Raw genomic sequence first — 129,631 nt, 5'->3', positions numbered from 1 at the left:
GTGTCAATTGACTGGCTATTGGATTACATGTGTATCTTCCTTAAACTGAGCTCTTTTTATTTACTGGATGACTTAATTAGCATCAAAGCATTGTTTAGGAGATGCCATGTCTGTCGCGACAGGAACAATTTGGTTTTCTGCAGCCTGCTAATTAGTGACTATTGACTATCTGTAGAGGCCCATGTACACGAGCAGATATTCAGACAGATTCCGACGCTCACGAGTGATCGTGCACAATAATCACTAAATGTGAATTGATGTAGCGACTGAATGACTTGTGATAAAACGCTCGTTGACCATACAAATAATCAATTATGTAAACATGAAAACAACCTGCAACTTCCCTAATACTACAGAACTTGGCTACTCCAAATATTTAACGTAATACACTTCTACTGAAGTAAATGCAGTTCTATCATTCTAGCTCTTTCAAACCGAGTAGCCCCAAAGGTTTTTCAGTCTTTGAAATGAAATTTGTTATGTAAGTTTCATTTGCAATAGAGTACACTACTTTAATAAATAAGCCTCATTAAATTCACTAAATGTAGCCGTGCACTGCTTCTGAAACGCAAATGCAATAATACATTCCCCCAAAACTGCATTGTACATTTTACAAAAACATGGAATCATAAATATTTTATTGAGCAATCTGTGCATTTGCCTTGCCCATTATACAGTGTGTAGAACTTAGTGACAAAGCTTGTGAAAAACAAAACATTCCTAAAACGGATATCGACTATGAGAAAAGAATTAAGACTGACGTTTCATATGGTAGTCTTAAAGGGTAACTAAATGTTCAACAATCTTCTGACATGTCATTTTTATTGGTGGGGGTCCGAGCACTGAGACCCCAAGCAATCACTAAAATGAAGCGGCAGAAGTGCTCAGGTAGCGCTGAGCCACTTAGTTTCTGTTCAGCTTTTTCCGGAAAGCCGATGTAGCGGTGTATGGGCTCATAGACTTTCTATTATCTAAGTTTGTTGAACATTTAGTTTCCCTTTAATAGAAAACAAGTGGGAGTAAGATGCAGCAAAATTATGAAGAAGAAACGCACGCCTCTTAATAACTTTGTTGCATCTGATCGAATTCTACGTCAACCAGGAGTTGCAGATATTTCTGCTAAATTGAACACCAGTTTCTCGAGTAAATTATAGTAAGTACAGCTGGCTGCAAGTGGCTACTCTCCGCCCACTTTATTATAAAAAATGGCAAGAGCGGCAGAAACGGCCCAAAAGTCAATATTTTTGTGCCTTTTCGTCTCTTTGTGACTTTTCTACACCAGAAAACTGGAGTAGAAACTTTGTTAAATCCCCCCCCCCCCCACGTCCTAGTTTAACATATACAGTGGAATTTTCTGTGAAAAATAAATATACCTGAAGGGAACCTGTCACCAGCATTTCACCTATTGAACTTTACTTATCCCTCACTGGCCACTGCTATCAAAACTTAATTGCCGCTATCCCCTCTCCTAAACGCCTCCTCCGACTGTAAATAACGGTCCACTAACATTTTGCGCTTTTTATCGTAATAATCCGGCGTCCCTTTGTGTGCACATGCCAGAAGAGGACATCAATGCACAAGCGGGGAATTTTGTGTGCTGGGGGAAGGCGAGGAGCCGTCAATCAAAAGTAAGTAGACGGGATTACCTCGGAAAAACTTGAGGAATGAAGATATGACTCTTTTCAAACGAAGATTAGACTCATTTCAAACAAAGATTTGACTCTTTTATGCTCATTAGCATACGGTGTGGGAACACTAAGAATCTGAATACTAAAGCTACAGAGCTGACTAAGAAGACAGTTATAGATTATATAGAAAATATTTTTTACCCACTACCAGCAGGTATTGCTGGTTTAATAGGTGAAATGCTGGTGACAGGTTCCCTTTAATAACTTATTTATAATTTTTTTTAACAGTAAGTGAAACTGAATACTAAGTTCTGGTTGTAAACAGAACAAATAATATGATTACTTCGTAGCAAAATCTGGATTTCTATCTGTTTTATCAATAAATTAGGGTAGGGGCATTATTTGTGCTACATTTATTGAACAGAGCAAATGGTGACTGTCACTAGGGTCACTTATAGAATACCAGGGCCCATTGAAATGACAGCATCTTAGGCCCTTTAATGCAGTTGGGGGTATCCCCCAAACATTTAGCTTGCAGTTGGTCCAGGAACCCTACGGAGTAAAGCAAAACTGCAGCAGATATTTCAAAGTTCACCTGAATACATTGGTATATTTTTCTTGCCTTGGGGATTAATATTCGCAACCTTTAGGCATGGCTTATTGTAAAGTTCCAACTTTTTAACCCCATTTCATTGATAGGTTCAAATTTCTTTGTGGAATAATTTCAGGTTGTATCTTTATACTGATCTAAGCTCCGTTCCCTGTTACAAAGTACAAAATGCCCTGCTTCCAAAGCATAAAGTTAAAGTCATCTTCCCATCAAATACATTTATCACCTATCTACAGGATATGCAATACATTTTTAAATGCTGGGGGACCCCACTTCTAGGACCCCTACCCCTGGGACCCATCACTAGAATGGGGGTCACAAATACCATGGTGATGTGGAGTTTGGAGCGGCAGCACTCATGATCGACTGCTGCTCCATTCAAGCTCCTCCGAACTGCCGTGATGTAGTTTAGAAGAAACAGAGGACTTCTAAGGATTATGGGGGTCCCAGCAGTGAGGCCCCTAGTGATCAAACATTTATCACCACTCCTGTGAATAGGTGATTAATGCCCTTGGTGGAAAAAGTCCTTTACAATGACAAATTCTGCCACTAAGGGGGCTTACTGCATTCAATGAAAGCTATAAAAAAAATCCACACACAGTAAACTCCCTCTAGTGGGCATCCAGAATGTTATCATTTAACTATATTCATGTATAAAGAGAAGCATGGGATTTTGAGCTCTGTAAAAGAAAATTAGGTGATTTAACATTTAAAGCTAAATATTGAATCTTTCTAGTGGTTTGAGGAGACTTAAGTATTTATGCTGAATATTTCTAGTGATCTAGATTTACTATTTAAAGTGGTCTAGAATGGTGTAGGCAGGGGCGTAACAATCATAGTTGCAGGCGGTGTGACCGTAACCGGGCCCGGAGGGAAAGATGGCCCGCTAGCCCTGGGACCCTGTGCGAGCATTGCTTAGTTTACTATCAGCAGAGAGCTATTGGCTCCCTGCCTTGCCACTAACTCTGGTAAGTCATAGGCTGTTTTAGGCCTGTGGCCTAATCGTGGTTACTGGAGACGCTAAAGACGTCAACCTGATGTCGCGGCATATGCGGCATGATGGCATAACTGCATAACGCCGCCTGTGCTGGGCAGCAGGCCAAAGACACAGCAGCTCATCGTAGGAACGCGTTTAGGTGGGTTTTCATTATTTTTAATTTTAATTGGTAAATTTAATTGGAAAGAGGGCCCTATTAATGGAGCAGGGGGCCTAACTGCAATATGGGGGTCACCTCTTTACTATATGGGGCCTAACTACTATATGGAGGCACCTATTAACTACATGGGGCACCTATTTACTTTATAGGGATACCCATTTAATATATGGGATGCCTATCCACTATATTGGGGGCCTGACTACTACATGTGGGCACCTATCTACTGTATGGGGTGAACCTAACTACTATATGTGAGTAACTTAGCTACAGTATGGGGGAACCTATCTACTATATAGGAGTAACTTATCTATAGTATGGGGGAACCTATCTACTATATGGGGGCACCTAACTACTATATACTAGTCAACTATCTACTATATAGAGGCACGTATTTACTATATGGGGGCACCTAACTACTATATAGCCGACCTAAGACACAGCAGCTCTTCACAGGAACGTGTTTAGGTGAGTTTCAATTCATTTTCATTTTCTATTTTTATCCACTATATGGGGGTCACCTACATAACTACTGTATGGGGGCACTGAACTACTTTATGGGGTACAAAAGTAGACTATTACTGTGTGGGGGGCACAAAGTGGGCATTACAACTGTGTGGTGACACTATTACTGTTTGACAGGAACTATCAGGTACTAAGTGGAGAACTATTACAGTACGTAGCCTAATGGGGACACTATTACTTAGGAATAGGTGGGGAAGATGCTAGAAAATCTAGGAGCAAAAGATGTCTGTGCTTTTAATTCTGCAGAGACAAGTTGTGCCTAGAAAAAGTCGTCACGACGGTCCGGTCCGGATTAAGAAGAAAAGGGAAAGTTAACTAATTTAGTCTAGGAATATGTAACCTGCGAGTCACTGGATGTAACTGTACTGTATTTATGGTACTTATATAATATGAAGAGTGCCTGTGTAGGATTGGTAACTACCACCATATGGTCACTTTGTGGTGAGAATATTGCTATTTGTATAGATGTTTTATTCAGTATGGTGGTATCATTCTGTCACTATGTAGTGGTAATATGTGGTCTTGGTGTGGCGTTATTATTCAGTAACAGTATGGTGGTAATATTATTCAGACACTATGTGGTAATATTTGGTTATGGTGTGGAGGTATTATTCAGTATCAGTATGGTGGTATCATTCAATCACTATGTAGTATAGTATAATGCCCCTTTAGTGCCCCCCATACAGTATAATAATAATAATAATAATAATAATAATAATAATAATAATATAATACATTATAACCCCTTCAAGGACTCAGTATTTGGTCCTCTAATTGTGCCCACACAGTATAATGCCCCCCAAGTGCCATACACAGATATTGCCCCCTGTAGTACCCCTACACAGTATAATGTCTGCTTAGTGGCCCCCACACAGTTTAATGCCCCCTCTCCTTGCTGCCACACACAGCCTCCCCCTTGTAGATAGTGCTCCCCTGTAGATTGAGCCATACAGCCTCCCTGTAGACAGTGCCATAATCCCCACCTCCTCCTTGTAGATTGTGCCATACAACCCCCCCACCTCCCCCTTGTAGACAGTGCACCCAAACAAATTTTTTTTTACTCACCTAGGCCCCGTTCTCACGACAAACTGAGCTGCTCCATGAAGGGATTCTTGTGTAGGCCGGCGTGATCCTGTAGCCTAGTACAGAGTTTCCCAACGTTTTTGGACTCGAGGCACTACTGGAAAAATAAAATTTCCTCAGGGCACCCCTACCAAAAATTGTTTAGAGAAAGACAGAAAACGTAGGGTATGTTCACACAGCGTTTTTTGTATGCCAAAAAAAAACTGATTTTGAATTAACCGCGTTGTTTGACCTTTTTTTTTTTTGTCTTTTTTTTTTAAGCCGTTGAAGCTAATGCAAAAGAGGCAGGTAAAAAAGCTCCAAACAGGCGCCACAGGTATTTTCTGCCTCCTATTAATTTGAATTGGAGCTCAGAGGTGAAAACCACTTGAAGACTACTCAGCCCACCACTCACAGTAAAATAACCATCAGCCCCCCACTCACAGTAAAATAACCATCAGTTCCCCACTCACAGTAAAATGACCATCAGCCAGCCACTCTCACTAAAATGACCATTAGCCCACCACTCGTAGATAGTGCCACACAGCCCCCTTGAAGGTAGTGCCACACAGCCCCCTGTAGATAGTGCCTCACAGCCCCTTGTAGATAGTGCCACACAGCCCCTTGTAGATAGTGCCACACAGCCACTTGTAGGTAGTGCCTCACAGCCCCCAGGTAGGTAGTGCCACACAGCCCCCTGGCAGGTAGTGCCACTCAGTCCGCTTGTAGGTAGTGCCACACAGCCCTCTTGTAGGTAGTGCCACACAGCCCACAGCCCCCTTGTAGATAACACCCCCCTTCCTGTAGATAGCACCACTGTAGCTCCCTGAAGGAGCGGAATCCCCCTGCGGCTGGGGATTCCACTCCTGGAGCGCTCGTTTGATGTCTCTGTCCATATATGGACAGTGACATCAGGGGCAACTCCTGTCCACAGCTTTGCTGATGCTGTGACCCGGGATTCTACTCCAGGAGAAGCCCCTGTTTCTGTGTCCATTTATGGATAGTGACAACACTGGCTTCCCCTGGAGTGTAATCCGTGGTTACAGTGTCGGGATTCCACTCCAGGAGAAGCCCTTGCCAACTCTGTCGATTTGTGCACTGTGACGTCAAGGGCTTCTGGAGTGGAATCCCCGGTCACAGTCGGCAATGCTGTGGACAGGGATTCCGCTTCAGGAGTTGCCCCTGATCTTACTGTCCATATATGGACAGAGACATCAAGTGCTCCATCCAGGAGTGGAATCCCCGGCCACACGGGGATTACGCTCGTTCACGGAGCTACAGTGGCGCTAGTAGATAGCAGAGAAGGAAGATACCTCACTTCTTTGCTAAAGTGGCATCGCTACCACTGCAGCAGCCACAGCGGCTGCTAGCGGCGCCGCCGGCCATGGGGGGCCCCGTCCCGACGGGCGCCACTGGCGACCTCATGCCCAGTGTCGCCGCTAGCAGCTACTACATCTGCTACAGCGGTAGCGACGCCACGGAGTGAAGAAGCGCACAGGCAGAAAGGCATTTGCTGAGTCTCCAGGGCCCAGGCGCTTCTGAAACAAGCAGGGTAGGGGAGCCAGCGCAGCGCCCCTTCCACATGCTGGAGTGATGCGCCCTGTTCAATGGCACAGGTCGCACACCCCTAAGGCCGGGACTGGCACTAAGGTTCTAGGTTTAAATCTAATGAGGGACAAAATCTGCATGAGATTTGTACTCCGAATTCATCCCACAATCTAAAGATATGCTCATACAGTGGAGGAAATAAGTATTTGATCCCTTGCTGATTTTGTAAGTGCCCACTGTCAAAGACATGAACAGTCTAGAATTTTTAGGCTAGGTTAATTTTACCAGTGAGAGATAGATTATATAAAAAACAAAACAGAAAATCACATAGTCAAAATTATATATATATATTTGCATTGTGCACAGAGAAATAAGTATTTGATCCCCTACCAACCATTAAGTGTTCAGCCTCCTCCAGACCAGTTACACGCTCCAAATCAACTTGGTGCCTGCATTAAAGACAGCTGTCTTAAATGGTCACCTGTATAAAAGACTCCTGTCCACAGACTCAATTAATCCGTCTGACTCTAACCTCTACAACATGGGCAAGACCAAAGAGCTTTCTAAGGATGTCAGGGACAAGATCATAGACCTGCACAAGGCTGGAATGGGCAACAAAACCATAAGTAAGATGCTGGGTGAGAAGGAGACAACTGTTGGTGCAATAGTAAGAAAATGGAAGATATACAAAATGACTGTCAATCGACATCGATCTGGGGCTCCATGCAAAATCTCACCTCGTGGGGTATCCTTGATCCTGAGGAAGGTGAGAGCTCAGCCGAAAACTACACGGGAGGAACTTGTTAATGATCTCAAGGCAGCTGGGACCACAATCACCAAGAAAACCATTGGTAACACATTACGCCGTAATGGAATAAAATCCTGCAGTGCCCGCAATGTCCCCCTGCTCAAGAAGGCACATGTACAGGCCCGTCTGAAGTTTGCAAATGAACATCTGGATGATTCTGAGAGTGATTGGGAGAAGATGCTGTGGTCAGATGAGACTAAAATTGAGCTCTTTGGCATTAACTCAACTCGCCGTGTTTGGAGGAAGAGAAATGCTGCCTATGACCCAAAGAACACCGTTCCCACTGTCAAGCATGGAAGTGGAAACATTATGTTTTGGGGGTGTTTCTCTGCTAAGGGCACAGGACTACTTCACCGCATCAATGGGAGAATGGATGGAGCCATGTACCGTCAAATCCTGAGTGACAACCTCCTTCCCTCCACCAGGACATTAAAAATGGCTCAGGGCTGGGTCTTCCAGCACGACAATGACCCAAAACATACAGCCAAGGCAACAAAGGAGTGGCTCAAAAAGAAGCACATTAAGGTCATGGAGTGGCCTAGCCAGTCTCCAGACCTTAATCCCATCGAAAACTTATGGAGGGAGCTCAAGATCCGAGTTGCCAAGCGACAGCCTCGAAATCTTAATGATTTACAGATGATCTGCAAAGAGGAGTGGGCCAAAATTCCATCTAACATGTGTGCAAACCTCATCATCAACTACAAAAAACGTCTGACTGCTGTGCTTGCCAACAAGGGTTTTGCCATCAAGTATTAAGTCTTGTTTGCCAAAGGGATCAAATACTTTTTTCTCTGTGCACAATGCAAATACATATATATAATTTTGACAATGTGATTTTCTGGTTTTTTTTAAATATAATCTATCTCTCACTGGTAAAATTAACCTAGCCTAAAAATTCTAGACTGTTCATGTCTTTGACAGTGGGCAAACTTACAAAATCAGCAAGGGATCAAATACTTATTTCCTTCACTGTAGATCAATTGATCCTAGTGTTTACTTCCAGTGGATAAAAATCAGTCCTGGTCATGTAATGGACACACAGGTGCATTGGTTTGTTACAAGACACAGCTGTGAAACACATACTGTAACCATAATCAGTTCTGCACCTGTGTGTCCATCACATGACATGGACAGGTTTCTATACAGTGGAAGTAAACAAATACGGTTTCCAAAGAATTACTGCAAGCAGAGATCTTGAAAACCATGAGGAATTGATCAAGAAAGAATATTGGAATATTGTATAGCTTTTTTTCATACAATAAATAAGATTTATTTGCTGAAGCCATAATAACGCTTTAAGTGGTCTGGGGGGGCAGACTGCTTATTCCACTGACACACGTCCACTCCATCCCACAAATTGGGTACACTGTTTGTCAAATTTTTAGCAGATAATATTGCTTCATTAGACAGCATTTTGTAAATCATTTTCTCTAGAATTCTAAGTGTATTTTTCAGTCCAGCACAGTGCTAGTCACTTCACTTTGACATCATGATTTTAATAGGCTTGATCAAAATAGGTTAGAGTTTTATTTTATTACTTTTTAAAAGCTTCCATCTGATTTCACTGTCATGCATGAACATAATAGTAGTGTGTCCACCCACATAATTCCTGGAATTTCAAGAGATAAATAAAACCAGTAAAGAAACTCCAAGATACATACAGTACATCCTACATAACACAAAACAACTTAAATGCTGTAACAAAAATAATTGCAATTGTTTTTTAATATTTTATACTATCATTGTAGTGTTGCTCTAAAACAGACTTCAATAAACCTCATCAAATATTAAAAAGATACTGGGGATGTTTATCCTGTTCATAAAAAAAGATCCATAGGTAATACCAATTTATAAATTAACAGACAGGAAATATATTGACCTAATGTACAGGTACAACTATTCCTACCCTGAATGATCCATATAATTAGGGCATGGTTTATTTTTCACAAAGGTTACTTATTCTCCTTCTGGAGATCCTGCAGATAAGGAGTCTTCCCAGCAATGTCCCCTGGAATAAAATACGCAAAATAACTCTCCTCCACAATGAAGAGAACTGTCAATTGACAAACCCATTAAAACATTATGGGTTAACACTTGGACTGGCTTCCAATCTTCTTCCACATACTGCAACCTTTTGGGATGAGTGACTCATCACGTCCCTACTTTCCTGTGCTCACTCCCTGGAGTCTTCATCATCTGTCCTCTTTTCACTAGGCCCTTGATTTATCGGGTCCTATAGTGGCCTCCCTTGGTGCCCACCACATCCTCACGGTTCCCTTCCTCCATCCCCTCCTTCCTCTCTTATTTCCTTTTCGCCTGTTTTTTTCTTCCCCAGAAGGTGATATTTAATGCTATTCTTTTGCCCTGTGCTGATCCCAATGAGCACCCCATGGGTCCATCCCAATAGCACGGCTGCACCTGATGTTCCCCTGCATTAACCTGTGCTCCAGCCACACTATGTGTGTGCATGCAGAGCCTGCTGGAATGTCATCTTTTTTGGTCTAGAGGACACTACATGACACCTCCCAGATTTTTTCACCCCACCCATGGGGTACTCATCCTTGTGTCTTGTGTTTGTAAACATGTTCTCTTTTATTTCTTTATGAACTAATCAGCTATGTGAGATACCATGTGAACAACCCCACTAAAGATATTGATTCTCCTTGCGGAGGTCCAGCTAAAGGTGACACTGGACAGACAGTTGTCTTCCTTCTGGATAACTATTTTGCAACCTTTATTTTTATTATTAAAACATGAGTGACTATATTGCTGTTTATTACCCATTATTCCTTTCTATTATGTGAACTCACTCTACAGGGAAGAGAGAAACTAATATTTTCATCCTTGACTTATGCTATTATTAGTGTGTGGTGGTCCTATCAAATGTGTACAACAACACACTAACTGTACATGTGACCAGTGGTTATATTCTCCTTTCTTCTTCCTATGTAAATATTTAAAGGGATTTTCCAGTTTCAACAAAAGGTTATTCTTTGTATAATAAAACGTTCAATTCCTCATGGTTTTTACGTTTTCTTCATTGTTTACTTCCAGGGGATAAAAATCTGTCCTGATCATGTGATGATCACACAGGTGCACGGTTCATTACAAGACACAGATTTTATGGGGACGCTCATTAGAAAAAGTTATATGAAAGAAATGTTTTTATGATGTAGATGAGGTCTGTAGAAAACCGAAGCACTTCTATGTATGGAGGTAGCTATTAAGTCACATTCTCATATTGAGATCATATATAATACATTCAGTCCGAGTGCTGACACACACATAGCAAACAAGTGTGAAAGATTGTATCAGATATTTTCGGACTGTTGCTGAAACATGTGCCGGAGTTCCTCCATCTTCTTGGCTATGTTCTTAATGGAGCACTGCTTTATTCGTTCCTGCAGAAAATCATCCATCTGCATATACCAGTTCCTCATCCACTCAGCATCCTTTCCATCACAAAGGCCTAGTCCTCGGTACACTTTTGTTAAAAATGAGACGATTTTCTCATCATTACATATTTTGCATCGTTGAAATATCCAGTCCCACCAGCCTTGCCAAAAATCTTTGCCGTAGTTTTCATCAATGTGTGCGACAATTATGCTTTTGTTTGATTTTGCTTTCAGAGCTGTAATATTTTCAGGGTGTAGGTTATTTCCAAGCAAGCTACAATTAAAAATATATATTAATAATGATAATCAGACATGCCTAGAATAAGACTATAGTACATAAAGGATCATTTAACATATGCCTATGCAAAATCAAAATGACCGGGAAAGAAAGGGGATTCTTTACTGTAAGAGCAGTGAGACTATGGAACTCTCTACAGGATGTTGTGAATGTTAAATCATAAAATAAATTTAAAGGGTATCTGGCTGTTTTAAGAATATTACAAATAATGTTGCTGGAGAAGGGGTGCTGATCCAGGCATTTATTCTGATTGCCATCTATGGAGTTGGGGAAGAATTTTTTTCCCAATTACTAGAAAAATTAGCATATGTCTCATATGGGTTCTTTTGCCTTTCTCTGGATCAACTCTGCAAGATAATAGGCTGAACTGATGTATTTAAGTCTTTTTTTCTAACCTTACTATATATTTAAACCTGTCACTTTGTCTCAGATCTCTAGGGCAGCATGAGTTAATGATAAAGCCAGTGACCATAGGCAGAGAAATGTTTTAACAATGTTGTAATGAATCGGGGTAGGGAGATGGACAGGTGAGCCCTAATCTACCCTGCCTACTTGCACGGCCCGTCCTAAGTGAAAATCAGGTAAATAGCAGGAATAGCAGAGCCAGGAAACCAGACAATCACAGGCAAGGAACATGCTGCAAGTGAGGGTATAAATAGACCAAGGGCGGGAGCTAGAACCATCAGGCCAGGCTGTGATAGGTTCTCCCTCTCCTCAGCCTGCAAGCCTGAGTGGTAACAGATCGCGTCACTCTAGCAGACCTAGGAGCAGATGAAGGCTGATTAACCCCGGGCGTCGACACAGAACCTGTGTCTGGCAAACCCTTTACAAATGTGCTGCATGTTTTCACAGATATCATAACTTATACTCTGGTTGGAAAGATGGGTGTGCTGGGTGGCTCTCTTTCACCTTCCCCCACCCTGCTATCTGTGATTGACAGCTGTCTAACTTTAAATAGTTTAAAAGGATATAAGTTATAATATCCGTAAACAGGGCCGCCATCAGGAATTTCAGGGCCCCCTACAGCTAAATTTTCTGGGCCCCCCTACCGTGGCACCGCCTGTTAACGGTACTCCGTCCAGCACTATATCATGGTACCCAGGGCCGCCATCAGGGGAGGTATTAGGGGTACTGATGTGAGAGGCCCGGCCAAACCTAATTGAAAGGGGGGCCCGGCAACTGCCGCGACTTGCCTTTGGTAGAAAAAAAACAGGCCCCCCCAATGGGGCCCGTTTTTTTCACCAAAAGAATGTCGTGAGCTGCGGGCCCCCCTTTCAATTAGGTTTGGCCGGGCCTCTCACATCAGTACCCATAATACCCCCTCTGATGGCGGCCCTGGGTAGCATGGGGGTCGTCATGGGGGCCGTCAAACACTGCCGCCCGTGCGACCGATCGCGCGCACCCGCAAACTCCCGCGCATGCGCACCCGCGACCGCCTGGAACCGCGCACCGAATTTTGAGGCAGATTTTGACCTGCCCACACTATCTTGCCGCGTTTTTTGCCCGCGGCGATTGAGGACAGCAGACAAAAAACGCAGGGAAAAATTCATTTTCTGCCTCCCATTGATTTCGATGGCAGGTCAGAGGCAGAACCGCGGCAAGAAAGGACGTGCTGCTTTTTCTTTTTTCCGCGACTGGCTCCCATTGATTTCAGAATAAATCAATGGGAGGCGGTTTTGGAAGTTTTTTGGTGCTGATTCTGACGCAGTGTCCGAGTCAATATCAAGGCCCAAAAACTCTGTGAACTGGGCCTTATTGTTAGGGCTTATTCGGACGAACGTGTAATACATCCGTGCAACGCGCGTGATTTTCACGCGCCTCGCACGGACCTATGTTACTCTATGGGGCCGTTCAGACTGTCAGTGATTTTCATGCAGCGTGTGTCCGCTGCGTAAAACTCACGACATGTCCGATATTTGTGCATTGTTCGCGCATCACGCACCCATTGAAGTCAATGGGTGCGTGAAAATCACGCCCAGCACTTCCGCAGCCGTATAAACTATGAATGAAAACAGAAAAGCACCACGTGCTACAAACATACAAACAGAGTGTCATAATGATGGCGGTTGCGCGAAAATCACGCAGCCGCGCATCATACGCTGCTGACACACGGAGCTGTTATGGACCTTTTGCATGCGCAAAACGCCACGTTTTTGCGCACACAAAAAGCACACGCTTGTGTGAATCCGGCCTTAGGGTAGGAACACACTAGGCATGAACACTGCGGATTTTATGCAACACATTTTATTGTGGAAAATCCGCAGCGTATTACAGTCGCAGCAGAGTGGATGAGATTAGAACAAATCTCATCCACACGCTGCAAAAAAAATGGACCTGCAGTGTGGCTTTTTAAGCCGCAGCGTGTCAATGTATTCTGTGGAATCGCTGCTCCTCTGTTGCGGAAATGCTGCGGTTCTGCCGCAAAAATCACACATGAGAAAAAAAAAAGGTACTTTTTTACATTTATAAAAAAGTTTAGACTTGCCCCGGCCGTAGTCCTGGTGACGCGATCCTCTATTCTTAGCGCAGCCCGGCCTCCTGTCATGACGTTTCATCCCATGTGACTGCTGCAGGTCACATGGTCTACAGCGTCATCCCAGGAGGCGGGGCTACGTTCAGAAGAGAGAGATGCGTCACCAGGACTACGGCCGGGGTAAGTCGAAACTTTTTTTTCCCTGCAGGATTCCCGCAGCGGACACGCCTCACGAAACCTGCGCCACTATTTGGTGCGGTTTTGCTGGCGGAATTCCCTGCGGCTACCGGGGCGGATAAGCTGTGTAGTTTTACTCAGCATATCCGCCTAGTGTGTTCCTTATGATGTCGCTCCTGGAGCTGCTGCCGGTCTCTAAATAGGCAGTTGGTCCAGTAGAATTTGGAATTATTTTTTTTTGTGAACCAGCTTAAAAAAATCCAAAACTTTTGTGTTAGGGCCTGTTCACATCACCGTTCGCTTCCGTTCCGTCTGAGGTTTCCGCCGGGTGAACCCCGCAACGGAAAGTGAAAGTGACAGCTTCCGTTTCCGTCACCATTAGCGCAGTCGACTACGCTATTGATTCCGTCCGAAAACCTGCCGGAATGGTGACGAACGGAAACCATTAGCGATGTTTCCGTCACCATTGAGATCAATGGTGACTGAAACGGAAGCTGTGCTGTCACTTTCACTTTCCGTTGCGGGGTTCACCCGACAGAAACCTCAGACGGAACCCCGGAGCGGAAGCGAACGGTGATGTGAACAGGCCCTAACACAAAAGTTTTGTGTTTTTTTAAGCTGGTTGACAAAAAAAAATAATTCCAAATTCTACTGGACCAACTGCCTATTTAGAGACCGGCTGCAGCTCCAGGAGCGACATCATAAGGAACACACTAGGCGGATATGCTGAGTAAAACTCCACAGCTTATCCGCCCCGGTAGCCGCAGGGAATTCCGCCAGCAAAACCGCACCAAATAGTGGCTCAGGTTTCGTGAGGCGTGTCCGCTGCGGGAATCCTGCAGGGAAAAAAAAGTTTAGACTTGCCCCGGCCGTAGTTTAGGTGACGCATCTCTCTCTTCTGAACATAGCCCCGCTTCCTGGGATGACGCTGTAGACCATGTGACCGCTGCAGCAGTCACATGGGATGAAACGTCATGACAGGAGGCCGGGCTGCGCTAAGAATAGAGGATCGCGTCACCAGGACTACGGCCGGGGCAAGTCTAAACTTTTTTATAAATGTAAAAAAGTACCTTTTTTTTTTCTCATGTGTGATTTTTGCGGCAGAACCGCAGCATTTCCGCAACAGAGGAGCAGCGATTCCACAGAATACATTGACATGCTGCGGCTTAAAAAGCCAGACTGCAGGTCCATTTTTTTTGCAGCGTGTGGATGAGATTTGTTTAAATCTCATCCACTCTGCTGTGACTGTAATACGCTGCGGATTTTCCACAATAAAATGTGTTGCATAAAATCCGCAGTGTTCATGCCTAGTGTGTTCCTACCCTAAGGCCGGATTCACACAAGCGTGTGCTTTTTGTGTACGCAAAAACGTGGCGTTTAGCGCATGCAAAAGGTCATAACCGCTCCGTGTGTCAGCAGCGTATGATGCGCGGCTGCGTGATTTTCGCGCAGCCGCCATCATTATGACACTCTGTTTGTATGTTTGTAGCACGTGGTGCTTTTCTGTTTTCATTCATAGTTTATACGGCTGCGGAAGTGCTGGGCGTGATTTTCACGCACCCATTGACTTCAATGGGTGCGTGATGCGCGAACAATGCACAAATATCGGACATGTCGTGAGTTTTACACAGCAGACACACGGACACACGCTGCGTGAAAATCACTGACAGTCTGCACGACCCCATAGAGTAACATAGGTCCGTGCGAGGCGCGTGAAAATCACGCGCATTGCACGGATGTATTACACGTTCGTCTGAATAAGCCCTAACAATAAGGCCCAGTTCACAGAGTTTTTGGGCCTTGATATTGACTCGGACACTGCGTCAGAATCAGCACCAAACAACTTCCAAAACCGCCTCCCATTGATTTAATCTGAAATCAATGGGAGCCAGTCGCGGAAAAAAGAAAAAGCAGCACGTCCTTTCTTGCCGCGGTTCCGCCTCTGACCTGCCATCGAAATCAATGGGAGGCAGAAAATGCATTTTTCGCTGCGTTTTTTGTCTGCTGTCCTCAATCGCAGCGGGCAAAAAACGCAGCAAAAAACGCGGCAAGATAGTGTGGGCAGGTCAAAATCTGCCTCAAAATTCTTTAAGGGATTTTGAGGCAGATTTTTTCGGCCTGCAAAATACTCTGTGTGAACAGGGCCATACATAAACAGCACTTTGAGACACTTTACTCACCGTGTCAGAAGAGCTGCTCCCACTCCAGTCCTCTTCAGGCGATGTCTTCGGTCCAGATGTCGTCCTTCACCTCCAGGCTCCAGAAAATGGCGGGGATTGTAGAACTGCCGCCGCGCAACAACTAGACTCCTCCCCCTCTCCTTACGCAGCCACGCTCTGGAGAAAGAGGAGGAGGCGGAGTCGGACGAGGAGGCGGAGTCGAACGAGGAGGACGAGGACGAGGAGGCGGAGTCGGAGGCGGAGTCGGAGGCGGACGAGGAGGACAAGTCGGAGGCGGGCCAGCAGGTAAGTAGACTGCGCCGCTGTCCAGTGTGGCTGTCCTTCCCCCTATATCTTGTGTTGCGGGTGCACCGCCTCCCTCTCGGCGGCGCGCCTGGTCGTTCGCGCGCGGGCGCGCGCGCTTGCGGGCGGTGTTTCGCGGCGGTGATAAGAGGGGGGCCCGCAGCTCACGGCGGTGTTTCACGAGAGGGGGGCCCGCAGCTCACGACATTGTTTTGGTGAAAAAAACAGGCCCCATTGCAGGGGCCTGTTTTTTTCTACCAAAGGCAAGTCGCGGCAGTTGCCGGGCCCCCCTTTCAATTAAGTTTGGCCGGGCCCCCTACACTACTACCCCTAATACCCCCCTGATGGCGGCCCTGTCCGTAAACATCATCCATCACATTGTTAAAACATTTATCCGCCGAACGTCACACTTGTCATACTGGGTTCTATTGGGATTTTCATCAAGTTTTCTTATATTTTTGATGACAAGAATAGCACAGTCTGAAGTGCCATTCTTATCATCAAAATTATCAGAACCCCAACAGACCCCATTAAAGAAAAAAAAACTGATCTATCACAGCGATCATGTCATAAATGGAAGCCGTGGTGCTAGTGTGAACAGAGACTTACTTATGCTCTAAAGTTCTCAACAACAATAGCAAATCAAAAGGGTACTTCAAATAAAAATAAAAAAAAACTGGTGAAAAACCTTGAATGAAAATCTGTTAAAATATTAGGGTAATGCTAGGGTAAAATGAAACAAATCTAAACTCATAATTGATGTAGAGGCAAATTGTAGTAGTAAGAGGGTATTATCAAGATATTAATATACTTTAGATATTAGTATTCCCAAGGATAAGAACTGAACTGAAAAACTGATCTAAAGAGAAAGAGAATCCAGCAAGGTAGATAGGTGGCAGACGATGACGTCATACTTACACCACATGATGTAAGGTTGAATTAAGCGAAGATATGTCAGAAAACTGTTCGATGGCTTTGTAATTGATATTGTTTCCTTCCAGCCTGGGGAAAAGAAATTAGATTTTTACACATGGTTAGCACATAAAGCTTTCTTACAAAACCTATATCAAGAAAAGTTTTATATAGACGCAGAGGATCCAATTTATATTATGACCACACTAAGGGCTTGTCCACACACAACGGAACTGCTGCAGAAAAGTTCTGCAGCAATTCCGTTGAAAAACACAGACATTCCGCTGTGGCAAAAACGCACCATTTCCTGTGGTTTTTACGGCAGAAAACGGTGTGTACTCAATGCTGGCCACTTTCCCCAGCAGGAATTGACATGCTGCTGTCCGAAAAATACGCACCGCAGGTCAATTTCTGCTTGAAATTTTTACGCAGCATGTGGATGAGATTCGTTAAATCTCATCAACCATGCTGCTACTGCATTCTGCTGCATTTTTTCTGTCCGAAATTCCGGCCGGAAAAAACGTGCCAATTCCGCAGCGTGTGGATGAGCCCTCAGGGTCAGTTCACAAGAAGCGTAAACACTACAGATTTTTTTTCCATAACGATTTCGTTGCGGAAAATCTGCAGTATAATACAGTAGCAGCAGAGTGGATGAGATTCAACAAATCTCAGCCACACGCTGTGTAAATGATAAGCAGAAAAAAACATAAATTGACCTGCGGTGCGGTTTTTTAATCCACAGCATGTCAATTGTATCTGCGTAATCGCTGCTTCTTTGTTGCGGGTTTTACCCATTGGATTCAATGGGGAGGTAAAAACCGCAACAAATAGCAGATGTTGCGATTTTTGCGGCGGAAAAGCTGCGATTCCCCCGCAAAAATGGCAACTCAGGAAAATAAATAATCTTCTACTTACCTAAAATTCGGTGCTTCTTCGTCCAGGCCAGCCTCATGGGATGACATGTCATCTCAGGGCTGCAGGACAGCGAAGGGACACGTCGCCATTGTAAGTATATCCATTTTTTCAGTGCAGGATTTCTGCAGCGGACATTCCGGCCGAAAGACTGCAACACAATTTGGTGTGGTTTTTCGTCCAGTATACCATGCAGCGACCAGGGCGGATACGTTGTGTGGTTTTATGCAGCGTATCCGCCCTGTGTAAACATAGTCTTAACCCCTTCCCATCATTTGACGTAGCCATACACCAAAGTCGGGTAGGGGTAGTATGGAGAGTAACGACACTTCAGGGTAACGAAGTTTAAGTCCAGGCCAGCCTCATGGGATGACGTGTCATCTCAGGGCTGCAGGACAGCGAAGGGACACGTCGCCATTGTAAGTATATCCATTTTTTCAGTGCAGGATTTCTGCAGCGGACATTCCGGCCGAAAGACTGCAACACAATTTGGTGTGGTTTATCGTCCAGTATACCATGCAGCGACCAGGGCGGATACGTTGTGTGGTTTTATGCAGCGTATCCGCCCTGTGTAAACATAGTCTTAACCCCTTCCCATCATTTGACGTAGCCATACACCAAAGTCGGGTAGGGGTAGTATGGAGAGTAACGACACTTCAGGGTAACGAAGTTTAAGTCGTTAAATGCCATGGTCAATAGCAACCGCAGCATTTAAAGCATTAGAAAGAGGTCTAACAGGTCATCGCGCCCCCCACAATGCAATTGCGGGGGGGAGGGGGTCGATGGTTGCTATGGCTGCCTGCCTAATGAAGGTCCGCCATCTTTGTGCTCCTATTAAGCCCTGCTTCCGGCAGGGCTTAATAGAAGCCTGTCAGAATCACGATATACTGCAATACATTAGTATCTAACGATCGCTGGTTGAAGTCCCCTAGGGGGGACTAATAAAAAAATTAAAAATTTGTAAAATAAAGTTGTTGTTTTTTGTAAAAAAAAATTAAAATTAAAAGTTAAAAAACCCCCTTTTCCCATTTCCCCCCTAGAGCATAGTAAAACAAATAAAATATACATATAATTGGTATCGCCGCATCCGTAAAAGTCTGAACTATTACAATATATCATTATTTAACCTGCAGGGTGAACGGCGTAAAAAAAAAAGAATTGTAAATGCCAGAATCTCTATTTTTTGTCACCTCATCTTCTACAAAAAATGAAATAAAAAGTAATCAAAACGTCGTATGTACCCCGAAATAGTATCATTACAAATTACAGCTTATCCCGCAAAAAATAGGCCCCATACCACTTAATCGACGGAATAATAAAAAAGTTATGTCTCGGAATTTGGCGACACAAAATACATTTTATTTTTTACACTTAGGTTTTTACTTGTAAAAGTAGTAAAATATAAAAAAAACTATATATATTTGGTATCGCCGTAATCATATTGACCCACATAATAAAGTTAACATGTTGTTTTAATTGCACAGTGAATTCCGTAAAAACGGCGCGCAAAAAACTGGAGGAATCTCTGTTTTTTCATATTCTACCCCACAAATATTTTTTTTCCCGTTTCCTAGTACATTATATGGCACAATAAATTGTACTAAGAAAAACTACAACTCGTCCCGCAAAAATCAAGCCCTCATAGGACTATATTGACGGAAAAATAAAAAAGTTATAGCTTTTGGAAGGTGGGGAGGAAAAAACAAAAATGAAAATCTGAAAAAGGGCTGCGACGGGAAGGGGTTAAAGTCAAGTAAAGACAAATATCTCTATATGTTAACTATTTGCTAACTACTGAATTTAAATAATTATAAATTTCACCTTTTTAAGAATTTCAGTTAGGGCCTGTTCACATCAGCGTTGTCTACAGGCCCTTTTGGGCATGCCCAGACATGGCGGAGTTCTTCCGCCACTGTCCGCATCAATGCCGCACAGAATCTGCGTTGCAGATTCTGTTGCGGCTTTGCCTAAAATGGGCATTAAATTGTTGCGGACTAGCCGTTGCGTATTGAGGGGAAAGTACTTCCCTTCTCTTTATCAGTGCAGGATAGAGAGAAGGGACAGCCCTTTCCCTAGTAAAAGTAAAAGAAATTCATACTTACCGGCCGTTGTCTTGGTGACGCGTCCCTCTTTCGCCATCCAGCCCGACCTCCCTGGATGACGCGGCAGTCCATGTGACCGCTGCAGCCTGTGATTGGCTGCAGCGGTCACTTGGACTGAAACGTCATCCCGGGATGCCGGACTGGAGGAAGAAGCAGGGAGTTCTCGGTAAGTAGGAACTTCTGTTTTTTTTACAGGTTGATGTATATTGTGATCGGAAGTCACTGTCCAGGGTGCAGAAACAGTTACTGCCGATCGCTTAACTCTTTCAGCACCCTGGACAGTGACTATTTACTGATGTCGCCTAGCAACGCTCCCGTAATTACGGGTGCACACACGTAGTCACCCGTAATTACGGGAGCCCCATTGACTTCCTCAGTCTGGCTGTAGACCTAGAAATACATAGGTCCAGCCAGAATGAAGAAATGTCATGTTAGTAAAACCAATACGCTCCGCAGCACACATAACATCTGCGGACTTCATTGCAGAATTTTGACTCTCCATTGAATGGAGAAATTCCGCAATGAGTACGCAACAAGTCCGCTACACGTCCGCAACAACCATTGTATGCTGTGGACACCAAATTCCGCACCGCAGCCTATGCTACTCAGCGGAATTGTCCGCATCGTGTAAACGAACCCAACCACAAAGCTGTGGAAGGCAATGGAAGAAACGTGTACGCTGCGAATTTCCGCTGCGGACTGTCCGCAGCGGAATTCCAGAGCAATTCCGCCATGTGTGGTCATGCCCTAATGATAGTGTGTAGTACATAGGTAAGCCAGTTCAATAAAAACGTAAAAAGTATGTTCATCCATATTTAAAAAAATAAAACAAGCAACTTTGCAAATAGTCTTGATTAAACATATCCTACCATTTAGTGTATACAATGGTTGTGCTAACATATATGGCCTCATGCACAAGACTGTGCCTTTGCGGCCACAATTTATCTGGATTTGTGCACATAAATTGCTGACCGATTGATTTCTTTTGTGGCCCCATGCACAGGACCGTGATTTACATGAATAGGTGCGGGGCCGCAAAGGAATTTATTTAAAGGCACACACTTATGAAGACTTTTTTTTATACTTTTTCCTTGTGTAAAGATCTGATTCTTCTTTTGATTGAAGAATATGTATGGGAATGTGAATCTTTGAGCATGATGTGCAGGAGGCCTTAGAGGGGTTATCAAGGCACTTATCAAAAAAAACTTCTCAAATACTGCCTCAAAGTCTCTTGTACAGCATAGACGTGCGGATAGTAAGCGATCTTATAGCATACGCAGCATCATACGCACAGATATTTTCAAATTCCGCTCCACAATTATATGTACCTGTCATTTGCAAAAGCGTTTCCAAAGCACACAGAGTGTGGCCATGTATAATAGTATTACGACTTGTATAGATTAATGGAATCAGGGAGAATCTTTTTTAAAGTCTTGATTTTATAAAAATGTCCAATGTGAGGCAATGATTAGAAAAAGCCGTGTGTGAGGCTGATATTTTAGCTCCATTAATTGTCTCTGGCAGGCCACACAATGTGAAAATGAACCTACAATTTCAGCTAAATTAAAAGCTCCCACTAACAGTCGGCATGTTCTCAATTAAGGATATTCAGAAACTTGGCAAAAACTCTGCCATGGGCACAACCCAATTATAGCTGTCTTCTGAAAGAACATTCATTTAAGTGTGGTATCATTTGTATGGTATAATATTTTACTCTACTGTCAGAAACACAGTAATTGTCCAATTGTATGTTATGACTTTATTTCTTTCCAGCACATCACTTCTGCTTTCTGAATAGAGACGCATGCAGCAAAATACCAATTTAGCTAGTAGTCTCTCTTTATACTTACGTGATATAAGGCAGTGCTGAATCTTCATGGTAGTGCCAGACTAGCGGTTTCACAGTGATCTGATCATCAGCATTTCTTGAATTAATACTGACGGGGTCATTTAACACCTGTAACTGGGGCCTGCTATGAATACAGATATACATACCTCCCAACTTTTGAATTCGGAAAAGAGGGACATTTTTAAGCCACGCCCCCTAACCACACCCAATATTCCGCATAAACACATCAAATCACAGCCAGATCCTTCTGCAAATAACGCGCACGCATTCTCACTGTGGATCTCTGGACTGTCTGGATATCACAGATATTATGGATCCGGTTATATCGTCTTTATGTTACTTTTCCTATCTTGGGTAGAACATTTGCTCATGACGGCGGCAGCAGCTGCAGGACAAACAAAAAGGCTGAGAACAATTAAAATCAAGAGGGAGACCATGTGGTGGATGACTTTTCAATTGACAGGTAGCAGAGTTACATGTTGAGGATTTTTTTTTCCAGTTGTGTAACTCTGCTACCGGTCAATGGAAAAATCATCCACCAGAGCCCCCTTGTAGATTGCTCCACACACAGCCCCCCTGTACATAGCGCCAGACACAGCCCCCCTGTAGATAGCTCCAAACACAGCCACCCTGTAGATAGCTCCACACACAGCCCCCTGTAGATAGCGTCAGACACAGCCCCCCTGTAGATAGCTCCACACATAGCCCCCCTGTAGATAACTCCACACACAGCCTCCCTGTAGATAGCTCCACACACAGCCCCCTGTAAATAGTGCCAGACACAGCCCCCCTGTAGATAGTGCCAGACACAGCCCCCCTGTAGATAGCTCCAGATGCAGCCCCCCTGTAGATAGCTCCAGATACAGCCCCCCTGTAGATAGCTCCAGATATAGCCCCCCATGTAGATAGCGTCAGACACAGGGGATAGATAGCGACACACAGCCCCCTGTAGATAGTGCCACACACAGCACCCCTGTAGATAGCTCCACACACAGTCCCCCTGTAGGTACCACATTGCCACCAGAGCGGAGAGCGGTAGAGGTAGGCTTTATTCACACGACAGGGTCCGAGTGTCGGCCGATAAAAACCGTTTTGCATCCGTTCCGATTCTGTTCCGGTCCGTGTTGCCGCTTTTAACGGCCGATTTTGACCCGTTTTGCATCCTTTTTTTTCCCTGTCCGTTTTAAAATCGGATGAATTTCATTTAAATTTGTTGCCACACACAGCCCTCTGTAGATAATGCCACAGCCCCCCTGGTAGGTAATGCCACACAGCCCCTTGTAGGTTGCACCCATCCCCCCCACTTCCAGGAGAAGTCACTGACTTCAATGTCCATATATGGACAGTGTAGTCACTGACTTCTCCTGGAGAGGAATCCCCACCACAGGGTCGGGGATTCCGCTTCAGAAGTGAGTGACATCACTGTGTCCATATATGGACAGTGTGGTCACTCACTTCTTCTGTAGCGGAATCCCCAGCCACAGGGTCGGGGATTCCGCTTCACAAGTGAGTGACGTCTCTGTGTCCATATATGGACAGTGTAGTCACTCACTTTTTCTGTAGCGGAATCCCCGGCCACAAGGTCCGGGCTTCCGCTTCAGAAGTGAGTGACGTCGTTGTGTCCATATATGGACAGTGTAGTCACTCACTTCTCCTGTAGTGGAATCCCCAATCGGGGATTCCGACTCCTACCGGGAGCAAAAAAAGACCCTCCTCCTCCTCACATGAACTCTGCACTGTGAGGAGGAGGAGGAGGAGGAGAGAGAGCGCGAGCGACGGAAGACACGGCCATCATTCCGGACACATCCGGTGATGGCCGTGTATTACCCGGCCCCATAGACTTCTATGGGAGCCTGGCGGCCAGGTAAATGGCCGAAAATAGGGCATGTCTCATTTTTTGTCCGTCAGGTTTCCCGGGCCGTCAAACAATCGGTCATGTGAATAGCCCCATCATTCACCATCAGAAGAAGGCAGGAGTCTTGCAGCGGCGTTCTCACTGGTGTCGATGCCGGCCCGGGAGTGAACCAGTCCAGTCACCTGACCGGTGAGGTCAGATGATAGGTCAGGTGACTGGACTGGTCCACTCACGGGCCGGCATCGATCCCAGTGAGAACACCGCCGCAAGACTCCTGCCTTCTGATCGCTGCTGCAGTCAGCAGCGATCAGCTGTTCTGATGCAGCGCCCAGCGGGACATTTACAGACCGCCCGGGATGGCGGGACAGCGGTGAGAAACCGGGACCGTCCCGCCGGATCCGGGACGTTTGGGAGATATAGATATAGACGCACCAGATGGCCGCGACTTTTGTTTAATTTGACAACTTATGCACACTTTCCGGCACTTGAGGTGAGGCCAGGGAAGTAAACCTCACAGGAGTCCCCACCTGGATCTATGTACGGTGAGAGCATGTCACTCATGCTCTTCTTCTGCTTGTGTCTCTGCTGCGGGTCACTGTAGGGCCACCCATTACTTTGCAAAATATGACGTGATGCCCCGATACCCCGAGCTCACATGGTTATCGATGGCACCTGTGGGTCCTTGCAATGGCTAGTGACTACCTTTTGCCCAGTCCCTTAGCCATCACTGGTCATAAGACAGGTGACCTATGTGTAGGCCCAATAGAGAAATCTTGACCGACAATCTACAGTATACTGTCCCATTATACCTACAAGAAAATTATATGCGGTTATAACATTAACTGGACATTCTCAATAGAATCCAGTCCCATGTAGTAATAATGGACTGTGCGAAATTGACAGTGTTTACAGTCCTAGCAGTCTATTTTTGACAGTAGTATATAACAAATATGTAGAACTTGTGCCAAATGAGAGATTATTGAACTGAGCGCACGGTAGAACATTTCTCTTATGCAGCACGCCCCCCCAATACTAATGGTGAACACAGACAAACACACATAAGACATACACAGACAGGGGAAACAGATGGGGGCTGCACAAACCACATCACCACAGACAGCAGACACACAAGGGACACTTATAATTGATATACGGCTTATCCCCCTAACACAGCTCTTCGATAATTATTTCGGTTTTAGTATTGTTGTGATGTTGTAAAGGATCTGCCAGACACAGCTTCGGGGTTAACTCCCTTAATTAATCAGTCAGCACCTGAATCTACATCCCTGAGACTGACTCCAGCTTCCACCACTCAGGCTGGCAGGCTTAGGAGTGGGAGAGCCTATCGTAGCCTGGCCAGACTCAGCTAGCTCCCGCCCTCTGTCTATTTATACCTGCATTTCCTGTTCCTCCTTGCTTGTTATTCTTTTTCGTGTGGTTTCCTGGCCCAGCTACAGCTCCTTCTATTTTGTTCCTGCTCCATACAGACCCTGGCTTACTGACTACTCTTCTGCTCTTCGTTTGGTACCTCGCACACTCCTGGCTTGACTCGGCTCGTTCACCACTCTGGTTGCTCACGGTGTTGCCGTGGGCAACTGCCCCTTTCCCTTGCTTGTATTCCCTTGTATGTTTGTCGTGTTTGTCGTGCACTTACTGAGTGCAGGGACTGCCGCCCAGTTGTACCCCGTCGCCTAGGGCAGGTCGTTGCAAGTAGGCAGGGACAGAGTGGTGGGTAGATTAGGGCTCACTTGTCCGTTTCCCTACCCCCCGGTCATTACATAATAACAAGCCCATACCTAGTCTACCCTGGTCCCTGACACCACTATGGACCCCCGTGAGACCCTGGCTCAGCAAATGCAGGGTCTCTCCCTACAGGTCAAGGCCCTGGCTCAGAGGGTCAACCAGCCTGATACTACCTTGGTAGTTCCCCTCACCGCACCTCTTGAACCCCACCTCAAGTTGCCCGACTGGTTCTCAGGGGACCGGAGGGCTTTTCTCTCCTTTCGGGAGAGTTGTAGGCTTTACTTTCGTTTAAAGCCTCATTCCTCAGGTTCTGAGAGCCAGCGGGTGGGTATAATTATGTCCCGGCTCCAGGAAGGGCCCCAAGAGTGGGCCTTCTCCTTGGCTCCTGACGCCCCTGAACTTTCCTCCGTTGATTGTTTCTTTTCCGCTCTCGGACTTATTTATGACGAGACTGACAGGACTGCCTTTGCCGAGAGTCAGCTGGTGACCTTACGTCAGGGTAAGAGACCTGTTGAGGAGTATTGCTCTGACTTTAGGAAGTGGTGCGTAGCTTCTCGGTGGAATGACCCTGCCTTAAGGTGCCAGTTTAGGTTGGGTCTGTCGAATGCCCTGAAAGACCTGCTAGTTAGCTATCCCTCTTCTGACTCCCTAGACCAGGCTATGGCTTTAGCGGTACGACTTGACCGACGTCTCAGGGAACGACAACATGAACGTTTATGTGTTTTCTCCTCCGACTCCCCCATGATGCCTTTCCGAAGTTCCGTTGCTTCGTTCCTCCAGCAAAGACTCAGAGATCCCTATGCAACTCGGGGCCTCCGTGTCCCCCCAACAACGTAGAGAATTCCGCAGGAAGAATGGTCTCTGCTTCTACTGTGGGGATGACAAGCATCAAGTGAACAACTGTCCTAAGCGTAAGAATGCAGCCAAAGAACTTCCGCGCCTAAGTGATCATCGGGGAGGTCACTTGGGCGCACAGGTATTTCCAGTAAATAGGAAACGTACTAAGATCTTGCTTCCCTTTCAGGTCTCTTTTGGTGGTAGGTCTGCTACCGGCAGTGCCTTCGTGGATTCAGGGTCCTCTACTAATATTATGTCTGTGGAATTTGCTATGTCTCTTGCTATGCCTCTGATTGATTTGCCTAAACTTGTCCCAGTAGTGGGTATCGACTCCACTCCTCTTGCTAATGGTTATTTTACACAGCATACCCCTGTTTTTGAACTCCTTGTTGGCTCCATGCATTTGGAACAATGCTCTGTACTGTTGATGCAGGGATTATCGTACGATTTGGTTCTAGGGCTTCCCTGTTTGCAGTTGCATAATCCCACGTTTGACTGGAATACTGGGGAGCTAACCAAATGGGGTAATGAATGTTGTACGTCATGTTTTTCTGTTAATTCTATTTCTCCCCCTGAGGAGGCGAATACGCTACCCGAGTTTGTTCAGGACTTCGCTGATGTTTTCTCTAGGAAGGCCTCCGAAGTGTTACCTCCTCATAGAGAATACGATTGCGCTATCGAATTGGTACCAGGAGCTAAGCTTCCTAAGGGTAGGATATTTAATCTTTCTTGTCCCGAACGTGAAGCCATGAGAGAGTATATCCAGGAATCCCTGGCCAAGGGTTACATTCGTCCCTCTTCTTCTCCGGTAGGTGCTGGCTTCTTCTTCGTGGGGAAGAAGGATGGTGGTCTTAGGCCATGCATTGACTACCGTAGCCTGAATAAGGTCACTGTAAGGAACCAGTATCCCCTTCCTTTGATTCCTGATCTCTTTAATCAGGTTCAGGGGGCCCAATGGTTCTCTAAATTGGATCTACGGGGGGCGTATAACCTTATTCGCATCAAAGAGGGGGATGAGTGGAAGACTGCGTTTAACACGCCCGAAGGCCATTTCGAATACCTCGTCATGCCCTTTGGGTTGTGTAATGCCCCTGCGGTCTTCCAGAACTTCATAAATGAGATTTTGAGAAATTACATGGGGATATTTCTTGTAGTGTACCTTGATGACATACTGGTGTTTTCCAAGGACTGGTCCTCCCACATTGAGCATGTCAGGAAGGTGCTCCAGGTCCTTCGGGAAAACAAACTGTTTGCCAAAACCGAAAAATGTGTGTTTGGGGTACAGGAGATACCATTTTTGGGTCAAATCCTCACTCCTCATGAATTCCGCATGGACCCTGCCAAGGTTCAGGCTGTGGCGGAATGGGTCCAACCTGCCTCCCTGAAGGCGTTACAGTGTTTTTTGGGGTTCGCTAATTATTACAGGAGATTTATTGCTAACTTCTTGGTCATCGCTAAGCCTCTTACGGACCTCACTCGCAAAGGTGCTGATCTCCTCCACTGGCCTCCTGAGGCTGTCCAGGCTTTTGAGGTCCTTAAGAAGTGCTTTATCTCGGCCCCGGTGCTGGTTCAGCCCAACCAAAAGGAGCCATTTATCGTGGAAGTTGACGCATCTGAGGTGGGAGTGGGGGCTGTCTTGTCCCAGGGTACCAGGTCCCTCACCCATCTCCGCCCCTGTGCCTACTTCTCCAGGAAGTTTTCGCCAACTGAGAGTAACTATGATATTGGCAACCGCGAACTCTTAGCCATTAAATGGGCATTTGAAGAGTGGCGCCACTTCCTGGAGGGGGCTAGACACCAGGTAACGGTCCTTACCGACCACAAGAATCTGGTTTTCCTAGAATCTGCCCGGAGGCTAAACCCGAGACAAGCTCGATGGGCGTTATTTTTTACCAGATTCAATTTTTTGGTTACCTATAGGGCTGGGTCTAAAAATATTAAGGCTGATGCACTGTCGCGTAGCTTCATGACCAGCCCTCCTTCGGAGGAAGATCCTGCTTGTATTTTGCCTCCAGGTATAATCATTTCCTCGATCGATTCTGATTTAGTCTCTGAAATTGCTGCTGATCAAGGTTCAGCTCCCGGGAACATTCCTGAGAACAAGCTGTTTGTTCCCCTGCAATTCCGGCTAAGGGTACTTAGGGAAAATCATGACTCCGCACTATCTGGTCATCCAGGCATCCTGGGTACCAAACACCTCATTACCAGAAATTATTGGTGGCCTGGGTTGCCTAAAGACGTTAAGGCCTACGTTGCCGCTTGTGAGGTTTGTGCTAGGTCCAAGACTCCCAGGTCCCGACCAGCAGGCTTACTGCGTTCGTTGCCCATTCCCCAGAGACCTTGGACACATATCTCCATGGATTTTATCACCGATTTGCCTCCATCCCAAGGCAAGTCGGTGGTGTGGGTGGTGGTAGACCGCTTCAGTAAGATGTGCCACTTTGTGCCCCTCAAGAAACTACCCAACGCCAAGACGTTGGCTACCTTGTTTGTCAAACACATCCTGCGTCTCCATGGGGTCCCTGTCAATATTGTTTCGGACAGAGGGGTACAATTTGTTTCATTGTTTTGGAGAGCCTTCTGTATGAAGTTGGGGATTGATCTGTCCTTCTCCTCTGCCTTCCATCCTGAAACCAATGGTCAAACGGAGAGGACTAATCAATCTCTAGAACAATACTTAAGGTGTTTTGTCTCTGACTGTCAATATGATTGGGTCTCATTCATTCCCCTCGCCGAATTTTCCCTTAATAACCGGGTCAGTAACTCGTCAGGGGTCTCCCCCTTTTTCTGTGATTTTGGGTTTAATCCACGGTTCTCCTCCGTTTCACCTGGTAGTTCCAACAATCCCGAGGTAGAGGTCGTTCATCGGGAACTGTGCACAGTCTGGGCCCAGGTTCAGAAGAACCTAGAGGCGTCCCAGAGCGTACAAAAAACTCAGGCTGATAGAAAACGTTCTGCTAACCCCCTGTTTATGGTCGGGAATCTGGTGTGGTTGTCGTCTAGGAACTTGCGTCTCAAGGTTCCGTCCAAGAAGTTTGCTCCCCCGGTTTATTGGGCCGTATAAGGTCATTGAGGTCCTCAATCCTGTCTCCTTCCGGCTGGAGTTACCCCCGTCTTTTCGTATACACGACGTGTTTCATGCCTCCCTCCTTAAACGCTGCTCCCCGTCCTTGGCTCCCTCGAGGAGACCTCCTGTTCCCGTCCTCACCCCTGAGGGGGTGGAATTCGAGGTGGCCAGGATTGTGGACAGCAAGATGGTCCAAGGCTCCCTCCAGTACCTGGTCCATTGGAGAGGTTACGGGCCCGAGGAGAGGAATTGGGTACCCGCCCGGGATGTTCACGCTGGGGTATTGGTCAGGAGGTTCCACCTGCGTTTCCCCAGTAAGCCAGGTCCACTTAGAAAGGGTCCGGTGGCCCCTCATAAAAGGGGGGGTACTGTAAAGGATCTGCCAGACACAGCTTCGGGGTTAACTCCCTTAATTAATGAGTCAGCACCTGAATCTACATCCCTGAGACTGACTCCAGCTTCCACCACTCAGGCTGGCAGGCTTAGGAGTGGGAGAGCCTATCGTAGCCTGGCCAGACTCAGCTAGCTCCCGCCCTCTGTCTATTTATACCATTTATACCTGCATTTCCTGTTCCTCCTTGCTTGTTATTCTTTTTCGTGTGGTTTCCTGGCCCAGCTACAGCTCCTTCTATTTTGTTCCTGCTCCATACAGAGCCTGGCTTACTGACTACTCTTCTGCTCTTCGTTTGGTACCTCGCACACTCCTGGCTTGACTCGGCTCGTTCACCACTCTGGTTGCTCACGGTGTTGCCGTGGGCAACTGCCCCTTTCCCTTGCTTGTATTCCCTTGTATGTTTGTCGTGTTTGTCGTGCACTTACTGAGTGCAGGGACCGCCGCCCAGTTGTACCCCGTCGCCTAGGGCGGGTCGTTGCAAGTAGGCAGGGACAGAGTGGTGGGTAGATTAGGGCTCACTTGTCCGTTTCCCTACCCCCCGGTCATTACAGATGTTACTAAGTCTAATATACGTCGTTGCAGAGTTCAGACTTGCACCGCCTGCTGTCAAAAGACATTGGGCGAACGGGAGCGGGTTAAGTAATTTTTAAAATATTTTACCCAGCCTTAAAGGCTATGTACACCTTTTGGATGTAATTTTTTTTTTACAATATTTCTGATACTAAACGTGGCAATTTGAAATGCAAGTTAAAGTGTATGTTCACAAATTCCAGAAGTCTAGCAAGCAAAATGGGGGAGCTGGAGGCCTTGGTACTGGAGGAAAATATAGATATAGTTGATGTTGCTGAAACATGGCTGGACTCTTCACATGACTGGGCTGTAAATCCACAGGGTTTTACACTGTTTCAGAAAGACAGAGCGAATAGGAAAGGTGGTGGTGTATGTCTGTATGTGAGAAGTGATATGAAGGTGAGTGTGAAAGAGGCAATAGTGGGCGAAGATTGTGAGGAGATTGAAACCTTGTGGGTGGAATTACAAAGGGAGGTAAACACTGAAAAAAATATACTTTTAGTGTAATCTATAGACCCCTCAATATAACTGAGGAGATGGAATGTCCGCTATATAAACAGATGGAGCGGGCAGCACAGGGGGGTACTCTAGTGATAATAGGAGATTTTAATTACCGGGATATTAATTGGTGTCATTGTTCAGCTTCAACTGCGAAGGGGAGAAATTTCCCCAACCTGTTGCAGGAAAATGTTATGGGCCAGTTTGTGGAAGACCCGACTAGAGGTGAAGCTCTGTTGGATCTGGTCATTTCTAATAATGCAGAACTTGTTGGGAATGTCAAACCTCGGCAACAGTGATCACAATATAGTTATATTTTACATATACTGTAAAAAACAAACACAGGCTGGGAGGGCAAAAACACTTAATTTTAAGAAGGACAATTTCCCCAGGATGAGGGCTGCAATTCAGGATATAGACTGGGAAGAACTAATGTCAAATACTGGTACAAATGATAAATGGGGGATCTTAAAATCGACTTCGTATAATTATAGTGCAAAATTTATTCCTATAAGTAACAAGTATAAACGACTAAAATTAAACCCCACATTGCCCTTTCTGTAAAGAGGGCAATATATGACCAAAAAAAAGGGCATTTGAAAAATGCAAATCTGAGGGTACAGCTGTAGCCTTTGTAAATTATAAAGAGCTTAATAAAATCTGCAAAAAAGTAATAACCTGATTTGTTTTTATGAAGAGGTGAGCAGTAGCCTAGACAGAGGGGCCGCTGTGGATATAGGGTTTTTGGACTTTGCAAAGGCATTTGACACTGTCCCTCATAGACGTCTAATGGGTAAATTAAGGACTATAGGTTTAGAAAGTATAGTTTGTAATTGGATTGAGAATTGGCTCAAGGACTGTATCCAGAGAGTTGGGGTCAATGATTCCTACTCTGAATGGTCCCCGGTTATAAGTGGTGTACCCCAGGGTTCAGTGCTGGGACCACTATTATTCAACTTATTTATTAATGATATAGACGATGGGATTAATAGCACCAGCTCTATTTTTGCAGATGACACCAAGCTATGTAGTATTGTTCAGTCTATAGGAGATGTTTGTAAATTGCAAGCTGATTTGGACACACTGTGTTTGGGCATCAACTTTGCAAATGAGGTTTAATCTAGATAAATGTAAAGTTATGCACCTGGGTACCAACAACCTTCATGCATTATATGTCCTAGGGGGGGGGCCACACTGGGGGAGTCACTTGTTGAGAAGAATCTGGGTGTACTTGTAAATCATAAACTAAATAGCAGCATGCAATGTCAATCAGCTGCTTCAAGGGCCAGCAAGATATTGTCGTGTATTAAAAGAGGCATGGACTCGCGGGACAGGGATGTAATATTACCACTTTACAAAGCATTAGTGAGGCCTCATCTAGAATATGCAGTTCAGTTCTGGGCTCCAGTTCATAGAGAGGATGCCCTGGAGTTGGAAAAAAATACAAAGAAGAGCAACGAAGCCAATAAGGGGCATGGAGGATCTAAGTTATGAAGAAAGATTAAAAGAATTAAACCTATTTAGCCTTGAAAAGAGACAACTAAGGGGGGGACATGATTAACTTATATAAATATATTAATGGCACACAAAAAATATGGTGAAATCCTGTTCCATGTAAAGCCCCCTCAAAAAACAAGGGGGCACTCCCTCCGCCTGGAGAAAAAAGGTTCAACCTGCAGAGGCGACAAGCCGTCTTTACTGTGAGAACTGTGAATCTATGGAATAGTCACCGCAGGAGCTGGTCACAGCAGGGACAGTAGATGGCTTTAAAATAGGCATAGATAATCTCCTAGAATGAAAAAATATCAGCTCCTATGTGAAGAAATTTTTCCCTTCCCTTTTCCCATCCCTTGGTTGAACTTGATGGACATGTGTCTTTTTTCAACCATACTAACTATGTAACTATGTAACTATGTAATGTTAAATTAATGTGCTTTGTGTTTTGACTTTTCTAATTGACTTTTCTTAAAAAAGAATTTTTTTTTCCGTTTTACGAAACAGCTTCCATGTACCTTGTAATCGGCTGAGAGAACGATACAGCTTCTATATATCCAGGTTACATCAAAGCTGTTTCGTAAAAAATAAAAATTTCATAAAAGTCAATTAGAAAAGTCATTAAAAACACAAAACACATTTGATAATTTTTTTTAAAAAAAAACTATCAAAAGGTGTCATAACCTTTAGGGTATGTTCACAAGCATAAAATTCTGGCTCAAAACTCAGTTTAAAATTTTGAGGCAGATTTTGATCTGCCTGCATGTCGTTTGCCGTGTTTTTTGTGGTGTTTTTCGCTCGCGACCATTGAGCGCTGATGGGCAAAAACGCTGCGAAATACGCTTTCTCTGACTCCCATTGATGTCAATCGGAGGTCACAAACATAAACGCCCAAAGATAGGGCATGTCGCTTCTTTTTCCCGCGAAACGGTTTTTCTGCCCGCGGGAAAAAAACACCTCCACCTCCCATTGAAATCAATGGGAGGAATTTTCGGACGTTTTCTGGCACGTTTTCTGACACGGTTTCCGCGTAAAAAAACTCATAAAAAAACCTCTGTGTGAACTGACATAGTACCACAGTGTCCACATATAAAGTGACATAGTACCCACATATAAAGTGCCAGTGCCAACATAGTGCCACAGTGCCCATTGTAGATAGTGCCCACATATAAAGTGACATAGTGCCCACATGTAAGTGCCAGTGCCCACTTAGTGCCACAGAGCCCACATAGTGTGACAGTGCCTATGTAGATAGCACCAGTGTCCCCTGTAGATAGTGCCACAGTGCCCATGTAGATAGCGCCACAATGTCCCCTGTAGATAGTGCCACACCCCCCATATAGCACCCCCTATAGATAGCACGCCCCTGTAGATAGCAGCCCCCCTTGTAGATACCACCCCCTCCCCTGTAGATAGCACCACTGTAAAACACTGTAGGAGCGGAATCCCTCTGGCCGGGGATTCCGCCCATAGAGGAGGCCCTGACATCTCTGTCCATATATGGACAGTGACGTGAGGAGAGCGGAATCCCCTGCAAGAGCGGGCCGGGGATTCCACTCATAGACGGAGCTCCTGACGTCTCTGTCCATATATGGACAGTAACGTCAGGAGAGCGGAATCCCCTGCCAGAGCAGGCCGGGGATTGCACTCAAGGAGTAACCCCTTGACGTTACTGTCTATATATGGATAGGGACGCTGGGGGCTTCTCCAGGAGCGGAATCCCCTGCCAGAGCGGGACGGGGATTCCGCTCCAGGAGTAACCACTTGACGTCACTGTCCATATATGGATAGTGACGCCGGGGGCTTCTCCAGGAGCGGAATCCCCTGCCAGAGCGGGACGGGGATTCCGCTCCAGGAGTAACCCCTTGACATCACTGTCCATATATGGATAGTGACACCGGGGGCTTCTCCAGGAGCGGAATCCCCTGCCAGAGAGGGCCAGGGATTCCGCTCCAGGAGTGACCCCTTGAAGTCACTGTCCATATATGGATAGTGATGCCATGGTCTTCTCCAGGAGCGGAATCTCCTGCCAGAGCGGGGTCCGGCCACTGGGGATTCTGCTCCTACAGGGAGCTACAGTGGCGCTATCTACGGGGGAAGGGGGGGTTTGCTATCTTCAAGCAGGGGGGTGCGATCTTCATGGAGGGGTGCTATCTAAAAGACTGGAGTCCCTGGACAGAGATCTTGCGATGCTCTGGCCAGGGATTCCATTGTTGAAAGCCTAGACTTCACTGTCCTTATATGGACAGTAATGTCAAGGGCTTCCCCGAGCTCAGTGCCCAGAGTAGTGCTGTGTGCGGGGAGTCGTCGGCCAGGATCAGTTTTTACTGGCTGTTACAAGTATTGTTTCCTGCAAAACGGCCGGTAAAAACTGATGCATTGACTTCTATGGGAGCCGTCCGGCCAAAAATAGGACAACGGCCATGTGAATACATCCATAGAACTTCATTGTTCTGAAAACGGTCGTGTGAATGTAGCTGGCCTCATGCCCACTTCAGTTTTTTTCCTTCAGGTTGCTATCCGTTTTTTTAACTGATAGCACCCTGACACATTTATTTCAATGGGGCCATGCACACTTCCGTTGTTTTAACTGAACCATGCGGCCGTTGCGTCAAAAATAGGACAGGTCCTACTCCTGTCTGTTGTTGACGAAACAGTCTCGGCCTTTTCATTGATTTGGTCTGTGAAACAACGGACTGCACATGGAAGCCATCCGTGTGCGGTGCATGTTTCACGGATCTGTCATTAATGGCTGTACGACGGCCAACGGAAGTATAACATATGCAGCATTATCTTGTGTCAGATGTCAACTCAACCACCTGTAGATACAGAGTCCTATAGCTCTATGCGCCATGACAAAAACAGCAGTGATTTAGTACTATATACAATTAAATATGAGAGTCTATATCAAATACTTATTAACAGATTAGAGATAATTCCTTTACTATTACATCTTACTCCCAGCAAATACTGTTGGAAAGAAAGTAGCCAACAAAGATTGTATATGCCTAAGGCATAAAAATAGTTCGTAATCGCGGGCCGTAATTACAGACCCATTCACTTCTATTGTCCACTGATACCTTCCCATTTATTTATCGGAAGGTGTCCAGTCCGTATAAAGCTGCCGCAAAGGATGGCACATGTCCTATCTTTTGCTTTTTACGGACTGTGCTCCCATACTTTGTATGGGAGCACAGGCCAAAAATGCGGGTGGATGTCTGTTAGCGGCCGCCCGTGTGCATGGCGCCTTAGGCTATGCTCACAACTGCGTTGTTGCTTCCAGTTCTAACGGCAGTCACGCCCGACACTGCGCCGGATCAGTTGCGTGATGGAAAACTAGCGGTGCATGGTGGACCCCATTGACTTACAACGGGGTCTGTCGAGTTCCGTTAAAGTGCCCATCGATATGACAGGATAAACCGTGCTACATGCAGCGCTAATTTTCCTGGAAACTTTAACGGAAACTGTGAGGGAGGCTCCAACGCAGATGTAAACAGAGCTTTAGATAAATACTGCTCTGTTCCAAAACAAAAACAAAGTCTGCAGCATGGGCAGATCATATCAACCAATTGATCTTTATCATCATCAATATTCTAAGTTTCCTCTTAGAGGTAATAATGTATGAGGCGATAAAATATTCACAGCTGCCCAACCACTTGTAAAGGACATTAACATTCATTATTCTGAATCACTCCAAGGCTGATATTGGTTCATTGACCAGCATGTGAATAAAATCTAGTGGAAGGAATGATCCTTGTTGTACTTTTATACATGTGTAACATAAGATTTCTGTATTGTTAGATTTCTCTCTTATAGAATACTGCATTGTACAGGAATGTCTTTATGAGGCCATGTTCACACAGGGTGGATACACAGCGTAAAAGTATACAGCGTATCAATTCTGGAACCCGCAGGGAATTCCAGCCGAAAAAATGCACTAAATTGTGGTGCAGTTTTTCAGCCGGAATGTCCACTCAGAAAAACAGCGGTAAAAAGAAAACAAAAAACCTTATACTTACCCAGGGCTGTAGTCATGGCGACGCATCCTTCTGTGGAATTCAGGCTCCCTGGATGACACTGCAGCCTATGGGACTGCTGCAGCCTGTGATAGGCTGCAGCAGTCACATGGGCAGGGGCATTGCTAGGGTCTTAAAAGAAAAAATAAATACATTTTTACATACATATGGGAGATAGCATATCTATAAGACTAAGGCTCCTATAGCTACACCGCTGGATAGAATTGGATGCATTGTCTCAGCATACAGTACCATACATGTTAGGCTTAGATACAGGGCCCCAGTAGACAGCATCACACATGATAGGCGTTACATGGCCCTATCACACATGATAGACTTAGGGCTCATTCAGACAAGCGGGATTCTCGTCCGTGTGCTGTGCGTTGAAACAACACACAGCACACGGCCCCATTGATATCAATGGGGCCATTCACACATGCGTGAGTTTTCACACAGCGAGTGTCTGTTGCGTGAAACTCACTGCATGTCCTGTATTGGTGCGTTTTCCCACACCTAGTCGCCCATTGAAGTCAAAGGATGCGTGAAAACCACGGACAGCACACGGACGACATCCGTGGGCTGTCCGTGTTTCATGCATCAATTACACTAAAAAAAAAGTGCTTGAAAGTGCGTGAAAACCACATGCCACACGAGGAGAACACTGATGCAAAAATGCAATGCACACGGACAGATTTACGCACGTTTTTTCCGCACATAATTTGTCACGCTCGTGTGAATGTAGCCTTAGATACAGGGCCCTAGCAGTAAGTATCCCTGTACTAACCCTCAGGGGCAAATGTGGCATTTCTGGGACCCCAAGCATATCTATAGCACTACGACCCAATAGCTTTGGATAGGATTAGATACATTGGCTCACAAGACAGTTTCACACATGATAGGATTAAATATAGGGCCCAGCTCGCTGACATTGCAGCTCCAGCGCTGGAACCAGGAAAGGTAAGTATAATAATTGCTTTGCTTTTTTATGTGGGACAAATATTTTTGGTGTGTTTGTGTTTTTTTACAGGTTCGGTTGTTGTACTTCGTTGGATTCGAGGACTACTTCGATGACAGCTTTTTTATTCTCTTAATGAGGATTGTATGTTTTTTTTTTATTTCAATAAAATATTTTTTCTATGTCCTTGTATTTTTTTTAAAATTTATTACTACCGCCTTATTAATAGCCGTTGGCTGATTGACAGCGTCCATTACTATGGTGGGGCTTAATGTTAGCCTGTGAAAAGGCTAGCACTAACCCCTCCATTATTACCCCGGTACCCACCGCCATCAGAGGTACCGGGAAGAGCTGAGTACGATCTAGTATTCGACCATCTGTAGTGATGGTCGGGTTCTGGGGCAACTGCAGGTATTATTAGGCTGGGAATGGCCAAAAACCGTGGGACAGCTCACCCTGGTAATGCTAGCCTGCTGCTGTTGCTGCTGCTATGTTGTATCTGGCTAGTTATGAAAAATGTGGGGACCGCCACCTTTATTTTTTATAACTAGCAAGATACAACACAGCAGCAGCAGGCTAGCATTACCAGGGTGGGAAGGCCCACTGTTTTTGGGCTTTCCCAGCCTAATAATAACAGCCTGCGGCCGTCCCGGTGTCCGGCTATCACTACAGGGTGTCAGCTACGGGATCGTACCCGGCTCATCCCGGTACCCCTGGCAGCGGTGGGTACTGGGGTAATAATGGGGGTTAGTGCTAGGTAGGCTTAGATACAGGGCACAGCAGACAGGATCACACCATATGTGATCCTGTCTGATGGGCCCTGTATCTAAGCCTACCACTAGTTAGACGAAGATACAGGGCCCCACCAGACAGTAATCTTATACAGTATAAGATTACTGTCTGCTGGGGCCCTGTATCTAAGCCTACAATGTGGTAGGCTTAGATACAGGGCCCATCAGATAGTATCATACATGGTCATGTATCTAAGCCCACCATGTGGTAGGCTTAGATACAGGGTCCATGTGTGATACTGTCTGTTAGACCATGTATCTAAGCCTACCACAAGGTAGGCTTAGATACAGGAGCCCAGCAGACAGTAATGTTACACTTACCCTCCTCTTTGGCTCCGGGTGCAGCGGATATCCCGACACCATCCAGCATCAAGATGTCATGCGCGGCGCACAGCGTCTTGACGTGAGAAGACGTCAGGACTTCCGCTGCGCTCGGGAAGGAGGGTAAGAATAGTGTTATTACTATAGTAACAGGGGTCCGTGTATGTTATGACATCAGGCACCAGTTACTAAATTCACTTTTTATAGACACGGTGCGGGGGGGGGCCGCGGCCCAGTCGACATTGCGACCGCTGTGACACCTGTAGCTGCAACACTGAATGTGGAAGTCGCCCGGGGATCCGGGGCACCGGGCCAAAGATCCAGGGCTTGGGCCCTGCAGGCCTGGTGCTAGCGACACCCCTACACATGGGATGAAATGCCATCCCAGGAGGCCAGCCTGGACGGAGAAGCATAGAGTTATGGGTAAATATATGTTTGTTTGTTTTTTTCTGCTGCAAAAATCGCAGCATTTGCAATTTGTTGCGGGTTTTACCTACCCATTAAATTGAAAACCAGTTTAAATTTAAAAAATTTAAATTAAATTAAATAGGGAAAACCAGCTATTCCGCAGCATATATTCACATGCTGCAGATTAAAAAAACACACTTCAGGTCAATTTATAAACAGATTTTCATTGGATTTTTTACGTGGCATGTGTAATAGATTGGTTCAGATCTTATCCACTCTGCTGCTATTGTATTACGCTGCAGATTTTCCGCACTGCGAACTTATGCTACTACTAAGTATATTCTACTTCTTCTGATATAGAAATTGCAATCACTAGGCCAGTATCACATACACACGCACACACAGTTTTGATGCCGTTTCTGTGGCAGTTTTTGGCTCAGTTTTTTGAGCCAAAGCCAGAAGTGAATCCAATACAAACAAAAGGTGCAAAGAAAAGACTGATGCATCTCTTTTCTTTTGTGTCCACTTCTGTGTTTGGCTCAAAAAACTGAGCCAAAATCTGCATCAAAACTGTATGTGTGATCCTGGCCTAATAGGCATATACCACAGTTTCATAGTTCTTGCTTGCATTATAGTGTGGACATTCATGGATGAATGAAAATAATACAATTTGGTCTTGGTCTCTATAAAACATTTTACTTATATGTCCCTTGTATTGTGGTCCGCTACATAATAAGAGATAGTATTTATCTCCGTATGTATTATTTATATAGCGCCAACATATTCTGTAGCGCTGCACACATATTGCTATCACTAACATCAGTCCCTAATCCCAATGGAGCTTCCAATCTAATTTTCTGTAAAAATGACAAATGGGAGGCCTGTATAAGAGGCTTCTCCAGGAGCAGAATCCCCAGCCATAGCATTGCCGACGCTCTGGCCGGGGATTCTGCTCTTGGAGGAGCCCCTGGCCTCACTAGCCATATATGGACAGTGACGTCAGGGGCTTCTCCTGGAGCGGAATCCGCAGTCAGAGCGTTGCTGAAGCTCCGGCCAGGGACTCCGCTCCTAGAGGGAGCCTCTGACGTCGCTGTCCGTATATGGACAGTGACGTCAAGGGCTCCACCTGGAGTTGAATCCCCGGCAACAGTGTGGCCAATACTCAGGCTGGGGATTCCGCTCCTGGAGGGAACCCCAATACCGCTGTTTAAAGGAGGGGGAGTAGCGCTATCTACAGGGGGGTGGTGCTATATTTAAGGGGGTGTGGCGCTTTCTACATGAGGACTGTGGAACTATATGAGCACTATATACAGGGGACACTTTGGCGCTACCTACATGGGCACTGTGTGAGCACTATCTACATGGGCACTGTGGCAATATGTGGGTACTGGCACTAGGGGCAGCTAAGGGGGCATTATAGTGTATGGGGCCAGCTAAGGCAGCAATATACTGTATGGGGGCAGTATGGAGAATTATACTGTATGGGGGCAGCTAAAGGGGCATTATACAGTATGGGGGCAGCTAAGGAGGCATTATACTGTATGGGACAGCTACAGGGGCATTATACTGTATTGGGCAGCTATAGGGGCATTATACTTTATAGCGCAGCTATGGGGGCATTATACTGTATGGGTTCAGCTATGGGGCATTATACTGTATGGGGGCATCTATGGGTGCATTATTCTGTATGGGGCAGCTATGGGGGCATTATGCTGTATGGGGGCAGCTATGGGGGCATCATGCTGTGTGGGTACAGCTATGGGAGCATTATACTGTATTGGGGAATTTGTGTCGACATTATATGTATGGGGTGTTAAGGATCTGCCAGGCACAGCTTCTGTATCCACGCCCATAGGTAATCAGTCTGCACCTGCTTCTATGTCTGTGAGACTGACTCCATCTTCCACCACTCAGGATGGCAGGCTTAGGAGTGGGAGAGCCTATCACAGCCTGGCCAGACGGAGCTAGCTCCCGCCCTCTGTCTATTTATACCTGCCTTTCCTGTTCCTCCTTGCTTGTGATTCTTCTCTGCTGGTTTCCTGGCCCTGCTGCAGCTTCTTGAACTACTTGTTCCTGCTTCGTATTGACCCTGGCTTACTGACTACTCTTCTGCTCTGCGTTTGGTACCTCGAACACTCCTGGTTTGACTCGGCTTGTTCACTACTCTTGTTGCTCACGGTGTTGCCGTGGGCAACTGCCCCGTTTCCCTTTGTTCTGTGTTTCCTTGTCTGTTGTCTGTCGTGCACTTATTGAGTGTAGGGATCGTCGCCCAGTTGTACCCCGTCGCCTAGGGCGGGTCGTTGCATGTAGGCAGGGACTGAGTGGCGGGTAGATTAGCGCTCACTTGTCTGTTTCCCTATCCCTGTCATTACATGGGGCATCTGTGTGGGAATTATACTGTATGGGGTAGCTATGGGGGCATTGTACTGTATGGGGGCAACTGTGTGGGCATTATACTGTATGGGGGCATCTGTATTGGCTTTATGCTATCTGGGGAAGCCATGGGGGCATTATGCTGTATGGAGGCAGCTATGGGACATTATACTGTATGTGGGAATTTGTGTGGGCATTATATTGTATGGGGGAATCTGTACTGGCTTTATACTATATGGGGGCATCTATGGGGGCATTATATTGTATGGGGCAGCTATGGGGGTATTATACTGTGTGGGGCAGCTATTTGGCATTATACTGTGTGGGAGTCACTATGGTGGTATTATACTCTGTGGGGGCAGCTATGGGGGCATTATACTGTGTGGGGGGTTCTATGGGGGATTATACTGTGGGGAGGCACTATGGGAGCATGATACTGTGTGGGCTGAACCAGGTGTGTATGGGCAGGTATTGTGCCAGGTTACGCGCGTGACTTAAAATAAATAAAAAATTGCCGCGCTGGCACGCCGCATCAGTTGTCCCTCTTTGCGATACTTGAAAGTTGGGAGGTATGCCGTATTACGTCTCCATACAACTCAGAGTTTGTACTGAGTCATAATGCGGTTGTGAGCTTAGGTTGAACAACAATATAAGTACAGCCAATATTTTCAGGTAAATCTATAAATTAACATTTACGTCTGTATCTTCTATTTTAAAAAAGGAAATAATAGAACGCTTCTCGAAACAATGGGTAAAATCCAGTGACTGCAAAGTCTCCATACAAAGCATGCAACCTAATAAATCCTTATTACTCAGGAAACGCTCCACAGAATGATTTCTCTAAAGTAAGATGTTGCAAGTGTCTTTCATCAATAATGTATGTATGTGTTCCAAAGCAATATCTCTATTGTACTGCATGAATGATCTGCATAAAGTGTGAAAGGGAAAGGAGAATATATAAAATGGCCTGTTTGACATGCAGAACCACGTTTTATACGCAGACTTACATTATACTTAGAGATAAGGGATGTTTTATTCATAATACATCGTCGGTGGTAGCCAGGATCGGATTTAAGAAATTCTGCTAACAACAGCCAGTCTTAAATAGGAGGACATTCTCAAAGTAATCTCAATTAAAGACCATCCTATATGTTTATTAAAAAAAGGCGTAATTTAACCAATGTCTAAGTTAAAGCTAGACTGTTTTATTGAAATGTAGTGCCGAATGTATGACTGAATCTGCCTTCGATGTCACAACATACATACTGCCATTAACTTTCACACTGGCTAAAATGACTAAACTTTTTCTGTGATAGAGACTGTGGGGGGAATTTATTAACGGCTTTACGCTTTACAACTTTTTGCGGTGTTAAAAAGTCACAAATTATAGCGCATAACAAATTTGTGAAGTAAGTTGTTACTTTATACCGTTTTGCACTTCTCTTACTATTTTTCAAAAGTGACAAGAAAAGTGGGTGGGGTATAGCAGGAGGGTGCGTGGCCACCGTCAGACTTACTGTCATAGTTACTATAATTTATGCCAGACATTGGCGGAAATTGCTCATAGCAGCCAAAGTTATTAAGAGGCGTGCAGCACTTAATAAATCCGGTGCATCTCAGGGTATGTTCACACGGCAACGCCAAGTGCGTCTGAAATTACGGAGCTGTTTTCAGGCGAAAACAGCTCCTGAATTTCAGACGTTTTGACAAGTACTCGCGTTTTTCGCGGCGTCCATTACGGATGTAATTGGAGCTGTTTTTCAATGGAGTCAATGAAAAACGGCTCCAATTACGTCCCATGAAGTGACATGCACTTCTTTGAGGCGGGCGTTTTTTACGCGCCGTCTTTTGACAGCGACACGTAAAAATACACCCCGTCTGCACAGAACACCGTAAGACCCATTGAATTCAATGGGCAGATGTTTGCAGACGGTTTGGAGCCGTTTTTTCAGGCGTAATTCGAGGCGTAAAATGCCTGAATTACGTCCATAAATAGGGCATGTGAACATACCCTTACTGCAGGTCAGTTCAGTTTAAGACTGGCGTATGAAACCCCAGTCTCAATAAATTTCCTCCTAACAGTTTTTTCTCATTTGCAACTTTTTGGTGACTTTTTAAAAAAGTTGCATTTAAAAAACATTGACATAATTCCATCTACCACATAGGCCACACTATGTTTACATATTTTCAAAAGTGTCGTACTATGCGCAAAATGACAAAAATCGAGCGCAAAAACAATGATAAAATTGGCGCATTAAAAATAGATAAATGGTGCAAATAGCAAAAAAAAATAATGCAGCAAAAACAATGATAAATGTCCTTCTATGTTCTCTTACCATAATCCTGTCAAGGAGCGATTGTGTGGGAGACATTTATAAAGTTCTAAAAATTCTTCATCTTCTAATTGTGTCCACCCAAGGCTATAAAATACAAAAGAAATGCATGGTTAGCGATTCTAATATACTAATATTGATGAAATAATATAACATTTCTCTGTAAACATATTAACAGTGGGTACTACTAAATAAATAAAAATCAAGTTTAAAATTTCTTTCTTTACTGATATGAACTGTAGTTTCATTCCTAGTCCAACATCAGCAAAAAAAAAAAAAGAAAGTGAACCTAAACTGAACACAGAATGGTGATAAATAGTGAAGCTCCCAGTATCACAAGAAATCCTTAGTATTTTTGTGCCGCACCCTGTCCACTCCTCTGTCCGGCTGAAACTAGAAGGTCCCAACAGCTAGGAGGACCTTTGGGACTTTAAAACCCTCTGAATACGAAAACATGTAATGTAAATGAGAATTTACTAGTTTTACTATCTGCTGCCAGCAGAGGGCAGCATTAATCAGAGTCTTACTCTGGCACCAGCTAGCACAGCAATTCCACTTCGACTTTGGGCCTAGAAGGCCTGTCAACCCCTAACACTAAGATCGGCTGAATTGAAGAGAAAGCAAAAAAAAAATAATAATAATAACAAAAAAAAAAAATATATATATATATATATATATATATATATATATATATATATATATAAACTTATAGTAAACAGCAGAGAAATTCAGTGATTTACTACCAAACTGGTCACATATGGAGGGTGTGAGATTGTGAAGACATAGACCTGCACTATTAAAGAGTCCCATTTTACGTTGTTGCTTTGTTGCATTTTACTATGTGCATGCTAGCTTGATTTACTACAGTGGCTCTTTCATTTACCCATTTAAGCAGATATAGGATAGACCGTGACAACCTACCTGTTTGTTCTAGAAGCCTCAGTGGTATATTGGACTTAGGACCGAATTTTAATATTAATACAAAGCTAGTTTTGCTGCTATGCTTTTTAGTACACTTTTTGATGGGTACTACTAAATTAATTGATCCACAGCGATTCCTATTTACAGTAGAGCAGTCTGCATAGGACAGTTTTTGCAGAAAATCGTCTCTGTCCGTAGGACTCCATTCACATCATGATTAAATGCCTAGATTTGACGTATATGCCGGGTAAAGCTACCGACGTAAACGTAGGTTGTGACGGATGCCTAACAGTTTCATCCATCACTAATAGACTATTACTGTATCCATTCTAAGGGATAGGTCATGAACTTTCATGACCCTTTTCATGATGTATCCCTTAAATGGATACCATTTTAGCCTATGGGTGACTGATGCAACTGTTAGGCATCCGTTTAAAGCATTTGTCGGCCATAGGCTATAACGACATCCATTTAATATATACTCCACAAAACTATGGAAAAATCTCATGACATATTTGTGTCATAGTGACGTCACCGATAGACTATCATGTAAAAAAAAAAACGATATGTTTAATGTATACATTTTTTAAATGGACTACCGGTCAAACAGGCCAAAAGCACACTCTTTTTTATCTCCATCTGACACGGAGCCTTATGGACAGGTTTAGCGTATACATCAGGGGCCTTCCTGACGTACACGCTGAATGTAAATTTAAAAAAAGTGACGTGAACAGGGCCTTAGTTTCACCAATCAACTCACATCTCACACTGTATAAAGCCCCCATAGTGCTTCCCATATACACTTTAATGCCCCATAGTCTTCGTCCCCACTCACAGCATAATGCCCCCATATTGCTTCATAAAAAAAAATACCTACCTAGCGTTGTTCTCTAGACGATTAAAGGAGATCCCTCTGCCGGTCTTATCTGGTACATTTTTTGCGTAATTTGGCGCAGGCAGAAGCGATGACGTCACTGCAGTGCGCCTGTCTGCGACAAGCTGCTCACAGCAGGCACCACAGAGTGAATGGTGGAGCAGGGAGCTGATGGTTTCTTGCTGCACCATTGTATTCAACCGTATCTGCCTCCTGAGGAGGAAAATACAGTTTAAAACAAGACATGCCAACAGTCGCCGGGGAGAGCAGGACACCTCCCAGAATCCAGGACTGTCCCGCTGGATCCGGGATGGTTGGGAGGCATGCTTTAGGGGACAATTATCTTCTTTATATGTTTTTTTTTATGATCTAGTGTCCCTTTTAAGGAACATTCCTCACAGTCTGCCTCTGAAATAAGTAACCAAGCTCACTGTCAGTCCAAGTATGGCCTTCTCCTCTTCCAGAATACAATTGTTGTTCCTTTAAATCTTAGACGGACTGTATTCTGACAGAAGCATAATTCTCTTCTTTCTGGTCATGGAGGAATCAGAAAATCCACTAATTTAGTTTGTAGAACCTTCCGGTGGCCACGCTTAATGTCAGAATTTAGATTATTTATTAGGTCCTGTCCAGAAGCAAAACCTCCCATAAAAGTTCTATAGAGCTTTTTAAGTCTCTCCCAGGTCCTTCAAAGCCCTGAAAATTTTATTTTTAAGGACTTCTTCAAGACCTACCAGCCACCCAATATTATTAAAGGGTAATTAAATGTTCAACAAACTTCTGACATGTCAGTGACATGTCAAAAGTTTTGATCGCTGGCGGTCTGAGCACTGAGACTCCCACCGATTGCTAAAACGAAGCGGCAGAAGCGCTCGTGTGAGCGCTGAGCCGCTTGCTTTTTGCTTGGCTTTTCTCGGAAAACAGAGCAGTTGGTGTATCGACAACAAAGTATGGCTGTCCACACTCAACTTTTTTACCCTCTGCCCAAGAAATTAGTGCCAAAGTAATATAGATCATAATATCTTAGTAATATCTTGAGGTCAATTTGATGACCTCAAGTTTCAGTTATTATCCATTAACCTTGCATTTCATGTGTCACTGCTTTCAACCCAAATTCTGCCCCTGCCAGTGAATCTCCTGCTTCTAGACCAGTAATAACTGATAACTCGGAAGCGTATGAAGTAGAACATTTTTTAGACTACAGAAGGTTCTGTGGGGGCTTACAATATTTAATTGGCTGAAAAGGGTTTGGACTAAAGGAATTATCGGGTGTGCATTCTCATAAAATTCATGCTCCAAGATTAATCAAGAAGTTTTGCTCTCCTCGTCAAGATACATCCCCTCTGCGCGTCTGGAGGGGGCAATGTCGGGAAGCGTGATTCGGCACGTCTCCGGATCCAGCTCTCTGACCCACTGCGGCTCTCCATGTGCCAGGTGGAGCGCCAATCCGCTTATTCCTGAGCTGTGGGGCATCCTGTCGTCTACACGACACCACAGCTCTTTTCTCTGCACTTAAGCGCGGCTTAACTGCGGGATCAAGGTTTGGCTGTGGTGGAAGACATCAGTTGGAGACCTTAAAGAGGAATTGCTCCTAGAGTTCCTTGCTTGATTCTCAGCCTGGTGAGTTTCCTAGCATTACCAACCCAGATCTGTTTGACCACAATACTGATTATACCCACCATCTGCAGCACTAACATCTATTGGGGACAACCCTGGGACCGCAACCTGAAAATTATATTGGCAAAGTTCATATCTCCTTGTGTGTGATAAGGGGGAAGAACAGGTGATTCCTCAGACTCTGCACTCTGGGTTTTCCTGCGCCAGCTTAATAACGGTCTCTGTCATTCATCGTCCATTCCTGCTGCCAAACTTCTCCTGAGCTGGAGCACAGCTCCTTGTCCGCGAAATTTGCTTAGTGTCACTGAAGTCTGTTCCAACCATGCTGTGCTACTCTGCTGTGCCTGAGACGTCACCCAAGTCCCAACTACGCTAACCGGGGATCGGCATCCAGGTACACTCTTGAGCTTATAGTCACATACGGAGAGTTACAGCCATGAAATTCCCTAGTCGGAAAATCCCTTTTCACTTAAGAAGTTAACACTATTGATAGATGAGCAAGATCAGCTCTGCTACTTTTGTAGTACAGCAGAAAAAACCTAAATCCCAATCCCCTGAGATTACAATGGAAAAGAAATACACTGATCACTGATCACATCTCAACATTATTAAGAAACACAACTATTTCTGCAGTGTGTGATAAGAGCCCGAGGGTTTACACTTGGTACCATAGCAATGCACGTGGGGTAAAGATCAGTAGAAGATCATTTCTATTAATGAATTCCTGCATAAACCAAGATATATTTATAGCTGAGTGGGAAAATAAGAGTATACTTATCTTTGTCTAATAAATAATATATCATATATGATGATTTCCGTTGTTTATTTTTAGAAGTGAGAAAAATTATGTGTGAGATTAAAACATGAGGGGAATTGCTTGCAGAGACATTTGTACAGAGGCTATGTCACCATAGAAACACGGTAGTTAAAGAGTAGAATAAAAATACACATGAAATATATTTATTGTATGTCTTGAACAGATGTATTTAGCACAATATAACAATATACTGTAGTAATAATAATAGTAGTAAAGTAAATAATCATAATTAGCATATTCAAAGACTTAAAGGCATTGACTTTGTATCTTTTGTATAAAAACAATACGGTATAAAACATCTATGCGCCACTATTAGAGGGATAGTTCCTTTATCTCACATTGTAATTAACCTGAACTTTATCTTAATTGTACCTTAATCAGAATAGCTTCTCATGAATATGCGTTTGGGGCTACTCCCTATTAGAGTCCACGTCATACTACTATTTAATCTCATATCAGGCTTTAATTAAGTGAGGTATCCTTCTCTTTAGTGTTCTGTTGTACTACTGTACAATAATCTTTGGGTTGCTGAATGAATGAGTCTAAGGTCCTCTTACACGGCCCGTCCCGGGCCGTGTAAACGAGCGCCGATCAATGTGACAGCTCGTTGATAGACGCTCGTTTGCTCCTGCAGCATCCCAGAAGATACCCTTCTGGTTCCCTGTTATTTGTATGTCATGCATTGTATGTGTTTTACATGTCTTTATTATTTTTCACACAGTGTGCTGTTCACCAGCTGAAGAGAAGGATGAAGGTATCAGTGGGGAGCCACTAGAGGGTGCATTGTACATCTAGCATTGTTTGAAAAGGGGGTGGAGCCTGGCTACAGCCCGAGAGCCTCACTCTGACGCTGTCTCACAGTCTACACAGAGGAGTCGGGTTGTGTCTGTGAGGAGACAGACATGTCTGCTAGCTGCTCTGACACAGCAGATTAAAACAATCCTTTCAACTGGCAACAGGTCTCAGCACCTGCAGCCCAATGCAAGAGGAGGAACAGTAAGGAGATTGTAACCAGCATATCATCTCTATCATCACCACAGCAAGTATTATTTAGCTGAAAAGCTGTCTGTCTGTTTCTGAGGAGAAGTCTATATAATATTGGGCCTCAGAACTCCTGCTGGCGCTGTTACCGGTTCTGCCGCACGCCACAATTAATATAAGAAGTGTCTATCAAGTCACTCAACTACAACCCTCATCACTGAGAAAAGTGAGTTCATTTATTACACACGCTGCTGGAAAAGTGAATGATTTCTAGATATAGCTGGACAATTGAAACCCTCATTGGTCACCCACTGGTCCCTTCTTCCCCTCAACTGTTGAAGTGGACAGAAGATAACGTGCCTCCATTTTGGAAGACTGTATAAAGTTCTTCAGTAAACGTGAGTTATTCAAATCCCCTGTGTCGTCTGGTCCCTACACTGCATAACATCAAGGGCACCCCACATACCACCTTGCCAGGCGCACACATACTACTACCACCATCACGGGAGTTGCTACGGGGGAAAAGACTATCACCACCATCATCCATAGTGCAGCCCCCCTGTCACTGTGCCAGCCCGAGAAGGAGCGAGGGAGGAGAGGTAGAGATTCCTACAGATACCTCAGGCCATACACCGTGCACTTCACTACTGCTCCCATCCTCCTGGGAAGCTCTTCCTCGTGGTTGCTGCATATAAACTTTGGCGTCACGAACAGGATACGTTTAAATCTCATGTGGGCCCCAAACCAGAGAGACTTTGTCCCAAAGCCCTGGTCCCCACCGTACAAAGCTGCAACCGCAGCTGCAAGAGACTATTTCAGCCCCAAAAGGGGTTAAAATCACTGTTTCCCGGCAGTTCCAGCCCAAAAGGGGTTAATCCGCCATTTTACCTCACAAACTGCTGCGTCACAGTTCCATTTACCCGCTCCAGACAGGTTAACCTGCGGCGCCAGTCTAGCGCCACCATCTGGATGATTATAGGAACTCACAATATCCAGCACAGGCAAGAGGGAACGGCCGAAAACTGCTAGGCGCCGCCATCTTGGATGAGTGAAGCCTCTGCACGGCACCTCCACCGCGGATCCCCTGCAACCAGCAACTCTCCCAAAAACATCACAGGAGAGCAACGGAACAGCCCGGTAACAAAGTACAGCCCAGAGGGAAGCAACAGCATACCATCGGTGAGTCCCGATTCAATTGGCCATCAAGTTAACCCCTGCTGTACCACCACCGGTGCCCAATAAAAAGCCCGGGAGCATCCTGGACATCACTCCGGACCCAATAAAAAGCACCTTTAACAAGACCCCCGACTCAGTTAAAAGTCCGGGAGCGCCAATAATAGACATTGGAAAAATTTAAAGGGACAGTAACAATGTCGGACTCAAGTGACACGGAAGAGCCCGGTCTCAGCACGGTCACTACACCGGCCATGACAGAAAGAACAACACCTGCTGCAGCACCCTGCATCATGCCGCTGTCCATGCCCTACTATGCAGGGGCCCCATGGCTGCCCCACTACAAAGGTGAACCACACACCTTAAAAGACTTTAGAAAAAAGATGCTTGCCATGTTCCGCCTCTACCCCATTCCAGAAGAACAGAAGGTAGAGATTTTAATGGGACAACTACAAGATGTGGCCCTAAAAGAAGTGGAGTCCTGGCCACGTATCCAAAAGAAGGCTGTGGATCAGATCCTGGTCCAGCTACGTACCACCTTTGAGCCCAAATCCATCTCTGAGCTCAGGATGAGGTTCATGGACAGAGTTCAGCAACCAGGTGAGACACTCCGAAATTTTGCTCTTTCCTTACAGGAGACCATGAGGGCCATGATACAAGCCGACCCCCATGAGGCTGAAAAAGCAGACAGAATCCTGAGGGAGCAGTTCATTGAAGGAGTCGCCTCAGATTCCATGAGTCATCAACTACAAATGATGTCCGTCCAGAACCCTGACAGCACCTTCCATGAGTTTAAAGAACTGGCCATAGAGGTACTAGAAAGAAGGCCCAGATGAAGAACAGTCAGGGCTACCACCCCTCTTAAAGAGGCAGAAGAGGAACCTGACCCAGTAGCACCACATCCAACACCTTGCAAGCCCATCACCTACCAGGCTACACAGGCTCAAATCACAGCTGGAGGAGATCAGTACCAAGATCAACTGAAACTCATTGCCAAAAGCCTGGAGCAAGTCTGCCAACGACTGGAGAATCTAGAAGCCAGCTCTCCAGTAAAATGTGAGCTGCCAACATCTAGAGACAGTTATCCAAATAGTCCTAGCAAGGGCTACCGCAATAGTCCCAACAAAACGTCGACAGATCGATTTGATGAACATGGGAGACCTGCCTGCAGACACTGCCATAAGATAGGTCACCAAGAACGTCAATGCTGGGCGTTAAACGGACGTCTCCCGAGGCAGAGGACCATTCCTCGGGAGGAGAAATAATATGTCCCAAAGATCCAAAATGGCTGCCACGGTTTGTCGGACCTCGTCCAGAAGTTACCATCCGCATCAATGGAGTACCATTTGCTGCCCTTCTGGATACGGGATCCCAAGTGACAACCATCCAGCAGGCCGCCTTTGAACAACACTGGAGTAGCGAGATCCTGATGCAACCTCCAGAAGCCTGGTTAGACGTCATCGCTACCAACGGCCAGTCCCTACCTCTGCACGGGTACTGGGAGCCTACTGTCCAACTGGGAGGAGTGCACTTACCTCAGCAAGGAGTCCTCGTGATCAAAGTTAAAGATCAAGGACAACCCACAGTAATTCTGAGAATGAACATCCTAAAGCACTGCTATGGAGAAATGCTAGAGGCCCTACGACAATCCGTCCCCACGGCTTCCCAGGCTGCCCAGAAGGTAATACACAAGACCATCCATGTACTGGCTGCCCAACAGCGATTCACCAACGCCAGAGGAGAGATCTGCAGAGCTCGCATCAAGGACCACCATCCAGTAACCCTAAAACCTGGCACAGAAACACTGCTATGGTGTCGGGCCCGTTCAGGCCTACAAGGACTTGACTACCAAGCCCTAGTGGAACCAATACCACTAGATGAACATCCAATGGTTATGGCTGCCCGAAGTTTAGTGACTGTGGTCGAAGGGAAAGTACCCATCCGTCTTCTCAACTTAGGAGACCATTCAGTAACCCTGAGGAAGTACTACCCTGTAGCACAGCTGTCCCAACTCAGTGTGCAAGACCTGGTGGACATTCCAACTGTCACCGCTAAACAGGCTGCACAGCAACTAAAGACGTCAGAAGAAGCACCAGTAACACCCTGGTGGGGAGAAATCCATGTGGGAACTGCAACAACACCTGCCTACCAGATCCAAGGAGTACTTGAAGTGGCTCAGGATAACCATGAAGCCTTCAGTAAGCATCCTCTGGAGCATGGGAGAGCAAAAGACATTGAGCACACTATTCCCACTGGTACTCATCCTCCCATTAAGGAAAGACACAGGCCTATACCACCTGCCCTATACCAAGACGTGAAGCAGATGGTCCACGACATGAAAGAGGCTAAAGTCATCCAAGAAAGTCACAGCCCCTGGGCTGCACCACTAGTTCTTGTCAGGAAGAAAGATGGCAACCTTCGCTTCTGTGTGGATTACAGAAAAATTAATAACATTACCCACAAGGATGCCTATCCTCTTCCAAGGATTGAAGAATCTCTGACAGCCCTGGGATCAGCTGCCTACTTCTCTACACTGGATCTCACAAGTGGTTACTGGCAAGTACCAATGTCTCCAGCTGATAGGGAGAAGACAGCCTTCACCACCTCAATGGGCTTATTCGAGTTCAATTGCATGCCCTTCGGACTGTGCAATGCTCCTGGAACATTCCAAAGGCTGATGGAAAGATGCCTAGGTCACAGGAACTTTGAGACTGTGCTCCTATACCTGGATGACGTCATAGTCTACTCCAAGTCCTATGAAGATCATCTCAAGCATCTAGCTGAAGTGTTCCAGGTCCTAACCAAAAATGGCTTAAAAATCAAACCCTCCAAGTGTCACCTCCTCCAACCTCAAGTCCAGTACTTGGGACATATAGTGAGCGCAGAAGGCATAAAGCCAGATCCTGAGAAGATAGCTGCTGTCCACAGTTGGCCTACACCTACCACTGTGAAGGAAGTAAGAAGCTTTCTCGGATTTGCCGGGTACTACAGGAGATTTATTCCTCATTTTGCCCGCATCGCTGAACCGCTACAAGAACTCTTGAGGGGGCACCCTAAAGAACACTTGAAGAGGAGAATTCCCATTAACTGGAAAGAAGAACAAGAAATTGCCTTCCAGTTACTGAAAAGATTATTGACTGAACCACCCATTCTGGGCTACCCAGATTACAGCCTGCCCTTCCATCTTTACACAGATGCAAGCAACCAAGGACTTGGTGCAGTGCTGGCCCAACAACAAGGAGACAAAGAAAGAGTGATCGCCTATGCAAGTAGAGCACTCAAAGGAGCTGAAAGAAACGATCAGAACTATAGTTCCTTCAAGCTGGAGTTCCTTGCATTGGTCTGGGCCGTCACAGAGAAGTTTAAGGACTACCTTGCCGCTTCTTCCTTCACTGTCTTCACAGATAACAACCCGCTAGCACACCTGAACACCGCAAGGCTGGGAGCCTTAGAACAGAGATGGGCTTCACGATTAGCAAATTACAACTTCGTGGTCAAATACAGAACAGGCAAGTCCAACATCAATGCGGATGCCTTGTCCCGCCTGCCTACAGGAGAAGACCCGGAGAATCCTGATGATGACAACCACAAAGAGGAAGTAGAGATGCCTGCATTCTACAACCGCTTTGCAGATCCTGATGCTATCAACAACAAAACCCAGGTACATTGTTCTTCCCAACAGGCCAAGAAGCAGTCACCAGAACAAGAACAATGGGCCCTGTTGCAAGCTGAGAGCAGAGTGATTGGAGATATCCTAGACTACCTGGATACCAAAAAAATACCCATTAGAATCCGCCGAGGCAACACAAACCCAGAACTACTTCGCCTTTGGAGACAAAGGAAACGTCTCTTTGAAGAGAATGGTCTGCTGCTGAGGAGAGTGCTGGATCCCATCACCAGTAATCGGCTGCACCAAATTGTCATCCCAAGGAGAGATGCCAAAGTTGTCCTTGAGGCATACCACAACAAGTCTGGACACTTTGGAGTTCAAAAGACAGAAGCTACAATTCGCAGAAGATTCTATTGGATCGGAATTAGAGGTGATGTCGAGAAATGGTGTCAAGAATGTACTGCTTGTGCCTTAGCAAGAGGAGAGAAGCCAAACCAAAAGGCCCCTCTGCATCCTATCGTGAGTCATCGACCGCTGGAGATCGTGGCCATCGACCATGTGAAAATGGAGCCAAGTAGAACAGGATACACCTATGCCATGACCATCATCGACCATTACACCAAATTCACAGTCGCAGTACCAGTAAAGGACTTGACAGCAAAGACCACCGCTGCAGTCTTCCTAAAAACTTTCCTTCTACCCTATGGCTGTCCTGAGAAGATCTTGACAGATAGAGGTTCTGCATTTGAATCCCAACTATTTCAGGAACTTTGTCAGCTGTACAACTGTAAGAAACTAAGAACAACCGCTTACCATCCCCAAGGAAATGGGTTGTGTGAGAAGATGAACCAGATTCTGATTGAGATGCTCAGAACTTTACCGCCTCATCAGAGAGCTGTCTGGCCAAATCATTTGCCTGAGTTGGTGTACATCTACAACAACACTATGCAAGCCTCCACAGGTTACACCCCATACTTCCTATTGTTCGGAAGACAAGGAAAGCTGCCTTCAGACATTTCATTGAATGTGTCCGTTCCAGATGACTTGAACCCTCTACCAACCACAGAGTGGGTGAGTGAACACCAAAGACGCATGGCTGATGCAAATGAAATTGTTGAAGCCAGGATGGAAGAAGCGAGAAAGAAGCAACAACAGGATTATGACCAACATGCTAATGCTAAACCCTTTCAAGTTGGAGACCTTGTCTGGTTGAAAAACTTTCAAAGAACCAGCAAATTGGACACTAAGTGGGAAAGAATCCCTTATACCATCAAGGCTGTCCCATACCAAGGAACAGATATCTATGAGATCCAAAGAGATGGTAAACAACCGCAAATTGTCCACCGTAACAGGCTTAAACTGTGCCTACTAGATCAACAGTTGCCTACCATTGAACAGGAAATATCAATTGAAGAACCAGTTGCAATTGATCTACCAGAAGTAACTGAAGCTATTGAAGCAACAACTACTGAATCCTCAACTCAAGAGCAACACTTGGACATAAAGAACCCACTGAGTTGGTGGTTTACCCCAATTTTGTCATTCCTTGCACCTGATCCTACACCTACAGTGTCTACAACTCACACAGAGGACAGATCACATCATGTACCTGCTGTTGTTGTACCTGAACCTGTCAGGAGATCAGAGAGAACCACTAAAGGAGTGAAACCAGTTCGCTATAGGGATTGAATATAATTGCAAGTAGGGAACAAGAAAGACTCTTATGTTCTAGAGCCCCTTCTTCATTTCTTCATTTATTCCTATCCAAGTTAGGCCGAAGCCTACCAACCCTTGTTACGTTCAAGAGGGAATATCCCCATAGACTCTGACGTACCAGAGCCCCTCATATCCTAAGTGCCATAAACTGTTGGCCACTGCCCCTCATCTTCCAACTGTTACATAAGAAATCTTCGCCCCTATTCCCCCTTCGTGAGTCAAGAATACAGGAATACAATGTTATTAAGATGTTTGCATTTCATGTTAACCCTTTTTACATCTTTTAGGCTGTTCATATCCAAGAAAACGACGAGGACGTCTTGTCTTAAGTCCGGGAGTATGCAGCATCCCAGAAGATACCCTTCTGGTTCCCTGTTATTTGTATGTCATGCATTGTATGTGTTTTACATGTCTTTATTATTTTTCACACAGTGTGCTGTTCACCAGCTGAAGAGAAGGATGAAGGTATCAGTGGGGAGCCACTAGAGGGTGCATTGTACATCTAGCATTGTTTGAAAAGGGGGTGGAGCCTGGCTACAGCCCGAGAGCCTCACTCTGACGCTGTCTCACAGTCTACACAGAGGAGTCGGGTTGTGTCTGTGAGGAGACAGACATGTCTGCTAGCTGCTCTGACACAGCAGATTAAAACAATCCTTTCAACTGGCAACAGGTCTCAGCACCTGCAGCCCAATGCAAGAGGAGGAACAGTAAGGAGATTGTAACCAGCATATCATCTCTATCATCACCACAGCAAGTATTATTTAGCTGAAAAGCTGTCTGTCTGTTTCTGAGGAGAAGTCTATATAATATTGGGCCTCAGAACTCCTGCTGGCGCTGTTACCGGTTCTGCCGCACGCCACAATTAATATAAGAAGTGTCTATCAAGTCACTCAACTACAACCCTCATCACTGAGAAAAGTGAGTTCATTTATTACACACGCTGCTGGAAAAGTGAATGATTTCTAGATATAGCTGGACAATTGAAACCCTCATTGGTCACCCACTGGTCCCTTCTTCCCCTCAACTGTTGAAGTGGACAGAAGATAACGTGCCTCCATTTTGGAAGACTGTATAAAGTTCTTCAGTAAACGTGAGTTATTCAAATCCCCTGTGTCGTCTGGTCCCTACACTGCATAACATCAAGGGCACCCCACATACCACCTTGCCAGGCGCACACATACTACTACCACCATCACGGGAGTTGCTACGGGGGAAAAGACTATCACCACCATCATCCATAGTGCAGCCCCCCTGTCACTGTGCCAGCCCGAGAAGGAGCGAGGGAGGAGAGGTAGAGATTCCTACAGATACCTCAGGCCATACACCGTGCACTTCACTACTGCTCCCATCCTCCTGGGAAGCTCTTCCTCGTGGTTGCTGCACTCCTTTCACAAGGAGCTAGTATGGGGACGAGCGCTTGTTACTCCCATCGCTCGTCCCCATACGTTGCTATCATGGCGGCAGCACATCTCCCTGTTTATACAGGGAGATGCGCTGCTCAAAACGATAATATTTTTCATTTTTAAAACGATACGATCAGCAGATGAACGAGCGTTTGCTCGTTCATCTGCTGATCGCTGCCCTGTTTATACAGGGCAATTATCAGCAACAAGCGTTCTATGAATGAGCGTTTGCCCCAATAATTGGCCCGTGTAAAAGGGCCTTAAAAGGAATCTGTGAATGAGTCTATGGGGTGGACCTTTAGTAAAGGGTTTGATCAATCACATTCACTGTTGCTCAGCAGTGAATCTTAGGTTACATGACTGGCCAGTCAGCTGTACTGTCAACATGTGGATGAACCTGCTATATTACATATACTAAAAAAGGCTGGACAAGGACAGAACCCTTAATGAATATATGGCCATTTTAATTAGGATACACTGCTGAAATTAAGGAGGATCAAATTTGTAATACAAAAAGTGTCCAATCATATCAATATATTTATTAGAGCCTTTTACATTTATTGCTCTAAGCATTTTGATGAACAAATGCTTTTTATTGTTTTTATATGAACAGGGCGTCAGCAACCGGCGAACCCGGGCAAGTGCCCACGGCCCTTGGGGGGGCCCACTTGGCCGCTGGATGCTTTACGCTGCCATCATGGCTCCCCCAGGAGGGGCTCCACCAGGAGAGAAATACCCGGCCAGAGCGTCAGCAACGCTCTGGCCGGTGATTCCGCTCCAGGTCAAGCCCCTGACGTCGCTCTCCATATTTGGACAGTGACATCAGGGGCTCCTCCAGGTTAGAAATCCCCCCCCCCCCAGAGCATCATCAACACTCTGATGATAGCCCCAAAGGCCCTATCTACAGGGATGGGGGGTGTAGCGCTATCTAAAGGGAGGGGGTGTGTGGTGCTATCTACAAGGGGTTGGTGTGTGGCTCTATCTACAAGGGATGGTGTATGGCACTATCTACAGGGGGCTTTGTGTGGTATTATCTACAGGGGGCTTTGTGTGGCCCTATCTACAATGGGCTTTGTGTGGTACTATCTCCAGAGGCCACTGTGGCATTATCTACAGGGGGTGTGTGTGGCACTATGGCATTATCTACAAAGGGCACTGCGGCATTATCTAAAGAGTGCACTGTGGCATTATCTACAGAGGGCCCTGTGGCATTATCTACAGAGGGCATGGTATATATGGGGGCACAAACAGGGGGCCTAACTTCTATATGGAGAAATAAAGGGGGCCTAGCTTTGATATTGGGGCACAAACTGGGAGCCTAACTTTTATTTCTGGGCATAAACAGGGCCCAGCTTTTATAAGGGGGCACAAACTTCCGTTTTACTGCCTACGTAAGTGAGTTCCCCGCAAAGGGGCCCACTAAGTCTGTGTCGCCCAAAGGCCCACATAAACCTGGAGTCGGCCCATATGGATATATTAAAACTAATAGCACCAAGTTTAAATTTTGTGATCCTTTTCTAAACTGCACTGAAATGACAAAATTTGTATCAGTTGCTATGGAAAACAGCTTCTTTTTCCCCCCAGTGGGTTGACAAATTATTTATTAAGATGCAGTCCAAGTACAAAAGATGTCACATTATCAGCACATATGTACAATAGGCCAAGATGCTAAGTCAAGGACTCCATATGCTGATAAAACATGTTATGGTTATAATCTTAGATATTTGCAAAGCAAATTCGTGCTGATTTCTTTCACTCACAAAGGCTTTAATTCATTTGTAGATTAAGCCTGCATTCCCATAGGCCGATTTTATGGTGGCTTATTTGCTGGAATACTTTACTGCAATAGCCATTAGTCGTAGGGAATTTGTGAAGTGCTTTCAGTATGCTCTGCATGCTAGTACAATAAGACATTTGAAATTTCATACATTGCAGATTAATTACCCTGATCACATTAGAATCACATCATAGCAGACCTGAAAAACATTAAGGTATTTAGCAATAAATTGGCTTAATGTACTGTAATTAATTCATTGATGCACTTTATGATGAAATGTGGCCTTCCTCACTGAATTGCAGTACAAATTTTGTTTGGTTTATATTTTATGGCAGATTGAGCATAAAAATGAAACTTAAAGGTGACCAGCGCACAGTCCCTGGTAAATCATTTTACAAGGAGTTTTATGCCCTCTTTGGTCCATAAAACCCCTTGTAAAATGATTTACCAGGGCATTTTAGGTAACAGAGTGATGGTTCTTCAATTATTATCCCCTCAGGGGACCACCATCTATCATCCAGAAGGAAAGCCACTGCAAAGATCAAATAACAAATGTTCCATGATGGAAAAAAAAGACAAAAAAAAAACACAAACAAAAACTTTTTTTTAGCATAATGAGGGAGATTCATTAAAACAGGTGCAAGGCAAATTTGGGAGTATCAGATTTTGCTTTAGAGGCCCTTTGGATTGTCAAAGCAGCACCAGGGACACCAGTTTGAATAAACCAACCTTGTGTTTTATTTATGCTTTTATGTCCATATTCAGGGTTTTCATTTATGTTTACAATCATAAAGCATTAATAAACTATTATTATATTATACTATTATTGTTATATTTTCTATTGTATGTCACTATAATGTAACACATGTTCTAAATGGAAGACAAAGATTATTATATTGTTCAAATAACGCATGCTAAGAATCCAAAATGACACTTCTTAATACAGACATGCATATTAGACTCGCTTTTAGGACAATGGGAATGCAAAAATAAAATAAAATACCTTATGTAAGGTCTATATTTCAAACTGCTGATTTTACTGGCCAATATTATGCACATCATGTATAGAGATTAGGCGCCACCATGTGGTGTATGTACATAATGCATCAATAGTAAACAAGGTGAAAATGCTGCATCTGATACATGTGCTGATTCTACACAACCCTAAGTGATATTGTTATGATTGTGCTCGAAATCTTATATATGTGTGTATTCTGAATATACACGGATCTTGTATTCTCTGCATAAACAGAGGTCCTACATTGTCTACCTTTAGGAGACGCATCTCCAAAAGGAACACATACCCACATTTAAGAATTGCTACTACCCTGCAGTAACCCATTTAATAACACTAAAGAAGTAGCTATTTTTGTTCCGAAGACTAATATATAGTAAAAGCTCCATATACCGTAGATAGCGCCACACACAGCCCCCCTGTAGATAGCTCCACACACAGCCCCCCTGTAGATAGCTCCACACACAGCCCCCCTGTAGATAGCTCCACACACAGCCCCCCTGTAGATAGCTCTACACACAGCCCCCCTGTAGATAGCTCCACACACAGCCCCCCTGTAGATAGCGCCACACAGAGCCCCCTGTAGATAGCTCCACACACAGCCCCCTGTAGATCGCTCCACACACAGCCCCTGTAGATCGCTCCACACACAGCCCCCTGTAGATAGTGTCACACACAGCCCCCTGTAGATAGCTCCACACACAGCCCCCCTGTAGATAGCTCCACACACAGCTCGCCCCTGTAGATGGTGGAGGAGCTCTCGCCGCTCTGAACTTATTCTGATAGTTCCCTGTTTCAGAATTAGTGGTTACTCCTTGAGCGGAATCCCTGTTGCCGATGATCTGTCCAGGGATTCCGCTGCTAGAGGAAACCCCTGAGGTCACTGTCCATATATGGACATTGACATCAGAGGCTCCTACTGAATCCCCGGCAGTGGCGGATCCCCATATGGGCGTTTCGGGCGGTCGCCCGGGGCCCAAGGCTTGCAGGGGGCCCATAGCTTCCCACACCGCACACAAGTGAAACAAAACTCTCCAGGGCTGCTGCTGCCGGCCGCATTCTAGTGATCATCGGTCCCACGTGCTGATGAAGAGGCGGGGGAATGTGCAGGGGGAGTCAATTGCGGCCAGGGAACAGGGGCACAGCACATCAGCTGTAGAGAGCAGACTGTCAGAGATTGTGATGGGCAGGAGCTGGAGTCTCCCTGACAGTCAGCTCCTCTGTGCTGCTGTGCACTGTCCCTCCTGTCTAAGGGTATGTGCACACACACTAATTACGTCCGTAATTGACGGACGTATTTCGGCCGCAAGTACCGGACCGAACACAGTGCAGGGAGCCGGGCTCCTAGCATCATAGTTATGTACGATGCTAGGAGTCCCTGCCTCGCTGCAGGACAACTGTCCCGTACTGAAAACATGATTACAGTACGGGACAGTTGTCCTGCAGCGAGGCAGGGACTCCTAGCATCGTACATAACTATGATGCTAGGAGCCCGGCTCCCTGCACTGTGTTCGGTCCGGTACTTGCGGCCGAAATACGTCCGTCAATTACGGACGTAATTAGTGTGTGTGCACATACCCTAAACCTCCAGCAGCTGCCTGATAACGGCAAAACTGAAACTAGAGGGTGAAGGACCTGTGGTGACGTCACAGTCACATGATTAAGGTCCTGGAGGCTGCCAGAGACAAGCACCGCAGAGGAAGAGACTGTGGTAAGTGTGTGTGTGTGTGTGTGTGTGTGTGTGTGTGTGTTAATGTAAGTCTATATAGTGTGTGCTGTGTATATAGTGTGTGCTGTGTATATAGTGTGTGCTGTGTATATAGTGTCTATAATGTAAGTCTATGTAGGGTGTGTGTGTGTGTGTGTGTGTGTGTGTGTGTGTGTGTGTGTGTGTGTGTGTGTGTGTGTGTGTGTGTGTTAGTTAATGTAAGTCTATATAGTGTGTGCTGTGTATATAGTGTCTATAATGTAAGTCTATGTAGTGTGTGTGTGTGTGTGTATGTGTGTGTGTGTGTGTGTGTGTCATAATGTAAGTCTATATAGTGTGTGCTGTGTATATAGTGTGTGATGTGTATATAGTGTATATAGTGTGTGCTGTGTATATAGTGTGCTGTGTATATAGTGTGTGCTGTGTATATAGTGTGTGCTGTGTTTATAGTGTCTATAATGTAAGTCTATATAGTGTGTGTGGTTTGAATATATAGTGTGTGGTGTTAGTGTGAATTGTATATAGGGTGTTTAATCTCACATTTTTTGTGTGCAAAATAATTTCCCACCCATAGAGCCCTCTGCAGTAAGTCAGATGCTCAGAACCCCCCCCTGCAGTATAATCTCCCCCATGGAGCCCTCAGTAGTTATTATACTGCAGGGGGGGGAGCAGAGCGTTTGATTGACTGTTCAGGGTTCTATAGGGGAATAACTCCTTCCCCCCCCAAGAGCCATAAGGGCAGATTTACACGAACGTGTAATACGTCCGTGCAACGCGCGTGCTTTTCACGCGCGTCACACGGACCCATGCAAGTATATGGGGCAGTGTAGACCGTCAGTGATTTTTGCGCAGCGTGAGTCCGCTGCGTAAAACTGACGACATGTCCTATATTTCTGCGTTTTTTGCGCATCACGCACCCATTGAAGTCAATGGGTGCGTGAAATTCACGCATGCCACACGGAGGCACCTCCGTGGGACGTGCGTGATTTGCTCAACAGCAGTATAACTATGATTGCAAACAGAAAAGCACCAGGTGCTACAAACATACAGAGTGTCATAATGATGGCGGCTGCGCGAAAGGCACGCAGCCGCGCATCATATGGTGATGACACATGGAGCTGTTAAGTGCCTTTTGCGCGCGCAAAACGCCACATTTTTTGCGTGCGCAAAACGCACACGCTCGTGTAAATCCGCCCTAAGTGTCAGACACTTAGACCCTCCCATAGGGCACTCAGCAGTCAGTCAGATGCACTGGGGAGGGGTGTCTGACTGCTTAAAGGGTAACTAACGAAACTTTTTAAAAAAAATTACATGTCATAGTGACATGTCAAATGTTCTAATCGGTGGGGGTCCGGGCACTGAGACCCCACCAATCGCTGAAACAAAGTGGCAGAAGCGCTCAGGTGAGTGCTTTGCCACTTTGTTTCTGATCGTCTTTCCTCTGATAGCCGAGCATGAGGTGTACGGGCACAACAGAAAGTCTATGAGTCCGAACACCGCGCCGAGGAAAGACAATCAGAAATGAAGTGGAACCGCGCTCACCCGGGCACTCCTGCTGCTTTGTTTTAGTGATCGGTGGTGGTCTCAATGCTGGGACCCCCATCAATCAAAACTTCTGACATATCACTCTCACTATGACACGCCAAATGTTTTTTAAAAGTTTAGTTACCTCTTGGGGACTGAATTTATTGGTTTGAGCCTGGGGTCTTAATTTGCTTAGGGGTCTGGGGTATAAGACAATTTATGGTGTTTATGTCTGAATTTTTATGTTGCTATAGACGCTGAAAATGGCTACAGAATCAAGGGGAAAAGATTTCTCATCAGGAAACTCTGCAGTCATCAGGAGAAGTCGCCATAACGGTCTGTGTCAGATGGAGAAGAAAAGAGAACGACCCATCAGTGAAGACATCACCTGTGAGTCATTGCATTTATCTGTCACCTCTCCTGACATGTCTGTTATGGGAAATCCTTGTATTCCACATAAAGCCTTTGTGTACCCAGGACTAATAGACAAATGCGTGTTACCATTCCCCTTGTCAGGAGGATGTTTCCCTACAAAGTGTGATACAGTCAGCAATGGTTGGAGACTGTCAGTGTGTAGGGACACAGCCCTTTGACAAGGGGAATCGTAGCACTCATTTGTCAATGCTCACACAAAAAGGTGGTGTTTAATATAGACATGACGTGGCAGGGCAGTGGTGGAGAAGGGGGCCCAAGCTTGTGGAACAGCCCAGGGCCCATGGTTTACTTAATATGCCACTGATCCCCGGCCAGAATCGGCAAAGAGGATTCGCTCAAGGAGTAGCCACGGACGTTACTGTCCATATATGGACAGTGACATCAGGGCTTCCCTCTAGCAGCGGAATCCCCGGCCTATGCTCTGGCTGGTGATTCCGGTCCTAGAGGGAGTCCCAATGACGCTATGTACAGGGCGGGGGTAGCGTTATCTACAGGGAGATGTCACTATCAACATGGAAACTGTAGCACTATATGGGGGCACTATCTACATGGGCACTGTGGCACTATCGAGAGGGCATTGGCACTTTATATATGGGCACTAGCACTAGGGGCAGCTTTGGGGGTATTATACTGTATAAGGGCAGCTGGGGGGGCATTATACTGTATGGGGCAGCTATGGGGCATTATGCTGTAGTGGGGCTTTAAGCTGTATGGGGCTGTATGGGGCTTTAAACTGTATGGGGCAGTTATGGGGCATTATGCTGTATGGGGCAGCTATGGGGGCATTATGCTGTATGGGGCAGCTATGGGAGCATTATGCTGTATGGGGTGGCTATGGGGCATTATATTGCATGGGGGCATCTGTGTGGGCATTTTACAGCATGGGAGAACCTATGTGGGCATTATACTGTATGGGGGCATTTGTGTTGGCCTTATATTGTATGGTGGCAACAAGAGAGCAATATACTGTGGCACAACCTACATGGGCACTGTGTCACTATCTACAAGGGCACTGGCACTAGGGACAGCTTTGGGGGTACTATACTGTATAAGGGCAGCTAGAGGGCATTATACTGTATGGGGGAAGCTATGGGGGCATTATGCTGTATGGGGGAATTTGTTTGGGCATTATACTGCATGGGGGCATCTGTATGGGCAATATACTGAATGGGAGAATGTGTGGGCATTACACTGTATGGTGGTAGCTATGGGGGCATTATACTGTATGGTGGCAGCTATAGGGCATTATAATGTGTTGGGGCAACTATTTGGTATTATACTGTGTGGGAGGCACTATGGGAGCATGATACTGTGTGGGCTGAATCGGGTGTGTATGGGCAGGGATTGGGTGGGATTAGAGGCGTGGCTTAAAATATATTTTTTTCCCCTCCTTGTGATACTTGAAAGTTGGGAGGTATGCTGTACCAGCCCAAGAGGAGTGGGGGAGGAGAAGGTAGAGTCCACCGGCTACACCATAGACTACAGCCTGCCGTGTACTACGACTCCCATCCTCTCAACACACACTCCCCTGGGTTGCTGCATAATTTTGGCGTCACAAACAGGATACATTGAAGTCTCATGTGGGCCCCATGCACAAGAAAAACTTTGCCACTAAAGCCCTTGCACCCACAGTAAACATTGTACCAGCCATTACTCGGTGGAGTGAGAGACTGGTAAAAAGCCATTTCCAGCCCACAATGGGTTAAGCCGCCATCTTGGATTAATTCCAGCTGCATCACACTGCTTCTATCAGCCCCAGAGGGGTTAAGCCTGCAATCTATGTTCAAGGCCACAAGAGGGCAGCCTTGTACTTCAAATAGATTCTCAGGACAATTCACTTTACCAGACCTTCCACTGCGGATCCCCTGAACATTGGAAAGTCACATGGAGTGCACAGCCGAATAGACTATCCGTTACCTAATATCACGTCCTCCCTCAACTCATATCCACATCCGTAAGTAATATCCTTCCCTCAGTTCATGCTCAAGTCCATTGTGAATTGATTATCAACAGGCTCTTGCAGGGAATTCACCTGGAGGCTCAATGAATCCCTTCTACTAGACTCTCTGGCTTTCACACATTAAAACCTCAATTAGTGACTTTATAACTGATCACAGGTCTGACACCCCCCTATCCCCGCTCCAGTGGGAAGCGCTGAAATGTGTGCTCAGAGGAGTGATTATCAAACATCGATCTAGATTAAAAAAGAGAAGCTGCCTTTAGGCTTCAAGACTTGCTTTCTAAAGTACATTCCTTGAAGCTTTACATAAACACACCCTCCAGGAGTCAGCCCCTCAATCTCATCCTTGCCAGCTCCTTAAAGGCTATGTAAACCTTTAAAAGTTTTATATATATTTATGTATTATTTTTTTCTCTCTTTTAATAAAAATGTCAGTCAGTGTGTTTGGTGCAATTTTCAAATTAGTTTTTATTAAAAATAATTTTTATGTTTTGAGATACAGCTGCTCTGTATCCTGTATACAGAGCAGCTGTATCATGCGCTAAATCCTGTACCCGTCAGGCCCACGGGACTAACGAGTTCAGTGTCAGCGAGTCCTGCATGTCTGACACGCAGGATACACCTGTTATCCATGACATCTAAGTTCCTGGATCTGACGGATTCAAGTCTTAGTGAAAGACACAGCTTCTTTGTATACAGGATACAGAGCAGCTGTATCTAAAAAATTACAATAATTTTCGATTAAAAACTCATTTGAAAGTTGCACCAAACACACGGACTGACATTTTTATTTAAAAAAAAACAAAACATCACTTATAAAGTCTTACATAGCTTTTAACCATAAATAAACTATAAGCAGCGTCGGACTGGGGTTCCTTGGGCCCACCAGAGGAGATGATTCTGAGGGCCCTCCACCTATTTAGAACATGCACATGTCCACTTTTCATTTAATCATAGTCACTGGCGTAGCTATAGGGGTCGCAGCGGTTGCAATTGCGACCGGGCCCCGAAGCCAGGGGGGCCCACGGCCCCCCGCACCATATCAATAAAAAGTTACTATAGTAACTCGGGCCGCGGGCCCCTGTTACTATAGTAACAGGCTGTACTTACCTTCCTGGTTCCGGATCGCAGCGGAGGTCCTGACGTCAAGCGTTGTGCGCAGCGCATGACGTCACAGCGCTATGCGCCGCGCACAACATCGAGAGGACAGAACTTCCACCGCGGCTGAAGAGGAAGGTAAGATCAGTAGCCCTGACTGGCGTAGTCCGACTCCCGGAACCCGCCAATCAGCTGTTTTGAAGGGGCCGCAGCACTCGTACGAGAGCTGCTTCCCCTTCATTCCGGTCACTTCATTCCGGTCACACTGTGAATCGGTGTCGGCGATTCACAGTGTGAGCGAGTAGTGAAATGAAGGGGAAGCAGCTCTCGTACGAGTGCTGCGGCCCCTTCAAAACAGATGATTTGCGGGACCCGGGAGACACATCAGCTATTGATGGCCTATCCTGTGGATAGGCCATCAATGTTTAGGGACTGCACAACCCCTAAGCCTACGATGTAGCAGGCTTAGGGGGCCCATGAGACAGGATCACAGATTGTGTGATCCTTTCTGCTGGGCCCTGTATCTAAGCCAATCACATGGTAGGCTTAGATACATGGCCCGTGTGTGATCCTGTCTGATGGGCCCTGTATATAAGCCTACCACACTGTAGGTTCAGGCCCCATGCACACGACCGTGCCCGCAGTCACGGCCCGCGATTGCGGGCACGGCCGGCCGCTGACTGACAGACGCATTTTCGAGCCGTGCTCCCATACAAAGTATGGGAGCACGGCCCGCAAAATGCGAAAGAACGGACATGTTCCAGAATTCCCGGAACATTTCCACGGCACTGACACCCTTCCGCAGTGCTACGGAAAGGTGTCAGTGTTCAATGAAAGTGAATGGCTCCGTTTTTGCGGACCGCAGCTGCGGTCCGCAAAAACGGAGGTTTTTTGCTGTCGTGTGCATGGGGCCTCAGATACAGGGCCCCAGCACACAGTAATCTTATACTGTATAAGATTACTGTCTGCTGGACCCTGTATCTAAGCCTACGTTGTTGTAGGCGTAGATACAGGGTCCCACAGACTGTATCACACATGGGCCCTGTATCTAAGCCTAACACATGTGTAACTAATCGTTTTTCTTGTGTGTTTTCTTACAGGTTCGGTCGCTGGACTACGTCGGATTCCAGGACTACTTCGATGACGGCTTTTTTTTTATTATCAATAAAATAGTTAATGAGGGTTGTGTGGGTGTTTTTTTTATTTCAATAAAATATTTTTTCTATGTCTTTGTGTTTTTTTTTAAACTATATTACTACCGCCTTAGTAATGGCCGCCGGCTGATTGACAGCATCCATTGCTAAGGCGGGGCTTAGTGTTAGCCGGTGCAGAGGCTAACACTAACCCCCTTTATTACCCCGGTACCCACCGCCACCAGGGGTGCTGGGAAGAGCCGGGTACGATCCAGTACCTGACCATCTGTAGTGATGGTCGGCCACTGGGGTGACCGCAGGCTGGTATTATCAGGAGGGGAAAGGCCAGATACAGTGGCCCTTCCCACCCTGGTAATGCTAGGCTGCTGCTTTACTGTATCTGGCTGGTTATGAAAAATGGGGGGACCCCACGTCATTTAAAAAAAATAATAATAATTGGAAAGAACGATGTGGGGTCCCCCCCAATTTTCATAACCAGCCAGATACAACACAGCAGCAGCAGGCAGAATTACCAGGGTGGGAAGGGCCACTGTTTTTGGCCTTCCCCAGCCTAATACTACCAGCCTGCGGCCGCCCCGGTGCCTGCCCGTCACTACAGATGGTCGGGTACTGGTTCGTACACGGCTCTTCCCAGTACGCCTGGTGGCTGTGGGTACCGGGGTAATAATGGGGGTTAGTGTTGGACTCTGCACCTGCTAACATTAAGCCCCGCCTTAGTAATGGAGGTTGTCAATCAACCAGCGGCCATTACTAAGGCGGTGATAATAAAGTTTAAAAAGATACAAGCACATAGAAAAAATATTTTATTGACAGGCACTTCTTTGACGCGGGCGTCTTTTTTACGCGCCGCCTTTTGACAGCGGCACGTAAAAAAAATGACCGTCGGCACAGAACATCGTAAGACCCATTCAAATGAATGGGCAGATGTTTGCCGACGCTTTTGAGCCGCATTTTCGGACGTAATTCAATGCTAAAATGCCCGAATTACGTCCGTAAATAGGGTGTGTGAACCCAGCCTTTGTGACGCCCCCGGCTGCTAGTGCTGCATTGTTGTGTCACATAGGAGACCCAGCGATGCAGCTGAAAGCTGCGGATCGTCGGCCATGAGGAGTTTGCGGGGGGGGGGGGGCCCAATAAGAACTTTCGCATCGGGGCCCATGAGCCTTTAGCTACACCCCTGATCATAGTCCTTGTGGTTATCATTGTACACACAGGACATATCATCAATAAGGTCTCTTAGGTCATTTGTGAATCATCGCATAAGAAATAGACCCTAGTGGCAAGTGGTTGTCTCCAAAGAGCTCCAAATGGGGTTGTCTTCTGCTGGACCATTAAGGCCTATTATTGTGTTACAGCCTGGGCCCACTGGAGGGTACCCATGTTCTCTGGTGGGCCTGTCCCACCCTGGCTATCAGCAAAGCTGTTCTTGCTTCTTCTATGAATGGGGCAATACATCAAGTAAACTCTTGGCCTGCGCACTTAGGTACAAAAGAACTTCCTTGTTTATCTCGACCACTAAACGTCCCTTTGGCAACTTAACCCACTTAATGTCAGACATACTAAAATGCATCCCAAAATATTACTTTGGTCGAAACATTTTACTCCCTCCACGCCCATCCAATCAAATATCTCCTCCCCCTCATTCTCAACTGCAATATCTAGCCAACACTGTCCTATCTAGCGTGCTATTTCAAACCCAAAATGCTCTTGACAAACTTTTTAGCCCTTCCTGCAAGCAAAAGCATGAGACCTGATGGTTATATGGCTAAATTCTATAATCCTGGGATGATAGAACTCGCTACAGTCTTTCTCTCCTTTCCCTCTCTCCTTTAACTTTGTTTCTGGTCAAACCCCTTTCACGTTCTCCTTCTTTCATGCTCACATTACGGTGATCCACAAATAAGGTAAAGACCCACCCCTCTGCCCGAGTTATAGACTTATTTCCCTTATTAACACAGATGCTAAACTATATGTGAAGCTCATAGCAACGTGGTTGGGGGCCTCCATGAAAATGTCATCCACCTGGATCAAGTGCGATTTATTTTTTTTCCTTCAGAGAGGCTCGACATAATACTTTTAAGACCTTCTCTATTATTTATCATGTAAAATCTACTAGTCTTCCATGGAAGATGCTCTCTTCAGATGCATAAAAAACCTTTGACCGGGTGAACTAGGGATTCTTGGAGGCCGTCCCAACAATTATGGGTTTTGGCACAACTATGCTCCAATGCATTCTTTGCCTCTATCAACATCCCCATGCGCAAATAATGATAAATGGCTCTCTTTCAAACCCTTCCAGTATAGGCAGTGACACCAGGCATGGTTTCATTTCTTGTAATGCAACATCTCATGTAAGTTATACTAGGCACTGCTGATGTGCGAGGTTTTCAAATTAGAGATATACACTTAAAATTCTATACATTTGCAGATGAATTCCTCCTCTGTTTAACCCAACCATACACTGCTTCCTGCCCCGATGGGGATTATCTATAAATTTAGCTTGTTCAGTAACTACAAAATAAAAAAATTCTAAATTGTTGCTCTTAACATTACATTGAACCCTGCTCTTGTAAACCTCCTACACCATAACTTTTCTTTCACCTGGAAGACTACATCTTTCAAATACCTGGGAATGCATATCTCTTTGGACCCATTACACTTCACAAAGATTTCTCATGGAATGATAGGGTCAATGTATCTAAAACAACTTCCTACCCCGCCTCTTGTAGGTGTTCCAAACTCTACCTATTCTTCTTCTTCCCAGAACCATTTCCTTTGTTGTCTCACAGCTTTTTTCTTGTTTCAAATGGGCGCATTCACATCCCAGAATAGCAAAAACAGTACTTATAAGGACTAAGGCTACATTCACACGACAGTGAAAAATAATGGCCATTATAAACGGATCAACTGTTTTGCATCAGTATTTCATGGCCGTTAAAAAACTGATGAATTTCATTTGTCAGGCTTTTTTTGTCCCAAACCCCTGAAAACACCCAAAGGAAGGTCACATGTAGACTATTTACAGCCTCCCTCTAGATGCCACACAGCCCACTGTAGATAATGCCACACAGCCCCCCTGTATATGATGCCACACAGCCCCCTGTAGATGAAGCCACACAGCCGCCCTGTAGATGATGCCACGCAGCCCCCCTGTAGATAATGCCACACAGCCCCCCTGTAGATGATGCCACACAGCCTCCCTGTAGATGATGCCACACAGCCTCTCTCTAGATGATGCCACACAGCCCCGATGCAGATGATGCCACACAGCCTCCCTGTAGATGATGCCACACAGCCCTGATGTAGATAATGCCACACAGACCCCCTGTAGATGATGCCACACAGCCCTACACACTCACCGATGCAGCACTGTCTTCTTCAGGTGTGGTTTCTAGTCTTCATGGGTTCTGCAAAAGTGGCGCGATGACACACTCACTGATGCAGCGCCATCTTCACATGTGGTCTCTCGTCTTCACGGGATCTGCAAAGGCGGCACAATGACGTCATCGTGTCACCTTCGCAGAACACGTGAAGACTAGAGACCAAACCTGAAGAAGACGGCGCTGCATCGGTGAGTGTGTAGGGCATTCAGCATCATCGGGCCACTGATAGCCGGCAAGGGAACCAATAGTTTGCTTGCCTCTTGAATGCCCATTTCACAGATCTGTTTTTAACGGTTGTTACATGTATTGACGGCCGTTAAAAACTGATCCATTGACTTCTATGGGGTCCGTCTGGCCGTGAAAACGGACAAAAATAGGACATGTCCTATTTTTTGACAGCCAATATTTACGGGCCATTAAAAAAAATGGCAAAAACGAAAAACTGATGAACCAACCAGCACACTTTGGGTAGAAATTAAATACAAGATAAGGCTGTTTAAACAAAATACAAAATAATTTATTATTTAGATTTTTTTTAAAAGGTATTTGATATGAATTTCATTATGCAGGCACAATTGTCATATTTTTGAAAATTCATTATGCATGGACTTGTGTTACTAACATTAATGCGAGTATTATTTTAATATGCCGACAATTGAATACATGCATCCAAACATATGTTGAAACAAGATATTACAATAACAATATGCGATTTCAGGGAAAGAAACATCCCATAGGAACGAAACAGATTATTTCCTCCTAAAGTTGAGCTGCATGCCGTTCACTTTATGCGTTTGAAAAGGAGACAGGGCAGACACTCCCAAAATTCATTTGGGGAGAAAGATTTTTTGTCTAGCTATCTGCTAGAGCAGGGGTCGGGAACCTATGGCTCGCGAGCCAGATATGGCTCTTTTGATGGCCGTATCTGGCTCGCAGACAGGGCTCCTACCTGTCTATGGGAGGGATGCACGTTGCAGCCGCACAGCTCAGTATAGTACACATGACTGAGAGCGGGGCTGCGGCTGTGTAATTCAGCCACAGCCCCGCTCCTGAGTCCTGACATATGCGCGCGGGGTCAGCATCATGTGATGCGGCCGGCGCTGCACTAATGATCTGCGGCATTGAAGACAGAACATGGCGGGCGCGCTACAAAGCACCCCCATGTTGTCTTCAGTGCCTGAACTGCCGCTCATTAGTGCAGCGCCGGCCGCATCACCTCATGCTGACCGCGCGCGCACTTCCTGTCAGGAGCGGGGCAATGGCTGTATTACATAGCCGCAGCCCCGCTCTATAACGCCGGAGATCAGAGAACCTCTCATCTCCGCCGTTATTCCCGTGAATGCTGCGATCACAGCTGACTGCAGCATTCAGGGGAAAGTGAGAAGGGGGGATGCCCCTGGATCGCATCACAGGGAATTCCTGTGACGCGATCGAGGGCCATACCATATATGGGCAGACAGCCCAGGGTCTATTGCCGGACCCCAGGGCTGTCTGACCATATCTCTTGTTGTTAGGATATACCCAAGTATGTCCTAACAACAGCCTGTGTGCTATCTGTCCACAGGCTAATGTACTGGCACATATCTGATATATGTCAGTACATTAAAGTTTAAAAATAAAGTAAAAACAAAGTATGGTTACATTTTTAAAAAAATATACACCTTCACCTTTTTTACAATAAACATTAAAATAAGTCTCAATACATAAAATACACACATTCAGTAATGGCGCGCACAACAATGTTTTTGCATCATTTATGATGTGTACGCTGTAAAAAAATGAAATAAACACGGCTTTCATTCACTTATTAATGTGAGGCGCGAGGTGCGATGAATTTACCCTCCATGTTCCTCACATTAATAGTAATTAACCCCATCATGTACCTCGCCTATCTGCGCATGCGCGAGTTCAAAGAGACAGAGAGTCCTGGGTCCTGCCGCCGATGGCCATAGTGAAGCGCTCCTGCACGAAATGGTGAGTATATCTTAAATTCTATATTTTAAGGGTAAAAGTTGGGGGTCGTCTTATACGCCCAGTCGTCTTATACGCCGACATATACGGTAGTTCTTTGATGGCCTGATAAGCATTGGCGGCAGTGGTGAGCGGCAGGGAGCATGGACTACATTTCCCATAACTCCCTGCATAGCCGCGCCGTCTGCAAGCACGCACCTGCGTCCCCTAGTGAAGCGGCATCTGCCTCCTCCCTTGTGTCTCCCTTGGACGTTCCAGAAACCCCTGGCTGTGCTGCTGCTTTGAAGGTGAACATTATAACATGGAAATTGTTACACAGCCTCATGGTCAGCAGCAGTGAGCTGCATCAATAAAGGGGCTGTGTAATACAGTGTGTCCCACCAACCCCCCCTTCCCACTTCACCCCTGAAAATAATCCCACATAATCCATAATATAGCCCCCCCCCCCCCAAAAAAATAAAAATATGGCCTTAAAAAACATCTGCCACCCATATTACACTCTTGGGGGCTTTAAATTAATCTCTTGTGGGCATAAGAAACTGATTTAAAGGACCACTATCAGGGCAAAAATCTGTTCTGAGCGCTTTATTACAGCTCTGGAGGTCTCCCAGATGGGTCTGAGCCTCTCTTTTTTGTTCATTTTCTGTAAGACCAACACTTTTAAAAGGGCCACTGACAGATACAATTGCTCCAGCGGTCACTTAGTACACAAAGGAGTGTTCCTCTCTGCTGCACTAAGCCACCGCTGGACCTAAACAATAATTCGCTGTAAAATAATAAAATAGATAATTGACATAACTGACAATGCGTTGTGTGACATGTCCAACATTCCAGCTTCTTTCTTCTGCGAATGCCTCAAAGCTGGCATTCTCTCAACATCAGGTGGGAAGAATGCCAGCTTCCAGTCATGCGCAGGAAAAAGAAGAAGCCAGACTGCTGGACTGATGTCATGCATCGCAAGCTCACAATGTAAGTTATTTATTTAATTTTTTTACTGCTAATTACCATTGTTTCAGTCCAGTTGTGGCTTTATACAGCAGGGAGGAGCATTCCTTGCTGTACTAAGTGAACATTGGAGCGATTGATCTGTCAATGGCCCTTTAAACATATTGTACGGCTCTCGCGGAATTATATTTCAAAATATGTGGCGTTTACGGCTCTCTTAGCCAAAAAGGTTCCTGACCCCTGTGCTAGAGGTTTTTTCACTAATACCTTCAAGTTACAGGTATAGTCCAGGTTTCAACATATCTGTTTAGGACGGGATCCAGCTGGCAAAGGATCCAGAAAAAACCTTTTGCCAAAATTGCCGAAAAATAAATGCATGCATTCAAAACCTATATTTAGGCAATGTATCATGAGCCGTTATTTATTCCGGGGAGACATTTATTCACATGACAACCATATGTACCTGGATTAGACCAGGTTTTGTGTGTCTAAAGCCAATAGGGAAGAAAAGCATATTTTTTCTCTTCATGAGATTCAGTTATTACTAGATCACTTTTTCTATTTGCGGGAGATACCTTGAAGACACTCCCAAAATATGCTTAGAGAAGGTTATTTCAAACCCTTTTTTGGCTCAAAGTTCTTTCACTGGTACCAGTGCAATAATATTGGATGGCACGGTGCAATAATTATTGCATTTCTTTTGGGTTATTTAAAAGGATATTATCTTTTCTTTTTGTTACATTAAAAAAAATGGCCTTGTGAATAGACCCATAGAACATGATTTTTCTAAAAACGTCTGTTCAAAAAACGGCCATCACACAGCCGTTTTTCACTGTCGTGTGAATGTAGCCTAAGTCGAATGGAGGCCAAGCTGTTCCAAATCCGCAATCCTACTATGCAGCCCGAATTGTTGACTGGTTCCACCATATGAGGACTAAGATATGGGTCTAGCTGGAAGCCTCCTTTGCGAACATCTCACTTGCTCCCATGGATGTTTGTTTTTATACTAATAACCGTTTCTTGGCACGGCCCTTTATTAATGAAACAATACTTGATATCTGTAAATGTTATCTGCCCAAAACCTGTCTCTTTACAGCCTATTATAAGCAATTAAGACTTTATCCCAGGTTTATCCAAGTCTCCATTTCTCACTGCCTCGTCTGACTAACCTTTTATTTTTTGTTATGTCATAACTGCTATCTTATTGAAACCTTATGTTGATACTATTACTGAGGCTGACCGCACTCCAGCTAGGATTCTGTAATATCTCCAACTTCAGCATCATTACAATACCCACCATTAAATATTGCGTTTGCATAGATCCCTTACGTCCTTTGATAACTTTTTCATTAGTGAGTCTACCCCCACCCACACGGTCTCCTATTTAATTAAAAATCTTGCAGTCTCTTGGCAACACAAAGTCTTCCTTCCAAGCTAGTTGCAATCCAACTAAAACGAAAAAAAGACAACGCTCCATAACATTATAATGTGTAGGCAGAAAAGTGGTGGGTTGCATAGGATTAAGGGCCAATATGCTTACTTTGTGGGTCTGTGCACAATACCACGAGAAGGTATGTGTATGGATGATCCACTGCTGCTGTACCTGTGAAACGGGTCTGTAAACTGAGTACATTTGTTGAGGCAAAGTAAATTAAAATAGCAAAAAATAACAGGTAAAAATAGAGCTGCAGGATCGAATTCAGTAGTCAAGTAAAAGTATAAAAGACATTTATTAAAACCACTACGTGCCTAGGCACCAACACTCCTGATGGAGGCACCGGTCCAGTGACGTCACATGTACTGGTTTTAATAAATGTCTTTCGGACTTTAATTTGACTATTAAACTCGATCCTGCAGCGCTATTTTTACCTGTTATTTTTTTGCTATTTTAATTTTCCAATGAATTTTTGGGGAATGGGAGCTAAACTGCTCTTTCCAACACACAAATGGTTCCTACTATGCCTTATCATAAGTATCAAGCTCCCCAATGATCCCTCGATTCTCTTACTCTCTATTATTCCAGACTCTGCACTTAAAACAAATATTCTGTTCTTATCGCTGATAGAATGGTGATCCCTAGAATATCTAAAATTATCCACTCTATTAAAAACAATCATTCAATTGCAGTGTATGGTGGAATGTGGCTGAACCTATAGCTAAGTCTGAGGCACATAACACTACATGGAGAGACGAATTGGTTGATCCTGCATAAAATGTCCTAAATCCTCAGCTCAACTCCATTTGGTAATCTCTTCTCCAAGCCCCCCCCCCCCCATTTCCCTCCTGTGCTGGTACCCTTTCATACTTAGTAACCCATTATGACTACTTGGTCTTCCGCTACAATGTTATATTATGCTACAAACTGAACAAAGCGATTTACATATGTTTTTTTTGTACTGACTAAGCTATGTGTCATTATAGGCAACCCATATGCCATGTTACTTGCTTTGCCCTAAGGGTATGCTACAGTTAATTATTATTTTTTTGTTCTTTGTTTGTCCCCACCGTACCCTAATTTTTTTTTCTGTACCCGTTTTACTAATTTTATATTCTTCAATAAATAGATCATGGCGATCATATGATTTATCGATGACCACAGTCAATAAACAGAATGTCATAGTATGCTCTTTGGTATTGGAAACTATTGACAAGCTTGTGGACAGATAAGGCTTCTATAATGCAGTGGGGTTGTTTCTCCTACATCAGATTACTGTACATTGCCTAGTGTATACAGTTATTTTGCCACAATGCAAATTCCAATAAGCTCTGTGCAGACACTGTGCCAGTAAAGTATTGCCGGCAAATTTCTGCCCTGAGGCCCGTAAAATTGGGAATGCAGCTTTGCACTATAATATAGGGTATAACTGTAATGTTTTTGGAATAGGATGCCAATTCAACGAAAAAGCTTTTCTTCAGATTTCTCATTATTGTATTACTTAGAATGATTTCAAAATACAGTGTCAAATGAAGAAATGAGAAACCACAATGTTAAACAGGAAATCGGCTACAAGCGACAGAGAGAAGTATTAGACAGTAACATTATTTTAACATAGTTCGGTGTACAGCTCTATAGCTGCACTAATAGTCGTATAGACATGTCAAAACTATATACCAGTGAGCACGCCTTCCGACCACCATTACAATATTTTACTATTTACAGCAACAAAAGTTTACCACTGCAAATACTTCTACATGTGTTCAATGACAGCATCCATAAGTGGCAGGACTGAGACCTGCTTAGACAGCAAAGGGGTAATTGTACTGTTCCTGTGTCCAATACTATCTACAAAGTGCATCCCGTTATGTTATATGGTAAACAGTACAGAACGCCGTAGCTGATGGCCAGTGGCACATACATTTCATGGTGACCGTAGTATCATTTCCCAGTAGTGTGTGCACTATACATTAATAGGTGTCCTGCACTACATCTAATGCTAATTCCAAGATGTGCAGTTGTGTAACCAATGACATACCCCATTTCCACTCCTGAAGTCTTATGGTTTTTAGTACAGCAAATCACTAAACCAGATATTAAATTGATAGCATAACATAAAAGCAATAAATGTAAAAAAACAAAAACAAGCTGTAAACATTCAGACCAGCCACATCTTATGCTCTCACTTTTATGCTCTTTTTTTGCTTCTCTGCAACAGACAATGCATTCTGCGGACTGAAAATTCCGCACCGCAGCCTATGGTCCGCAGCGGAGTTTTCCGCAACGTCTGAACTAAGTTTCGAAAAAATGTATAGAAACAAATGTAAAAAACGTCCGCTGGAGAATTCCACTGCGGACTGTCAGCAGCAGAATTCCACAGCAATTCCGCCACGTGTGAATGTGCCCTTACATATCCGCTAATAACCATCTATTTCAGTACTTATCTAAGAGCACTCCTATTTAAGGACAGTTGCGAGTTTTATTAAAAACTTCCATTCAGGTTCAGATAAAACGCATACAGTATTGCTCCGCATAGTCAATATGTCTCCTGCCCAAACAGTCAATATAAACACAAAGAGCATTCATATTGTGTGTTTGTTTTTTTATTAACACCTCATGATCTATTTAATCTATAAAGCTAAAGATAGGCCCAAGGGTGTCAATTAATGCTTCGGGGCCCAAGTGCAAAATCTGTAATATGGCCCCCCAACTATCACACTTTAGCTAAAGTTCTGGTCTCCTCATGTGGGACAGAGGGACCTTTTCGGAACCCGAGGTTTAAGGGCCCAGGGGATACAGCAACTTCTGCACCCCCTATAGCTACGCCCCTGAATAGGCCCAGTTCAAATAAACTTTTGTCTGTCCTTTTTAGATAGGACAGAAAAACGTTCCATGCCAAATATTTCTGTAGAAAAAAAAAACAGCATCCAGATGGATCCTGAATTTTTGTTTTTTTACAATGGCAAGTCAATGACAACAGGATGCATAAGGATAGGCATCCTGATGCATCCTTTTTCTAAACACATGTTTATCTTTGAACAGCTTAAAATTTACACCTTAACAGGATGGACATAAAATAAAATAAACTGGTCCTTACCCATACCAGAGGGTTTATCTCACTACTTAGTGGAGGTTGAAGAATGTTAAAGAATTAGAACCTACCCCAAAAGTTCTATCTTGCAGCCTGGAGATGTTAAAATACTGGAGAGAATTGTGATTGCTTCCATATCCAGGTTATTCTCACCAAGCCTGAGGATTCAAGTTACAAAACACAGGAGTTACAATTACATACTTTGTAACCATGCCCCTATAGGTCATCATACATAAATAAAAATCCTCTTAGTTATAATACATAAATACATTAAAATATAGATGTTTTAATTAACTTTTAATTGTGTAAGAAAATAAATATCCTAAAACAAATCAGAAGTAGCACTGAGAGATAAATTAAATATATTTAGTTTAGACAAGCCTTCTTTTCTGTAAGAACTGTTAGTCTATGGAATAGTCTACTTTATCACTTTAAGAAAGAATTCGATAATTTCTTAAAACTACATTAATGCTCATGATTCCTCTAGATCAGGGGTCTCAAACTCTGCCGGGTAAATGGGCCGCACATAGAAAAAATGTGAAGTTGACGGGCCGCATTACTTTCAAATTTGATACAATACGAATTATTGTCCATCAATTCGTTATTTGAACTAGTGGGTCCACACCCTGAGTCGCGACAACTACATTACTATAATACTACATTACTATAATAATACTACATTACTTCAACAATACTACATTACAATAATACTACTACCAGGGAGGGGGGCCGTGTGGCACTACCAAGGAGGGAGCTGTGTGGCAATGAGGTGGGCTGAGTGAAATCCCCAGACAGGGCATTGCCGACGCCCTGGCCGGGGATTCCTATCCAGGAAGAGCCACTGACGTCACTGTCCATGTATAGGTAGTGACGTCAGGGGCTTCTCCATGAGTGGAATGACCGGCCGGAGCGTTGGCAATGCTCTGGCTGGGGATTCCGCTCCAGGAAGAACCACTGACATCACTACTTATATATGGACAGTGACGTCAGAGGCTTCTCCTGGAGCAGAATCTCGGGGCAGAGCATTGGCAATGCTCTGGCTGGGAATTCCACTCCTAGAGGGAGCCCCAAAGGTGCTACCTACAGTGAGGGGGGCTGTGTGGCACTACCAAAGAGGGGGGGATTACGTTCCCTGTCAGGCGCTCCTCCTAGGAGCGGAATCCACTCCTGAAGGAGCCATGATGGCTGAGTTAGCACCCGGCAGCCGAGTGGGCTCCCCCAAGGGTAGTGGGCCCCTGGCACTTGCCCAGGTTCGTTGGGTGCTGATGCCGGCCCTGCACTATGTACAGGAGGGGGTGGCACTATCTACAGGGGGGTGTGTGCAGCATTCTCTGTGCAGCATTTTCTACAGGGGGGTGTGTGCAGAGCTCCTCCTTTGGCCTGCTCTCTGTTGTCCCAAGGATGTCTCGGGAGCTTCGGTGCACCGAGGGCCACAGATGACAGCCTTAGCCGCGGGCCGCGTGTTTGAGACCCCTGCTCTAGATCAATAGGTAGAAACTAAGTTCTAAAATATACCCCTTCCCTTTTGCTTCATTCACACCCTTGCCCTTCCTCTGGTTGAACTTGATGGACAGATGTATTTTTTCTCCCATACAAACTATGTAACTATGATAGGGAACCTTAACTACAATACACTATGCATGTTTTTACAATTGGCAGGCTAGGAGCCAATTGTGGCATTAGAAGCCTCCATTGCGGAGTCCGTAGAATTTGACAGAAAAAACAAAGTTGCATTGAGCGCTATTTCCCCTTTAAAGCAACGGATACTAAGGGTATGTTCACATGCAGTGACCAAAAACTTCTGAAAATACGGAGCTGTTTTCAGGCGAAAACAGCTCCTGATTTTCAGACGTTTTTGTAGCAACTCCCGTTTTTCGCTGCGTATTTTACGGCCGTTATTGGAGCTTTTTTTCAATGGAGTCAATGAAAAACAGCTCCAAAAACGTCCCAAGAAGTGACATGCACTTCTTTTTCGTGGGCGTCTTTTTACGCGCCGTATTTTGACAGTGACGCGTAAAATGACACCTCGTGGGAACAGAACACCGTAAAACCCATTGAAAGCAAGGGGCAGATGTATGTAGGCATAGTGGAGCCGTTTTTTCAGGCGTAATTCGAGGCGTAAAACGTCCGAATTACGTCTGAAAACACTGCGTGTAAACATACCCTTAACCTGATGGACCCCGTTGTAAATCAATGGCATCTGGGTCGCTCCTGGTATCTGTCATGCGTTATAAACGGAAACCACAACGTAAGTGGGAACAGAGCCTAATGCTGTATTTCTGTTAGAATTTTGTAGAGAGCATGTAGGAAAAAACACAAATGCAAAAGGTTTATCTTCTGCTCACATCTGTATACTTTAAATACATTTCTAAGTGATATATCACATAAAAAACAGCCTTAGGTGCCCAAACAAATATGTTTTAAAAAAGTTATTCATACAGATTATATAAACTGCATCCTTAAAGGGTTTGTCTCATTTCAGCAAATTAATATTTTGTAGAATGAAAAAGATATACAGTTTTCCCGTTTACTTTCTGTATTAATTCCTCATGGTTTTCAAGATCTCTGCTTATTGTTATGCAGTAGGAACATTTATTGGTTACTTCCAGTGGATACAATTCTGTCCATGGTCATGTGATGGACACACAGGTGCATGGATTGTTAGGGTATGTTCACACGGCAGCCTCCATTACGTCTGAAATTACGGAGCTGTTTTCAGGAGAAAAGAGCTCCGGAATTTCAGACGTAATCGCAAGTGCAGGTGCTTTTCGCTGCGTCCATTACGGACGTAATTGGAGCTGGTTTTCCATGGAGTCAATGGAAAACGGCTCCAATTACGTCTCAAGAAGTGACAGGCACTTCTTTGACGCGTGCGTCTTTTTTACGCGCCGTCTCTTGACAGCGGCGCTTAAAAAAATGACCGTCGGCACAGTACATCGTAAAACCTATTCAAATGAATGGGCAGATGTTTGCTGCCGCTTTGGAGACGTATTTTTGGACGTAATTCGGTGCCAAAATACCCGAATTACGTCCGTAAATAGGGTGTGTGAACCCAGCCTTACAGTATGCGTATCAGAGCTGTCTCTTTTAACGATCCCAGCACCTGTGTGTCCATCACATGACTATAGACAGAATTCTAACCACTGGAAGTAAACAATGAATGTTCCTACTGAGTAACAACAAGCAGAGAGGAATAAATACAGAAAGTTTATTGGAAAATGTTATAATTTTTAATGATACAAAAAATAACATTAATTTTCTGAAACGGGACAACCCCTTTAAAGGCTATGTACACCTTTGAAATCAGTGTGTTTTGTGCAACTTTCTAAATACTTTTTATTAGGAATTATTTTTACTTTTTGAGATACAGCTGCTTTGTATCAGAGACACGCAGGACCCGCTGACACTGAACCCGTCAGTCCCGCTGATCTGACGGATACAGGTTTTAGATCTAGATACAGCTGCTCTGTATGCAGGATACAAAGCAGCTGTATCTCAAAAAGTAAAAATAATTTCTAATAAAATGTATTTAGAAAGTTGCACCAAATACACTAATAGGCACTTTTATTTAAATAAACAAAACCCTGATTTCAAATGTGTACATGGCCTTTAACATAGCATCAGTTATATTATAACATAATTTAAAGTAAACTGGAAGCCAATTACCTACCATAATCTCTTACATCGGTGAAGGTACGGCTGCAACTTCTTCAAATAGCCTGCATCCACATGTGTCGCTGTTAAATCAAGTTCCTCAATTTCCCTGGGAACAAGGTCCAGGAAATATGCTAATACATCAAAGTCGATGGGTGAGAAAACGTTATCACTCACATTAAGACGTAACACAGATGGGATTATTCTACTGGCCAAGCTGCTCATTTGCTGCTCAAACAAACAGTGCAGTAGATTCAGAATGTAGCGGCCAGTTTCACAGTGTTCAACAATTGACTTTACTAACCATGAAGTATACATTTCAGACTTTTGACTTCTATCAATATTCAGATGTTTTGAAAGAATTTCCTGATTTCGCACTGACAGTAATCCTGAAAGAAACCGAAGAAATAAATCCAAATATCCAGATCCAATACCTATAGTTTTCTGTAAATCCAAATCCATAATGTCTTCGGTAATGTTCTCTGCATGAGCATAATAGAAAGCTGCAAAAAATTCCTGTATGGTAAAATGGGTGAATGAAAGGACATTTTCTGTATATCCTAACTCCTGTACACATGTTGTGTCAAGAAAACTATTTATAATGTCTTTCGGAAGTTTATAAAACATATCAAAGTCTTTCTCATAAAATAAGGTTTCATGCTTCAAAAGAGAATGATAGGCAATCTGACCTAAACCAAGGATGCCGTGTAATACAGCACCATCTTTTGTGCAGTAGACTTGATGTGCATGATATTTCAATAAGACTAAGAGGTAATGACAGTAAATGTCAGTCATTGTTTTTGGACGCTCAATGTGAAGAGCAGAGATACCTTTCAGAACACTGCAGACAATCCAACAAAAAGCTGGGATGTAACATAACGTAAACAGAAAATGATTCTCTTTTACCGCCACAAATTGTTCACTTCCCACTTGTTTGTCTCCAAAAAACTTCTGGAAATAATCTTCTATTTCAATAGCTGAGAATCCCGTAATTATCACAAAGCGTTCTACACACTCAACAGGTATGTGATTTATGACTGTAGGCCTACTGGTGAGCAAGACTGTGGCATCCGGAAGAAGTTCTCCTTTGATTAAGCTGCCAATTAGCTGGGGCATTTCTGCTTCCTCATCTGGATCAAATACAAACTGCTCCAAGTCTAGCTGGTTGTAAGACTTAAATTCATCAAACCCATCCAAGACCACTAAAAGCTTATGACTATTTTTGAAAACGTCATCTAACGTTTGTGACAAATGTCCATGTTTTTTGCATATTACTTCCCGCAAAGTTATTGGCTTATTGATTAAGTTAAGATCCCTGAAAGTGAAGTTCAGCACAAAGTCAAAGTGTTGATATTCCACTGCATTCGAAAAATCCAGCAAGAGTTTTTGAACAAAAACTGTTTTCCCAATTCCTGCTACACCACTTACAAGGATTTTTTTGGGGATTCGTCTGTCATTTAGATTATCGAAAAGCTGGTTAAGTTTTAGTTTATATTTGTCTTCCTTTTTGTTTTGGAGGCGTATCCGTTGTTGGCCAAACGTCAGTAGCTCATTTTTCTTTATTTCCAAGCTGTAGTGTCCATTCACAAGCAGAAGGTTTACAAAATAATCCGTAAAGTAGAATTTCTCTCCATGTCTACAGTTGTAGAACTTAATGAAATCGCTTCTACGTACCAGGATCTTTTTGTGTTTCTTTATAAATTTTGAATAATCTGAAAAAGAAAAAAATATATATTACAGACAATAAAATTACTTTGTGAAGTTCCAACTATGCAATAACTTTTAGGCCCCTTCACATGGGATGAAAATGCTGCAGATTTAGCATGCAGATTTGCACGCCAAAAATCTGCAGTGAATTACCAGCCATATGGATAAGATTTAAATTACTCCAGTTCACCTGCTGCGGAACATTTTCCACATAGAAATCAGACCATGCTGCAGATTTGCAAATTCGCAGCATGCTCATTCAGTTATAGATGTTCACAGCGGATGCCACCGTTTTCAATGTAAAAGGGGTGAAGTCGGTGATGGAGCTACATCAAATTTTTCTGCGAATTTGCTGTAAAAAAATCTGCAACTAATCCACCATGTGTGTGGGTACGCCAGATGGGTAATAGGGCCCAGACAATGCTAGGACATTTATTACCTGTGAAAGGGAAGGGCCATCCTGTTAAGCAGTGATGTTTTTTTGTGATATATAAGACCAGATCCACAAAAAGTAGAGGAAAGACAAATGCTACTGGAGTCGCACATCCAAAACAATTTAAGTTAATTTATTACATTATACATGAAAAAGTACAAACAATGAGCAGAGCAGTACTCAAAAGGGAAAACATCTAAAAACAATTAAAAACAAAGAAAATAGAGCACGTGACCCCTGATGAAGCCGTACCAACAGCAATATGCGTGGGGTCTCCAATCTTGCCCTCACAGGACCCGGTCTTTAATTCCACCCGCATGGTGTGGTAATCACATCTTTTCCTATCTTGCATGCTGTCTCATTATTTATTTGCATTGTCTTTGCATTCTATATTTGACATTGAAATTTCAGTCATTAACGTGTAGATTTTTGCGGGTGTCCTTTCTTTTAAGTGACATTTCTCCTGTTTAAATTCTAATAGGGCAATAGTGGGGGTCCCTTTGGCATTTATTTAGGCCAGAGACATTCACTCTCTTTTCGTTTTTAGATGTTTTTTCTCTTTTGAGTACTGCTGTGCTCATAGTTTGTAATTTTTCATGTATATTGTAATAAAGTAACTTAAATTGTTTTGGATGTGTGACTCTAGTAGCATTTGTCTTGCCTCTTCTTTTTGTGTCATTTTTACACATTTATTGAGTCAGCAATGCAAGCACCTTTTTACATATATTGTCGTGCCCATCCTATTTCTTTCTTTATCAATATAAGGCCGGAACGTGACACCACACACCTGATAAGAGCAGTTTGGTGGTGAACCACAGCGAGTTAACCACTGGCTACTCGGCAGGGTAAACTCGCACGTGAAGGGACACTAGCTGTGCCGCAGGTCCCCATGATGATTTGGCCGGAGCAGTCATAAAGTCTCATTCGGAGGTCCAGCCGCTGCCTGGGGGTACAACCATGGCAGGCGGGTACGCCTGGTCTGGTTCAAAGTTCGTTTGATGTTAACTAAAGGTGGCGCATGCCACAATTTTTTTTCAAATACTAAATGTGAGGTGTTTTTATTAATTGGGGGTAGAGTCTCTAGAGGCATAGCATTTGCACCACTAAGGCAATATTTTTTTGTCAAAAGTACCCCCGTAAAATATGCTGATGACAGGGTCCTGCACCTGGGACTCCCAGCGATAAGCTGGAATCTGGCGGGAAAACTGGCAGCAAGTTTTAAATTCCCCTGCAGTGCCACAAGGAATATTAAGCATTGCATTGTGCCCATTGAAATCAATATACTGACATACCAGGTCTTCTAGAGAGAGAAATGCTGCTCTCCATTTTGGCTAGTTTGATAGAGGTTACAAATGAAAAACTCCCTTTTTTCAGAATCCTCTTATAATGTTTTAGCTAAATCAGACAACTCTTAAAGGGTAACTAAACGTTCAACAAACTTCTGACATGTCATAGTGACATGTCAGAAGTTTCGATTGGTGGGGGTCCGAGCACTGAGCCCCCCACTAATTGGTCAAACGAAGCGGCAGAAGTGCTCAGCTGCTTCGTTTCTGTTCAGCTTTTTCCGGAAAGCCGATGTATCGGAGTACGGGCTCATAGACTTTCTATTGAGTCCGTACACCGCTACATTGATTTCTAAAAAAAAAGCTGAACAGAAACGAAGTGTCTGAGCCAGGGGCGTAACTAGGAAAGACTGGACCCCATAGCAAACTTTTGACTGGGGCCCCCCCTCCCCTGGGTGTCACACAACCCCCCCCCCCCCTTGTAAATAGTGCCTTTTTTACAGCTCCCCCTGTAGATAACGCCATACAGCCCCCTCTGTAGATAGCGCCATACAGCCCCCTCTGTAGATAGCGCCATACAGCCCCCTCTGTAGATAGCGCCATAAAGGCCCCCCTGTAGATAACGCCATACAGCCCCCTCTGTAGATATCTACAAAGGGGGCTGTATGGCGTTATCTACAGGGGGGGCTGTATGGCGCCCTCTACAGAGGGGGCTGTATGGTGCTATCTACAGGGGGGCTGTATGGCGTTATCTACAGGGGGCTGTATGGCGCTATACACAGGGGGACTGTATGGCATTATCTACAGAGGGGGCTGTATGTCACTATCCACAGGGGGACTGTATGGCGTTCTCTACAGAGGGGGCTGTATGGCGTTATCTACAGGGGGGACTGTATGGCGCTATCTACAGGGGGGACTGTATGGCGTTATCTACAGGAGGGACTGTATGGCGTTATCTACAGGGGGTCTGTATGGCGTTATCTACAGGGGGTCTGTATGGCGTTCCCTACAGGGGGGGTCTGTAGAGAATGCCATAGAGCCCCCCCCAGTAGGGAACGCCATACAGCCCCCCCTGTAGGGAACGCCATACAGACCCCCCCTGTAGGGAACGCCATACAGCCCCCCTGTAGGGAACGCCATACAGCCCCCCTGTAGGGAACGCCATACAGCCCCCCCTGTAGGGAACGCCATACAGCCCCCCCTGTAGGGAACGCCATACAGCCCCCCCTGTAGGGAACGCCTTACAGCCCCCCTGTAGGGAATGCCATACAGCCCCCCCCCTGTAGGGAACGCCATACAGCCCCCCCTGTAGAGAACGCTATACAGCCCCCCTGTAGGGAACGCCATACAGCCCCAACCCCCCAAAAAAATGCGACCTACAGTGTGAAAAGACAAAAGACATGTATCCCCTATCCACAGGATAGGGGATACATGTGTGATCGCTGGCAGCGATAGGGAGAACGGGGGACCGAAAGTCCCCCCAAGTTCTCCATGACTAACCTCTGACTTCCGGCGTCTGCGCAGCTCAATAAAAATGAAAGGAGCGCTGGTCACGCATGCGCACAAGCGCGACCGGCGCTCCATTCATTTCTACGGAGCTGCCGACACAGACCCCGGAAGTCCGAGGTTTGTGATGGAGAACTTCAGGGGACTTTCAGTCCCCCGTTCTCTTTATCGCTGCCAGCGATCACACATGTATCCCCTATCCTGTGGATAGGGATACATGTCTTTTGTTTAATGGCAGAGCTGGGAGATACCTCCCTGCTCTGCCGTAGTGTTCAGTGGCGTCTCGCTGTAGCAGCCATAGCCATAGAGCCTCCGGCCATAGTGGGGGACCGTGCTGGCGGGCGACATGGGCCCCCTCATGCCGCGGGCCCCGTAGCCCCGCTACGGCTGCTATAGCGGTAGATCCGCCACTGGTCTGAGCGCTCATACAAGCGCTTCTGCTGCTTCGTTTGAGAGATTGGTGGGGGTCTCAGTGCTCGGACCAATTAAAACTTCTGACACGTCACTATGACATGTCAGAAGTTTGTTGAATGTTTAGTTACACTTTAAACATTATATTACACTTCACTTTGCAAGTACAATATACAGGCTACTGTGTATATTATGTATGCCACAATTTATGCCACAATAATTTTAGGCAAATTTAGTAAAGTAGAAGTCTACGCACAACTGATTTTTTTGTGAATTTAATGCAAGTTGTGTACAATCTGCCCCTTTTTTGTCAACAAAAACACTTTCAGCAAAAGTGAAACTGTGTCACAGAGCCTCTATAACAAAGGCAACCTCCAGACCTTCCAATAGTAATTTTAATCATACATAAAACTAGATCGATGGAATGGATAAATGAGTGATTCAGATAAGCACAGATTACATTTCTGGAGATAATAATAAACGGCTGTTTCTTCCACTATAGATACATTTATTTACCACCTCTATGACATCTCCATACAGATATAGCAATCTTTAACTTGACTTTTAACTAATTAAATTCAATGGCAAGAATCTTTTACTTGTCTATTTCAATGGCTTATTAATGGCTTAAAGAGGCTCTGTCACCACATTATAAGTGCCCTATCTCCTACATAATCTGATCGGCTCTGTAATGTAGATAACAGTGGTTTTTATTTTGAAAAACTATAATTTTTTAGCAAGTTATGACCAATTTTTGATTTATGCTAATGAGTTTCTTAATGACCAACTGAGCGTGTTTTTACTTTTGACCAAGTGGGCGTTGTACAAAGGAGTGTATGATGCTAACCAATCAGTGACCAATCAGCGTCATACACTTCTTATTGTTCCAGCTCAGCATGATCCACAGCACAGTGTATGAGGCTGATTGGTCACTGATTGGTTAGCGTCATACACTCCTCTGTACAACGCCCACTTGGTCAAAAGAAAAAACACGCACAGTTGGTCATTAAGAAACTCATTAGCATAAATCTAAAATTGCTCATAACTTGCTAAAAAATTATCGTTTTTCAAAATAAAAACCACTGCTGTTATCTACATTACAGCGCCGATCAGACTATGTAGGAGATAGGGAATTTATAATCTGGTCACAGAGGCTCTTTAAGTTGTAAGTTATCACACTGCAGCAAGTTACAGTATCAGAGTCATGATAAGGATTGCTACATCTGTATGTTATGTATTTTTCTAAACTATTTTATAGAATAGTTTGACATGTCAATAAGAAAGGAAAAGCAAAAATCTATAATTGCTTGGGATTCCATGTTTCCAAATGTTACATTTATTATTCTTTATTATACTAAGTGTCATATCATAAAATTATTCCCTGGAGTCCACTTCAGAAATTGGTGGTGGGGGTGTATCTGAAACTGATGTGGTACCAATTAACATATGTAATTCCAATGAAATTTCCTGGGTATCTGTTCTAGAGTATTTGTTACCATTTCTGGCATCACAAAGATGGAAAATGGTTTCTATTACACTGATGGCTCCATTAGCCAATATTCTACCAGCCATATCAGAAATCGGGAACCAAGGAAGAATGAGGGGGAACCAAGGGGTCACAAAAACTGTTGGGAGAGAGAGGTCCAATCTCTAACCCAACTTAGCTGAATGGAGCTTGGTCGCCTGTATACTTCACCTTAATTAAACAAACATACTCACCACTTTCATTGATTGTTTGTTTTGTAGACTTTTTAACTCGCTGAAAGAGTTCACAAAATATTGATGCATTTTCTTCTCCAAGACAATATATAAGATCTAATAATTTTCTGACTTGTTTTCTGGGTCCCCCTTCATAGGCAACTTCCTCATAATCATCCCTTGATATTAAGTGTTGTTGCAGAGTCTGATCAAGAATAGAGGCAATGTCATATTCCAGTTCATTGACCAGTTGTGCTCGATATGTTTGCAGAAAAAAAAGTGAAGCTGACCTAGAAATGCATAAAATTAATATACCATAAGATAATTCAAAAACTTTAAATCCCATGTATGACACAAAAATAGCAGCTATTCCTTTTACTCATATGGGGCAACCATTCCACTATTATTACGTTCTCCTCTGCCTATCATTATATAACATTTGACCACTCCCTAAATTGAAAGCTATCGCCATAGTACACTGCCATATTGGTCTGTCGTATTGTAATATTGGTCCACTGTATGAATAAATATAAAGTGCATGTTCTACCCACAATTTCTATACAAATGCACCCTGATCTTAGGGTTCATGCATACAGCATTGCCATGTGTAAACACCCGCTACAACAGGAGGCACCCCCAGGTTTAGCCTAGCCAAATCCAAAAGTGACGTAGTAGGTCCACGTTCCTGTCCCGTGACAGCTTTCTATGATATTCATATAGTTTAGAATCTCTGACATGCTCCCAAATCTTCGTTCTCCCAAGCCTTCTTTTATAACTTCTTATTACTTAAATTCTTCATTACTATGCTATACAGCGGCTTCCGTCACCCATAGACGAGCATGTCAAAAAAAGTGTACATTTAACGTATACATTTTTTAACTTGACTCTGCAAGATAGAATAGCGTAGTCTACTACGCTATTCCATACTTTTTTTTTGCAGTGTACTAACATTTATCTACCAAATAGAGGCTAAAAGGATTTTGGCCTCTGTCTGACAACAGAGCCCTATAGACATGTTTAGCGCGTATGTCAGGAGCTTTCCTAATGTATACACTATGTGAACAGAGTCTTAGGCTGGGTTCACACGACCTATTTTCAGGCGTAAACGAGGCGTATTATGCCTCGATTTACGCCTGAAAATACGGCTCCAATACGTCGGCAAACATCTGCCCATTCATTTGAATGGGTTTGCCGACGTAGTGTGCCGACGACCTGTAATTTACACGTCGTCGTTTGACAGCTGTCAAACGACGATGCGTAAAATTACTGCCTCGTCAAAGAAGTGCAGGACACTTCTTGGGACGTAATTGGAGCCGTTTTTCATTGACTCTATTGAAAACAGCTCCAAAAACGCCTCAAAACACGCCTGAAAAGAAGCCTCAAAAGAAGCTCCAAATTTCATTTTCAGCTTCAAAAACGCCTGAAAATCAGAGGCTGTTTTCTCTGAAATCAGCTCCGTATTTTCAGACGTTTTTTGTTAAGCGTGTGAACATACCCTTAGGGTATGTTCACACGATGAGAGGCATTTACGTGTGAAAAGACAGACTGTTTGCAGCTGCCTCGTTTCACACGTAAATGCTCCTCGTAATTTACGAGGCGTCTGAGACGCTCTGAGACGCTCGTAAATCTTGAGCTGTGCTTCATTGAGTTCAATGAAGAACAGCTCAAATTACGTGGCAAAGAAGCTCCCTGCACTTCTTTGCCGAGGCAGTCCATTTACGCGTCGTCGTTTGACAGCTGTCAAACTACGACGCGTAAATTACAGGTTGTCTGCACAATACGTTGGCAAACCCATTCAAATGAATGGGCAGATGTTTGTCGACGTATTGTAGCCCTATTTTCAGACGTAAAACGAGGCATAATACTCCTCGTTTACGTTTGAAAATAGGTCGTGTGAACCCAGCCTTAGGGTATGTTCACACGGCAGCGTCCATAACGGCTGAAATTACGGGGATGTTTTCAGGAGAAATTGGCGCTGCTTTTCATTGGAGTCAATGAATAACGGCTCCAATTACGCCCCAAGAAGTGACAGGTCACTTCTTTGACGCGGGCGTCTATTTACGCGCCGTCATTTGACAGCGGCGCGTAAATATATGCCTCGTGTGAACAGACAAACGTCAGCCCATTGCTTTCAATGGGCAGATGTTTGTCAACGCTTTCAAGCCGCATTTTTCAGAGGTAATTCGGGGCAAAAACACCCGAATTACGTCCGTAATTAGTGTGTGTGAACATACCCTTACACTCATGTTATGTTCTTAAAAGTAAAACCAGCCAACAAATTTACATCTCCTTTGAGTGTTTTCCAAGATGGTGATACTATGGTCTAAATATTGGCTTCCACAATTTACCTTCTTTTTAGAGGACATAAATCAATACAATTTCTAGTATTTGACATAATGCATTTATTTGTTATTTCTGAAAACATTGCATTATAAAGTAATTTTCTTGTAATTTCACTTGAATATGAATGAAGAAATGAAGCACATTGAACAAAATTGTGGCAAAAAAGAGTTGGCGTGGACTAAATTTTTTTTCCTTTTTACATATATATTGGAGATAGCATATTTATAAGACTAAGGCTCCTATAGCTAAACCGCTGGATAGAATTGGATGCATTGTCTCAGCAGAGAGTATCATACATGATAGGCTTAGATACATGGCCCCAGCAGACAGTATCACATATGATAGACTTAGGGCTCATTCAGACGAGCGTGAATCTCGTCCGTGTGCTGTACATTGAAATAACGCACAGCACACGGACCCATTGATTTCAATGGGGCTATTCACACATGCAGGAATTTTCACGTAGCGAGGGTCCGTTGCGTGAAACTCACTGCATGTCCTATATCGGTGCGTTTCCACGCACCTAGCCATCCGTGTGCTGTCCGTGTTTCACGCATCAATTACATTGAACAAAAAAAATAATTCCTGCAAGTGCGTGAAAAACACATGCCACACGCAAAGCAAACTGATGCAAAACGCAACGCACATGACCAGATTTACGCATGTTTTTTACGCACGTAAATCTGTCACGCTCGTGTGAATGTAGCCTTAGCTACAGGGCCCCAGCAGTAGTATCCTTGTACTAACCCTCAGGGGCAAATTTTGCATTTCTGGTGCCAATAGCAAAGTTATGTCTCGGGGCTCTAATAAAACACACTTGTAGAGCGTTCCCCACACAATGCCCCCCTGTATATAGTGTCACAACCCCCCTGTATGGTTCTACACACAGTCCCCCTGCCATACATCCCCCTTGTAGACAGTGCCATGTAGTCCCCTGTAGGTAGTTCCACATACCCACCTTGTCTCAGAAGACAATATCATACATGATAGGTTTAGAAACATGGCCCTAGCAGACAGTATCACACATAATAGGCTTAGATACATGGCCCAGCAGACAGTATCACACATAATAGACTTAGATACAGGGCCCTAGCCGTAAGTATCCTTTTACTATATGCTTATGTCCACCCCCACCCCCAAAATAAAATGCCGCTGACATTGCGGCTCCAGCACTGGACCCAGGAAAGGTAAGTATAACACAGAGTTCTTTGACAAGTTTTTTTCATGTGGAAACCGCGTCGGAAAACGCGCCAAAAAACGGCCGAAAATGCCTCCCATTGATTTCAATGGGAGGCGGACGCGTTTTTTTCCGCAAACGGGAAAACAGTCTCGCGGGAAAAAGAAGGGACATGTCCTATCTTCAGGGCGTTTACGCCTCTGACCTACCATTGACATCAATGGGAGGCAGAGAAAGGGTATTTCATGACTTTTTTTGCCAGCGGCACTCAAAGGCCGTGGACGAAAAATGCTGTGAAAATCGGCGTGCAGGCAGAGTAAAATCTGCCTCAAAATTCCAAAGGGAATTTTGAGGCAGATTTTCCGCCTGCAAAAAACTCTGTGTGAACCCAGCCTAAGAATTGCTTTGCTTTTTTTATGTGTTACTAATTTTTTTGCTATGTTTGTGTGTTTTTTACAGGTTCGGTTGTCAGACTACGTCGGATTCGAGGACTACTTCGATGACGGCTTTTTTTATCCTCAATAAAATAGTTAATGAGGATTGTGTGGGGCTTTTTTTTATTTCAATCAAATATTTTTTTTATGTCTGGTGCAGCGGCTAACACTAACCCCCATTATTACCCCGAAACACACCGCCACCAGGGGTACCGAGTAGAGCTGGGTACGATCCAGTACCCGACCAGCTGTATGGCTGGTAGGGCACTGCGGCGGACGCATGCTGGTATTATCAGGCTGGGAAAGGTCACAAACCGTGTCCTTTCCCACCCTGGTAATGCTAGCCTGCTGCTGCTATGTTGTATCTGGCTGGTTATGGAAAATAGGGGGGGGGGGACCATGTCATTTTTTCCAATTATTTATTTAGAAAATAAAAACATATTAAAAAAAATGACGTGGGGTCCCCCCTAATTTTCATAACCAGCCAAATACAACATAGCAGCAGCAGGGTAGCATTACCAGGGTGGGAAGGGCCACTGTTTTTGGCCTTCCCCAGCCTAATAATACCATTCTTTCTTCCTCCCTGTCTGGTGGGCAGCTCCCTCCACACGTGACACAGAGCTTCTGTTTCCTGCTCATGCAACATCTTCCTCTCAGGGCCCCAGCGTAAGTTACTTCAGAATAAAGAACAGCCTGTTATGTTGCATGGTCTGTTCCTTTCTCCAAGTAACTAACGCTGGGGCCCTCAATGAAATGTTTAAAGTAGCAGACGGGCCCCTTCTTTTCATCATTGTTGCCGGGCCCCTGTCTCGAGTACCAGCAGTACTGCCCTGATGGCGGCCATGGATACAGGACCCCAGCAGACAGTAATCTTATGCTGTATAAGATTACTGTTTGCTGGGGCCTTATATCTAAGCTTAACATGTGGTAGGCTTAGATACAGGGTCCATGTGTGATACTGTCTGTTAGTCCCTGTGTCTAAGCCTACCACAAGGTAAGCTTAGGTACAGGACCCCAGCAGACCGTAACGTTACATTAACCTCCTCTAAGGCTCTGGGTGTAGCGGATGTCCCGACACAATCTAGCGCAGTGACGTTATCCGCGGCGCACAGCATCTTGACGTCATGACTCAAGAAGATGTCAGGACTACTACTGTGCTCTGGAAGGAAGATGGGTAAGTATGTATCGTTACTATAGTGCCCGTGAATTTTATTACATAGGCCCCAGTTACTATAGTAACTTTTATAGAAGCGGTGTGGGCGGCGGCGGCCCGGTCGCAAATGTGACCGCTGCGACCTCTGCGACACGAATGTGGCAGTCGCCGGGGTACCGGGCAAAGACCTGGCTGCAGTGTCATCCAATGGAGGCCGGATCAGATTTCACAGGAGGGACGCATCACCATGACAATGGCTTACGTAAGTATGATCGGCTTTCACCGCTGCTTTCTGCAGCGGAAATTCCATCCGAAACAACGTACCGTGGTTTCGGACAGAATGTACAGCGGGTCCCAGGTCAGATATTTACACAGCGTATCCATCCTGTGGGAACCAGGCCTAAAAGTAATCTCAGTGTGTCACGGCGCGGGGTGTGGACCCACTGGACCGCACCACGTAGCGGGATAGCAGCTGGCCAACTAGCTACAAAACAATGTCTATAGTTCAGAATGGGTACCTGAGGCAATGTAGACAGCAGCGGTGACACAACTTGACTTTCACTGTAGATGGCACAGCAGGTGGAGCGGAAGACACGACTTGACTCTCACTGTAGATGGCACAGTAGATGCAGCGGAAGACACGACTTGACTTTCACTGTAGATGGCACAGAGGCACGGTAGCATGGGATACAGGGTACAAGCAGCAGGAACGGGTAACACTGGGAACTGGAAAACACTGGGAGACTGTAAAGGATCTGCCAGACACAGCTTCTGTGTCGACGCCCGTGCTTAATCAGTCTGCACCTGCTCCTAGGTCTGATAGAGTGACTCGATCTGCTACCACTCAGGCTGGTAGGCTCAGGAGTGGGACCTATCACAGCCTGGCCAGACAGTTCTAGCTCTCGCCCTCGGTCTATTTATACCTTCATTTCCTGCTTGTCTTTGCCTGTGATTCTTTCCTGTTTCCTGGCTCTGCTGCTCCTGCTATTATTATTGAACTTGCTTCATTTTGACCCTGGCTTTACTGACTACACTCCTGCTCTGTGTTTGGTACCTCGTACACTCCTGATTTGACTCGGCTCGTTCACTACTCCTGTTGCTCACGGTGTGCAACTGCCCCATTTCCCTTAGCTTCTGTGTACCCTTGTCTATTTGCCTGTCGTACACATATTGAGCATAGGGACCGTCGCCCAGTTGTACGCCGTCACCTAGGACGGGCCATGCCAGTAGGCAGGGACTGAGTGGCAGGTAGATTAGGGCTCACCTGTCTGTCTCCCTACCCCGTCATTACATAATCACAGGCCCATATACCTTTTCTACCCTGGTCCCTGACAAAACAATGGACCCCCTTGAGACCCTGGCTCAGCAAATGCAGGGCCTCTCCCTACCGGTCCAAGCCCTGGCTCAGAGGGGCAACCAGCGTGATGCTACCCTGGTAGTGCCCCCCACCTCACCTCTTGAACCCCACCTCAAGTTGCCTGACCGGTACTCAGGGGACCGGAAGACTTTTTTCTCCTTTCTGGAGAGTTGTAGGCTCTATTTCCATCTAAGGCCCCACTCCTCAGGTTCTGAGAGCCAGCAAGTGGGTATAATTATGTCCCGGCTCCAGGATGGGCCCCAAGAATGGGCCTTCTCATTGGCTCCTGACGCCCCTGAACTTTCCTCTGTTGATCTTTTTTTTTCTACTCTCGGGCTCATATATGACAAGACTGACAAGACTGCCTTTGCCGAGAGTCAGCTGGTGACCTTACGTCAGGGTAAGAGACCCGTTGAGGAGTACTGTTCTGACTTTAGGAAGTGGTGTGTAGCTTCTCGGTGGAATGACCCTGCCTTGAGGTGCCAGTTCAGACTCTCTAGATCAGGTTATGGCTTTAGCGGTACGTCTTGACCGACGTCTCAGGGAACGACGACTTGAACGTTTTTGTGCTTTCTCTTCTGGCTCCCCCATGATGGCTTCCGAGGTTCCGTTGCTTCGTTCTTCCACGGAAAACGCGGATGAACCAATGCAACTTGGGGCCTCCGTGTCTCCACAACAACGTAGAGAGCTCCGCAGGAAGAATGGTCTCTGCTTCTACTGTGGTGGGGATGACAAGCATCATGTGAACAACTGTCCTAGGCGTAAGAATAAGCAGCCGGAAGAACTTCCGCGCCTAAGTGACCATCGGGGAGGGCACTTGGGCGCACAGGTATTTCCCGTAAATATGAAACCTAATAAGATCTTGCTTCCCTTTCAGGTCTCTTTTGAGGGTAGGTCTGCTACCAGCAGTGGCTTTGTGGATTCAGAGTCTTCTGCTAATATTATGTCTGTGGAATTTGCTATGTCTCTAGCTATGCCATTGATTGATTTGCCTAAACCTGTCCCGGTAGTGGGTATCGACTCCACTCCACTTGCTAATGGTTATTTTACGCAGCATACCCCTGTTTTTGAACTCATTGTTGGCTCCATGCATTTGGAGCAGTGCTCTGTACTAGTGATGCAGGGATTATCGTCCGATTTGGTTTTAGGTCTTCCCTGGTTGCAGATGCATAATCCCACGTTTAACTGGAATACTGGGGAACTTACCAAATGGGGTAATGAATGCATGACGTCATGTTTTTCTGTTAATTTTATTTCTCTCCCTGAGGAGGTGAACACTCTACCTGAGTTTATTCAGGACTTCGCTGATGTTTTTTCTAAAAAGGCCTCCGAAGTGTTACCTCCTCATAGAGAATATGATTGCGCAATCGATTTGGTACCAGGAGCTAAGCTCCCTAAGGGTAGGATATTTAATCTTTCTTGTCCCGAACGTGAAGCCATGAGAGAGTATATCCAGGAATGCCTGGCCAAGGGTTACATTCGCCACTCTACTTCTCCGGTAGGTGCTGGCTTCTTCTTCGTAGGAAAGAAGGATGGTGGTCTTAGGCCGTGCAGCGATTACCGAAACTTGAATAAGGTCACTGTTAGGAACCAGTATCCCCTTCAGTTGATTCCTGATCTCTACAATCAGGTTCAGGGGGCCCAATGGTTCTCTAAGTTTGATCTTCAGGGGGCTAATAACCTTATCCACATCAGAGAGGGGGATGAGTGGAAGACTGCGTTTAACACGCCGAAAGGTCATTTCGAATGCCTCGTCATGCCCTTTGGGTTGTGTAATGCTCCCGCAGTCTTCCAGAATTTCATAAATGAGATTTTAAGAAACTAACTGAGGGTATTTCTTGTAGTGTACCTTGATGACATACTTGCTTTTTCCAAGGACTGGTCCTCCCACATTGAGCATGTCAGGAAGGTGCTCCAGGCCCTTTGGGAAAACAAACTCTGTGCTAAAACCGAAAAAATGTGTGTTTGGGGTGCAGGAGATACCATTTTTGGGTCAACTCCTCACTCCTAATGAATTCTGCATGGACCCTGCCAAGGTTCAGGCTGTGGCTGAATGGGTCCACCCTGCCTCCCTGAAGGGTTACAGTGCTTCCTGGGGTTTGCTAAATATTACAGGAGATTTATTGCTAACTTCTCGGTCATCGCTAAGCCTCTTACGGATCTTACTCGCAAAGGTGCTGATCTCCTCCACTGGACTCCGGAGGCGGTCCAGGCTTTTGAGGTCCTTAAGAAGTGCTTTATCTCGGCCCCAGTGCTGATTCAGCCTAACCAAATGGAGCCATTCATCGTGGAGGTTGACGCATCTGAGGTGGGAATGGGTGCTGTCTTGTCGCAGGGTACCAGGTCCCTCACCCATCTCCGTCCCTGTGGCTACTTCTCCAGGAAGTTCTCGCCCACTGAGAGTAACTATGACATTGGCAACCACAAACTCTTAGCCATTAAATGGGCATTTGAAGAGTGGTGCCACTTCCTGGAGGTGGCTAGGCACCAGGTAACGGTCCTTACCGACCACAAGAATCTGGTTTTCCTAGAATCTGCCCGGAGGCTAAACCCAAGACAAGCTCGATGGGCGTTGTTTTTTTATTAGATTCAACTTTTTGGTCACCTATAGGGCTGGGTCTAAAAATATTAAAGCTGATGCACTGTCGCGTAGCTTCATGGCCAGCCCTCCTTCGGAGGAAGATCCTGCTTGTGTTCTGCCCCCAGGTATAATCATTTCCTCTGTTGATTCTGACTTAGTCTCCGAAATTGCGGCTGATCAAGGTTCAGCTCCCAGGAACCTTCCTGAGAACAAGCTGTTTGTTCCCCTGCAATTCCGGCTAAGGGTACTCAGGGAAAATCATGACTCTGCACTATCTGGCCATCCAGGCATTCTGGGTACCAAGCACCTCATTGCCAGAAACTATTGGTGGCCTGGATTGCCTAAAGACGTTAAGGCCTACGTCGCCGCTTGTGAAGTTTGTGCTAGGTCCAAGACTCCCAGGTCCCGACCACCAGGCTTACTATGTTCTTTGCCCATTCCCCAGAGATCTTGGACCCATTTCTCCATGGATTTTATCACCGATCTGCCTCCATCTCAAGGCAAGTCGGTGGTGTGGGTTGTAGTAGACCACTTCAGTAAGATGTGCCACTTTGTGCTCCTCAAGAAACTACCCAATGCTAAGACGTTAGCTACCTTGTTTGTCAAACACATCCTGCGTCTCCATGGGCTTCCTGTCAATATTGTTTCTGACAGAGGGGTACAATTTGTTTCATTGTTTTGGAGAGCTTTCTGTAAAAAGTTGGAGATTGATCTGTCCTTCTCCTCGGCCTTCCATCCTGAAACTAATGGCCAAACTGAGAGGACTAATCAGTCTCTAGAAAAATATTTAAGGTGTTTTATCTCTGACTGTCAATATGATTGGGTCTCCTTCATTTCCCTCGCCGAATTTTCCCTTAATAACCGGGTCAGTAACTCGTCAGGGGTCTCCCCCTATTCCTGTAATTTTGGGTTTAATCCACGGTTCTCTTCCGTTTCTCCTGGTGGTTCCAACAATCCCGAGGTAGATGTCGTTCATCGGGAACTGTGCACAGTCTGGGCCCAGGTTCAGAAGAACCTAGAGGCGTCCCAGAGCATTCAAAAGACTGAGGCAGATAGAAGACGTTCTGCTAACCCCTTGTTTGTGGTCGGGGATCTGGTGTGGCTGTCTTCAAAAAATTTGCGCCTTAAAGTCCCGTCCAAAAAATTTGCTCCCCGGTATATAGGGCCGTACAAGGTCATTGAGGTCCTTAACCCTATCTCCTTCTGACTGGAGTTACCTCCGTCTTTTAGAATACACGACGTGTTTCATGCCTCCCTCCTGAAACGCTGCTCCCCGTCCTTGGCTACCTCGTTGAAACCTCCGGTCCCTGTTCTCACCCCTGAAGGGGTAGAATTCGAGGTGGCCAAGATTGTGGACAGCAGGATGGTCCAAGGCTCCCTCCAGTACCTGGTCTATTGGAGAGGATATGGGCCTGAGGAGAGGACTTGGGTACCCACCCGGGATGTTCACTCTGGGGTACTGCTCAGAAGGTTCCATCTTCGGTTCCCCAATAAGCCAGGTCCACCTAGAAAGGGTCCAGTGGCCCCTCATAAAAGGGGGGGTAATGTAAAGGATCTGCCAGAAACAGCTTCTGTGTCGACGCCCATGGTTAATCAGTCTGCACCTGCTCCTAGGTCTGATAGAGTGACTCGATCTGCTACCACTCAGGCTGGTAGGCTCAGGAGTGGGAGAACCTATCACAGCCTGGCCAGACGGTTCTAGCGCCCGCCCTCGGTCTATTTATACCTTCATTTCCTGCTTGTCCTTGCCTGTGATTCTCTCCTGTTTTCTGGCTCTGCTGCTCCTGCTATTATTATTGACCTTGCTTCATTTTGACCCTGGCTTTACGCTTTGCGTTTGGTACCTCGTACACTCCTGGTTTGACTCGGCTCGTTCACTACTCCTGTTGCTCACGGTGTTGCCGTGGGCAACTGCCCCATTTCCCTTAGCTTCTGTGTACCCTTGTCTGTTTGTCTGTCGTACACATATTGAGCGTAGGGACCGTCGCCCAGTTGTACGCCGTCGCCTAGGATGGGCCCTGCAAGTAGGCAGGGACTGAGTGGCGGGTAGATTAGGGCTCACCTGTCTGTCTCCCTACCCCGTCATTACAGAGACCATTTACAAGACAAACTATAGGTAGACAAAAATGCTCAGGCAATGATCAAGTGGGCAGAGCCCTTTTAATAGTCCAGCAGCATTCTGGGCTAATTGTAGACTAATGGCAGCTGGACGCGTACTGGCCCTTTAAGGCCGTGCACACGTGGGCTGCGGGAAAAAGTCCCAGAACCCAGAAGTGAGTGCTGGCGTCTCCCTGGAGGGAGAGGTCACCGAGAACACAGATGTCCATGGCCGGGGCAGTCAGAGGGTAAGTATGAACGACGGCCGTCGGCCATAGACGTTACAGTATCCCCCTCTTACGCCCCCTCTTCTTGGGGCCAGAGCGGGAGAGAAATCTGTTCATGAGCACAGGGGCATCAATGTTCTCCTCTGGCTCCCAAGACCTCTCCTCTGGACCAAATCCCCTCCAATCCACTGAATAAAACGTCCTTCCTCCCACTTTCTTGGTGGCCAGGATCTCCCTCACTTCAAAAGTCCCAGACGAACCGCCAGGAGCCACTGCAGAACTAGTAGTCCTGGAGTAGCGGTTCAGGACCACGGGCTTCAGCAAGGAGACATTGAAGGAGTTAGGGATCTTGAGGGTAGGCGGCAGCCGAAGCTTATAAGACACAGAATTGATATGTAGCAGAATCTCGAAACTTGCAAGACGGCATCCTCAGCCGGATATTCCTGGAAGACAGCCAGACCTTCGTACCTGGAAGAAACTGGGGTGGTTCTCGTCTTCTAGTGTCTGCCTTTCTCTTCATGCGGTCCACCGCCAGCAGAATAGAAGATCGGGTCTGTCTCCATATCTGCAGAAAATCCCTTAAGGTAGAGTCGGCTGCAGGCACCTGGGACATAGTAGAGACAGGAAGAGGTATACGAGGATGTTGGCCATAGTTCATGAAGAACGGACTGGAGGTGGTGGACTTACTAGTATGGTTATTATAGGAGAACTCAGCCCACGGGAGCAGCTGCACCCAGTCATCATGTCGTCTGGAGACAAAGTGCCGCAGATAGTTCTCCATAATCTGGTTAACCCTTTCGACTTGTCCATTGGACAGAGGATGATAAGCCTAGGAGAAGTCCAACTTTACACCGAGGAGGCCGCAGAGTGCTCTCCAGAACTTCGAGGTTAACTGGACCCCTCGATCCGAGACAATATGCAGAGGCAAGCCGTGCAGACGGAAGATGTGTTGAACGAAGAGGTCGGCCAGTCGAGCAGCAGAAAACAGACCAGTCAGGGGAACAAAATGAGCCTTTTTAGAAAAACCGATGCACCACCACCCAGATCACACTGCATCCCGCAGAGAGAGGCAGATCTGTGACAAAGTCCAGAGCAACATGCTGCCAGGGGGCATCAGGCATAGGCAGTGGTTGGAGCAGACCGGCTGGTCTGGAGTGGGCAACTTTCTTTGCTGCGCACACTGTACAGGAGGAGACAAAGTCCATGACGTCTTTGGGCAGCGTGGGCCACCAGAACTGATGGGAAATGAGGTCTCGGGTCTTACGGGCACCCGCGTGACCTGCCAGCTTGGAACTGTGACCCCAGCGAAGGATTCTTCCTCTGTCTGCCAGACGTAAAAAAGTCCTTCCCGGAGGAATGTCTCTAACTTGTAGAGCATTAACAGAATAGATGCAGGAAGGGTTGATAATATTCTGTGGGGACTCCACAGTGTCCTCTGTTGCAAACGACCTAGACAAGGCATTGGCCCTCACATTCTTGACGGCAGGTCGATAGTGGAGTTCGAACCAGAACCAAGCAAAGAACAACGACCACCTGGCTTGACAAGGATTCAGTCGTTGAGCCGTCTGTAGATAGGTCAGGTTCTTGGGGTCCGTGAAGACCAGTATAGGATGAGCTGCGCCTTCCAGTAGGTGTCTCCACTCCTGCACGGCCAGCTTGATGGCCAGTAACTCCCGATCCCCAATCGAGTAGTTGCGCTCTGCGGGAGAAAATAGGTTGGAATAGTAGCGACATACCACAGTATTGCCTTTCGAACCTCTCTGGAACAAAAGTGCACCGGCACCAACAGAGGAAGTGTCCACCTCTAATGAAAACCGTAGGGATACATCAGGGTGATGAAGAATAGAGGCTGACGTGAAGGCCTTTTTTAAGGTTTTAAATGCGACTTCTGCTTCTGGAGTCCACACCTTGGCATTCATGACATTTTTAGTGAGGGTGGAGATGGGAGCTGTTAATGAAGAGAAGTTGGGTATGAACAGCCGGTAGAAGTTGGCGAATCCCAGGAAGCGTTGTATGGTCCTTAAGCCTTGGGGGCGTGGCCATTCCAGGACAGCCTTTACCTTCTCAGGATCCATTTTGAGGCTCTGATCGGAGATGATATAGCCCAGGAAGGGTAGAGACTTCTTTTCAAACACGCACTTCTCCAGCTTGGCATAAAAATGATTCTCCCTTAAACTTCCGAAATCAAAGGCAATGGGTACCTGTTCTTCAACGTGATCTGGTTGAGGCCTCGGTAGTCAATGCAGGGTCGGAGGGATCCATCTTTCTTCTTGACAAAGAAAAGCCTGGCACCAGCCGGGAAGAGGATTTAAGTATGAAGCCCCTCTCCAGATTCTCCTTAATGTAGGCTGACATAGACTGGGTCTCAGGCAAGGAGAGAGGGTATACACTACCGGGGGAGGGGACGAATCAGGAACAAAGTCGATAGGGCAAACATACGCTCAATGTTGTGGCAATGTCTCTGCCTCCTTTTTGTTGAAAACATCTGAGAACAGAGAGCAACAAGGAGGCAACCCTGCCAGTGACTGATGTGGAGGAGACTGAGGCGGATGGACCTGCACCAGACAGCGGTCGAGACACTTGGGGCCCCACTGGAGGACCTCTCCAGAGTTCCAATCCAGGACTGGGGCGTGTAGACGGAGCCAAGGCAAACCCAGCAGCACGGGGTTGAAGGCCCTGGGCAGGACAAACAGGGAGATAAGTTTGGAGTGAAGAACTCCCACTTGGAGTCTTAACGGCTTGGTGACAGACAAAACTGGGTCAGGCAAAGGCAGTCCATCTACCGAGGCAACGATCAACGGCCTTTCCAGCAGAACAGTGGGCAACTAAAGAAGATATACAAGGTCTTGGCAGATGAAATTGGCTGCAGAGCCAGAGTCCAGGTAGGCAGAGACTGGATGGGACCTCTCGCCAGTGATGATGGTCACAGGAATGAACAGTTTGGAGGAGAGTTCTCTATTAAATGCAGTATCGCCCAGGGTTGTCTCTCCAACCGATCCTAGGCATTGGGGTTTTTTGGCTTCTGAGGGCACAGACGCACGACATGGCCAGCGAGGCCACAATATAAACAGAGACCAGAGGTGCACCTGCGCTGTTTCTCTTGAACGAACAGTTTAGGCCGATCCACCTGCATCGGAACCTCGGGTGGAGTAGTAGAAGAAGGCAAGAGGGCTTGCTGGAAGTTGGGCACCAGTCTTGGAAGCCATCTCTCCTGTTGAATCTCTTGAGATCTCTCTCTGAGCTTTATGTCCACTCGAGTAGCGAGTAGAATCAGGTCATCAGAAGGCAGGTGGTAGATCTCGAGCAGCAAGTTCGTCCTTGATCTCGGGCGATAGGCCATGCCAGAAGAAAGCTACCAAGGCCTCATTGTTCCAGGACAGTTCTCCTGCCAGGGTCCGGAACTTGATGATGTATTCGCCCAGGGAGGCGTCCTCCTGATGAAGGTTAATGATAGCAATGGCTGCCAACGAGGCTCGTCCTGGCTCCTTGAATACGGTACGGAATAACCGCATGAACCCCTGGAAGTCTCGGGTCCCTGTCGTTCCAAGATTGGATTTGCCCACGCCAGGGCCTTGCCGGCAAGTAGAGACATAATGAAGCCGATCCTGGCTCCGTCCGAAGGAGATGCTCGGGCGTGCAGAGTGAAGTGGATAAGCCATTGGTTCAGAAACCCCCTGCACGTACTTGCATCTCCATGGAACCGAGGTGGCAATGGCAGCGAGAACCGAGGATCCGAACTGGGGCTGTCAGGAGGTCTAGCAGGAGGGTCGATCGGAGGAGCTTGAATAGGAGTGGAGAAGGCAGTAGCTAGTGCCCCTAGCTGCTGTGCCATGGAGTCAACTGCCACAAGAAGTTGATCCTGTCGTGCTCGCAGATCTTGCAGGTCCGCCTGCATAGCTTGGGAGGGTGACAGACCCTTGAATTGACTGGCGGTGTCCATGGCCTGAGCGTACTGTCACGGTCTCTGGGCCGTACCGCGTAGTGGGATAGCAGCTGGCCAACTTGGTACAAAACAATGTCTATAGTCCAGAGCGGGTACCTGAGGCAATGTAGAGAGCAGCGGTGACACAACTTGACTTCCACTGTAGATGGTACAGTAGATGGAGCGGAAGACACGTCTTGACTCTCACTGTAGATGGCACAGAGGCATGGTAGCACGGGATACAGGGTACAGGCAGCAGGAACTGAAAAACACTGGGAGACCATTTGCAAGACAAACCATAGGTCGACAACAACGCTCAGGCAAGGATCAAGTGGGCAGAGCCCTTTTTGTAGTCCAGCAGCATTCTGGGCTAATTGTAGACTAATGACAGCTGGACGTGTACTGGTTCTTTAAGGCCGTGCACGCGCGGGCGCGCGCGTCCTTCGGGAAACAGTCCCGGAACCCGGAAGTGAGAGCCAGCGTCTCCCTGGAGGGAGATGTCGCCAAGAACACAGATGTCCATGGCCGGAGTCATCAGAGGGTAAGTCTGAACGACGGCCCTCGGCCATAGACGTTACACAGTGTACAGTACATTCAGCACGGCAATAGATTAACAGGTTTTCCTGATGGCTTATGTTAACTGCTACCTACAGTTAAGCAGCGTTCACTACATGTTATATTTTAGTGAGAATATCTCACACTATAGTACAGCTCAGATCTAACCTTAAAAGGTTCCACCATGTTTTTATTTTCTAAACTGAACTAAGCCACAGGGTACAAAGACCAAATTTGACAATGACTGTAGGTCACCCATAGAGTCTAATATGTTCCTAGAATTTGTGATGAACTAACTAACCATGTATTCACGTCTTCACCATGTAACAGGAAACATGATATATCATTACAGCATATTAAACCATGTGCTCCTGTTCCTCCTTTTACCACTGACTGACCTCTATTTCTTCACTAGAGAAAGCTTCTTCTGTTTTTGTTTTCTATTTAACCCCTTCCCGACATTTGCCGTATAGGTACGTCATGGAAAACATTGACTTCCCGCATCTTGCCGTACCTATACGCCAAATGCAGAAGGGGTTACCGTATCAAAAATAAAAGTTTTAAAGTAAAGATGGCTGCTGTTCATAACAGCAGGCCATCTGTACACGATGCCCAGGGGGGTGTCGCCTCCCCCCTGCATCGGCGATCGCCGCCATTGGCCGGTCAATTCAGACCGGCCAATTGCGGCTGTTTGCGGCTTTTGCCAATCACTGTGCCACAGGGCACAGTGATATGGTGGTGATTGGTGCTGTCTAGGACAGCACCAATGACTACCATGTTCCATATAAAAAATTGCGGTGATGCCAGCTCCCAGATCGCTATGGTTGGTCGGTCAGCACCGAACGACCAATCGCAGCCATGGCGGGTGTTTGAAACACCCTACACCAGCCCTGCCCACCTCATTCCGGTTAGGAACGGTGAGCAGAGCTGGTGTGACCGTCTGTGAAGCCAACTTACCGAATCTGAGGCCTTCTGTGCTGCGATCCTGCTGTGACGTCTTCATCCGACTGCTTCCTGCAGAAGAGTGAACCGTCATCATCATCATCTGTGCTGCTGCTGATTTTAAATTTTTTTTTAGCAGCAGCACTTGTTTTTTTCCTAAACTTCTTATCCCTGTACCCTCCCCCCCATCCCTCCCCTCCCCCTCTTTCCCTTTTTACGTCCTGCGGCCGCCGAGTGCGGATCAGTGACTGCCATCACTGACCGCCAATTTTTGGCACAGGACTTCCTTTTTTTTTTGTATTTTTGCACCTCCCTGTGTGCGCCCTGCGGCCACTGAGTGCTGATCAGTGACCGCCATCACTGATCAGCATCCATGGTAATTTTTTTTATTTTTTGGCCTTTTTTATTACTGAACCTTTTTTTTGCGTGCGCCCTGCGGCTACTGAGTGCTGAGTCTAATAATCAGCCTCAGTGGTAATTTGTTTACGCAGGTTTTTTTTTGGCCTTTTTTTCTTCATTTTATGAAACTGTAAAAAAAAAAAGAGTAGCATTAGAGTAGCGGACGTTTACTGACATCTGTTTTGTAAAAAAGATATATAGCAGAAGTTCTAGCTATATATTTTTTTATACAGTTTGAATAAATTTACTTCTTATAGTTAGCGTCCATTTAGTGACGGACATTTAGTTTGTTCACTAAATTTTTGATAGCGTAGCGACAGTTTTAGTATAAATTTACATCTTATAGTCAGCGTCCGTTTAGTGATGGACATTCAGTTTTTTTTAACTGAAGTTCATTCACTAAATTTTTGATAGCGTAGCGACAGTTAGTATAAATTTATAGCGTTATAGTCAGCGTCCATTTAGTGACGGACATTCAGTTTTTTTTAACTGAAGTTCATTCACTAAATTTTTGATAGCGTAGCGACAGTTAGTATAAATTTATAGCGTTATAGTCAGCGTCCGTTTAGTGACGGACATTCAGTTTTTTTTTAACTGAAGTTCATTCACTAAATTTTTGATAGCGTAGCGACAGTTAGTATAAATTTATAGCGTTATAGTCAGCGTCCGTTTAGTGACATACATTCAGTTTTTTTTAACTGAAATTTGTTCACTACATTTTTGATAGTGTAGCGACACAGTTGTAGCTCAGTTTTTTTTACAGTTCTATATTGAACGTTCAATAAATTTCTTTCTCCTACATTTTTCTTATTCTTCTCTTCTTTTTCTTTTTTTTTTTCCTATAAATTTCATATTACACGTGTAAAAGCACAACATACAAAACCACCTCTATAAAGAGTATTACACGTGTTGAAGCACTACATACCCCCCTAATAAAAATGGCCCAATCATCTCAAAGGCTCTACTCCGCTGAGGAGGCATACGCCATCCTGGCCTCTGACACTGAATCGGCCAGCGAGGGAGAAGAGGAAATTGCCCCATTCATCTTGACCTCATCATCCTCATCCAGTGATGAGGAACAACCGCAAAGAGGCCCCAGGACATCAGCTGAGGCAACCCCCCAAATGAGCGATACCCTGTGGAACCCACCCCCTGATAATTATGAGCCTCACATTCCAGATTTCACAGGGAGCTCAGGAATTCGATTTGAGACTGTAGGCCTCGCAGAAATTCACTTTTTCAAGCTGTTTTTCACTGAGGATTTTGTTAATGTAATGGCGGCCCAAACAAATTTATATGCCCAACAATTTTTAGCCCAAAACCCCACGTCATCATTTGCTAGGTGGACCCCCATAGAGGCAGCGGAGATGATGACATTTTGGGGCCTTGTCCTACATATGGGCCTAGTAAAAAAAACAGAGATTAGGCAATACTGGAGTGCGGACATTTTATACAGCACCCCATTATACCGCATGGCAATGACCCGGGCACGATTTGAAATTATTCTGAAATTTTGGGATTATAATGATAATGCACAGTGCCCGCCCTGTGATGACCCCACATACGACCGCCTATTAAAAATCAGGCCAATGATTGATTATTTCTGCACCAAATTTCAGGAAGTGTACACCCCCGAAAAGAACATAGCAATAGACGAGTCCCTTGTACATTTTAAGGGGAGACTAAAATTCCGCCAATACCTGCCAAGCAAGAGGGCGAGGTATGGAATTAAAATGTACAAGCTGTGCGAGAGCAGCTCAGGGTACACCTACAGTTTTCGGGTTTATGAAGGGAAGGACACCAGGATATAACCTCCAGAATGCCCCCCTGTCCTGGGAGTTAGTGGAAAAATAGTGTGGGACTTGATGCACCCACTGCTGGACCAGGGTTATCACCTTTACGTGGATAACTTCTATACCAGCATCCCACTATTTAAATGCCTCTCCACCAGAAGTACTGTAGCATGCGGCACCGTGCGCAAAAATCAGAGAGGCTTCTCTAAAAATCTGATTGGGCAACCCCTAAGAAAAGGAGAAAGCAGGGCACTACACAGCGATAACTTGTTGCTGGCCAAGTATAAGGACAAGAGGGACGTCCTTATGTTGACCACAATACACGGTAGTGGCAGCACCCCTGTACCTGTCCGAGGTAGCACCACAATGACCCCCAAGCCAGACTGCATCCTCGGCTACAATAAGTACATGGGAGGTGTTGATCTCTCTGATCAAGTACTGAAGCCGTACAGTGCCATGCGTAAAACAAAGGCGTGGTACAAAAAGCTGGCCGTGCACGTGGTACAGATGGCATTGTATAACGCTTACGTGCTATACCGATGTGCAGACCGGACAGGGACATTCCTCCAGTTTCAAGAAGCGGTTATCAAGGTCCTTGTATTTGGGAACCAGGAAGGGGAGGGCCCCAGTACTTCTAGATGCAATGGTCCACGTATTGTACCAGGGCAACACTTTCCTGGCGAAATCCCCTCCACTGGTAAAAAGGGAAGGAGCCAAAAAAGGTGTAAAGTGTGTTACAACAGAGGGAGAAGACGAGACACAACTTATCATTGTGAAACCTGTCCCGACAAACCTGGCCTGTGCATAAAAGAGTGCTTCAAAGTTTATCACACATCCATGGATTTTAATTGAAACATTTTTTTAAATTCTCCCTATACCCCTAGATAAATTCCTTGATGGGTGTAGTTTCCCACATGGAGTCACTCTTGGGGGTTTTCCACTGTTTTGACCCCTCAGGGGATTTGCAAATGCGACATGGCCACTGCAAACCGTTCCAGTTACATTTGAACTCCAAATGGTGTTCTTTCCCTTCTGAGCCCTGCCGTGTGTCCAAACAGCCGTTTATGACCACATGTGGGGTACTGTTTTACTCGGGACAAACTGCTCTACAAATGTTGTGGTGCTTTTTCTCCTTTAGTCCTTGTGGTAATGAAAAAAAATTTGCTAAACCTACGTTTTATTGGTTAAAATTAAAATTTTCATTTTCACGGCCTACTTCCAATAAATTCTGCAAAAAGCCTGTGGGGTCAAAATGCTCACTATACCCCTAGATAATTTACTCAAGGGGTGTAGTTTCCAAAATGGGGTCACTTGTGGGGGGTTTCCACTGTTTTGACCCCTCAGGGGCTTTGCAAATGCGACATGGCCACCGCAAACCGTTCCAGTTACATTTGAACTCGAAATGGTGTTCTTTCCCTTCTGAGCCCTGCCGTGTGTCCAAACAGCCGTTTATGACCACATGTGGGGTACTGTTTTACTCGGGACAAACTGCTCTACAAATGTTGTGGTACTTTTTCTCCTTTAGTCCTTGTGGGAATGAAAAAAAAATTTGCTAAACCTACGTTTTATTGGTTAAAATTAAAATTTTCATTTTCACGGCCTACTTCCAATAAATTCTGCAAAAAGCCTGTGGAGTCAAAATGCTCACTATACCACTAGATAATTTACTCAAGGGGTGTAGTTTCCAAAATGGGGTCACTTGTGGGGGGTTTCCACTGTTTTGACCCCTCAGGGGCTTTGCAAATGCGACATGGCCACCGCAAACCATTCCAGTTACATTTGAACTCCAAATGGTGTTCTTTCCCTTCTGAGCCCTGCCGTGTGTACAAACAGCCGTTTATGACCACATGTGGGGTACTGTTTTACTCGGGACAAACTGCTCTACAAATGTTGTGGTGCTTTTTCTCCTTTAGTCCTTGTGGGAATGAAAAAAAAATTTGCTAAACCTACGTTTTATTGGTTAAAATTAAAATTTTCATTTTCACGGCCTACTTCCAATAAATTCTGCAAAAAGCCTGTGGGGTCAAAATGCTCAATATACCCCTAGATAATTTCCTCAAGGGGTGTAGTTTCCAAAATGGGGTCACTTGTGGGGGGTTTCCACTGTTTTGACCCCTCAGGGGCTTTGCAAATGCGACATGGCCACCGCAAACCGTTCCAGTTACATTTGAACTCGAAATGGTGTTCTTTCCCTTCTGAGCCCTGCCGTGTGTACAAACAGCCGTTTATGACCACATGTGGGGTACTGTTTTACTCGGAACAAACTGCTCTACAAATTTTGTGGTGCTTTTTCTCCTTTAGTCCTTGTGGGAATGAAAAAAAAATTTGCTAAACCTACGTTTTATTGGTTAAAATTTACATTTTCATTTTCACGGCCTACTTCCAATAAATTCTGCAAAAAGCCTGTGGGGTCAAAATGCTCACTATACCCCTATATAATTTACTCAAGGGGTGTCGTTTCCAAAATGGGGTCACTTGTGGAGGGTTTCCACTGTTTTGTCCCCTCAGGGGCTTTGCAAATGCGACATGGCCTCCGCAAACCATTCCTCAATGGCGTTCCTTCCCTTCTAAGCCCTGCCGTGTGTCCAAACAGCAGTCTATGATCAAATGTGGGGTACTGTTTTACTCGAGACAAACTGCTCTACAAATGTTGTTGTGTTTTTTCTCTTTTAGTCCTTGTGGAAATGAAAAAAAATTAGCTAAACCTACGTTTTATTGGGAAAAATGTTGATTTTCATTTTCACATCCTACTTCCAATAATTTCTGCAAAAAACCTGTGGTGTCAAAATGCTCACTATACCCCTAGATAATTTCCTCAAGGGGTGTAGTTTCCAAAATGGGGTCACTTGTGGGGGGTTTCCACTGTTTTGTCCCCTCAGGGGCTTTGCAAATGCGACATGGCCTCCGCAAACCATTCCTGCTAAATTTGAGCTCCAAAAGGCAAATGGCGTTCCTTCCCTTCTAAGCCCTGCCGTGTGTCCAAACTGTAGTCTATGATCAAATGTGGGGTATTGTTTTACTCGGGACAAACTGCTCTACAAATGTTGTGGTGCTTTTTCTCTTTTAGTCCTTGTGGAAATGAAAAAAAATTAGCTAAACCTACGTTTTATTGGGAAAAATGTAGATTTTCATTTTCACATCCTATTTCCAATAATTTCTGTAAAAAACCTGTGGGGTCAAAATGCTCACTATACCCCTAGATAATTTCCTCAAGGGGTGTAGTTTCCAAAATGGTGTCACTTGTGGGGGGTTTCCACTGTTTTGTCCCCTCAGGGGCTTTGCAAATGCGACATGGCCTCCGCAAACCATTCCTGCTAAATTTGAGCTCCAAAAGCCAAATGGCGTTCCTTCCCTTCTAAGCCCTGCCGTGTGTCCAAACAGCAGTCTATGATCAAATGTGGGGTACTGTTTTACTCTGTACAAACTTCTCTACAAATGTTGTGGTGCTTTTTCTCTTTTAGTCCTTGTGGAAATGAAAAAAAATTAGCTAAACCTACGTTTTATTGGGAAAAATGTAGATTTTCATTTTCACATCCTACTTCCAATAATTTCTGCTAAAAACCTGTGGGGTCAAAATGCTCACTATACCCCTAGATAATTTCCTCAAGGGGTGTAGTTTCCAAAATGGGGTCACTTGTGGGGGGTTTCCACTGTTTTGTCCCCTCAGGGGCTTTGCAAATGCGACATGGCCTCCGCAAACCATTCCTGCTAAATTTGAGCTTCAAAAGGCGTTCCTTCCCTTCTAAGCCCTGCCGTGTGTCCAAACTGCAGTCTATGATCAAATGTGGGGTACTGTTTTACTCGGGACAAACTGCTCTACAAATGTTGTGGTGCTTTTTCTCTTTTAGTCCTTGTGGAAATGAAAAAAAATTAGCTAAACCTACGTTTTATTGGGAAAAATGTAGATTTTCATTTTCACATCCTACTTCCAATAATTTCTGTAAAAAACCTCTGGGGTCAAAATGCTCACTATACCCCTAGATAATTTCCTCAAGGGGTGTAGTTTCCAAAATGGGGTCACTTGTGGGGGGTTTCCACTGTTTTGTCCACTCAGGGGCTTTGCAAATGCGACATGGCCTCCGCAAACCATTCCTGCTAAATTTGAGCTCCAAAAGCCAAATGGCGTTCCTTCCCTTCTAAGCCCTGCCGTGTGTCCAAACAGCAGTCTATGATCAAATGTGGGGTACTGTTTTACTCGGGACAAACTGCTCTACAAATGTTGTGGTGCTTTTTCTCTTTTAGTCCTTGTGGAAATGAAAAAAAATAAGCTAAACCTACGTTTTATTGGGAAAAATGTAGATTTTCATTTTCACATCCTACTTCCAATAATTTCTGCAAAAAACCTGTGGGGTCAAAATGCTCACTATACCCCTAGATAATTTCCTCAAGGGGTGTAGTTTCCAAAATGGGGTCACTTGTGGGCGGTTTCCACTTTTTTGGCACCGCAAGAGTCCTTCAAACCTGATATGGTGCCTAAAATATATTGTAATAAAAACCAGGCCCCAAAATCCTCTAGGTGCTCCTTTGCTTCTGAGGCCGGTGCTTCAGTCCATAAGGACGCTAGGGCCACATGTGGGATATTTCTAAAAACTGCAGAATCTGGGCAATAAATATTGAGTTGCGTTTTTCTGGTGAAACTTTCTGTGTTACACAAAAAATGGATTCAAATTGAATTTCTGCAAAAAAAACGAAATTTGTAAATTTCACCTCTATATTGCTTTAATTCATGTGAAACGTCTAAAGGGTTAAAACACTTTCTGAATGCTGTTTTGAATACTTTGAGGGGCGCAGTTTTTAAAATGGGGTGACTTTTTGGGGGTTTCTAATATATAAGGCCCTCAAAGCCACTTCAGAACTGATCTGGCCCCTGTAAAAATAGCCTTTTGAAATTTTCTTGAAAATGTGAGAAATTGCTGCTAAAGTTCTAAGCCTTGTAACGTCCTAGAAAAATAAAAGGATGCTCAAAAAACGATGCCAAACTAAAGTAGACATGTGGGGGATGTTAATTAGCAACAATTTTGTGTGTTATAACTGCCTGTCTTACAAGCAGATACATTTAAATTGATAAAAATGCTATTTTTTGCAATTTGTCACTATATTTTGGTGTTTTTCACAATTAAATACTGAATGTATCGACCAAATTTTACCACTATCTTAAAGTCCAATGTGTCACGAGAAAACAATCTCAGAATCGCTTGGATAGGTACAAGCATTCCGACGTTATTACCACATAAAGTGAAACATGTCAGATTTGAAAAATGAGGCTCGGTCATGAAGGTCAAAAGTAGCTAAAGAGGGAAGGGGTTAAAGAGGTTCTGTCACCACATTATAAGTGCCCTATGTTGTACATAATGTGATCGGCGCTGTAATGTAGATTACAGCAGTGTTTTTTATTTAGAAAACCGATCTATTTTCACCAAGTTATTTCTTATTTTAGCTTTATGCTAGGGGGGGGGGGGCAGGCAGGGCATGTGCCCTGGGCGCAACTTAGAGGGAGGTGCCAGCGCCACCAACTCCTAAACTATAATTGTACCTGCATCTATAGGACATAGGTACAATTAGAAGCAATGAATAGCCGGGTACGTTCCGTGCCCGGCCATTCAGCGCTTTTCTACGAGTGAAGCGGTATCGCGCTTCCGTCGTTGAAAGGCACTGACTGACAGGGAAAGTCATTCTGCCCAGCCAATCAGCACCTTTCATAGACGCTTCGATCAACCCCAGGAGACCTGCGCAGAAGAGAGCAGGCCTCCATTGCTGCCGGCCGGCATGGGAACGGGATTAAGGTGAGTTTGAATAGTTTGTTATTTTATTGTAATAAAAAAGTGTGTGGCTTTATCTATGGGGGTGGCTTCATCTACAGGGGGCATTATCCACAGGGGGGCTTTATCTATGGGGCCAGGGCTTTATCTACGGGGGTGGGCTATTTATGGAGCACCATATACAGGGGTGGGCTATATATACAAGGGGGCTATATACAGGGGTGGGCTATCTCTGGAGCACTATATACAGGGGTGGGCTATATCTACAGGGGGCTATATACAGGAGTGAGTTATCTGTGGAGCACTATATACAGGGGTGGACTATATGTGGACCACTATATACAGGGGTGGACTATATGTGGAGCACTATATACAGGGGTGGGCTATATCTACAGAGGGGCTATATACAGGGGTGGGCTATCTGTGGAGCATTATAGGGTGAGTTATTTGTGGGACACTATATACAGGGGTGGGCTATATGGGGACACTATCTACAAGGGGCTCTATGGCAGGCACTATCTATAGGGGGCACGGTGTGTGTGTGTGTGTGTGTGCATGCGTGTGTGTGCGTGCATGCGTGCGTGCGTGCGTGCGTGTGTGTGTGTGTATGTGAGAGTGTATGGTGCTATTATAATTAGAGGTGCAGTGTATGGTGCTATTATATTTAGGGGCATAGTGTGTGGTATAATGAGAACTTTATCTTTATTTGTAGCTGTAGAAATGTAAGACATTTAAGCGGCAAACTGCAGAAATGGTCTGTGAACGGGAGAAGTCATCATAGAGGTCTGGACCGGATGGAGAAAAAGAACTAGAATCTGAGACGTCACCGGTGAGTCACTTAATGTAAATGTTTATTCTGCCTCTAATCAACACTGTAGTCACTGTATGATCTGCAGTGAGATGATGGGTGGTATGATTATGATATGATTTATTTTTTGTGAAACAAGATCTCCCAGCATATCCTTACCATTATTCGGGCCATGCTGGGAGCTGTAGTTTTATGCCGTACATACCTATACGGCAGGGGTTGCACTAAATTTAGCTGTATTTGTGCTGGTGTTGTATTTGTACTGAGCTTTGTTCTGGTGCTGTATATATGTACTGAGCTTGGTTCTGGTGTTGTGTATAGAACTACATTGCTTGTAAAATGTACAAATGTTTTTATGCTCGAGTTACATAAAAAGAAATGTGGAAAAGAAATGACACGTCATAGATTGGTAGAGAAAACAAACACGGCGAGGGGGAAGGAGATGTCGGGAAAGAGGTTGGGGGGGGCGCCAAACTGAATCTTTGCCCCGGGTGCTGGAGAACCTAGCTACGCCTCTGCTTTATGCTAATGACTTTCTTAATGCCCAACTGGCCGTGATTTTATTTTTGACCAAGTTGGCGTTGTGGAAAGAAGTGTATGACACTGACCAATCAGCATCATACACTTCTCTCCATTCATTTACTCTGCACATCATGATCTTAGAAGATCACTATGTGCAGTCAGAAACACCCACATTAACGTTACTGAAGTGTCTTGACAGTGAATAGACATCACTTCCAGTCAGGACGCGATGTCTATTCACAATCCCGACACTTCGGTAACGTTTGTGTGGGACTTACAGCACAACAAGCGTAATCTTGCGAGATCTCGCTGTAAATCACAGCTTACAGCGAGATCACGCTTGCTGTGCTGTAAGTTCCACACAAACATTACCGAAGTGTCGGGATTGTGAATAGACATCGCGTCCTGGTTAGATGCGATGTCTATTTACTATCAAGACACTTCAGTAACGTTAATGTGTGTGTATGTGGCTGCACATAGTGAACAACGCAGGTTCACTATGTGCAGAGTAAATGAATGGAGAGAAGTGTATGACGCTGATTGGTCAGCGTCATACACTTCTCTCCACAACACCCACTTGATCAAAAGTAAAAAAACGCCCAGTTGGTCATTAAGAAAGTTAATAGCATACATCTGAAATAGGTTATAACTTGGTGAAAATAGATCGTTTTTCTAAATAAAAAACACTGCTGTAATCTACATTACAGCGCCGATCACATTATGTACAAGATAGGCCACTTATAATCTAGTGACAGAGCCTCTTTAAATCTGTTTTTCCTTGATGACTGGCAGTCAGAAACTACCAGGGACCCTGAAGAAAAGATAGAAGTGTTTTTTACCGTTTTTGTCTTCTTTACTCACGGCAGCCTCTATTGGTCCTGGTGGTCATGTGACTGGTCACCTAATCGCCGAGATTCTGGTAGTAGGAGGCTGCTGCTGGGTCTAACTAGGCCAAGCACAGTCCTAACAATAGTCATAATAACAGGGCTGATTTCCCATGTAAAAATTACTTATAAGACACGCCCACAAAAAATATCCCAGCGCTAATTATTTTTGTAACACTAGCCCTAACCCAATTACCCTAAAAATAGATATGTAATATATCAAAACTTATGGTAGACAATGACGATCACAAATAAAAAGCCTTTTTTAGGGTAACACTATAGTATTACCAGAAAAAATTAGCTAAAACTTAAAAAAGTATATATTTTTTACTATGGATTTTTTAACTATAAGCCTAAAAATGCTAAGAAAAGCAATAATTACAGATGTAGCCAAGTTTATCTTGACTCTGAAAACTTGCTGCAGCGTGATATCACACAATAAAAGCCTTTGATAAGCCATTGAAAAAGTCAAGTTTACGTTTCTTGGCACTGTGTATTTAACCCCTTCCCGATATTTGTCTTAAGTATACGTCATGGAATGTCAGTTCTTCCCGCAAAATGTCGTATACTTACGACAAATGGATAGCATCGGCTCAGAATCTGAGTCGGTGCCATCATCCCCGGATGTCAGCTGTGTCTTACAGCTGACACCCTGCTGTAATGGCGGGGACCGAAGTAAGCTTCAATCCCCGCAATTAACCCCTTAAACGCAGCGGTCAAAAGCGATTGCTGCACTTAAGGTGTTTGCAGCTCACCGACACCCCAGCAATGAAATCTCTGGGGTGTCGGTTGCTGCAATGGCAACCGGAGGCCTTATAGTGGCCTCCCGGTATGCCTAGTACGGAAAACTTTCAGCCACCGCCCGGAGCCGGGGCCAAAAAAAACTTCCATGCATAGGCAGTCCCCCAGTGGGACTAAAGAAAAGTGTTAAATAAAGTGAAAAAAAAAAGTTGTAGAAAATATAAGTAAAGTTTCAAGTAAAATAAAACACAATCGCCCTTTTTCATTTATCAAGTCCTTTATTATTTAAAAATAAATAAATAAAACATACATATTTGATATCGCTGCGACCGTAACGGCCTAAACACTAAAAATATTATATTATTTATTCCAAGTGGTGAACGGCGTAAAAAAAATCATTTTTTCACGTGCCTCGCACGGACCTATATGAGTCAATGGGGCCGTGCAGACAGTCCATGATTTTTACGCAGCGTGAGTCCGCTGCGTAAAACTCACGACATGTCCGTTCTAAAAATATTATATTATAATATTAAATATTATATTATAATATTAATATTAAAACACTAAAAATATTATATTATTTATTCCAAGTGGTGAACGGCGTAAAAAAAATCTTTTAAAAATAATGCCAGAATTTCTGTTTTTTGCCCTACAAAAATGTAAATAAAAAGTGATCAAAAAGTCACATGTATCCAAAAATGTGTACCTATATAAACTATAGCTCGTCCCGCAGAAAACATGCCCTCATACAGCTCCGTCAACGAAAAAAAACGCTGTATAAAAAAAACAAAAAAAAAACGATCCCAGTATTGCTGTTTGTTGGTCACCTTGCCTCCCAAAAAATAGGATAAAAAGTGATCAAAAAGTCACACGTAACCCAAAATGGTACCAATAATAACTACAGCTCGTCCCGCAAAAAAATACCACTACGTCTATGAAAAAATAAAATTGGTTAAGGCTCCAATAAGTCAGGAAATAAAAATATGCAGTTGTTCAGGCCCGAGAGGAACATTTCAAATGGCGATATATCAGGGCCGTAAAATGAGGGAACCAGGAAGGGGAGGGCCCAAACATATCTGCTGGAAGCGAGGGTTGCCCGTATTATACCAGGACAACACTTCCCAGCAAAATTCTCCAAACTGCAAAGGTGCGGAGTGTGGACCAAAAGGGGGATAAGGAAGGACATTTATCAGTGCGACACTGGCCTGTGCAGAAAGGATTGCTTCACAGCGTACCACACATCTATGGATTATTTTATTGTTTTGTTTTACCCCATTATTATACCACCTGACTATGCCCCTGATGTATTCTGCCCAGCTCACATATGCACAAACGTTATAAAATGAAATACCAGTAAAACTCCAAACAAAACTACTAGCAAGCAAAATCTACGCTTCAAAAGCCAAATGGCGCTCCTTCCCTTCTGAGCCCTACAGCGTGCCCAAACAGCAGTTTATTTCCACATATATGGCACCATCATGCTCGGGAGAAACCTTTAAACAATTTTTGGGTTGCGTTTCTCCAGTGGCATAAGCTGGGCTTGACATATTTGCCACTGAATTGGCATATCTGGGGAAAAATAAATTTTTTCACTTTGAAGCATCCGCAGCGCATTCATTTATGGAAAAGACCTGTGGAGTGAAAATGCTCATTACACCCCTTAATAAATTCCTTGAGGGGTGTAGTTTCCAAAATGAAGTCACTTCTCAGGGGTTTGTTTTTATTATTTCACATCAGAGCCCTGCAATTGTGAACCAATACTTTGTAAGTCGTCAAATTAGGCCTCAATTTCACATGGTACTCTTTCACTCCTGAGCCCTGTCAAATGTCCAGGCAAAAGATTAGGGCCACATGTAGGGTGATTCTAAAACCGGGAAAAATAGCATTATAATTAGAGAGCTGTCTTGTTATGGTGGCACAGGCTGGGCACCACATATTGGCATATCTATGGAAAAACTCCCATTTTCACTCTGCACACTAATTTCTGCAAAACACCTGCGGGGTTAACATGCTTACTACACCACTTGGTGAATACCTTGAAGGGTGTAGTTTCCAAAATGGGGTTACTTCTGGGACTTTCCACTGTTTTGGTCCCACAGGGGCTTTGCAAACGCTACATAGTGACCAGAAACCAATCCAGCAAAATCTGCACTCCAAAAGCGAAATGGCGCTCCTTCCTATCTGAGCCCTACTGTGTGCCCAAACAGCAGTTTATGACCACATATGGGGTATTGCCGTACTCCAGAGAAGTTGCTTTACAAATGTTGGGGTTCCTTTTTTCCGTTATTTGTTGAGAAAATGAAAAATTTTGAGCTAAACTACGTCTTATTGAAGAAAAAGGATTGTTTTGATTTTCACTACCCAATTCTAATAAAATCTATGAAACACATTTGCGGTCAAAATGCTCACTACACCCCTAGATGAATTCCTCAAGGGGTGTGGTTTCCTAAATGGAGTAACTTTTTGGGCTTTTTCACTGTTTTGGTCCCTCAGGGCCTTTGGAAATGCGACATGGCCTCCGCAAACCATTCCTGCTAAATTTGAGCTCCAAAAGACAAATGGCGCTCTTTCCCATCTAAGCCCTGCTGTGTGTCTAAACAGCCGTTTATGACCACATATGGGGTATTGTTTTACTCGGGAGAAATGGCTTTACAAATGTTGTGGTGCTTTTTCTCCTTTAGTCCATGTGGAAATTAGAAAAAAATAGCTAAACCTATATTTTCTTTGAAAGAATATAGATTTCATTTTCACGGCCTACTTCCAATAATTTCTGCAATAAACCTGTAGGGTCAAAATGCTCACTATACCCCTAGATAATTTCCTTGAGGTGTGTAGTTTCCCAAATGGGGTCACTTTTGGGGGGATTTCCACTGTTTTTGCACAGCAAGAGCCCTTTAAACCTGACATGATGCCTAAAATATATTCTAATAAAAAGGAGGCCTAAAATCCACTAAGTGCTCCTTTGCTTCTGAGGCCGGTGCCTCAGTCCAGTAGCACACTAGGGCCACATGTGGGATATTTCCTAAAACTGCAGAACCTGGACAATGAATATTGAGTTGTGTTTCTCTAGTAAAACTTTGTTTTACAAAAAGAAATGGATTCAAAATGAATTTCTGCAAAAGAAAATAAAAATGAAATTTGTAAATTTCACCTCTACATTTGTTTAATTCCTGTGAAACATCTAAAGGATTAAGAAACTTTCTAAATGCTGTTTTGAATAGTAACAAAAGAAAGAGAGGATCCAGCGATGCGTGATATAAGTGGGGAAACTCGGTTTCCACTTTATTGGTATGTAAGCAAACAAAGCTTAAAGAACACCAGGAGAAATGACAAGGTGGTAGGGATGGCAAATAGATGAAAGCCTACGCGTTTCAAGCACTGACTGTGCTCTTAATCATGGCTAAGATTTTTTACGCAGCGTGAGTCCGTGGGTCAATGGGTCAAAGTCAGTGGGTGCGTGAAAATCACGTGCACCACACGGAAGCACTTCCGTGGGACGCGCGTGATTCGCGCAACAGCAGTGAAAAGTATGAATGAAAACAGAAAAGTACCACATGCTTTTCTGTTTACAAACATCCAAACAGAGTGTCATCATGATGGCGGCTGCGCGAAAAGCACGCAGCCGCGCATCATATGGTGATGACACACGGAGCTGTTAAGTGCCTTTTGCGCATGCAAAACGCTGTGTTGTTTGCGTGCGCAAAACGCACACGCTCGTGTGAATCCGGCCTAAAATTGGCTAAAAGGTGCCTGGACCTAAACCGGTTAATATTTAAAAAAAAAAATAATAATAAAACTTGTACCTTCAAAAAGAAACACACATACATATTTCCCATGTTCCATGACATTTGTCAACTTACCCTTTATTCTGCCAGATGTTTAAAACATTATCGCCCTCTTTAGCGGTCACCAACTCCTCACCCATATATGGTCCTGTATGGGAGCTAGTCATTTGTTAGCTTCCTGCCAGCACTGCCATACTCTTGAAATTTCATAAAACATTGATCATGATAAGAAATCCTTGGTCTTGTGCTGCAGATAAAAGCAGATCTGAGATCTTAAAGACTGGAAATCCTTTTTCCTCTGTGTCACTGTGTGTGTGATATTTTTTCTCAGTCGGAGTCTCCATTCAGCTGACACACCCAGAGTTTACAGATTGCAGCCTACATTGGAATGTACAGTCACAGAATCCTATAGGTAGCATTGATTTCAGCTATATAAAATTGTCCTATATTTTTCTTGTGGCATAACTGACACACTGACACACTCAGCCTGCACATAAGAATAAAAAAAACATGAGCATGTGACTCGGTGGAAAATCAGTCCGTATTGTGAAATAGAGTAGAACATAAACTTGGAAGTGTATGAGTCATGGATTGAAGAATGCCGAGCGATCACCGTCAGCGATTGTGGAAAAGTACTCATAAAGGAAGTCTGTGTAACTGAAGAATAAACACCTTCCTGGACTGATGGTTTTACTAAAGAAGAAACCGAGAAAGAACAAAAGAGTGAACACAAGGCCCTGGCAGGGAAAGTGTTAAGGAGCAAACATTTACTTATTTTATCCTCAAGTGCTTGCAGGCAGCAGTTTAACAGATAATAATCTATTGTAATAAAATTATTAATGCTCGGCATAGCTAACCTTACATTCTCACCTGGTCATCTATTTGGGACATATAGCTAGACATTTATTGCTTGCACTTACAATGGAAGATTGGTAACATAGGTGACTGCACAGTACATGTATAGTGGGTACAGTCATGTGAAAAATTAAGGGCACCCCTTATATAAAAAAAATATTTTTATACATACACCAATTAGTCATGACATTAAAACCACCTGCCTAATATTGTGTCGGTCCCCCTCGTGCCACAAAAACAGCTTTGACACATCAAGGCATGGACTTCACAAGAACTCTGATGGTGTCCTGTGGTATCTGCCACTAAGACGTTAGCAGCAGATTCTTTAAACCCTTGGCGCCATCCACCATATATTTATGAAGGAGGCACCATGCACTTAGAGAATATCTGAAATACATTTATGGCAGAACGTTAAGAGGTCAACGTGTCTAATGACACGGTGACTGAGTACAGATGGCTGCTGTTCCTGACAGGAGGCTATTTTAAATTATATCACTCAGAGGGCCGTCGTAGCTCCCCCGCATTAATGATCGCTGTGATTGACCAATTAATTCGGTAATTATTCCTGTCTTATGTCCAGGCATAAGAGAGCTTTCTTTTTACAGTGGTACAAGCTGGGCACAATAATTTGAGCACTGACATGACATATCTGTAAAATCTGTTGAATTTTCACTTCGCACTGGCAGTGCGCATTCATTTCTGCAAAATGTAGGTGGGGTTAAAATGATCACCACACGTGTAGATAAATTTACTGAGGGGTGTAGTTTCCAAAATGTGGTCACTTTTCAGGGGTTTCTACTATACTGGCACCCAGTGGCGTAACTATCGCTGTAGCAGCCATAGCGGCTGCTACGAAGCCCGTGGCATGAGGGGGCCTGTGTTGCCCACCGACGTGGGCCCCCTGTGGCGCCGCTAGCAGTCTACATGGCTGCTACAGCAGTAGCGACGCCACAATCAATAGTATCTGCGAACACTATGACAGAGCAGGGAGGTATCTCCCTGTTCTGCCATTGGCTACAAGCCATTCGGCCTCAGGCGCAAGGACGGGATCCCTGCGCAGGCCGGCGTGATAAAGTCACTGGATCACGCCGGTCTACGCAAGGATCCTATCGGCGTTGAGGAGGCATGTGTAGAAGCTCCAATCGTCGCGGGAACGGGACCTAGGTAACGTTTTTTGTTTTATTTGTTTGGGGGGCGCTATCTACAGGCGAGGGGCTGTATGGCAGTATCTACAAAGTGGGCTCTATGTCACTATCTCTAGGGGGACTGTATGGCGCTATCTACAGGCGGGGGGCTGTATGGCAGTATCTACAAGGGGAGCTGTATGGCAGTATCTACAGGTGGGGGGCTATATGGCAGTATCAACTGGGGGATGTATAGCGCTATCTACAAGGAGGCTGTATGGTACTATCTACAGTGGTGGGGTGTATGGCACAATCTACAGGGGGTGTATGGCTGTATCTACAGGGGGGCTATATGGCTCTTTCTACAGGGGGTTGTATGGCAGTATCTACAGTGGCGGCTGTATGGCCTATCCACAGGGGGGATATATGGCACTATCTACAGTGGGGGGCTGTATGGTGCTATCTACAGGCGGGGGGCTGTATGGCAGTATCTACAGACGGGGAGCTGTATGGCAGTATCTACAGATGGGGAGCTGTATGGCACTATCTCTAGGGGGGGTTGTATGGCGCTATCTACGGGGCAGCTGTATGGCACTATCTGCAGTGGGGGTGGGGTTGTATGGCAGTATCTACTGGGGGCTGTATGGCCCTATCTACAGTGGGGGAGCTGTATGGCACAGTCTACAGGGGGGTTGTATGGCAGTATCTACAAGGGGATGTATAGCGCTACCTACAAGGAGGCTGTATCTACAGGGGGCTATATGGCTCTTTCTACAGGGAGGTTGTATGGCAGTATCTACAGTGGTGGCTGTATGGCGCTATCCACAGGGGGGGATATATGGCACTATCTACAGTGGGGGGCGGTATGGCGCTATATACAGGGGGGCTGTGTGGCGCTATCTACAGGGGGGCTGTATGGAGCTATATACAGGCGGGGCTGTATGGCGCCATCTACAGGGGGCCGTATGGCGCTATCTACAGGGGGGCTATATGGCGCTATCTACAGGGGGGCTGTATGATGCAATCTACAGGGGGCTGTATGGCGCAATCTACAGGGGGGCTGTATGGTGCAATCTACAGGGGGGCTGTATGGCGCTATCTACAGGGCGGCTGTATGGCGCTATATACAGGGCAGCTGTATGGCGCTATCTACGGGGGGGGGGCTGTATGGTGCTATCTACAGGGGGAGGTGGGGGCACTAACTAAAAGGGGGGCTGCATGGCACTGTCTTCAAGGGGGCACTATCTACAAGGGGGTATTACACTGTCTACTGGGGGGTTGTATGGCAGAACCTACAGGGGGGCAATATCTACAGGGGGGCTGTGTGTGGCACCCAGGGGAGTGGGGGCAGTCAAAAATTTGCGATGGGGCCAAATCTTTCTTAGTTATGCCCATGCTGGTACCTCAGGGACTATGCCAATACGAGAAAACCATTTCAGCAAAATCGTCCACTCTGCCTGAAACCCAACAAGTTGCAATGTACTGTGTGTTCTGACACTTTTCTATCATAGCCAGTATTAACCACTTCCGCAATTTGTACTACAGTAGCTCTTCTATGGTATCAGACCAGACAGGATAGCCTTCGCTGCCCACGCGCAACAATGAGCCATGGGTGCAATGAGCCGGTCACCGATTTACCAGTTGTCCCACCTTGGAACACTTTTGGTAGATACTAAGCAACGCATAACGGGAACAACCCACTCGATCTGCCATCTCTGAGACTACTCAGTCATCTAGCCATAGAAATTAGGCCCCTTTCAAAGTCGCTCAGATCCTTACGCTTGCCCATTTTTTCTGTTTCCAACAGATGAACTTCAAAAACTGATTGTTCACTTTCTGCCTAATGTATCCCACCCCTTGACAGGCCCAATTGTAATGAGATTTTCCATGTTATTCACTTCACCTCTCAGTGGTTGTAATGTTATAGTTGAATTGTGTATGTGGACATATCAATTTGATCTTTTTTTCAAACAGTATATAAATATAAAGGTGTTGACTTAGCAAATAAATACATTACTAAATTAAATTCACAGATATGGCATTTTCCTTCTGTGGCCTTGCCCCCTTTACTAAAATCAACACACAGCAGGCATTTCTTATAACCGTTTACCAGTCTCTGACAACAACTGGGAGACATTTTTGTCCACTCCTCCATGGAGAATTTTTCAAATGTGCATTGTTTGTTTGCATGTACAGCAGGTGCCCAACTATAGGGGTACCAGTCGTACTCAGGCCCTGGTGCCCATACAGTGCATATATTCTACATAGTAGGTGGGGGGGGGGGGCCTGTTTTGCATTTAGGCCCAGGATCTTCAAGTTACACCTCTGATTCACAACTTGTTTCAAATACCCCCACAGCATCTGGATAGAATTCAGATCTAGGCTTTTATATGTCCACATATGTTAAAAAATAAAAAACTTTACATAGGTGTCCTCACTTTTCCCGTGACTTTATACCTGGATAGATGTTTGTTTTTTGTATTCTGTCTAGTTATACCTTGCTGTATATACAATAAGGTTCCAGAAGCAGAAACACGCCTTGTACGTGTGCTTGAACATGTACTGTACTCAATGTAATTGTAGGATTCACAACCAATCATAATAATTTACCATCAATAAAAAAAAGCTTCCCCCACTTATAGCTCATCCACCTGTCAAACGGTTGAGGTCATTTATAGTCATGTGTGAAAATAGGAAGTGGCTCTGTGGAGATTGTGTTCAGGGAGGGGCGGAATATAGTTCAAGCTTGTAAGGTAAACATTGAAATATGCAGCTTTAACCCTTTCACGACCAAGGACGAAAATGCACGTTCTGGTCGGCTGCTAGTTCCTGCCCCAGGACGTTCATTTTCGTCAGTATTTAAAACTGTCACTCTGTGTAAACACAGAGTGACAGGCGCGCGCTGACAGCTGTCCTAGACAGCTGACATATCAGTCTCGCCGGACAGCGGACCATCGCCGCTGCTTTCGGCAATTAACCCATTAAGTGCGGCGACGGATTGCCGTCGCCGCATTTAAGTGGTTTGAAGCACATCGGCAGCCCCCACGAAGTGATCATAGGGCCTACCGATGCTTGTCACGGCAATCGGAGGTCAGACAATGACCTCCGGGTTGCCATGTACGGAAGCCTCGGAGGAACAGCCTCCGGCCGGTCCTCCTCGGCTTCCTGTCAGAGTGACAGTTACGTCACAATGACAGTTAGGAGTACATTACACTACACTACACTACACTACGTGTGTAGTGTAATGTACTCTAGCAGCGATCAAAGCTGCAAGTCTAAGTGTCCCCTAGTGGGACAAGTGAAAAAAGTAAAAAAAAGATAATAAAAATGTTTTAAAAAAAGTGTAAAAATAAAAGTTATAAGTTCTATAAACAAACACTGCATGTTTTTCCTATAATAAGTTTTCATTATAGGAAAAAATGAACACGTTAAAAAAAGTACACATATCTGGTATCACCGCGTTCGTAACGACCCCAACTATCAAACTATAATGTTATATTTCCCGCACGATGAACACCCCAAAAAAAATCAATAAAAAACTACACCAGAATCGCTATTTTTTGGTCACCACCCCTCCCAAAATAGAGAATAAAAAGTGATCAAAAAGTCGCATGTACCCGAAAATAATACCGATAAAAACTACAACCCGTCCCGCAAAAAACAAGCTCTTACACAGCTTTTTTGACTGAAAAATAAAAAAGTTACAGAAAATAAATTATTTTATAAAAAACGTGATTTTATTGCGCAAACGCTGCAAAACATAAAAAAAACTATATACATATGGTATTGCCGTAATCGTACCGATCCGCAGAATAAAATATAATGGTCATTTATAGTGCACGGTGAACGCCGCAAAAAATAAAACTAAAAAAACATTGTCAGAATTGCTTGTTTTTGGTCACCCAGCTTGCAAAAAAATGTAATAAAAAGTGATCAAAAAATCGCATGTACTCCAAAATGGTACCAATGAAAAGTACTGATTGTCCCGCAACAAATAAGCCCTCACAGGGCTCCGGTGGTGAAAAAATAAAAAAGTTCTGGCTTTCAGAATATGGCGATGCAAAATGTGTCCAAAAGTGGATAAGATCGGGCGCCATTTATCAGTGCGACACCGGCCAAATATCTATGAATTATTATTTATTTACCCCATTATTATACCCTCTTATTATGCCCTAATGTACTCCGCACAGATTACATATGCCCCCACATTATAAACTGAAATACCAGCAAAACCCAAACAAAACTACCAAGCAAAATCTGCGCTCCAAAAGCAAAATGGCGTTCCCTCCCTTCTGAGCCCTGCAGCGTGCCCAAGCAGCAGATTACGCCCACACATATGGCGTCGCCATACCCGAGAGAACCCGCTTAACGTTTTATGAGGTATTTGTCTTCTGTGGCACAAACTGGGCACAACATATTATGCACTAAAATGGCGTATCAGTGGAAAATTGCAATTTTCATTTTGAACCATCCGCTGTGCATTAACCCCTTTGCGCACTATGACTTAATTGCCCGTCATGGTGCGGCGGTTGATGTATGGAGCCGGCTCACGAGCTGAGCCCGCTCCATACGCTGCGGGTGTCGGCTGTGTATTACAGCAGGCACCCTCGGTACTAACGGACAGGTGCAGCGATCGCTCTGTTACAGAAGCCTGTAAGAATAACAATATTCTGCAATACATTAGTATTGCAGTGTATTGTACCAGTGATCCAATGATCACTGGATCAAGTCCCCTAAGGGGATTGATTAATAAAATGTGTAGAAGAATTATAGTTATTAGTAGTGAGAATTTATTTTTTTTAAAGTAAAAAAAAAAAAACACCTTTTCGCATTTTTCTTCTAAAGCAATGTAAAAAAATTAACAAAATTGGTATCGCTACGTCCGTAAAAGTCCGAACTATTACAATATACCATTATTTAATTTGCACAGTGCACACCTTAAAAAAATTTAATAATTGAAACCGCCAAAATCACTGTTTTTTTTTTGTCACCTCCGCTCTAAAAAAAAAATGTAATACAACTTTTGAATCACTTTTTATGTACCAAAAAATGGTACCAATAAAAACTGCAGCTCCTCCCGCAAGAAATAAGCCCTCACACCACTCTATTGATGGAAAAATAAAAAAGTTATGGCTCTTGGAAAGCGGGGAGTGAAAATCTAAAATATGAAAGAAAAAAATGGATCAGTCCTTAAAGGGTTAATTCATTTCTAATGAAAAAACGTATGACTACATGTGGGGTATTTTCGGACTCGGGAGAAATTGCTTTATAAAAAGTGGTTGTTTTTTTCCTCCTTTATCCCTTGTGAAAATGAGAAAATGCAACATTTTAGTGGAAAAAATGTTGATATTAATTTTCGCGCTCTAATTCTAATAAACTCTGCAAAAGACCCGTGGGGTGTAAATGCTCACTATACCCCTAGAAAAACTCCTTGAAGGTTTTTCCAAAATGGGGTCACTTTTGGTGGGTTTCCATTGTTTTGGTCCCTCCAGTGCATTGCAAATGCGACATGGCACCGAAAACCATTCCAGCAAAATCATAAATCCAAATGGCTCTCCTTCCCTTCTGAGCCCTGCTGTGGGTCCAAACAGCAGTTTATTACCACATATTGTCGTAATCGGGAGACATTGCTTTACAAATGTTGGGGTGCATTTTCTTCGTTATTCCTTGTAAATAATAAAAATGTATATGTTGTTTCAGAAAAAAAGTACATTTTAATTTTTACAGACTAATTCCAATATATTTAGCGAAAAACCTGTGTGGTCAAAATGCTAACTATACCCCTAGATAAATACCTTAAGGGGTCTAGTTTTCGAAATGGGGTCGTTTATGGGGAGTTTCTATCGTTCTGGCAGCTCAAAGCCTCTCCAAATGTACAGTGGGGCCTAAAACATTTTCAAGCAAAATATGAGTCCTGAAAGCCTCCGGGTGCTCCCTTCCTTTGGGGCCCTGTCGTGTGTCCAAACAACGCATAAGGGCCACAATGTGGGTATTTTTGAAAACAGGAGAAAGAGAGTGATAGATTTTGGGGTGTGTTTCTTCATTTTCATGTTCACTTTACAAAGAAATCGGTCTTCAAACTGATACTTTTATGAAAAAAGTGAAATAATTTTTTTTTTCACCTGTTATGCATTAAATTTAGCAAAAAACTGTGGGGTCAAAATAATTACTATACACCTAAATAATTACGTTATGGGGTCTAGTTTTCTAAATGGAGTCGTTTATGGGGAGTTTCTATCGTTCTGGCAGTTCAAAGCCTCTCCAAATGTACAGTGGGGCCTAAAACATTTTCAAGCAAAATATGAGTCCTGAAAGCCTCCGGGTGCTCCCTTCCTTTTGGGTCCTGCCGTGTGTCCAGGCAGCGCATTAGGGCCACAATGTGGGTATTTTTGAAAACAGGAGAAACAGGGTGATAGATTTTGTGGTGTGTTTCTTCATTCTCATGGTCCCTTTACAAAGAAATTGGTCTTCAAACTGATACTTTTATGAAAAAAAGTGAAAATGTTTTTTTTTTCACCTGTTATGCATTCAATTTAGCAAAAAACTGTGGAGTCAAAATACTTACTATACCCCTTAGATAAATACCTTAATGGGTCTAGTTTTCTAAATGGGGTCATTTGTGGGGTTTCCATCACTCTGACACCTATGAGCCTCTGAAAACCTGGCTTGGTGCAGGAAAACAAAATGTACTTCAACATTTATAAAATTCTTATTCAATTTGTAAGTCCTCTAAATTGCTAAAAATTTATTTTATTTTTTCAAAAGTGCTGCCAAAATAGAGTAAAGAGATAGAAATTTATATTTAATTAAAAAAATTGTACAGTATGTATGTACATATGTGACATATTGCAGTTAAAAATAGGGAAAAATTGTAATTTTTACAAAATTTCTTCGATTTTTCTATTTTTTAATTAATTTCCGCAAATTGTATCAGTCTACTTTTACCACTAAAATAAAGTACAACATGTGACGAAAAAACAATGTCAGAATTACTTGGATATTCAAAACTTTCACAGAGTTATTCTCTGATAAAGTCAGACATACCAGATTTGACAAATCTGGCTTGGTCATTAAGGTACAAACAGGCCTGTCATTAAGGGGTTAAAGTTCCACTTTCTATTGACAATATAAATGACTTTCATCATTAGCATTTGCCCTGTTCACACTGAGTTTTTTTGCAGGTGGAAAAATCTGCTTTTTGAGGTAGATTTTGACCTGCCTGCAATCTCTTTGCAGCGTTTTTTTGCAGCGTTTCTCGTGGCGTTTTTTGGCCACAGCCGTTGAGCGTCGTGAGCAAAAGACG

General features: G+C 44.8%; 1 protein-coding gene across 1 annotated transcript; it reads right to left on the bottom strand.

The window, feature by feature from the left end:
• Positions 1-9,108: 9,108 nt before the first annotated feature.
• LOC142736456 (NACHT, LRR and PYD domains-containing protein 3-like) lies at positions 9,109-91,744 on the bottom strand. Its single transcript, XM_075849649.1, has 7 exons — positions 91,737-91,744; positions 88,892-89,160; positions 81,849-83,544; positions 78,250-78,336; positions 43,574-43,657; positions 17,059-17,142; positions 9,109-11,004 (listed from the first exon to the last, which is right to left on the bottom strand). The coding sequence occupies exons 1-7, from the start codon at positions 91,742-91,744 to the stop codon at positions 10,647-10,649; spliced, it is 2,586 nt and encodes an 861-aa protein (XP_075705764.1). The 3' UTR covers positions 9,109-10,646.
• Positions 91,745-129,631: the final 37,887 nt, after the last annotated feature.

The sequence above is a fragment of the Rhinoderma darwinii genome, chromosome 1, assembly GCF_050947455.1.
Source record: "Rhinoderma darwinii isolate aRhiDar2 chromosome 1, aRhiDar2.hap1, whole genome shotgun sequence".
Classification (NCBI taxonomy): domain Eukaryota; kingdom Metazoa; phylum Chordata; class Amphibia; order Anura; family Rhinodermatidae; genus Rhinoderma; species Rhinoderma darwinii.
The sequence above is the reverse complement of the archived record's forward strand: the minus strand, read 5'-3'. Positions and strand labels throughout refer to the sequence as shown.

Coding starts and splice junctions, on each gene's coding strand:
- LOC142736456 (XM_075849649.1), bottom strand. Junction 17,143..43,573: donor CGCTCCTTGACAGGATTATG/GTAAGAGAACAT, acceptor TCTTTTCCCCAG/GCTGGAAGGAAACAATATCA. Junction 11,005..17,058: donor TCAACCTTACATCATGTGGT/GTAAGTATGACG, acceptor TTTTAATTGTAG/CTTGCTTGGAAATAACCTAC.